This window comes from Mesoplodon bidens, assembly GCF_964165515.1.
Source record: "Mesoplodon bidens genome assembly, chromosome: 14".
Classification (NCBI taxonomy): domain Eukaryota; kingdom Metazoa; phylum Chordata; class Mammalia; order Artiodactyla; family Ziphiidae; genus Mesoplodon; species Mesoplodon bidens.
This window is the reverse complement of record NC_138170.1, coordinates 80,699,669-80,842,150: the sequence shown is the minus strand read 5'-3', so window position 1 is coordinate 80,842,150 and position 142,482 is coordinate 80,699,669. Positions and strand designations below refer to the sequence as shown.

The 142,482-nt window shown below is 48.7% G+C and overlaps 1 protein-coding gene across 5 annotated transcripts; it reads left to right on the top strand.

Annotated features, from left to right (window-relative positions):
• The first annotated feature begins 47,872 nt into the window (after positions 1-47,872).
• Positions 47,873-120,377, top strand: LPIN1 (lipin 1). 5 transcript variants are annotated; one of them, XM_081255013.1, is made up of 21 exons: positions 47,873-47,920; positions 66,607-66,807; positions 67,561-67,656; positions 70,975-71,282; positions 73,877-74,002; positions 76,167-76,274; positions 79,705-79,834; positions 81,171-81,486; positions 82,596-82,689; positions 83,339-83,529; positions 84,589-84,682; positions 85,440-85,509; positions 88,785-88,877; positions 91,934-92,013; positions 97,593-97,719; positions 99,207-99,355; positions 99,717-99,803; positions 107,312-107,464; positions 112,802-112,916; positions 114,403-114,506; positions 117,848-120,377. In XM_081255013.1, the coding sequence occupies exons 2-21, from the start codon at positions 66,616-66,618 to the stop codon at positions 118,005-118,007; spliced, it is 2,793 nt and encodes a 930-aa protein (XP_081111139.1). In that variant the 5' UTR covers positions 47,873-47,920; positions 66,607-66,615; the 3' UTR covers positions 118,008-120,377. The 5 variants fall into 5 exon arrangements, with proteins under 5 accessions (XP_081111139.1, XP_081111142.1, XP_081111141.1 ...); XM_081255012.1 differs by having other exon boundaries at positions 47,876-47,999; XM_081255016.1 differs by lacking the exon at positions 76,167-76,274.
• The last annotated feature ends 22,105 nt before the right edge of the window (positions 120,378-142,482 follow it).

Genomic DNA, 142,482 nt, shown 5'->3' with positions numbered 1-142,482 from the left:
CCAGCTTTGCAAATGCCTAGTTATCTGACCTTGGACAAGGTCATTTCTCTGAGAGGCTCAGTTTCCCTGCCTGGTGCTGGGAGGCTCAGATGAGTTATGTGAGTTGAAGCACTTCGCAAACTGTAGGGCTCCGTAGAGATGCAGCTGAACTCGTGGGTATCCGCTCTGCCTGCTCTAGGCCCTGCGGGGCTGCAGAAGAAGAGCACGTGCTCTCGAACTGAAACGATAGCCAGCGAGGCAAGAACTACGTGAGATGACGTCTATCATGTAACACACATCACGTCTAATGTTGTGTCCTCATATTTTAAAATGTCAGATTATGTGGCAGAAAGCTGGCTAGTTATGCTTTGAACGGTGAGGCCTGGAGCCTGAGGACGGCCAGGTTCAGAGATGGAAGTCCTTGGAGTGAGGCAGCTCAGGAAGTCGGCTTTTTGTGGCAGGTGGGCCTGGAGCTGAACCTGAGGGCTGGGAAGGGGGGCTGAGAAGGGAGAAAGAGAGAAAAGAGGCCTGGAGCAGCTTTTGATTTGGAGAGCTGCAGGTGCGCACTTCCTGACCCCTGACCCTCACCACCCCCCCCACCACCCCCACCCCCCGGACTGTGCAGAGGAGAGAAGGTGGAGGCGGGGCCACCCCTGCGCCTGCAGTGCCTCCCCTTTTCCCACCTCCGCCAACTTGCTCTTAGCCTCTCTGATCCTCGGGCTCTTTATCTTTACAACGGGGCTAATAAACCGCCTTGGCTAGCTTACTGTGAAGGTAAATGGGGTGAGGTTTGTAGAGACTTATTTTATTTCTCTTAGCAGCTGCATGAAAGATGCAGTAAAAGGGGGTGTGGAAAAAGTATAACTTCACTGAAAATTCAACGTGAACTGTAAAGTTCCTGAACCACAGGCTGGTGTCACGCTGGTTCTCTCTGATCCGGGGGGGTGGCCCTGGCTTCTGGAGCTGGAACCCCACCCTTCTTCAGTGTCAAGAATGATCCCCACGTGAGCAGGCATGTCTGGGGAGCAAGGGCCAGCCAGGGGCATGTGGACATCTTGTTGTTTTTTCAAGGAAGAAGCACTGTGACCCAGAGCTGGAGGGTTGGGAGGTGTTGGGGATGAACGGCTGATGGTGCCACAGGCTTCAGTGATTCACGGTGGAAATACAGACTAGGACAATGTTGTGTGACGTATGCGTTGATGTGACCTTTTCTTGGGAAAGACTACTAATTATCCTGAGAGAATGCGCTTCCCACTTTGGGGAGGTTAAAGTATCTTTCCTTTATGAGATGATTATTATCGTAGATACCTCCCTCCCTCCCTCCCTCCCTCTCTCCCTCCCTTCCTTCCTTCCTTCCTTCCTTTAAGATTAAGAGTTGACAATTCTATGTCACTAATCACCTGTGCTCCTCCAAACAAAAGTAATAAAAGATTACTGTCTCTTTATTCATTTATTCATTCTAGTCATAAATACTCATTAAGTTTCTATTATGTGGCAGACATCTTTCTAGGCACTGGAGATGAAGCAGCAGGTAAAAGGGCCGAATATCCCTGCCCCGCTAGAGCTTACATTCTAGGTGGAGGAGAAGAGAATGAGCAAATAAAAAGTAAACTATATGCCAGATGGAGAGTGGGGTTATAAAATAAAGTAGGGAGCATAAGATGGGAGGATGACGAGCTTTTAGATGGAGAGGTCAGGGCAGATCTCCCTGAGAAGGTGACAGTTGAGCACTCCACTAGTAGAGAACCTGGGGGAGGGGTTGCCACCGTCAGTCGTCCACTGATCCTTCAAGGCCTTGTCCAGGTGCAGCCTTTGCCTGGAAACCCCAGCTGAAAGTGATGCCTCCATCCTCAACCCCCATCCTCCTTTTGGAACTTGGTACACACGGTCTTTCATTGTAGTTGTTCCAAGACTGGTCCCTGGCACACAGCAAGTGCTTGGCATTTGTTGAAGGAACAGGTGAATGAATGAAATGACAAAGTGAGAACCCCCAGGTCTTTATCACTTGATGGCGAGCTTTTGCCTGGTCTGGTCTTCATTTACGCACTGAGGCTCCCGGATCCCACTGCTAGCACTTACTGTGTGATCACCCACAGCCCTGCCCTGGGTGGGTGGGACGCACTTGGAGAGGGAGGAACCAGAGAGTAGGTGGGCCCTAGAAGCAATTGAGAGATGGCTCTGTAGGGACTTCCCTGGCGGTCCAGCGGTTCAGACTCTGCGCTTCCGCTGCAGGGGGCGCGGGTTCGATCCCTGGTCGGGGAACAAAGATCCCTGCGAGCCACGTGACACAGCCAAAAAAAAAAAAAAAACCCCAAGAAATCTCAGAGGTTGCTCTGTAGTTAGGCCCAAGAGTGAAATGGGAGACAAAGACCAGAATGTCAGGAAGGAAAGACTCTGGGAAAGGAGACAGCTCATAGGAAAGGGTGGTACCAGAGGGTCTCGCCCAGGTGAGGTATTCTGGAATGCCTGAAGTTAGTGGATATTGGCTGCTGGACAGAGGCTGTGTGGTGTATTTTGGGGGTTGAGCCGGCCTGGTTTAAAGGCATAGGACTGGGGTGGATGGTCACCACCTGGGCGCCATAAATCCATTCCTTGCAGGGTGTATGGTTGGGATGCGGTCTAACGGTGATGAATCGACATAAGTCCTTCTGTCAGACAAGAGCCCTGTTTCTCATCTTCCCCCTCGCCCTGGATGCCCTGGGGGCTGAGCCTTGCTAAGTGCCCAATTGCGGGATTGCTCTGAGACTAGATTCCAGGAATAATTCTCTCCACTTCCTCCCCTAATTCTAAATCCTGCTCCACTGCGTGGCTTTTTTTTTTTTTTAATGTTGAGCCTTCTTTTAATTTATTTATTTTTATTTTTTGGCTGTGTTGGGTCTTCGTTTCTGTGTGAGGGCTTTCTCTAGTTGTGGCATGCGGGGGCCACTCTTCATCGCGGTGCACGGGCCTCTCACTGTTGTGGCCTCTCTTGTTGCGGAGCACAGGCTCCAGATGCGCAGGCTCAGTAGGCCTAGTTGCTCCGCGGCATGTGGGATCTTCCCAGACCAGGGCTCGAACCCGTGTCCCCTGCATTAACAGGCAGATTCTTAACCACTGCGCCACCAGGGAAGCCCCATTGTGTGGCTTTTGATCGTAGTCTTCAACAGTTTGATTACCTGAGTTTTTTTCCCTAGCTGCTTAGATCCTTTTTGGATTTGTTAAAGGATATACGCAAACAATAAGCAAAAGTTTGGAATAAAAGTACCTAATGTCTTCTTATTTTATCAGGATTGACAGGAAAGCAGGGCGTTCTGGGAACGTGACACTCCTCGTTGGTTGGTCTGTAGTCTGGGGGGAGGGGCTGAAGCATGTGACATCTCCTTCAGCGGGGACAGCAAGGGGCGGCAAGAGGGGCGCCTCTGAACTTTTGAAGAGCTTACTGTCACCAGGATGAAGAGAATGAGAGTCTCTCAGTAGGAGGGGACACGAAGAATTTGAATCGTCTGCAGGTCTAGGTTCTAAGCCACAGTGTGGCTTTGAGCAGGCCTGCTGTCACTTTGGAGCCGTGCCTCCGCCCCCATAGGGCCGTCTGCAGACCACAGGAGACCCTGTCTGTGCAGCTGCAGGCACAGGAGTGCCCACTCTGCAGAGCTAAGCTCACTATTCCTCAAGCCTCATCAGGTGCCTTTGTAGAAGGAGGGTGCGGCAGGCTGCCATGTAGGGTCCTGCAGTTTGCGGTCCGCACAGAGTGCTGGCTCCAGGGCAACCGGGGGCGGAAAGCCAACCTGCACTCCGCTCACCAAGCCTGCTGGGCTCTGGGACTGAGGGTGGCTGTGCCAGTCGGGAGGAAGGGGCACCTTTTTGAAACCTGTTCATCCAGAGGGGTGCGCTTTCTGCACTCTGCACTCCAGAGGGGCCCTGTGTGCCAGCTGTGGCCCGGGGAGTTGGGCCTGACCACGATTTTCAGCACTTGCATTCCCCGATACGGAGCCCTTGCTATCAATGAAAATATCTGCAGACCCCTCCCTGTAAATGAAGTCAAAATGGGGCAACTTGTGAAATGCCAAGGTGGCAAGTTTGGTGCCCTCCCTTCTCAAGCGCCCACACCAGCCACCACCTTGGCCCCGCCCTCGCTCTCTTCACTGTCACCCAGGGCTCCACGCAGCATAGTCTGAACCCCCTGGAGGGGGAGGTAACCTCCTGTGGTCCGTCCCAGTGGACCATCTTGGAATCACAGCCTGGAATTCTTCGGGGAGCAAAATGGAGTGACAGTCTCTGGACTTCAGATGGGTGCGCTGAGCCCTTCTGTGGAGCCATGGCTGGGGGACCCTGTTTCCATGTCCTGTTACATCCATCGGGCCCTGCACGTGCCTCCTTTACTCCGTCAAAGTGCAGCCCTTCCTAGGGAGCATCTAACTGCTGTCGTTTGGTGTCCTGCCCTAGAAATGCCCTCTAGAGGGCGCTGTAACACGGGGACCCAGGACAGGGCATACCTGGGGAGGGACCATGTCCCCCTCTGCTCCATACAAGTGCGGAACAAATGAAAACTGAATCAATATACAAAACATTTTGGCCAACAATTAGAGAGTTTTGTTGAAATTCTTGAGTGAATTATTTTTATCTAAGGGGATGTGAACGTCAAAGGAGCTCAAGGTAAAGGAAGTGGGGACTTGGGCTAGCTAGTGACTTCCCCTGATTTGACCCAGGCAGAAACTTAGTTTATTAATAGACATTTGGTGGACACTTCACATTTAAAGGTGAAGCAAGATGGGCTCATGTTTCTAGGTGTTGTCCAATTAGAAATGCCAAACAGGTAAGAGGTCACCAGATGGAACGAGAAATAACAGTAAGTCTTACAGGCTGAACACTGAGCGGCCACCTGGAAGGATAGTATTTTTGCAAACATATGAGTTATTCGCAATTTATGGCTCATTTAAAGTGCTTTCAAAATGATAAATGTCCAGGTTTATTATCGTTGTGGCTGTTTACTGAGTGCTTTCTGTATGCTAGGCACCCGATGAAGCATTTTTCTTTTTGTCTTATCAGTCTTCATAAGTACCATGTGTGTGGATTATTAGCCTCACTTTACACACAGAGGCGCTTAGAGAGATGACGTGACTGGCCTGAGGTCTCACAACTAGCGGTGAAACCATTAGGCTTGCTTCTAAAGATCTATCTGCTCTCTCCACCGGAAATGCTGCCTTTCTGTTTTTCTCTGGAAGCTTTCGCAGTAATGAACTCTAACTTTCACGGGAGCCAGTCTCCCAGCTTCGTGTCTCTGCTCAGCCCTGTTGCTTAGGGTTAGAGATTTGACTTTCCAGCAGGGACCGTCTCACTTGAATGATGGTCATTTTTCAACTGGCCCTGGTGCTCCATGCCTCTTCCTGGGGTGACCTGGTGGCGGAGCAGTGGAGGTGGGGTTAGCAGGAGAGACACTGTTCTCCATGGGTCCCGCCCTGGGAGATTTTTTTGGTTGAGAGAACACTTCTTGGTATATGGGCTTCTCGAATGTTAGATGGGAAGGGAGGGGCCTTGCTGGCTGTCACCTAATCTAGTCTTAAACTCACAGCTGGCCTCATGGGACTCCTGTCATCACTACCAGTCCTGGACATCAGACTCACGGGGTTTCCAAATAATACAGAATCAGAATCTGTGGGGTTTAGCTCCCCGTGTCTCTGTTTTTTTAGAAGCTCCCCTGGTGATCCAGGCATGGAAACACAATTCTAGTCACGCTGAGCTCTCAAGTTTTCCCCAAATCCACCCCCTCCACGCCTTTGCCTCCTGTTCACGAAGTTCCCTCCCTCCCTCTTTGTCCAGCGAGCTCTTACCTGCCCTTCAAAACCCAATTCCTGGGTCACTTTCTTAGTGAAGCTTCTTGTCTACTCTCAGAGAGCAAATGACTTCCACCTTCCTGTGGTGCCGATTGTACTTTGTATCCATCAGTCTAGAGCTGACTTCATTGTATCAGTTAGTTCTGCAGCCTTCTTTCCCTACTGGGTGGTGAACTTCTTGAGGACAGAAACTCTGCTGTGTTTCTCTGGTTTCATGACACCTGACAGTATCTGGGGGAGACAAGCAGCTCCGAGAATGGAAGTGGGAGGTGGGGCAGCTTAACTGCAGGCCAGCATTTAGGAAACAACATTCACCTTTTTGTAAGGTTAACCCTTGCCTCCAGCTGGACCCTCCTGTGCTACCCCAGAATCAGTCTTGTATGTATACTTAATAAAATGAATCTTTTTTTTTTTTTTTTTTGCGGTACGTGGGCCTCTCACTGTTGTGGCCTCTCCCGTTGTGGAGCACAGGCTCCGGACATGCAGGCTCAGCGGCCATGGCTCACGGGCCCAGCCGCTCCGCGGCATGTGGGATCTTCCCAGACCAGGGTACGAACCCGTGTCCCCTACATTGGCAGGCAGACTCTCAACCACTGCGCCACCAGGGAAACCCACATTTAATAAAATGAATCTTATTATTAAAACATATATAGTTAACCCTTGAACAAGACAGGTTTGAACTCTGCGGGTCCACTTATGTGAGGGTTTTTTCAATAAATACATCCTACGATGCGATCCTCGGCTGGCTGAATCTGCCTATGCAGAACCGCAGATGCAGAACCGCAGATGCAGAAGGCCAGCTGCAAAGTTCTATGCGAGTTTTCGACTGCACGGGGGTCAGTGCCCCTAAGCCCTGCATTGTTCAAGGGTCAGCTGTATTAATAAAATCAATATAGTTAACAAAGATAAATAAAAATATATTTAACAAAATATTAAATATATCTATATTTATTTAATTACAAATATATTTAAGATGTATTTGTGCATTAAATATATAGGTTTAAGTATAATAAATATATAAATATATGATGTATACATTAAATATAAATATATGATGTATAATATTTTATATATTATTTATATTATATATAAATAATATATTATTTATATATAATATATTAATAAATATAATAAATTTTATGATAAATAAAATATATAAATACATAATAAAAATATAATAAATTTTATGATAAATATATGATGTATAATTTTTTATATTATTTATATTATATATATATATACATTTTTTAGTGACCATGTCTTTTTTCCAAGGTATGTAGACAGCATTCACAACCCTGCTTCATCTTTTCTTCTCCAGACTAGACATGCTCGGTTCCTTCCACTGACTCTTTGTTGTGAGACATGATTTCTGATTCTGTTGACACCCACTTGGACTCTTTGGGAAGACTCTAGTTTGCTAGTGTCCTTCTTAAAGTTTTATCTGACCAGCACAATGTACAATGGCCCCGTCTCCTTGTTCTAGATCTTATATATCTCTTACTGCTTTCTAAGATCAAAGCATTCAGAGCTAACTGCGGATGGCTAAGCCTTCCCTATCTACTAGTTGCACAACTGACTTTTTGAGTCTTAGTTTATCTGTCTTAAACGTCATTTCATTGGATTTAGACCTGTCAGAGTCCTTTGGTGCTTTAATCGTTATCCAATGTACTGATTTTGTTACATCTGGAAATCTGACTTACTTGCTTTCCTTTCCACGTTCCTCAGGAATGTTAGTTTAACTAGCTGTACTTATTACTATATTACCTAACCCAAATTATCCAACCTATCTTTTAGGGGCATCATGAAAGATTTTATCAAATGCCTTGGTCAGACCTTTAATACCCTTGTGTGTGTGTGTGTGTGTGTGTGTGTGTGTGCGCGCACGTGTGCGCACGCTAGCTTGTATGATATTCTCCTGGTCTGCCAACCTAACTATTCTATGAAAAAGAAAGCATTTTCTTTGCCAGGCTTATTTTTTGTGGATTCTGGTGGCTGCCAGGCTGTCCACGTCCCTGGCTTTTTAGCACTAAGAATGACTCACTTGGGGGCATGCAGGGTAAAGCCTACATGGTGAACATGCCTTTACTGGGAACATTGACTCACTATGTATCCTAAGGGAACACCGGCATATTCAAAGTAAAAAGTCATAGCCTATTACTCCTGCCAGGATTTTGAATGTTTCGGCTTCAAATGCTGCCAGAAAGGTTGGTCCCACTTCCTTCTCCTTGCTTTGGCTCTGGCGCTTACGGACCGTGTGACTTCAGAACGTCCCTCTGTGCTAGAGTGGCTTCATCTGTAAAATGGGTTGCTGTGAGGGTTAAACGATGTAATGCATGCTTCCTAAATACCAGAATGACCTGGGAGCTTTGAGAAGGTCCTGGGTTCTCCCGCTAGAGATTTCGATTCAGCAGGTTAGAGTGGACCTGGAAGAAGGACTGTTAGTGACTTTTCCAGTTGATTCTGATGAGCAAGCAGGTTTAGATGCCGAGTCGTAGTGTTTGTAAACAGCTAGTGCCCTGCAGAGGCCCCCACCCCCCTTCCTTCTCCCATATCCCCTCCTCTCCTTTCCCCCGAGACACCCGGGCTCTGGTGTTGTCCACTTTGTGTCCCAGAGGAAAACCACAGGAGGAAACTCATTTAAATTGCTCTTCCCCAGATGTTTTTCTTTGATAAAAATAGAAGAAAGGGCAGTGTTTAGTTCAAAGTTTTCATTTAAATTTTACTGCCACTTACTAGGTCTATCTTTTGTACCCTTGGGTAAGCCCCACGATACAGAGGTAAGTAGGATCCTGGCCCTGAGACCTTGGGATTATATTGCAGCCTGAGAAATTTAAGGCATCGAGACCAGCTAAAGTGGGGGAGACATCTTCTTTTGGGTCGCGGGCCAGGCTTCCTTATACAGATCATACCCCCGAGGCTTTCTCGGGCTCGAGCCCAGCTGTGAATGGAAGGAAGCTTTGAGGTCATTGTGACAGACAACATGGACCCGGCAGGTGGAGCTAGAGAGTCAGAGGCATTGAAGAGCCAGGGAGAGCTGGTCCTTGGGGTCTTGGGAAGGTGAGTTGGGACAGTCGTTTTTGGAAAAGACTATGCACCAGAATCCCTGAGCAACTTGGTTTTGTTTTTGTTTTTTTTTTAAAGACTACAGAATTTCAAATGCCATCCCTATGGAATAAAATTGTTGGCATTAACAAGTTTCCCACGTGAATCTGATGTGCTGACAGGTTTGGGAAGCACTGATCTAGAGATTCTAGGCTGATCTAAATGTGGTCCAGACACTCTGATGAATGGTCTGGTCAGCAGTTCGAGAGCCCCGTGTTGGTCCTCAGACCAGCGGCAGCATCAGCATCACCTGGGCACTAATCAGAAGTGCAGACTCTCAGACTCCACCCCAGGCCGGCAGGATCATAAACTGCCTTCTTAACAAGAGCCCTCTGGCTGGCTCAGAGGCATATCAGAGTGTGAGAGGTCACCGAGAATGGTGCTTCTTGTTTACCTGGGCACCCAGCCCTGCAATGGGAGCTCCTGGAGGCTGGGTTTGTACTTTGTCCTTGGCGTCTCTCTGAGCCTCAGTTTCCTCATCTTCACTGTATCTTCTTCTCAAGGTTGTTAAGGGAACTAATGTCGGACTCCTCTGCCCGCTCAGTGCCTAGCATTGAGTGAATTGGTCATTTTGGCACACAGAATTATAGAATCCTCAAAACAGAAAAGACTTTGTGGGTTGTATAGAACAAGCGACCCTGTGAATGGATGCAAAATTTATGGTGAGGTTGACAGATGTTTCTAAGGTCAGATGCTCTGTTGTTGTCACACGAGCTTCCTGTGAGAGCGCACTGCTGCAGCTCCTGTTCTCCACGAAGTCTTTCTCCTTCCCGTGGCTCATCAGAGCTGACCTCAGCTTCCTGTCTTTGTGAAGGTCCCCTGGGCCCTCTGAACTTCTGTGCCACTGAGTGTCAGCACCACTCGTCTGCCCATGAATCCTGGACTGTCTTCCTCGTGTGTTCTGGAAGTTACTGTGTTGTCTCACTGTACGTGTCAAGCTCTTGGAGGGTAGGACCAGCGTTCTCTGTGCTCCCCACCTGCTCCCCAGACCAATACCTAGCATAGGACTGAGCACGTAGTAGTTACGGCTAACTTGCTGAATATCTGTTATTTTTTTAAAAATATGAAATCTTTCATACATATAAAAGTTATGGAAAATAATATAATGAACATCTGTGTCCCTACGACTCCTTTAAAAAATAAAAAAGATTATTACAGTTGAAGTGCTGTATGCACCACTCTCCAATCATGTTCTCACCATCTGTGAATCTCCATGACAGCCCATCATCTGTGACATCATATGGTTTATTGGTTTGATTTTGCTGCCCATCAAATAAGCATCTTAAAACCAAGGTCCAAGGCAGTCATGAGACTATAATTAATTCAATTCCATCACTCAGAAATAATTATTGAGAGCCTATTATATGCCAAGAACTGTGCTAGAAACTTGGGGCGCATCAGTGAACAAATCTGACCAAAACCAAAACAAAGCAACTAAAAAATAAAGCCTCGCTCTCAGGGAGTCCACATCTGGACAATCCATAAACAGTAAGTGTAATAAGTGTGTAAATTATCTAATGTGCTAGAGGTTAAAAGTGCAATGGAAAAAAATGAAGCAGTACAAGGATCAGAGATTCTGAGGTGGAAAGGCAGACTGTGGTCAAGGGCGGCTTGTAGAGAAGGTGGTGTCTCAGCAAAGACTTGAAGGAGATGAGGGAGTTGGTCATTTGATTTGGGGGGAAAAGTGTTCCTGGTGGAGAGAATAACTAGTGCAAGGACCCTTCGGTGGAACCTTTGGGGACCAGGAAGAGGCTGAAATGGAGTGCAATGGGGGTGGGGCATCAGGAGATGAAGTCAGGGTGGGGGTGGGGGTGGAGTGGAAGGGGGCGCTTTTAGGGGTTTCCAGGCTGTTATGAGGACTTTGGCTTTTATTTTGGCCATTGCCGGGTCTGAGTTGAGCAGAGCAGTGATGTCTTCTGACATCTGGGCCTGCAGTGTGGAGAGTAGTTTGTAGGCTCAGAGAAGCAGGAAGTCCAGCTAGGAGGCCACTGCAGCAAATGAGAAGACAGATAAGGGGGTTCCAGCTAAGGTGAGAGCAGTGAAGGGGGTGAGAAGTGGCCAGAGCCCGGACACATCCCGAAGGCAGAGCCATCGGGATTTCCTGGTGAACTGGATATGGGTGCGAGAGAAGCAGAGAAGGTGGCCCAAGCCCCTGAAAGTCTATAGTTGTCATCACCCAAGATGGGGGCGAAGCTGCAGGCAGAGCGGTATGGGGGTCAGTGGAGGTCTGCACGTGCTGAGTTGGAGAATTCTGCTAGATTTCACAATGGGAGATAACGAGTAGGCAGCTGAGTATATGATTCTGGGCTTTGGAGAGAGATTGGAGCTGGAGATACACACTCAGGAGTCGCGAGCCTTTTGTAGGTATTTAAAGCCCCGAGACTCGATGAGGTCACCAAGAGAGTCAGTCAGCTCGAGAAGAGGGACAAAGTGGTCCCTGGAGGGCGGAGGAGAGACCTGCAGGAAACCTAGAGCTAACATTGGAGCAGGAAGAAAAGGCAAGGGCCTTTGGTGTCCTGGAGGTCAGAGAAGGAAGTGTTTCAAGGAAGAGGGAGTGAGAAATTGTGTCAAACATTGTTTTTGGTGTTTTTTTTTAATTAATTGATTTTATTTTTGGCTGCGTTGGGTCTTTGTTGCTGCGCGCGGGCTTCTCATTGCAGTGGCTTCTCTTGTTGCGGAGCACGGGCTCTAGGCGCACGGGCTTCAGTAGCTGTGGCTCATGGGCTCAGTAGTTGTGGCTCGCGGGCTCTAGAGTGCAAGCTCAGTAGTTGTGGCGCACGGGCTCAGTTGCTCCGCAGCATGTGGGATCTTCCCGGACCAGGGCTCGAACCCGTGTCCTCTGCACTGGCAGGCGGATTCTTAACCACTGCGCCACCAGGGAAGCCCTCAAACATTGCTGATGGATCAAAAACATGATTAAGAACTGAAAATGTTGACGGGATTTAGCAACCTGGATGCCGCTGGTGACCTTGACGAGGACAGTCCTGGTGACACAGTGGGGGAGGCAGGGAACCCCTGACGCGGGTTTAGGAGAGAACAAGAAGATGCAACTGAAGAACACAAGCACGAACGACTCTTCAGAGACATTTGCCGGAAAGGGAAAGGGAAACGGGCAGCAGCCAGCAGGGGAATCAGGTGAAGAGAGGGGCTTTGATAGGCAATAAACAGGCAAAACAAAGGGAGAGGGTACTTCATGATTGACTGGGTGGATCAGCAGGGGAGATGGGCAGGTTGGTGATTCGTTAACAGGGGCTTCACTCCGTCCCTGGTGCGGCACAGCCTGCTGAGTCCCTAAGGCCTGATGCACAGGCTGGGGCAGGCTGCGGGCCTTCCAGCCAGAGCAGGAGAGGCGGGCGCAAAGCAGCTTCATCCGCAGCAGCGCGGCCAGCTCGGCCTGGGCCCAGGGCGCCTCTTCCTGGCCCCGCATCAAGCCACAGGCCACCAGGGGCTGCTGCTCTGAGCTGTGACGCCCTTGTGCCCCTTTCCCCGCTGCAGGGATTCTTTCCCCCTTTTGGCCTTGAGACCCCCATCCACCTTCACAGCTGAGCCCGGCTGTCACTCCCCTGTGACTCTCCCTGTGCGCCTGCCCCGTCATCATGCTCTCTTTTACCTGGTTCTCAGGTTAGCAGGCATTGGTGGTGGGGGCCTGGGACCCCTCAGAACAGGGACCTCCACCCTGTCTTTGGGTACCCAGCCTCTGGCCCAGAGAAAGGTGTCTGTTCCCAAGAGCAGAGCTGCGTCCTAGCTCGAGTGTTTCCCTAGCTCGAGTCCCGAGAAGGATGCACCCATTTCTGTGGAGCTCTGGCTTATTCCCTCTTTGCTTTTAAGTGAAGCTGTCATTCAAACAGGCAATCCCCAAACCCGAGGCCCCCTGTGTGCCCCAAGGCCAGGCTCCTGCATGTTCCAGAAGCCTCGCCCAGCTCCTGTGTTTGTGGCAGCCCTGAGCTCTGACCGCCCTCCAGGCTGGAGCAGCAGCAGCTCCTGGGGGCCCGTGGCCGCTGCCGGGGTTGAGGGTCAGGAAGGAGCCCCTCCAGCCACTCTGGGCCACACCAGGCTTTGGTTCCTGCTTCAGCCTGAAAGCCCAGCCAGCCCAGGAGTCTGTGCATCAAGACTGAGGAATTCAGCCTGCCTCCCCAGCCCTGGGAAGCTTGCATTTGCCGAACCTTGGTGACCTGCTGGTTCCTTTCTTGCCTGTCGTTGGTAGTGATGATGCTTGGCCCGGGGACAGGGAAAGGCCCCCCTCACAGGCGGGCTGAATAGAGGAGCTCTTGGATGGCCGTCTTGGCGGCCTGACTCCCACCTAATTAGCCTCTTGGCTGTGGGCACCTGGCAGAACCTGGTACCAAGCCCCTCCTGTGTCCTGCCCCATTTACATCCCGCTCCTCCCCATGTCCCCAGGCCACCGGCCACCATCAGAGGGAGGGTTGTCATGCTTCCCTCAGCTTTCAGTGACTTCCCAACCTGGAAGCACCAGGTTTTGCCTGCAGTCCCGGCTGGGGCGTAGGCGGCCGGGTGACCAAAGAATGTCACTGTGTCCAACGCTGACTGCGTTGTCAGTTTCTCCCGAGCAACAGACAGTCCTTCCCTCCAGTGCCCCTCCCCGCAGGTCCCAATTCCACAGGGATGTGGGTGTCTGTCATCTGGGTCAGCTCAACCCATGGCGCTCTGGGGTGAGGCTGGCCACGTAAGGGCACATCGTGTCCTGTCATGTCCTGATTCTCCTGCTGTTGCCTCCCTTGCCCCTTGCCCACTCTCCAGCCTGGCGGGGGGCCAGCTTCACCACAGCTGTCTTAGGAGACCAGTTGCTTTCGTAGAAGGAGCTGGATGTACGCAAAGTCAGGAGGCTTTCTCCGAGTTCTTTATGTAAGAGTCCTCCCCGGAATCAGGGCTGCTGTAACTGGCTGTCTCCTCAACTGCCTCTTCTGAGAAATGCAAGAACAGTATTGCGTGGACCTAATGTCTTCAGGGGCAGCAATTTCTTCATCTTCTTGGTGGTTGTTTATACATAGAAACCCACCCACTTTTGAACTGATGGATCAGGGCCCGATTTTTTTTTTTCCCAAACATGCCTTCCCCCCTTACTCTGTACCATTCCCACCCTTCCATCATAAACTCCTTTTCCTCAAAGCAACTGAATTTGCTGAGCGTATTTAATCTGTGGACACTGTAGGTAAAAAGTTTGCTCTGTTTGTTCTCTCCACAGGCTGTCTGTATCTTAAAAGATGAGCTTATTAATCCAGACAAATACTGAATTGGTAGATGGCCTAGGAAAACTATCTTTTAAAATTGACATGTATTAGTTTCAAGTGTACAGTATAATGAGTTGATGCATGTATATATTATGAAAAGATCACAATTAGTCTAGTTAACAGCCATCACCATACATAATTAGACATTTTTTTTCTTGTGATGAGAACTTTAAGATGTACTCTCTTAACAACTTTCAAATATACAATACAGCACTGTGAACTGTAGTCACCATTGCATCCTCAGGACTTGTTTTATCACTGGAAGTTTGTCCCTTTTGACCCTCTTCATTCATTTCATCTAAAAGGAAACAAAACCGAAGGCATAGAGACAGAGAACAGGTTGCTGGTTGCCTGGGACTCATTTTTAAAAGCTGGGCTTTTAAACTCCATGGCATGTCGGATCTTCCTGGACCAGGGCTCGAACCCACGTCCCCTGCACTGGCAGGTGGATTCTTAAGCTCTGCACCACCAGGGAAGGGAAGCCCCTGTGCTGAGTGTTTTAAATTCATTCACATTCAATCCTCATCATAACCATATAGTCTTATCCCCATTTTACAGGTGAAAAAGTTGAAGCACAGAAAAGTTAAGTGACTAGATCAAGATCACATGGATAGTTTGTGATGGGTCTAGGATTTGAGCTCAAGCTGGTCAGATTCTAGAATCTATGTTTTAGTCACCCTGTAAAAAGCTACTTGAATTACTAATTGGTGTATCCAAGGCTGATGTGCCCTTTCTGGTTGGTTTGGTGTCTGTTTGGTTTGATCAGTGGCTGTACTAAAATTCTTTTTTTTTTAATTTATTTTATTTTTGGTTGAGTTGGGTCTTTGCTGCTGCACGCGGGCTTTCTCTAGTTGCGGCGAGCGGGGCTTCTCTTGTTGTGGAGCACGGGCTCTAGGCGTGCAGGCTTCAGTGGTTGTGGCTCGTGGGTTCTAGAGCGCAGGCTCAGTAGTTGTGGCACATGGGCTTAGTTGCTCCGCGGCATGTGGAATCTTCCCGGACCAGGGCTTGAACCCGTGTCCCTTGTATTGGCAGGCAGATTCTTAACCACTGCGCCACCAGGGAAGCCCCTGTACTAAAATTCTTAACTATTTTGTATAATCTCCCTGGGTATATCGATGCCTTGATGTTATCATGGCTGCTTCTGCTGAGTTCCACCTTCTGGGCTTGTGGCTCCAGGATGCCAAGTGTTTTAAGTGTACCCAAGATTTGTTTTATTCCGGTGCAGTAAGACATGTGGACACAGAAATGACTGTCATGAAGGAAGAAGTTTGTAATTCTCACAGATCCCTAGAAACAGGAAGCAGATGCTCCATGCAGGGCCACATGAGGAAGCACCAGGGTCAGTCAGGAGGTAGAAGGCGAGAGGGGAACATATGGGCAAGAGTCTTTATTGTGGTTTCGGGGGGAAGGAATGGACAGGCAGGGTCAGCAGGCTTCGGACTGGCTGGCGTGAATGATTGCAGCAGGCTCTGGGGGATGGAGCTGTCCCTGGTTGTCTGGGCCCTCTTCCTGGGGTGATTAGGACAAGTGGATAGTAGCCCAGAGTGTGAGCATTTGATCAGAGAGGTGGTTGAGTTAAGGGCTCTGGATTGGTTGGTTTGCATATGAAAGGCAGGCCCCTAAACATCATCAAGCCTGGGATCTGAAGGAGAAACCAGTCATGGAAAGCTGGATTTCAACTGCGTCACTTGTAAGAGTTTTTTTTCTTTTTCCTTTTTTTTTTTTTTGGCCACTCTGCTGCAAGGCTCGTGGGATCTTAGTTCCCCCACCAAGGATTGAAGCCGGGCCCTTGGCAATGAGAGTGCAGAGTCCTAACCGCTGGACCACCAGGGAATTCCCATAAGAGGTTTTTATGCTTAAGAAAATAAAGAAGTAAATACTGCTGCTTTTTCTTTTGACTCACAAGACTAGGTGTTCAGTAGCAGAGAAACGACACTAATTTCTCTTCTTGGCTACTCGGGGAGGGGTAGTCTCTCCAGGATCAGCAAAGCTCTAGATATTAAAGCATTAAATACAGAAAATAAAAAGACATGGTTAATACACCATGGAATGTGGGTGCTTGAGACAGACAAACCTTGGCTTACTTGGCGTGGGCTAGAGACGAAGATCTTAGTGAGAGCCCAGGGCTCTCTCTTTGATGAGACCTGCATGGAGAGTGTGTCAGGATGGTAGCAGAGAGGGCTTGGGCCAACCTCCCTTCCTCTGGCCTTGGTTCAGTCTTGCCCCTCGTCCCCATGGCACAAACATCTTCTCCTGTTTTCATTCATCTTTACTGCCCTCCCTCCCTCCCCTCTCCCTCCCCCAGCCCTCCCAGCCCTCCTGTGTCTCCTTCTGCTAGTCTCCCCATTCAGACTTGAATTTCTTTTCTTTTTTTTTTTTTTTAAGATTTTTGATGTGGACCATTTTTTAAAGTCTTTATTGAATTTTTATTACGATACTGTTTCCGTTTTCTGTTTTGGTTTTTGGCTGCGAGGCATGTGGCATCTTAGCTCCCAGACCAGGGATGGAACCTGCAATCCCTTCATTGGAAGGCGAAGTCTTAACCACTGGACTGCCAGGGAATTCCCCAGACTTGAATTTCTTTTGTAAATTTATTTCTTTTATTTATTTATTTTTGGCTGCGTTGGGTCTTCGTTGCTGCGTGCAGGTTTTCTCTAGTTGCGGTGAGGGGGGGCTACTCTGTTGCGGTGCGTGGGCTCCTCATTGCAGTGGCTTCTTTTGTTGCGGAGCATGGGCTCTAGGTGCATGGGCTTCAGTAGTTGCGGCACATGGGCTCAGTAGTTGTGGCACACAGGCTCTAGAGTGCAGGCTCAGTAGTTGTGGCACACGGGCTTAGTTACTCCATGGCATCAGGGATCTTCCTGGACCAGGGCTCGAACCCGTGTCCCCTGCATTGGCAGATGGATTCTTAACCACTGCACCACCAGGGAAGTCCCTGAATTTCTTAAAACTACTTACTACCTTACCTTCTCTGGGGGGGACGGTGGAGATGGGAGATGTGGATGACTGACCCCCAGGGTTGGAGACCACACCTGTTACTTCTGCATCAGAATGTCCCCTGAATGAGTTACCAGACACACAGAGACCACCATTTGCTCAGTGGAAAAGGGATTTCAAGATTGTGTGGTTTGAGGAAATCCTACATTTTATATTCCCTTTAGGAGACTGACAGCATACAGTGAGGTAGTAAGGAAAGAAGTTATGCAGGAAATAAATCTTTGTCTGTTTTATCTGATGTTTCCAGAATTACCTGCCCCACCGCAGAACTGGTTTTTGCATAAGACTTACTACCATCCCACGAGAAATCCTTGGGGAAGGTTGCCCTGCTTGTCGGGTGGAGTGGGGGATGGCTTGGCTCTGAGCTGCCCACTCATGGGCTTGGACTGATGATCTTACAGGGCTTCCGGTGCCCCAGGAGCCCGAGGTCACTGCCCCCAGAACTCTGGGCTCTCATCTTGGCCTGATCTTCCCTGGGTCCCCAGGCTCCCGGCATCCCAGGGCATTGTACCAGGCCTTGCTTCTCTCTGGATTCCCAGCTCCTGGCACAGTGCCTGGCAAACAGTGGGTGCTCAGTGGTTGCCTGTATTGAATGAATTCCCCAATAGAACCCACCAATTAGAGGCTATGCCCTTGTTTTCTAGTCAAACCTTATCCTTTTATAGGCACACACACGCGTGAATACATCTGTGGTCTGTGTGGGTTCTTCTTAAAAATAGGCAAGGAGGCACGTTAGCACTGGGATTGGATTTCACGGGGGAGAGTCGTCCTCATCATTTTGCCATAAATACACACACACAGACACAGAGAAAATAAGAAGACACACAGATAAACACACAGAAGCACAGGCTGTGTAGATACAAGCAAACACATAGACACACTTGCAAAAATAGGCACAATCACAGATGCGCAGATGTAATTTTACATGTAAACAAACAGAGAAATACAATCCAGACGCCCTCCCCACATCACACATCCTCTGTTCTGGCTATTTATTCCTCCAAAGCAAACTGCTTCACAAATTAGTACATTTACACCACAACTATCTCATTCTATCTCATGATTTCGTGGGTCAGGATTTGGGCAGGACTTGGCTGGTGATGCTTCGCCTCCTCATGTGATGACTCAGTGAACCTGACTGCTAGACGGGCTGGTCTGGATGGACAACGCTGGCTTCCCTCACATGGCTGGTGGCTTGGTGGCAGTGACTGGTAGGCCGGCCTCAGCCGGGACTGTTGCCAGGAGTGCCTTCCGGGCCTCTCAGACGTGACATCTCAGGGTAGTCAAACCTCTTACGTCGCAGCCGGCATCCCCCATAAAGAGCATTGCAAAACGCGGAGGGGACGCTGGAAGGTTTCTAATGACCTCAGGAGTTGAAGAATGTCACTTGTCCTGCATATCACTGAGCAAGCAAGTCTGTTAGGCTTCCTCAGATTTAAGGGGAGGGCTGTTAGACTTTATCTGTCAATGGCAGCAAAGAATTTGAGGCCATCTCTAATCTAACACACACACACACACACACACACACAAAGGCTTCCCTATTAAGCACACCACTGGGGTTGCCTCTGGGTCTGAAGCTGTGGCAACTGTGAGGGCCGTGCCCTCGGGCAGAGCTGGGAGGTGCTGCCTCTCTTCACTGTCCTCCCAGTGGCTGCACATGAAATACGAGGCTTGGGTAAGAGCCTGTACGGGGTGGGGGTGGGGGGGTCACTCCTTTCAGGGGAGAGTTCTCTCCTGGAAGTTACATGTCAGGTACTTGCAGGGACCAACACCACCTTCATCTTCCCTTAGGAAAAGTACAAAAATCAGGCCATCCACTGTCCCCTTCCTTTACCAGTTGCCTGCAATGCAGATGGAGTGATGTTGTGGCTTAGAGGTCAGTCACACCTGGGTCAGATCCCAGCTCACCCATCCCCGCTTGCTAGCTGTGTGACCTTGGCCAAGTTTCTCGACCTTCTGAGCTCCAGTGTCCTCCTCTGTATGTTGAAAAAGTCCCACTTTTATACTTCCGTTCAACAAGTATTTATTGACTATCTTCCGGGAGGTGCAATGGTGAGAACAATAGGCACTGTCCCTGATGCAGGAAGCTGTCATTAGCTGAAGAGTTATGCAAACAATTGTAACTTTGCCAACTGTGCCAAGTGCCAGCAAAGAGCAATAAGGGTGCTATCGGAGGGTGCAGTCACGATGTGATCACTGCCAAAGAGGCCAGGGACCACTTCTCTGAGGTGATACTTGGCTGTGGTCTGGGGGATCCATAGCAGCTAACCAGCTGAAATGTGTCTTGGGCAGAGGAAATAGCATGTGCAAAGGCCCTGTGGCTGGATGGAATAAATTGAACAGGAGATGGTGAAAGACCAGTGTGACTGGGTCAGAGAGATCAAAGGGTGCAGGTGGGAGATGAGACTGGACACGTGGGTGGAAACTTTGTTCACCAAGTTAAGGAAGGGTTTAAAAAATTGTATACATTTTATATATTTATTTGAGTGGTTTTACTCATGGAGGTAAAACGACCAGATTGTGTTTCAAAAAGATGCCCTTGGCTGCAGCAAGGAGAATGAACTACAACGTGGCAAAAGGAAATGTGGGCAATCCCATTAGGAGGCTGTGCCAGCAGAATAGTGCCCCCCTATGATGTCCATGTCCTGATCCTCAGAACCCGTGAATGTGTTAATTACATGGCAAAAAAGAATTAAGGTTGCAGATGGAATTAAGATTACTCATCACTGACTTTAAAATAGGGAGATTATCCTGGATTACCCAGCTGGGCCTGACGTAATCCCATGAGTTCAGAGAATGGGTCAGAGACATGAGACATCAGAGGCACTCAACCTGCCCTCGAGAGCTTTGAAGATGGAGCAAGTGCTATGAACCTCATTTTGTAGCTGAAGAAACTGAATTTCTAAGACATAAAGTGACCTCCCAAGACCAAGCATTATTAAGTATTATAACCAGGGCTTAGATCCAGTTCTCTTGACTACAGACTCTCTTTCCATTTCTACACTGGTCTAAGGGATCCTGGGGGACCCAGGTTAGAGTCTGACTGGGTCCAGTTCCAGCCCCACCTGTAGTGTCCTCCTCTTCACCCCATCTCCTTCCAACCAGAGCAAACCCTTCCTTATCCTCTTCCCTTACTTCAAATCGTATTGACAGAGGGTGCTGGTCTGCAGAAGAGGGGGATCTTGGCATTGGAATCATGATGTAGGAGGGCACGTGCATTTAAGCTTATAGAATTTTGGAGATAAAGAGCACTTTGTGTAATTCTGTCCTTTGACAGATGAAAAACTGAAACCCAGAGAAGGGAAGTACCTTGTCCAAGGCCCCCTCCAAGTTAGTAAGACAGTCAGGATTAAATCCTGAATTGCTTCCTCCCCAGACCAAGGCTCCTCCCACTGCATCCTGGGCTGTTCCCAGGTGTCCCTGGAATCCTCAGCTGGCGTTTGGATGCATTTTCACGTGAAAGTCGGCTGTATAAACCGTGGTGCCAGCAGGTCCCTGGTTGTACAGCTCAGCATTGCTTCAGTTCATCTAGGCTATGGCTTCCTCTGCCTTTCCTCCCCTGAAAAAACGAACTCACTTAGTTGGAACTCTTTCTATGCGAAAATGTTACTCTCTATTTAAAAAGAAGTTCAGATGAACAAATGAACTTCAGAATGTGTAAACGCGCCTGGCCTATCACTGTGGACTTAAGGCCTGATGATCTGGAAGACTTTCTCTCTGAAGTCTCCCTCTTTCTCCTTCTGTGTGGTGGGAATTCTGTGGTCCAAATGTTTCTCCATCAGTGAAATAGCAGCAAGAGTTTTGGAGTCACGCAGACCTGAATTTGAATTTGGATTTAGGCCCATATATGTGACCTCCAGCAAATCACGGGCAAAGGTGTAGCAGTGAGCAAGGCCCTACGAGGAACACAGGAGACTGTGTCCTGGACCTTGATGTTCATCAGGCCGCCATCGAGATTCAAATTCACCTTCATTGAGCACCTACCATGTGCTGGTCACTTTCAAGTACATCTCTCACTTAATTCCCACAGCAGCCCTGAGGTGGGTAGTGTCATGTAGGTTCTTTAGAAGAGGAAACGGAAGCTCAGAGAGGGTGAGTCAGTGGTTCAGTATTACTCTACTTATAATTGGCAGAGGCCCTGACCAGGACCAGTCTTTGTGGTTCTATTTCAACTGCCCTATACCCCATAATGATTAATATAGTCAAGTGAGCAAGCAAATCAACACAGCATAAAGGAAAAGACAAGAGGAAAGTGTCTATCTATCTCCTATCTATTATTCTATCTACATTTACTAGGTCCATTCTCCAACCATTTTTTCATTTTTCTATATCTGTCTGTCTATCATCTATCTGTCCATTACTGTATTTATCGAAGGACAGAAGATGGTTCAAAACATAACAGAATTTCTGTCTTGATCATCTGAGGCTGTTATAACAAAACTGCCACAGACTGGGTGGCTTAAACAACAGAAATTTATGTCTCATACTTCTGGAGGCTAAAGAAGATGTGGGTGTCAGTACAGTTTGGTTCTGGTGGGAGCCCTCCCCCTGGCTTGTAGGTGGCCACCTTCGTGATGTATCCTTACATGACAGAGAGAGAGAGCTCATTTCTCTCCTATCTCTTCTTTTAAAGGCACTAATTCCATCACAAGGACTCCACCCTTATGACCTTATTACCTCTCAAAGGCCCCACCTCCACATACCATCACACTGGGGATTAGGGCTTCAAATATGAATTTGGGGGGGGACACAAACATTCAGTTCATAGCAGTTACATATGTCTAAATTAAGTGAGGAATAAAAGAAAAAAAGAGGTAGAGGCAGAAAATAGAGCCAAGAATGAGGCTAAGATAAACATGCATTTCGTAGAGTCTGGCTCATGTATAAGGAGTGGAGCAGAAGTGTGGCTCTGGCCCCCAGTGTCTCAGGAAGGACCTGAACAATTACACATTTCATGGTACAAATAAGGGGAGAGCAAACCAGCTGTTCAGAAGATGCTCACCTGTTCCTGACATTGAGACTTCCGTGTTATCATCATCCAGGATTAGCAATTAAAATGTGTGCACTATTTTTTACACAGTATTATATCTTTTCATTCTTACATCAGCTCCAGAACTATTTTATTTTTCTCTTCCTTTTACAGATGAGAAGATTGAGGCTTAGGAAGGTTCAATTCCTTGCTAAAGGCCATACAGCTCTTATTGGGAGAATGGGGGTTCAAACCCAAATTCATTTTTGGCTTCCCCCGTGGTTGCTAACTGCTTGGTGCCCAGGGACCAAAGGTTGGGTTCCAAATTTTGTGTTAGAATTTTGAATGACAACAGACAAATAGCTGTGGGGTGGAATGAGATTATTTTCTTCTTAGCTTTGAGAGAAATTACTGTTGAAATACATGGGTTCACCATTTTTGGTGTTCTTGTGTTTATTTTTAATCTCTGAAATCAAAGCAAATTTCTGGGGGATCAGAGTCATTGCTCCCATGGCAGCAAAAAATATATCTGGTATTTGATTTGCAACTTCATTTTTAATTGGGACCAAATCCAAGCATTGTGAATTTAAACTGTGGCCAGCCTTCCTAGGCTACCTCGTGAGTGTAAAATCAGTGCAACTATTGTACCCAGCGAGTGCTGGCGGGCATGTGACTATGTTTGTGTCCCATGAGGAATTTGAGTTGGGTGGTTCAGAACATCTGTATCCAAGTGGCATGATATTTTGCAGAATGCTGTAATACTCTAGAGGAGCTAAAATGGAGGTAGTAACTGGACTTCCAGAAGTGTTTCAAATGCATTGATTGGTTGAAACCAGGACTGAAATAATTACTATATGAAGCCATTTATAGATGCAGAAACCAATCACCTTGCCCGCTTTCCCTACCAGGATCTGGACTTGAATAGAATTCCTTAACTCACATCTACCTTCTTTCCCGGGTTCTGTCTTAGAGGAAAATCTATCCTTTTTATTACAGATGTTCCAGAATACTCTAATGGTCCTCCCCACATTTATCCTTTCAGTTTTCCTCATTGGTTGATGTTTAATGATACCATCATCTACCAAGTCACCCAGGCCAGAAACTTCAGTCATCCTCAAAATCTCCCTCTTCTTCCCCCACCCGACCATCCGAGCCAATCACTAAGCCTGGGGGCCTCTCCCACTAGGCAGGGCTCACAGCCGCCCCTTTCTCTTCCCCCCCACTGTCACCACCTTCCTTCACACCCTGGCCACGCTTTGCTAGAATAGCCTTCAAAGGAAAAAAAAAAAGGGAATTCCACGGCCGTCCAGTGGTTAGGACTCTGCGCTTTCACTGCCGAGGGCTTGGGGGTTGAATCCCTGGTCGGGGAGCTAAGATCTCACAAGCTGTGCAGCTAAGGGGGAAAAAAAAAAGCCTTTAAATTTGCTTCTCTGCGTCCAAAACACAGATGTCCGAGTGATCCTGTAAAACACAGGTCTGATCATCCTGCCCCTCGGCGGTTCCCCACCGTGTGCAGTCATCGTTCTCAAACTGTGTTCTCTGAAGCCAGGGCTCTGCAACCAAGACTGGCCTCTTCCCTGAAATGACCGCAGCATTCCCCTTCCATTTTTTAAAAAAATAATTAATTAATTAATTTTTATTTTTGGGTGTGTTGGGTCTTCGTTTCTGTGCGAGGGCTTTCTCTAGTTGCGGCGAGCGGGGGGTCACTCTTCATTGCGGTGTGCGGGCCTCTCACTGTCGCGGCCTCTCTTGTTGCGGAGCGCAGGCTCCAGACACGCAGGCTCAGTAGTTGTGGCTCACGGGCCCAGTTGCTCCGCGGCATGTGGGATCTTCCCAGACCAGGGCTCGAACCTGTGTCCCCTGCATTGGCAGGCGGATTCTCAACCACTGCGCCACCAGGGAAGTCCCAGAACGTGTGTGTTTCTGAGTATAACTTAAGTATAGTTTAAGGACTATGAAAACGTATCACATCCCTTAGGCTGGGAGCTCTAATGGGGGCCCCTGTTGGAAAAGCAGACTGTGTAGGTCCTACTTGCTTGGATAATTTCATACCAACAGTCTTAACAGCTCATCTGTGCACGAGGCTTTGCCCTTTCACCGGAATAGACTCAGTGAATGCTCACAACACACCCATCCATTCCAGGGTTGTTGTCATGCGCATTTTACAAAGAAAACTAGCCCTGTGCAGTAATACAGCCAAGAAACAGTAGAGGCAGCATGTGAAAGCATGTCTTTGGACTCCAAATCTCATCATTTTTCCATGTTGCCTTATCTCCTGATGTTTCCCCAACAGGTCCATGTGCTCTGGGAAGGAGGAGACCACAGAGAAGTAAAGGAGTGGGAGAGGGAGATTTATGACCTCACGATGTGTCGTTTCTTACCAAGACCTCACACTCCGAGTGTGTTCAGAAAAAACCTCACCAAATCCTTCTTCTTACTGCATTTCCTTTTTTTTATTGAGATATAATTCACACACCATAGAATTCACCATGTTAAAGTGTACAGTTCAGTGGTTTTTAGTATATTCATAAGGTTGTGCAATCGCTACCACTAATTACAGAACATTTCCATTAAGTAATTTCTAATGTTTTTGTTTTCCAGATTCCAATAATGAGAGACCCTGGATGGATTCGAAATGTATGGTCTTCAAACATTAATGTGAGTAGAGTTGCTATGAATGCCTTAATTATATCAATACCTTGACATTTCAAGATGAGAGAAAATACTCTTTGACAAACTGGTTTATTGCCATGGATACATGCAGTCCCCAAACCAGGATTCTGCCATTCGACTGAAGCTTTCAGAGCTGGGCTGTAGCCCTTTCTAAAGGTTTGATGAGCCCTAGATGAAGCTAAGAACATTATGGCTAGTTTCTAACCTCTTCTCCCTGCGAGCCAACCTCTCCCACACATAGATCTGATTTTGTCACCTCCCTGATTAAAAAGCATTCAATGGGGCTTCCCTGGTGGCGCAGTGGTTGAGAGTCCACCTGCCGATGCAGGGGACACGGGTTCGTGCCCCGGTCCGGGAAGATCCCACATGCCACGGAGCGGCTGGGCCCATGAGCCATGGCCACTGAGCCTGCGCATCCGGAGCCTGTGCTCCGCAACGGGAGAGGCCACAACAGTGAGAGAGAGGCCCGCGTACCGCAAAAAAAAAAAAAAAAAAAAAGCATTCAATGGCTCCCTAGTGCCAACAGGAAAATGTTCGTATCAGGTTCATGCCATTTGTTTGCCCTTAACAGACTGTCACGTTTATTTAATGAAAGCCCTGCGGCTGCCCCTGAACCCCTCAAAGCCCTCCTGAAGATTCCACCTCTTCCTCCTGCACCCATTGGCCCCTTTTGTCACTGCCCTGTGCCTGGTCCCCAAGCCTCAGCTGGGCCCTTCAGGTTGTCTCTGTGACTGTACTTAGTGCTTTGCTCTCTGCTCTTTTAGGGTCTCCCTAGACCCCATGTTCAACAGCCCGAGGGCCAGCACCATGCCGCCCCCATGCCCATGCCAGCTTCCAGGTTCTGCTCGTGAATCTGCCTCGCTGAGCCTCTGTAGTCTGGGGGGATATTTTGCTGAAGCATCCCTGGCAGCGGTCCACCTACATCCTGGTTCTTTTCTCACAGTATGTTCATCTCGCCCTCACCTTGCCTAAGTTCAGCAACTTCATACAACTTGCTCTACCCCATAGATTTTAAGCCTGAGATCCTTTCCTGTGGAGAAGAGACTTGGAAAAGCTCAGGGAAAGGCTTTTGGAATAATCCAGGGAGGAAGTGATAAAGCCTGAAGACTTATGTGTCCTGACTGTGGCCTGTCCTAAGCCTTGGGGATATAGAATAAAAGTAACACTTGGTCTCTCTCTCAAAGAGCTCAGTGTGGAGAGTGACTCTGGTCAGAGTGTGGACCGAGAGGCCTAGTGCAGGGCCAGGCAGAGTGAGAGATTCTTCCTCAGATGAAGCCAGAGGCTCCAGTTAAATGAATGAAGAAGGCTGCTGAGGAAGGCCTGGCCCCGGTGATGCTGGGAGGACCGCAAGTTCTATTGATATTTTCCAGTGGATTGGCAGAGACGGGGCCCAATCAGAGGCCAGGAATCTTAAGCAGGGCAGGCAGTTAGTGGCAGCTGAGCCTGGAGTGAGGGGAGCCATCCTCTATGGAGGAGAGAAAGGGCAGGAGGTCCCGGTAAGTGAGCCGCTCCGCCTGTGGTAGGCGGGCAGGCTGGCCATCATGAGGTGTTCTGAGGCTGCTCCGTGGCCAAGTCCCATTCTGCAGACCTGGGGGCTAGAGCTCATGGCCACCAGGTTTCCAGGCCCAGCCTCCGGCCCAAAGTGCAGGGCAATGGCCATGGTTACAAGGGAGGTGGTCAAGGAAAGGCATCAGTTGAGCCTCTACTGCCAGGCCCTGTACTGGGCCCATCACAGAGCTCATGTGGTAACAAGACAGGAAGCAATGGACAGGGGATGTGAAATAGGAAGTTTCTGCTGCAAGGGCAAAATTACAGAAAATCTTACCATCTAAGCAGGGGACCTGGATTTGGGGTCCAAAGTTCTGGTCACATCTGCCACTTAGAGAACGCGTGGCATCGAGCAGGTTCCCTAACTTCTCTGAGCTTTAGTTCCTTGGGTGTACATTGGGAGTGCATCCGATCGTGACCACAGCGTGCTTGCTGTTACCACCAGGCATTGTGTAGAAGAGAAGACAGCTTGGAACTCAGCTTGGAGGGGTGGGTAGAGGGTTTAGGAGCAATTCATAACAATGCTTCCAAGAGAAAGTGAGTCTTATGCAGTGTCTTGAAAGAGGTCTAAGCTAGCCAGGCACGGAGGTGAGAACTGGGTGGTGGGATTGAAAGAAAGAAGGGAAGAATGGGAGGTGACAATGGAGGAGGAGGGAGCAGGCTGCTCACGATGGGGAGCCTCACTTGCTTTTCTAAAGACCTTGGACTTTATCCTACAAGTAATGGTAATGGGGGTGTTGGCATTGAGGGGCCTTAAGCAGGCGGTGCCATGTCACTTCTGCAGCCCTGTTCCAGGGTAGTCATGGGGTGGGGCTGGAGGCAGGGAGGCCACCTAGGGGGTCATCGTCAGCCTGGTTGTGCTGAAGTGCGTGGTGGACAGGCCAAATGGAGGTTTCCGGAAGGTAGCTGGATGTTTGGTCTGGAGCTGAGAGGCAAGGTCAGGACTGGAGATACTGATCTGTGGGTCAACAGTATCGCTGACGTCTCCAAGGGGGACAAACTCACCCAGAGAGTGTGTGTGGCCAGGGGAGGTGGGCGAGGTCACATAGGTGGGTTTCCAGTCAGAACCTCTAGTGTCACAGCTCTTGGTCATTGTTATGTTGTTATCCTTAGAAGACAGGTTCATAAATTCCAGAAATGCTTAGTGACGAGAAAACCCAAACGAAGAGAGAGTACCACAGGGCAAGAGAGTAGGACTCAAAATCTCTCTCTTTACCTGTTTGTCTCGTTCTCTGTCCCTGTCTCTGTCTCCTACTGATTGTGCAAATAAATGTTCCAGGCACGAGGGTACACTGATGAGTGTGTCATGGTCGGTCTTTAGCTTGAAGGGCTCACCAACCAGTAGAGGAGATAGAGGCATACGAAATGACGCAGCGACAGGGCTCTGTGAAATGTGCCGTGATGGAGTTCCATGTGGGCTGGTTAGTACAGAGAAGCCAGTGATGAATTCTTCATGGACCCGAGGAATGTCTGAGGGAAGGACGTCCAGCTCTCAGTTTGAAGAATCTTGGTCTGGACGTGGGATGCAGAAACCCCCCCAAATACATACCAGCATACCCATCCCTGCACACATGGAGGTTCATTCAAGGCAAAAGGCCCTGAGTTCTGGAGGGAGAGTTGAGCAATGAAACGTTCACCCAAACTGCGTAACCCGTCTAACTCAGGCGAGGGAACGTGGTACAATTAGTCACATGAAGCCTCCCTCTTGGCCAACCTGTGCTTTGATTGCCCCATTTCTGACAAAAGCAGCAATTCTCAGAATTCTAGATTATCCTGGCACAGTTACTTGGAACCATATTTTGCTTACTCCTTTTCTTTCTTATCTTTCAGTTTGAAAAAGGACAGGATTTAAAATGTCTTCTTGAGAATAAATATTGCAGCCAGAGCATGGGATGAGTTGTGCGAAGAGGGGACAAGATGGGAAGCCTGACGGGGGTGGCCTGTCATAAAACCTCAAGCAGAGCTCAGGTGCCACTGCTTTGCTCCCAAGCCTGCCAGGGCTCCCAGCCCAGCCTCAGCCTTCCCCACCAGGTTTTCTAGCCCTTGGACCTATCACATGCTGTTTCCTCTGCCTGGGATGCTCTCACTCACCTTCTCTAAATAATCTCACTTATCCTTCCTTGTAGTTTTCTAATCTGTAAAATGAGAGTGATCATTGGTACCCTACTACATAGGCTGTTGTAAGAATGAACTGAAACCATGTATGTGAGCAGCCCTGGCACACAATAAATACTCAATAAATGTTAAAAAAAATAAATAAAAATAAAATGTCTTCTTGGATGGAGAGCACATTTTGTGCAAGGAGGAAGTGACTTTTGGCTAGATTTAAATTAATTTTTGAAAAATTTTATCCAAGTGCTTCATGTGCCTATTTTCTAGAAAATCAACTAGGAAATGCTGACTCACGACTAAAACCAACTACTTACGTATCTTCTTTGCACCTTATCCTATGGAGTTACTGATAAAGGAGAATCTAGCTGATTCTCACAGAGCATCATATGCTAATGCATCCTCCTTTTTTATACTCTGCCATTTATGTATAATCTTATCCTGTTTTAGTTTGTTCCTTATTCAGACTCTGCCTTTCTTATATATAGAGTTTTCCTTGGGGAGAGGTGTGTTTTTCCTGGAAGTTATGTTTGCCTTTCTTTTTCCTTGTTAGCAGGAAAAATCTGTGCTTCCCATTCCCTGCCTGTCCTTTCTCCCCTGCCTTCCGTTCCCACAACACACACACATAGTGTCCTTAAGCTTTTACTTTAGTCTATCACTTGGAAACTATCACAGTCTTTATTTTTCAGCCCATTAACTTGTTTTAATTGGGATCTATTTATCTTATTTGGATGGCCATGATTTTCATATAGCACTTCGGTTTTCTTATTTATTTAATAAACCTTATATGGTGCTTACCAAGTGACAGGTTCTCTCCTAAGAGTATTACAAAATTAACTCATTTACTTCCTTACAGTAGTTCTATAAGTTGGTCTTATTATTATCTCCAGTTGAGAGATGAGAAAATGAGCACAGAGAGGTTGAGCCACTTGCTCAAGGTCACACAGCTGATAAATGGCAGGATTAGGATTCAGACCCACATCTTTTTTTTTTTTTTTTTTTTTTTTTTTGCCGTACGCGGGCCTCTCACTGTTGTGGCCTCTCCCGTTGTGGAGCACAGGCTCCGGATGCGCAGGCTCAGCGGCCATGGCTCACGGGCCCAGCCGCTCCGCGGCATATGGGATCCTCCCAAACCGGGGCACGAACCCGTATCCCCTGCATTGGCAGGCGGACTCTCAACCACTGCGCCACCAGGGAGGCCCCAGACCCACATCTTATAGCTCCAGAGACTCTATTCCTAAGCACTGCAATATGCTGCCCCTATAAGAAGTTTCTCTCATTCAGTAGTTTCTAATTCTTTTCATTTATTCCTTGCACTTAGTACTTTTATCACGTTCCCTAATTTTCCCAAACTCTCAGCTCTCTGTGCAGGAGTCCTTTTTTTCCTATAACCTCTCTCTGCAGGAAACCTCTCTTCCTGCTTGCTCTCAGTCCTCTGCCAGAGCTGTCATCTTGGGAGGCTCTCACTACATCCACCTTTACCCAGATCCTTGTTTTCTTCTTAGTTCACTCTTTAAAAATAAGCAAACTGGAGTTTTGTTTTCATGTAACCTCCCAGAAAAGGGAGATAGAAGATAAGTTTTTGAGCCCTTGCCTGTCTGAATCTCCTTTTTAATTTGACTTCACATTTGATAGTTTGGTTGGAATTAGCATTTGAGGTTGATATTAATTTTTCACAGAATTTGAATGCATTGTTTCATTGACTTCTAATAACCAATGTTACCTCTATGCCAGTCTGACTTTTGTTCCTTCCTGGGTGACCTACTATTATTATTTTCTACCTGTAAGTTTTTAGGGTCTTCAATTAATCCTCTGTGTCCTGAAGCTTCACAGTGATGTGCCCAGCAGTGGATCATGTCTCATTCATTCTGCTTAGACCTTGGACCACAAGTCTGTACTGTCCTAGTGGACAACATACTTGTAAGCTAATGAATATCAGCAGATTAAATATGTCAACAGACTAAAGGAAAATGGAAAACAAATAAAAGAGTGGTGACTGGAGACCCATGAAGTTCCCCTCTGTCTCTCTTATCTCGTATAGCCCAGCTTTTTGGTCTACAACTGGTATGTTTCATTCACTCAGTCTTCTACTTTTGTTATGATTGTTTTTGGCAATCAGATTTTTCCTTTAACAGATTCTTTTTTGTTCTCCAGTCTTTTTCTCTTTCACAGCATTCTCCTGTTTTTTTGTTTTCTGAATGAAATAACTTCCCAGATCTCTCTGAGATTTGAATTTGGGAATTTCTTCCTATTAATTTCTCTTCTGTTCCCTTTGTTATTTTTATTTCTTCTGGAGTCAGGCTTCCCCCTGTCTGTCATTCTTTCTCTTGCATGTTGCAGAGTTTCCTCAAATGTCTGGTGATTGGCAGTTGACTGTATGCATGGGGTAGGAAGGTTGCCTGAAAACTCCCATGGCTGGGGTTCACTCTAACCAGACAGGGAGCCGGTGGTTACCTGGGGAATGGTGTGGTTCTGGCTCCAGCACCTGTCTGAGGGTCTCCTGGGCAGGTAGCCCCTCCCTTGGCTGCAGCCCTCTTGCAGGTATTCCAGGTTGTAACTTGCTCCGTGTTATTTCTTTTTCTAAAATTTTATTTATATTTTTATTGAAGTATAGTTGATTTACAATGCTGTGCCAGTCTCTGCTGTACAGCAAAGTGACTCGGTTCTATACATATAGACATTCTTTTTAAATATTTTTTCCATTATGATTTATCACAGGATATTGAATATAGTCCCCTGTGCTCTACAGTAGGACCTTGTTGTCTATCAATCCTGTATATACTAGTTTGCATCTGCTAATCCCAAACTCCCAGTCCATCCCTCCCCCACCCCCCCACCTCTTGGCAACCACAAGTCTGTTCTCTGTGTCTGTGAGTCTGTTTCTGTTTTGTAGATAGGTTCATTTGTGCCATATTTTAGATTCCACATCTAAGTGATATATGGTATTTGTCTTTCTCTTTCTGACTTACTTCACTTAGTATGATAATCTCTAGTTGCATCCATGTTGCTGCAAATGGCATTATTTTGTTCTTTTTTATGGCTGAGTAGTATTCCATTGTATATATGTACCACATCTTCTCTATCCATTCATATGTTGATGGACATTTAGATTGTTTCCATGACTTGGCTGTTGTGAATAGTGCTTCTATGAACATAGTGGTGCATGTATCTTTTTGAATTATAATTTTGTCTGGATTATGCCCAGGAATGGAATTGCTGGATCATATGGTAATTCTATTTTTAGCTTTCTGAGGAACCTCCAGACTGTTTTCCATAGGGGCTGCACCAACTTACATTCCCACCAACAGTGTAGAAGGGTTCCCTTTTCTTTTTTTTTAAATAAGTTTATTTATTTTGGGCTGGGCTGGTTCTTCATAGCTGTGCTGTCTTTCTCTAGCTGCGGCGAGCGGGGGCTACTCTTAGTTGCGGTGAGCAGTCTTCTCATTGCGGCGGCTTCTCTTGCTGCAGAGCATGTGCTCTAGGCACACAGGCTTCAGTATTTGTGGCTTGCGGTCTCTAGAGCGCAGGCTCAATAGTTGTGGCCCATGGGCTTAGTTGCTCCGCAGCATGTGGGATCTTCCCAGACCAGGGCTCGAACCTGTGTCCCCTGCCTTGGCAGACAGATTCTTAACCACTGTGTCACCAAGGAAGCCCTAGGGTTCCCTTTTCTCCACACCCTCTCCAGGATTTGTTATTTGTAAACTTTTTAATGATGGCCATTCTGACTGGTGTGAGGTGGTACCTCACTGTAGTTTTGATTTGCGTTTTTCTAATAATTAGTGATGTTGAGCATCTTTTCATGTGCCTACTGGCCATCTGTATTTCGTCTTTGCAGAAATGTCTGTTAAAGTCTTCTGCCCATTTTTCGATTGGGTTGTTTGTGTTTTTGTTATTGAGTTGTATGAGCTGTTTGTATATTTTGGAGATTAAGCCCTTGTGCTCTGCGTTATTTCTTTAGTCAACCTTTCCCTTTGCTTTCACCTTCCAAATTTGATTAGATGTCTTTTTCACAGAAGATGGCCCTCCTGTTCTCTCTCTTCACTGTTGTAAGTTTTTAAGTTCTGAAGTTTCCTTGAAATTTAATGAGATGCAGTGTCTGGAAGTAAAGGGAAAATAAACACACCCGTGTTTGTTCTGCTTCACCTGCTACCCTGCCCCCGGATTTTCCTCCTTGTTCAGCGTTGTTAATGGAGCTATTCTGCACGTGTCTGATGACGTTCACTGTGTTCCTATCTAGAAATGCACTGCATATCTCTTACAGCCGATTGCGTTTCTTAGCCTGAATCACCATAGCCCCATTCTGCCATACACGTCCCGGGTGGACTAGTGCTAGGCACTAGCACAGTCAGATCCAACAGTAATGTATTTAATTAGAATCTTACAGAGAATGTCATTTCCTGTTCAGTGAATGCTTAGGTTTTATAGAGATATCCCAGGGCTCCTTTCTCACTTGTGATAGAAACGTTCTATGAATGTCTCATTTTAGTGTGTATTCCCAATCCTCCCTTTCACCAAATCCTTCTCCCACCCCAGTGGGCATCCTGTTCTGAATTGTTTGTGTTTGTTTTCTCTTGCTGGACACACTGTGTATCGACTTATCTTGAGCCCTTTGAGGACAGAGGCATCTCTTGATCGTTAACCCCCACTGTACCTAGCACAGCATAAGCACTCAGAAATGGCTGGTTCAGGACATGTCAAACCTGAGCTTTCCAATGCGGTATCCACCAGCCTCATGTGTCTACTGAGCAGCTGACATGTGGCTGGTCCAGACCTAAGTGTGTTACAAGTATAAAATACATACTGGATTTCAAAGACTTAGTATAAAAGAAAAGAATGTAAAATACTTCACTAGTAATTCTTATATTGATCACCTGTTGTAATGGTAATATTTTAGATTTATTGAATTTAATAAAATATTTTATTGTAAAAAAGAGAAATGGCTGGTTGCATAAATGGGTGCATTCTTTGTGACTTCCCTCCTGCCTCATTCATGATAAGGGCACTGGTACCTTTAACACCAGTGCATCCCTAGTTAGTTTATTTTTATTAGGATGGATATATATATTTGCAACCAGGCATTATGACCCCTATATAATAATTACGCATACACTTCAAAATATTTATTGAATACCTACTAAGTGCCAGAAACGGTGCTAGATATTTAGACAGAAATGGTCTTTTCCTTCCTGCAGAGTCTGTCTGCTGGGGAGAGATTTTACAATAACTGCACACACAGATGGAGCATTTAAACTATGCTCAATACTTTGAATGGGAGATATGCAGAGCAGTGTGAGTGTCTAACAGGGAGAATTGACATAGATGGGGACGATAGTGATGCTTGAACTAAGGTTGAAGAGTGAGCAGTGGTTAAGCAGGTGAAGAGGGCAGAGGATTCCATGCAGGGGGAACAGCAGGTACAAAGGCCTGGTGGTAGGGGGGAACAGGACAAGCACAAAGACAGGAAAATGATCCAGTGCAGCTGGAGCTTAGACTGTGTGGAGAAATAGCGGAGCCAGAGCAGCCGGGACAGCAGACACGCAGTCAGACGTTCGATGCTGGAGCAGCGGGCACGTGTGTCTGTCAGAGAACCGTTTCCCATTCAGATGCTCTCTAGCTGATCCATCTGTCTGTGAGTCTCCTGAGGACACTGCAGCTGAGCTGAGCATCAGTGGAGCAAGATCGTACTGTGGTGGGTTTGATGCTACAGAGCAGAGAACCATAGAAGAGAATTGAAACTGAGCAGTGTTGGGACCGGGATAAATCTTTGTCTGCCCGGCCCCCAGTCCCTGCCTCGCATTGGAAATTCAAGAAACCCTCAACTGATTCTCTGTCTTGAGTACGCCCCACTCTGCTCAGAATTTCCTCTGATTAGGTTAGAGATGCCCAAACCTTCACTTACACATCCCCCGGGGAGGGAGACAGGAGAGGAGAATATTGGGTGCGGGTGTTATAGTTTAAAATTAAAGTGAAATCACATTAATTTCTTCTTCTGAAACTACCTCAATATCCTCTGAAATGAACGGAGATGCCCTGGGGTGTCATGGGCCCAGGACTGACAGGTATCACACTGCATGTGCGTTTGGGGGGTTGGGCAGGGGTGACGATGCAAGACTGTCTGTACCTATGAAGTCACAGCACAGATGTGTAGATGACAGGTCAGAGCTGATGGTCCTCTATTCCCACTTCCTCTCTTTCTGATGTGGAGACTGAGGTGACATCTGCAGGGTCTTATAAGTGGCAGAATACAGACCAGAACCCAGATCTCCAGTTCCCCAGAACCACACTCTGCCCAGGAAACCTCAGATTCCAGAAAGATCTGTGGGATTTTTTTACTGGGCCAATGTCCTCACTGTTTGGGGAGGAAAAAAGCACAGAGTGTGGCCAAGACCCAGGTCAAATTTATTTTTTAAAGCTTTAAAAAAATTTTTTTTTGCTGCGTTGGGTCTTCGTTGCTGTGCGTGGGCTTTCTCTAGTTGCAGCGAGTGGGGGCTTCTCTTGTTGTGGAGCACGGGCTCTAGGCTCGCGGGCTTCAGTAGTTGCGGTGAGTGGGCTCAGTAGTTGTGGCACATGGGCTCAGTAGTTGTGGCTTGCAGGCTTTAGAGTGCAGGCTCAGTAGTTGTGGTGCACGGGCTTAGTTGTTCCACGGCATGTGGGATCTTCCTGGACCAGGGCTCGAACCCGTGTCCCCTGCATTGGCAGGCGGATTCTTAACCACTGCGCCACCAGGGAAGTCCCCCAGATCAACTTTAGTGTGGAGCTCGGGGAGGGCCACTTTCCCTCTGGGGACGTGGGTTACCTTACAGATGCAACCTGAGCGCTGGACCAGGTGCAGATCTAAAACTCAGAGTTAGCTTTTGGAAGCAGCTTGCTCTCAGAATCTCTTTAGACAGAGTGTCCCTGGCCCTTTTCTCCTCTTGGGACAGAAGCCTCATTCACCTCTCTTTTACCCAACATAGAGCTTCCCTAGAACCAGGTCATCCTCTGTGGGGGGCGGGGTGGAGGTGGAGAGCAGCTAATTCAATCCAGGAGCCGAAGAATCAGGTGGCAGCGTTTTGAGCCTGACCTGCCCACCTCTACACAGACCACCGTTCCTCTGCGGGCTGCTCGGGTGGGACACAGCAAGGCTAAGCCCAGAATTCTCAAACTGGTTATGCAAAAGATCCAGCAGTTCACTCTGGATCTGCCTCCCGTTCAGAACCCTCCACAGCCCTGTTCCAAGTGGGGATCCAGCTGGGAGCTCCCAGGCTCCAGACGCAGCCCGGATGGTCTCTGTACACGCCTTACCTGTCTCCTTCGGTCTTTTTATCATGATCCCAAATTCACCTACTTTCATCCTTCAGATCCCTTGGAATCTGCAGGCAGATATGATCCTACCCTCGCATTAGGCCACCATTTTTCCATCTCCCATTCCCCTGCAATGGGTTTTCTTTTGCAGGTTAAACAGCTTTTGTTATTAGAGAGTGGTTTGGCCTCACCTTTCAGGTTGTGGGTCGTTCCTTCCATAGAGGCGTGTGCCATCCTTACAGAGCTCAAGTGTGAAGGTGGCACCGAATGTGGTTTTGTGAGTGTGGCGTGATCTGCAGAGAAAACCAGGAAAAATGACTTCCTTTGTTTCAGGCTAACAGCCATCTATCTGCGCAGCCCAATACCACAGGTTTGGGGAAGTGTGAAGCTTCGGGGTCTTCTTCTCCTGAGGCTGGCAGAGGGGCACAGAGGCTGGAATCTTGTGGCCATGCATATGCTGGCTTCATATCTCAGTAGAAAACTGTACACTTTAAAGACTAGAATCACAATTTAAGAAGCGAGTTAATGTTTTTCAGCCTCCAAACTTTGGTAAGGCTGGGTTGACATGATCTGGAGAAACTACAAGAAGAGCCTCATATTTGGTTGAAATGATTTGTAGATAGTTTAGATACTGCTGCTTCCAATGGCATTCTCTTACACAGGACAGAATCTGCTAGATTTGCACATGACATCCAGAAATGTGCTGGGTTGCATGGTGACAAGTCAACAGAGCAATGTACAAATCCCACGCAGTTACTGGAACCTACTGCTCAGCCTTTTAACATTAGAACATCCTTTTCAGGACTCTACCTTAACCACAAATCTATCCAAGCTACCATGAGCTAGAGACGAAAGGAACAATTCTCTTCCTTGTTAAGAATTGGTCTTACAAACGCGACTTTTCCATTAAGATTCAAAAGCACCATCTGAAGAAGACATGGGAAGGGGTAAGTGGGTTGTGTACATCTGGAAGACCAACTCTGGCTCTAACTCTGGATTTTCCCAAAGAATGAGAGGGCCCATGGTTTGTGAACCAATATTTCCAAGTTTTACCTTCTACTCTGATGTTTAACAGCTGGTGGTAGGCATTCTGGTCATGCCTAAAGAAATTGCTTGTGAGAAAACTATCCCACTGTAATCCTAAGCATCTGTATAAAGCATCTATATAAAGACGGGGTGCAAGGTGGTCCTAGAGATTCAGCTAAATGTTTGAGTTCACAGTGTCACACCTGAGCAAAGACTTCTAATGCTGTGTAGCAGTATTGTCATATTTTAAAGGATTCCAGTCTAACTGTATAATAACTTAACAGTTTATCACCATTTAAAACTATTTTTAGTTGATGGATAATACAATTGTATCCTGTAATTACTCATCATTTTTGTCCATGACTTAGGCATTTCAAAGGGTTCCTATATAGCCTAAATTGCTTGGAATTGATGCTTTTTCTGCAAAAAGGTCTATTATATAAATATCTTACTGGTATACTTAGTAGATAACACCCAATTTTCGTGCTCTATAAAAAACGAATATGCTAATTCCTTCCTCAATGTTTTCTCACTTTGTTAGAGTGACTGAAAAGTCCCTTCTAGTTAGCTTTTTGTAACTCAGAATTCAGCAAGGCAAAATCTGATTTCATGGAAGAATTTGGTCACATTGTGCTCCAAGCTTTCGATCAGCCCCAGCGTTGACTAGGTTCTGTTCCGGATCCAGTGCTGGCCTCCAACCAGCTCCACGCAGCAGCCTCACTGATCCCTCTCTCTCCTCCCCTGAGCACCACCAAATGCTGACGTCATAACCCCAGTGGGGTCATCAGAACCCTGCCACCCAACAATGAGCTTTTCCCGGAGTCTTTGCAGAGGGCACGGGTGAAAGGACAGTGGAGAAGGAGAGAAAAGGGCAGTGGAGGAGGCAGGTTGAGGGGCAAGATCAGGAGGAAAGAGAGAGAAGGGTAAGACTGGGATGGGAGGCCAGCCATGCCTGTCCTACCAACAGCCAGTAGGCAGTGGCCCGGGCTGATGGGAACTAGAAAACTAGGAGAAAGAGGAAAGTCAGCCAGGAGGCCAGTGTTCCCATGAGCAGTGACCTCCATATGAAATTAATGGAAGTTGAATGGGGTCCTGCCCACATGCCCTCCAAGTGGGGAAGGTGAGGCTTTCTGCTGGCAGTGAAGGTAAATGGCTGGCTTGTGGGGGGTGGACACAATGGGGTATCAATCCCCACACGACACGTCCAAATGTCCCCCGTGCTGGCTTCTCAGCCACTGAACCCACAGAAGAATGGAATCAGTGGCTGAAATCTGGGGACACTAGAGCCCTATCACAAGACTCTTGGGGTCTCAGTTCTACCTTCTGTGAATTGCTTTGCTCGGGGCTGTTACACGGGTCTCCTCATCTGTTCAGTGTCACTGATTGCCTTCTTGGGGAGTTCTTTGAAGAATGGTAAACCATGGGGCATTACTTATACAAATATTTTCCAATATTTTACCTTATTAACATGGGAAATGCAAAGGAAATGCCACTTAGAGGTACATGAAGGCATGTGACACTGAGTGTATTTTCAGGGAGTTCTGCAAGTTGGTGCCTAATGGGAACCTGCAGAGTCTACTTCTCATTAGAAGGACAAAGCAATAGGGACAGGAACTTCGATTCCCAGACCAGGACCCAAGCAGAGCCCACAGCACCCCTGGGGAGTAGGTGATGTCTGCCTTTTCCCTCCATCCCCTCCTGGCTCCCTCCTCCTCCCCTTCCTGTAGGCCCAGAACAGCTAGTTGTGAACGATCATCAGCACACAAATATTTATAGGAAGTGCAGTTTCATTGGGATTTAAGAGAGTGCTTTTTTCCTTTGTTTTGTTATGTTTGAGTTGGGATAGGGTGGTAGCCACAGGCCTCTCCAAACAGCCAGCTTGGGTGGACAGACAACCACACTAGGGTCCCAGCTGGGAAACAGGCGAGCACAGCTCCCGAATCACTTTCTCTCCCTGGTCTCTTGCCCTTCTTTAATGGATGATGGCAGAAACAAATGAAAAGTCCGTTTGTCTACATCACTTCCAGGGAAGTTCTAAGGGCTCTCATTTCACAGCTTGGGGCAGGACTTATCCCACCCGGAGCCAGTGTGGGGATTAGTGTTGTTACCGCTGGGGCTGTGAGAAAACCCGAGGAGTTTGGAAAGGTGTGGTCCCTTCCTCCGTTCTCCATGACAATTGATGCCGGATCGTTGCTTGACCCCCGGAACTGGATACCTAGACCGTCGTAGAAGCCGCCGACCTCTACTGTCTTCTGCCGCCCAGCCTTCCCGCCATCCCGCATGGCCAGCCCACCCTGGCCAGATTCATTTCCATAAAATGGGGGTTTCATAACATTTCCCTCCCTGCTTATAAGCTTTTAATGGTTCTCCAGGGCCTTCAGTTTAAAGCACCATTTGCAGTGCCATTTTTTTTTTGCAGTAGGCCAATGTTCACTTTAATTGTAATTCTAAATTACTTACTTTCACATTAACAGAGATATTTCATAAACCAAGAAGAACCAAGTATTATATATTTTTTAATGGTTCACGTGATTCAGAGAATTTTTATTAAAAAGGGATCAAGAGCTGGTTGAAATTCTCACCATAAATATAACATGTCTATTACTATTTTTATTCACAGTGAATTCAGATCAAAGCTTCCCGAAGACTTATACTCTCTAACATAATAGGGATGACAAGTACTTGACAGCCACCCTCTAAAGCACGGGCTTAACACAAAGCGAGGTGGTTTAAAACACCAACTATAATACGAGGCTGCCACTTGAGGCCATGACGTGCTGGTCTCAGCCCGCTTGCCCGTATTAACTGCACAGCAAATCCCCAACACGTTTCTGACTTGCCCGCTGCCGAAACTCCGATAAGCTTGTCTTTCCACGTTTACCTGCACCCTTTCCTCCCACCCCCACAAAATTCGTTCTCTATTCATTTCCACTGGTTGTCATGCAATGATCCTTCAAGGTCTGGATCAGACCCCATCTGCTTAAGTAAATTAAGCACAGCCTGTAGCATCTTTTTCCACCCAGAACTCTCCCAGCACTCCTCCCTAACTCCTTGGGCCTTTGGGCCTTTGCCAATCGTTTGTAACTAAGCATATGTGGCAATATCGAACCAGTCATCTATTTTTTCTCAAGCTAAGCTGCAGAATTTATTCAAATGTCACCAGTTTTTCTGCCAATTACTTTTTCTGTTCCAGGATCGAGTCCAGGATCCTCAATGGCATTGAGTTGTCCTGCCTCCTTAGTCCCCTCCGGTCTGTGACAGTTCCTTGGTCTCGCCATGTCTTTCACTATCTTGACACTTTTGAAGGGTACTCATCAGTTACTTTGTTGGAAGTCCCCTCGATGTGGGTTTGTCTGGTGTTTTTTCAGGGTCAGATAAAGTTGTTCTACTGTTGGGAAGGAGGTTATAGAGGGGACACGCCTCCTCAGTGCATTCCATCAGGGGCACGTGGTGTCGCGTGCATCACCTAAGATGTTAACCTGCATCCCCTGGTTAAGGCCATGTCTGCCAGGATTCTCCACTGGCTCTCCTGCATGGTTTCTGATGAGAAATATGCTGTAATTCTTATCTTGTTCCTCTGTGTAATTTCTTTTCTCAGGCTGCCTTTGAGACTTTCTCTTTCCTTTAATTTTCAGTGGTTCAATATGATATGCCTATGTTCATGCGTGTATGTGTGTGTGTGTGTGTGTGTGTGTATGTGTGTGTGTGAATATGGTTGCTTGGTGATCTTTGAGATTCTTGGATCTGTGGTTTGGTGTCTCTCACTAATTCTGGAAAATTCTAGGCCATAATTTCTTTAAAGATTTCTTCTGCCCAGCTCTCTCACTCTCTTCTTCTGGCATTTGCTACATGAATGCTAGACTGTTTGACATGGACCCACCACTTCAGATGCCCATTTCTTTCTTTTCTCCTCCCTTACTCTTTTTCTCTTTGAGTTTCAGTTTGGCTGTTCCTGGTCACCTTACTTCAGCTTCCCTGACTCTTTCCTCACTATGTTGAGTCTATTGATGAGCCCACTGAAGACAGTCTTCATCTTCATTACTGTATTTTCCATTTCTAGCATTTTCCTTAGATTCTTATAGTTTCCATCTCTCCAGTGAACTCATCTGATCTTGCATATTGTGTACCTTATGCATTAGAGACTTTACCCTATACATCAGAATAAAAAAATGCAAGTCAGGGGCTTCCTGGTGACGCAGTGGTTGAGAGTCCACCTGCCGATGCAGGGGACGCGGGTTTGTGCCCTGGTCCGGGAAGATCCCACGTGCCGCGGAGCGGCTGGGCCCATGAGCCATGGCCGCTGAGCCTGTGCATCCAGAGCCTGTGCTCTGCAACAGGAGAGGCCGCAACAGTGAGAGGCCCGCGTAACGCAAAAAAAAAAAGAAAAAATGCAAGTCAGATAATTCCAGCATCTGTGTCACATCTCACCTCTTATTGTTACTGTCTCTTGGAAGCGTGTTATCTTGCCTTTTCATTTGCCTCCTCATTTTTTTCTTGAACGCTGGACATCTTGGTAGAACTGTAGAAACTTAGACAAATTGCTTTTAATCTCTAGAAATGGACCTAGTTTTCCTCCTGGCAGGCCCTTAGCGTGGGGGTGGGAGTTAACCTGGGTAGAAGTTGGGCTGGGCTTGAGGTTCCTTGTTGCTATGGTTACCCTTAGTGCACTGAACCCTCAGATTCCTGTGGGAACATCTTGTGTTTCAGCGTGTGGTTTGCCCAAGAAATACTTGCCTGACTCTCAGCTTTAGACCTTCCCTTTGCACTGGGCCTCACAGAGGGTCCCTTTGCCTGTTATTCTTCCTCCCCCTGCTGCTCTTGTTACCCTGCTGTTGTTCCTGTTATAGCTCAGAGGGTGTGGGGTCGCAGAGGGAGACAGTCTCTGTTGTTCTAAGTCCCAGGGGCTGCCTCCTGTCCCTGGTCCTCTGAGGTCTGGCTGCCTTGGTTCCCCTGTCCCTGAGCAGCAGATCGAATAACAACCAAAATTTTTAAGTAGTCATGTGTGTCTAGGATATTTCTCAGTATCGTCAACAACTTTGTTGCGGTGTGAAAATATCTGTGACCTGTACTTGGTGGCGTTGGTCGCAGGAACTGTTGCTACCATTGTGTGTTGTCGCCCTACCTTCATAATTGAAGGCAACGCTACTAAATGTGAGTTAGAAGTTAGTGAAATGAAGACTTAATTTTTTCCACATTGAGTTCGTGAATTTGTGCTTTCTCTCCGTGGATCCTTTGGACTCCTAGCATGCTTTGCGAGAGAACTTGCGGGATGAGGGATGGACAACAGTAACCACTGGACCTGTGACCAGAAGCAGATTGTAGAGCTTCTCTCGTGAGTTACCCTTGGCCGCCCCACACCGCATGCTTCCCTGTACTGGTTCGGGGAACCAAGGGGCAGGAAGGCTGAGGACAGCCAGGCCGGTGCTGGGACACAACATTAAAAACAAAATCTCCACCCATCCCAGAAAACCTCCACAAAGGGAGACGAAAAAGAAAAGCGTTTAATTATCGAATAAGCATTAAACCAGGCCATCCAATAAGAGACGGCAAAGACGTTAAGGGATTTCACACGTTCACGTAGCCAGGCTGACATGTGTTCTCGGGTTCAACGACAACCAGTCCTCAGGAAGGGGACCTGGTAGCACCCTTTGTCACACACGGTCACCCGGTAATGGGGTGGCCCATTGCCTTTATCCAGAGGAAAAAGGAAGCTTCTAGTTCCCTTGTGACAAGAGCTAGGTTTGCACCGTGGAGCGAGGCAGGACACCGGCCAACGTTAGGCGCCTGCCCTCCCAGGGACGCGGGGAGACGGGGGCGCCATCTTTCTGTTTACATTTCTGAGAGGTGGCTGCCAGGTACTAGGAATAGTTCTGAGTTGTACAGGTGCCCAGAGGCTTATTTAGCTTTTAGAAAGATTTACTTTTTTTTTTAATTTTAAATTTTTATTTATTTGTTTATTCATGGCTGTGTTGGGTCTTCGTTTCTGCGCGGGGGCTTTCTCCTGTTGTGGCAAGCGGGGGCCACTCTTCATCGCGGTGCGCGGGCCTCTCACTATCGCGGCCTCTCTTGTTGCGGAGCACAGGCTCCAGACGCACAGGCTCAGTCATTGTGGCTCACGGGCCCAGCTGCTCTGCGGCATGTGGGATCTTCCCAGACCAGGACTTGAACCCGTGTCCCCTGCATGGGCAGGCAGATTCTCAACCACTGCGCCACCAGGGAAGCCCTAGAAAGATGTACTTTTTAAGATTTACTCTCAAAGGGGCAGAGAAAGAAATGTGTAGTAAGTGTCCAATAGTAAACGTGCTAAGAAAAGGGGGGAGGGGCAGGCAAGCTCTTTGCCTTGTTGCAGCAGGGAAGATGGAATTCTGTCTTGGTTTGTACTGACCGTCACACCAGAAAGCGGCAGTTGAGTCACAGCTCTGTACCTCCTTCCACAAAACGGAAGGGATGAGGGGTGGAGAGACAGGCCAGAGGTTTACTGAGGCAGCGTACCCATGGGTGCCAGAGGAGGCCATGTGGACGCTCCCTCATCTTTGATGCTCCTCGTAGGTGCATGTCATTTTGCTCATGTGTGATGTTAATGTTCTGCTTTGGGTTAAGGGAAATTGAATTTAGCTCTCCTCCTAAGCACAAAGGAACGTGTGTGCTTTAAAATCCAGGAAATTGACTTGAAGTCTCCGGAGCGGTTAATCCCTCTCCCAGGCTAACTAAACCTACGGATCAATTCATCAGGCATTCAGCGTGTCCTCGGAGACCTCCCTGGGGGCCCAGCATGCACCGGACACCAGGGAAGAGAGACGGGTATGAATTCATTGTTGCATTCAAACTGGGGAGTCAATGCCACATTTGAGCCACAGGGCACGAGCTCCGCATTTTCCCACATGCCTTCATGGGGCCTTTCCACGTGCTGGTCCTTCAGCCTGAAATATCTCCTTCCACTCCTACTTCATCGGTCAGGAGTCTTCCCCATCCTGAAGGCCCAAACCGTGATACTGTTCCTTATCAGGCTTCTAAGTGTTCAAAATAAATAATAATAATAATAGTAGTAGTAATTATCATTACTATTATAAAACTCACCAGAGTGGACCATGTATATTGTGCCAGGCATTGCACTAAGTACTTTAGATAATTTATTCCTTCAAACAGCCCGAGAAACAGATATTTCACCCCAGTTCAGTAGAATAGGAAACTGAGGGTCAGAGAGGTCAAGATCACATAACTAGCAAGAGGTGAAGCTGGGATCAGAGCCCAGCGTGGAGCCCCTCGCCCTGGCGTCTCCCCTCAGGCTTGATCCGGTCTTCTCTGCTCTTCCATAGCACCTGCTTCTCTTCCTCCCTCAGTTCTCCCTGACATGAAGGCTCGGATGTTTGACAGACTTACAGAGGCCTTGAAGGAAGGTGCCCTGTCTGGCTCATGGCTCTCTCTCCTACAGTGTTGAGCACTGTGTCTGGGCTACGCTAGGTGATGGAAAAGGGGATACGAGCAGAACGGGGAAGCACTGCACCAGGGATGGACAAGCAAAGGTAGTCACTCCTAGGATGTTAGTGACCTGAGACTTTGTACTGTAGGTTGAGAAGATGACCCGAGTCAATACAATTTCTCCCTTGAAAATTTGGGGTGAGGGGAAATGAGGTAGGTGGTCCTGTGAAGGAAGGAGCTACCTGGTGAGCTGTGTGTAGGAGGCAACCCTGGAGAGGAAGCAGAGGAAGCAGTTGGGAGAGGGAAAGGGGGCAGAGCTAAGCAAGTGGAGAGACAGCGAGGGACAGAGAGAAATCTGCCACAGTTCAAGGCCCATTTCTGGAATCCCTGGCCCCTTTCAATGTATCATGCTCCACACACACACACACTCACACTCACACTCACTCACTCTACTTGAGTTGTCTTGTATGGGTTCTGTTACAAGGACATTTAGAAGGAATATAAATTACATGTTGACCCTTGGCACAGGGTGCTGGGAGAGGAGATGGTGGGCTATGAGAGAGGGAGGGGCAGCCGGCCAGGGTACAGGATGAAGGGACGTGGACTCGGAGAACACTGGGCTGTAAACGTGACCGCGCACTGGAATCTCATGGGGCGTTCTGCGATGTACCGATGCCTGGGTCCTGCCCCCAGAGACTGTGGTTACCTGATGTGAATGCTGGTCTGGGCATCCAGAGTTTTAGCAGTTCCCCAGGTGATTCTAATAGGTGAGAAGTTTTCCTGGCTGGTCTGGGCATCCAGAGTTTTAACAGTTCCCCAGGTGATTCTAATATGTGAGAAGTTTTCGTGGTAAACACTGCTTTCCCGTGTTAGGGGTGCGTGAGAATGTCCAATTCGGAATAATTTCACTTATTCTAAGAACAAGAGATGATGAAAGCGATGACTTGAAGTCCTTGAGTATAGAGTGACTTTCCTCAACCAACCCCAGGTTCTAGGTCAACGATTAAAGAAGTTGTGCTTAGTTAGCCTCCAGGCAACGAGCAGATGCCAATGTGGATGGCTACTGGCGAGTTTAAATGCTGTATATTTACAGATATGAGAATTTGTTGGCAAATCCAGTCCCTTTTGCTTTCTTAATTGTTTGTTTAGAGATGACAAAGGATTATATCAGCATCGAAGATTTTATCTTAACTGGGTGCAAAGGTCTATCAGCTGAAAATTCCAGTAGCTGAGCAATGACCTTGGGGTTGGCCCTGAGCCCACGGCCTGTAACGGGTTGCATAGTGTCTTCTTGCAGGAAGCTGATTTTATTCTGTAGCCAGCTTCCTTCACTGAGCTCAGAGGCTGGACCACGATGTTTAGCTTTGGGGTCCATGATTTCATCTACAAGCCTAATTCCCTCCCCATCCCAAATGCCATCACACTGGGAGTTAGGGCTTCAACATATAAATTTGGGGGGATATAAACATTTAGTCCGTAGCAGATGCATTTCCCAGTTGAATTCCAAATATGTTTTCTTCTCAGGCAGATTCATCTAGTATGGCCTTGCCAATGATTAAAGTACCAGTCACCGGTCACTGTCCCAGGTTCCCTAAGTGGCCTCATTGCTGCCACCTCATCTCTCCTCTTCCCTTCACCTCCCAACCTTCTCCAGAATCCAGCAGGACCCTGCTCTGCTGTGCTTCATGTCTGTTCTCATTGGCAAATGCTTGTGCCAGACCAAACGGAGTGACTGTCAGTCCTGGGCCTGGCAAAGGAGAGACACATGGCCCAGCGGAGGGTGCACTGTGCTGTCTAATTAATGTATCTGTTAGGGTGAATTAGGGTGGTGTGGCCTTCAAGCTGTGGCCAGTTGTCAGCCGCTCCCCTTAATCTCCCTGCGACTTCTTTTGCCCTCTCGGATGCCTCAGCCCTCATCTATGGTCCTCCCCCTAATTTGGGGGTGGGCCCTGTGTGCTTTGGTTCCAAGCATTCGCACCCCCTGGTGTACCCTCCCCCCTCCTCCTGTGGAACCCAGGGCCTCTCATACCTGCCTCTTCCCCCAAGAGACTCGCTTTGGTTAGCCCACCCATGGGCACCCCGCTGGGATGGGACCCACTCCACCTCTGGTGGATTTCCAGGACACTCTGTGCCCTGCCCTCTGAGGGGGCTACGCAAGCAGCACCGGGTGGTCCCTGGTTCCCATCTGATTCTTGAAGCCTCGAGCAAGGGAGTGCCTGTGCTGAAGGCCTCCAGCCAAACCCTGGCCTTGCATCCTACGGAGATTCCCTCTCTCCCTAGGAGACCAAGTCAGGCACCAGAGATAAAGTATAGCCCTCTGGGGGAAATTCATTGTTCTTTCTCTGGTATCCTTTCTGCCCAGGGCATTTACAGAGCTAACCACTGTTGTCACTGTCAGGAGATGAGTCAATTGCACACCCACCTGTATTGTTTCATGAGACTCAGGTGAAGAGGGGCAAGCGTTCACCCTCCTGTCTCCCCTCCCCCTTGCAGAGCCCTTTCAATTGTGTAGTAGTTAATCTGGAAAACTTCAGAATTCCCAGGATTGTTATTGTCACTGGATAGAAGGACAGAGATTTCCAGCTGGAAAAGGGCAGCTTAGATCATTCTCGTCGCTTTTCTATGTAGAGAAAAGTTCTGACAGTCGAGGAGTTGTAATTGTTTAGCCTTACACACCATCAGCCTTCTCTAGGTGTCCCTCCCAGGAGGCAGGTCAGCAGCCTGCTGAGTCTTGAGGCTGGGCAAGCCGGGCAGTCTCTGTATCACAGCTGGGCTAAGCACTGAACAAATACTGGGAATCACCACTCCTTAATGTATAGGGTTCTAGAACTTAAAAATCTTTCAAGTTAGCAAAGGCCATGTATTTCACATGATGGCCATTTCCATCCTCAAAGTGGATCTATGTGTTGAGCATCTGCCTCCCATTTTCCAGATAGTGAAACCGAGTCTGAGTCTTTTTAGGATCGAGGGTGCTTGCGTCGCTTTGCCCTGGCATCACTCCTCCCTCCTTCCTCCTCCAGAGGCTGGAGCAAGTTTACTCATCCCTGTCCGAGTTGGGCTGAAGGCAGCAGGTCCAGGGATTGGCCCAGGGGATCACCTCAGTTGTCCTGGCTGAGTCACAGCTGGGTGACTGCTTGGTTGCAGACAGCAGGGCAAGGGCCCTCCCAGGGGGACTCCAGCCAGGGCAGGATCAGCAGGGCAAGGGCTTTCGTGAATCCAGCTCCGTTTATGCTGAAACGTGATCTAGTGTTTTCTCCTCATTGCTTGTTGGAAACAAATTCTCCCTGCAGAGTCTGGGCTTGTTTACATGCAGTGGAAGTAATGGGGATAGCAGAGAAAGATAGCAGATGACCCTAAACTTCTACCTAGAGCCAGCCGGCTTCTTCAACGAGCACCAGAAGCCTTCCCCTTCCCGACATGTCTGGGATGGCTGGAAAAAATCTCAGTCTTAGACTGGCCAGAACTGCACTCGTGTTTCCTTCCAAGCCCGCATCTTCCGTCTTCCTTCTGCATCTCAGTAAAGAGCACTAAGGTAGGCGAGGAAGGAGGGGCTGGCTGCCCCGGCACTTCCTGCGAGGGAGGCTCCGCCGCCTGGGGCCGGGCGGGCCCTGAAAGTAGCCGAGTGGCTCGAGTCTCTTGAGGCCCCTCGCGCCACCCCGCTCGCCCCGCCCCCGGGGGCCGGGCCGCGCACACCGGGAGCGCGAGGCGGGCTGGGTGTTTGCATACAAAGGCGGCCAAGCGCGCGGCGCCGCAAGGTAAGTAGCAGTCTCCACGCCGCCAGCCTCCCGTGTCGAGTCTCCGTGGAGCCCCGGTCAAACCCCGGCCGCCGCCGAGGTAGGGGCCACAGCCTCTGCGGGGCCGGGCTGGGCAGGGCGGGGCGCGGCCCAGGGGCGGGGGGCGCGGTCGGGCCGCTGCCGGCCGGGGGATGCTGGACGATGCCCGGGGACCACACTCTGTCCCCGCGGCCCTTTCGGGGCAAGTGTTTCGGGGAGAGAGGCGGAGAACAGGCCCAGGGACCCGGCGGCCTCGTGAGCTTCCCTCGGGCCTTCTCCCAAAGGGCTGACCTTGATCGGCGTGGCGAACTCGAGGGGTGGCCGCGGGACTCCGTCCTGGCAGGACGTGTGGGTTGTACCTGGGCAGCAAGCAGCCCTTGCTTAGCGCCGGGGACTTTTATGAAACTGTTCGGGGAGGTGGAGGTGGGTTATTTAGGATTCCTGCTTTGCTGTTGAGGAAACAGGTTCGGGGAGGTTGACTTACGTGCCCAAGGTCACACAGCTCCTGGGCGGCAGGCTGAGCCCGGGTTGGAATCCTGGTTCTCGGATTACATACAGTCTGCTCCCTCCTCTGCCAGCTTCTGTGCACCTTTCCTGCAGCCTGCTGGGTTCTAGGCCTTCCATCAGATGCCCCTGCGAATAATTTTATTTTGGGGAAGGCAGGGAAAATGTAGGATGAAAAGTAGTGTTTTGAAATAACTTGAAGTGCCGTGGAGCAGGGGTGTGTATAGATAACCGGCTGGTCATTTGCGTGGAGGGTAGTGGCTGGAGAAGGCAGATGTCAACCCCGTTTTTGACCAGCAAACAGGAACGTGACTAAAACAACTGGCCGTGTTAATTCAGAGAGTTTTTAGAGCCTAGTAGTTTCCAGGAGTGTTTTGGAGAGATGAGCTTATCAACTTTTTATGGGAGGGGGCGGGTAATGGGGGGGTGATTGTGAAATTTACTGTTTGTCCCTGTTCTATAATTTGGGTCTTATGAATTAAAGTAAGCAATTGCGCAATGTACAGCAACTGAGAAATAAACACACACAGACGCGTCTTCCCCCCAGAAATGGTGGAAATCTAAGAGTTTGTCTTCTGGTTCTGTATTTTGATAATGCTTCATTCACATCTGCCGACATCTGTTTTATTATCGAGTGTTTTTGTGTATGGGTGTGTGGTTGGAGCTTTTATGCTTGTTTGTGTGGAGGGCCGTATGGTGTGGAGCCAGGCCTGGACAGAGCCCTGGACCTGAACTTAGTGGGCCTGGAGGCCTGAGCTCTCGTCTGGGTTCTGCGTTAGCTTGGCAGTGGTGCCCTGCCCAGGTGCCTTCACCATCTCGGGTCTCAGTTGTCCAAAATCTCAGCACTCTGGAAAAGAATGGCTGCAGAGGACAGACCTGCTGAGTCTTGTTGCAAGGGAGAGAACTTGGGCACTCGGGTGGGGCACCGACGGATCTCCTGGTCTTGAGGGGACCTCGGAAAGGCTGGGAAGTCTGCCCTGGGAGGGGGTAGTGTGGCCAGCCTGGCCAGAAGGAAGTCTGTAAGCCTAACCCCCACCCAGTCAGCTGTGTTCAGGGTCCTGGACCAGAGGGCGGGGGTGGAGGGCAGGAGATGGAGAGAGATTTCAAAAGAAGGGCCTGAGGCCTATGGGGCACACAGGCTGGTGCAAAGAACTTGGCTTTGTAGTTTTAGCCACTTACCCACTTGTAACTTGGGCCAAAGACACATTCTCTTGAGTGTCTCTTGAGTGTTTCTTCTCCTAGGCAATGAAGAGAGAATCACACCCATTTGCAAGTTATGGTAAACAGATATACAAGAGCCCCTGGGAAAGAATGTGGGGTCCCTGTGGTCACTGCTATTTTAAGGGAGGAACACAGGGCGCCAGTGAGGAGGGCTAATTGTAGAGTTGGGACAGGCCTGCCTGACACTGGCCTCTGGGCTGTAAATCAGCGCTGTGGGACCCCCTCTCACACTGTGAGTTGGCCTCCCCTGAGTCCTTTCTCTTCTTGGTTCAAGGTCTAAAAGGTACCTAAATGTGACGAATTGATTTGGGCAGGGGTGCCGATGGGGATGGGTGACGGTGCCGCTGTAGGCAGCTCATTCCAGGGAAGGCCTGTTGGCGGGAATGGCCTTTGGAGAGTTTTGAAAAAGACCTAGAAGACGGTGGTCCAGTTGGGACACTGAGGCTGGTGGTTTGACCTGTTTGCACTTCAACTTCCTCAGCGTGACCGAGCCATGAGAACTGGGAGCTGTTGAGGTGACAAGGAACGTGCGAGGCCGTGACGCCCGGTCAGCGCTGGGGCGAGTGCCCTGGGGAGGGCGGGCGATGTCCCACTTCTTAGGTTTCACTGAACCCTGGCCGGGTTTATTACGCCCGAAGCCCACTCACTTAGAATCAGTGGGAGTTGTGAAAAGAAGTCGAGCAAAGTCCGAGCAAGCCCGTCAGCGGGAGCTTTCTAAGCTGTGGGCAGCGGGTCTAGAGAGAGCAGGGGCCTGACACCTGCCTTCATTCCTGGCAGCAGGTCCAGCTGGGGGGATGCAATGTGCCCGGCTCGGGAGACCCTCCTGACAGTGCGGGGGGGCTGTCAGGGAGACCGTGACCTGCCCCCCTGTCCTGTGTCCTCCACACTTCCCTGTGGGCCCCTTCTCCTTCCTCTTCCCATGTCTCCCCCCTCCCCCGACCCCACCCCACTTTTTATTTAAACAACAAGAAATGAATACTGACACAGGCCAGTATTCTTCACAGCGCGGCCTGTCACCCTCTGGTCCTAAAATCAGTTTAGTACGCCCATGGGCATTTTAGAAAAGGTGAAATAGAATAGAAGAGAAAATCCCAGACCCGGACATACTAATCTGAGGTTAGGTATTGTTGGGTCACCCTTGTTTAGCTGAGATGCGTGTGTGTGTGCATGTGTGCCCCCGCATGCGAACTCTGGTGGAGGGAAGCCGGGTGTATGAGACCGAGTGCCTGGTGTGTGGGGAGGGGCCTGCGTGTGTCAGGTGTTGGGCAAAGGGACAGGGCTCCGTCTGGAGAGGATGCTTTTCCGCGCTGGTGATGGAAACCACATCTCTCAACACACTGAGCAGGTTTGGGATTCTTGCGACAACGTTTTTTCCTGGTGCTGAATGCTGGGCTTTCGAGTAGAGAGCTACAGGTTGTTAGAACAGAGTCATGGCTCTGCATCGACTGCCTGTTTACTCCTAAGGCCGACCACAGACCCTGCATTCGAGACACCCTGTGTGCCCAGTGCTCCTGGGACACGATCAGCATGCTTCCACCATGTGCCTTCTTCCCGGAAGGCCCGTTATCTCCTTGACACATGTCTTCTCTCTTTTTGGTGAAATCTTCCTCTGCATTGATTGGTCTCTCTAGGCATCCACCTTTGGTTTACAAAAGATAGAAGCAGCGAGGGTCGTGGGATAACCGGGCACCCACAAGGCAGCTCCCCGCTTTGGCCAGAGAATTTCCTGCTGGTGAACTCTGCATCACCCCAGCCTGTGGCCCAGTCTTCGGGTTGCCTTTGGGCTCAGATTTTTGGATAAAATGGAAATGTATTCCCAGCCTATTGGAATCTAACCATACCCTTCTGATATTTCTGTATTAATTTCAACCAGTAGTATTCTTTGGCCCTGTCTTTTTGGGAGGGTGCGATCTAAATAGTTGACGTACGCGAAGCGCTGTCAGGCTGCAGCCTTAACTCACAGTCCAGCCTTTGGTGCCGTTTGTGACCAGAGGGTTAGCACCTGGCTTTCGTTTGGCCGTGCACTTGGAAAAGAACTCCACGTATACCCATCCTATGAGGTGGGTGCTGTTAGGGTCGTGCGTTTTATAGATACGAGACTGAGCGGCCGAGGGGTTGGTCAGTCGTTCATGGTCATGGCTTAGCAGGTGGTGGAGCTGGGAGGTGAAGGCCAGCTGTCTGCCTCTGCGGCTCAAGCTCTTACCCCTGAGCTGTGGGCAGCACTCTTGAGCATCCAGGTGATATTTGAGTGGAGGGAGCAGGGTTCGTGCAGAAATCACAAAAGCAGGGCTTTCTTTTTGGCCAAGACGCAGACCTGGACCGAGGGCCCTTGCTGGGGTGTAAAGAGAGGCTGCAAGCCCTGTGCTCCATTCGTGAGTTACGGGGTCAAGAGCTGGGGGATCGGGGTCTAAACCTGGGCCTGTTTTTCCAGCACATTGGCCACCAGGGTAGTTCAGCCGCCTCCACCCTCCACCACCCAGACCTTTTGTGCTCCTTGGCAAGGACCTGAGAACACTCATCACACGGGATTGTAAGATCGGAGCGTTGCACAATCCCAACGCTGGAGGAGTGGTCACCCATCTGACCTTTCTGACCAAAGCAGGACCACCCCGCATCGCCCCCTCCTGTCCAGCAGTTTCAGTGCTGGGGAGACCCTGACACTGAGCAGACCAGAGTTTGCCATCCCTCCCCCAGTTCTCTGAGGTCATTAAAAATTAACGTTAAAGCAGTGCATGCGCATATAGAAAACAAAACCCAGGAAACAACGCTTTGGAGATATTCGTGATGAAAAGTGAAGGTCTCCTCCTCTTCCCCAGGCCTGTTCCCTAGGGTCAGCCTGTGAACCTTGTTTGGTATGTACATCAGTCCATAATTTTTTTGTGCATATGAGAATATGTATAAATGTAATTCTTAGAAATGGGTTCATATTATAAATATTTTTGTACTTTTTTCACACAGTATATGTACCTTTTCATGTTAGTATTTGGAGAACTACCTCTCCCTTTTTTTTTTAACAGCCTCATAATATTCAATTATATGGTGTGGGTGGTCCCTAATTTACTTAACTGAAGTCCTGTAGATATTTGCTTCTCATTTTCCTTATTATAATCAGTGCCTTGATTACTGTTTTGTACATAGCAGAAGAATTGCTGGAGTTTGCTGGTGTGTGCAAAAAATGACAGCTATTGCCACAATGCTTACCCCGTTTATTACCCCACCGGCAGGGAGTGGGGAGTGTTCGTTTTTTCCTGTTCTCACCAACCCCTCAGGTTTTTACAAAATGCTTTGATTTTGGACCACCTGAAAGGCCTCCTTTGATTTGCATATCTTAAATTATGAATAGGATTGAGTATCTTCTCATACATCATTGACCAAATGGACTTCTTTCTCTGTGAACTCTCTCTCTCTTTTGCTCATTTTTCTGTTGGGTTGGTCTGAGGCCATCTTAAATTGACATTAATATTTTAGAGGTGGATGGTATTAGCAAAGCCACAGGGTTATGAGAGCTATGGCTGGGGTATTGAATTTTGGCAGAAGTTCCAAGAAAGCAGTGTTTCTTGGCCATCTGTGAACCCTGGAGAAGGATTCTGCCAATTTTGGATGAAATGCTGATTTTTCCGGTGTCACAATGAGGTGAGAAGTCATGAGCCCTCCATTCCCTCATCTTGACAAGTGTTCGCAGCGCTGCCCTCTGGACCCATACGAGACTGGGGTAGCTGGCGCGTTTGTGCATCTGCTGTGTGCCCAGAGTGTGGGGCTCCTCCCCTGTGGGCGGCCTTGAAGGAGGAGAAAATCTCCTCGGCCTTCCCTCTCTGTCTTTGCTGAGTGTCTGGAGTTACTCTGGACGCCCGCTTTCCTGACTGACTTCCGCAGAGTGGCAGCCCCCTGCATCCTGGACACACTCACGCCTCACGCCTCCTGCCATATACCCTGCGTCCCGCAGGATGGCCTGCAGCTGGCTCGCCCTTCCTCTGGGCCTGGAGCTGAGCTGTGATGGGCAGGACCTGCTTAATTCAGAGAGGGCTTTGGCGCGGGGACCCCAGGGCGGGCTGGTTTCGCTGGTTCATCACTTTTGTCAGGAAGTATTGATATTAGTCTGACCTGCAAGCTTTTCAAAAGCAGCGCAAGTTTTTCTGGTGAATTTTTCTTACTTTGGACCAGAGTGCCTCCTGAAGAACACTGGCCTGCCAGTCAAGTCCCTGCATCCCCAGGGGTACCGACGGATACAGAAGTTTGCTCTCTTGCATACGAAGTTTCTCTTAGTGCTCTGTTCAAGGTGGTCGGACATGGGCTTCCCTGGTGGCGCAGTGGTTGAGAGTTCGCCTGCCGATGCAGGGGACACGGGTTCGTGCCCCGGTCCGGGAAGATCCCACATGCCGCGGAGCGGCTGGGCCCGTGAGCCATGGCCGCTGCGCCTGCGCGTCCGGAGCCTGTGCTCCGCAACGGGAGAGGCCACAACAGTGAGAGGCCCGCGTACCGCAAAAAAAAAAAAAAAAAAAAAAAAGATGGTCGGACTAACCCATGGGGCAGCTGCTGCCGGACTCACCTGGTCCAGACTGGCCAGGGGGAAGGGACTTGTCCCAGCGTGCTATGTCAGCGCGGCAGGGGTGGGCGTGAAGCCCAGGCACCTGGACTTCCGGTCTGGCGTTGTTTACGCTGCGTCACGCTGCACCTAAGTCATACTTCCTCGTTGGTATTTTGTATATAATTTATCACACCTGCCCACTGATAAATATCAACGCACAGCGCCCTGAAGAAAGACTTCCTCTTTGCCGTAACTGTAAATATCACGAGGAAGATACGCTGTTTATAAACCAATTTCATGTCCATGTAAGTCTTATTAGTCATAATATCAGTTTTGGAATTTCTTAGAAATTGTCTTTTTTTAATGCTTTGTATGAAAACCAGCGTTTGCCTCGTAACCTCCCAGGTGAATGTGATCTTGGCCAGTTCCGAAGCAGCACGATGTTTATGTTGATACTCAGAGCTGGTCAGACCTCACATTTGGACCCCAGACGTGGAGACAGAGTCTGGAATGTGCCCAGTGGAGATCAGCCAGGGGTGATGGGTGGAGGCCCCCCACCCATCCCTGTGAGGCCCGGCTAGAGTGCTAGGGCACAAGGGGCAGTCACACAGCTGTCCTCAGATGAAGAGAGAGACGTCCTGGGGCTTCAGGGAGCTGTGGGGAGAACCCCAGGGAGGCAGCTTCTGTCGTGTCCTTGAGGAAGAATGGTCCTAGCTAATGATTCACTTTGTTATACAGCAGAAACGAACACACCATTGTAAAGCAATTATACTCCCATAAAGATGTAAAAAAAAAAAAAAAAAGAACTTCACTTTGAATTTATTAAAAATAAATGGAAATACTTATTTCAAAAAAAGCCAAATGGCTTAAATACGCCCAGGGGCAGATGCTCACTCTCCCAGAGCAAATTCTTCAGTGTCCAGAAAGCTTATAGATGGACGTCCACGTTCAGTTGTTCAATAACTGAGCCCGCTAAGATGTAAGACTTCCAGCTTCTCAGGACAGGAATTAGCCTTGGCTGGTACCAAGCCCCGTGCCGGGCACAGGTGAGCTTTTGTGTCATCTGCTGGGTGCAGGGGGAGTGGACGTGTGTGGGAAGGGGTGGGATTGGCTAGTTACTCACCAGTCCTCAGAGGTGACTTTCAGACGCTTGAGGTAGATCTGGATAAACAGGAGGAGAGGGTTTTATCCATGGGTATTTAATTTAGATTTTAATGGTAAAACCTCTTTGCCCTTTTTCTTCGTTAACTCAAAAGAAATGAGACCCTTTGCAGAGCTGCAAGGTCCCTGGGGCATGGCCCTGACTATCGGCTGCTGGCAGGGCTCAGCCGAGCCTGTGCGCCTGCCCCGAGCACCTTCTGCTTACCTGCGTGTGCCACCTGGAGGTGGCAGAGGATGAGGCTAGTCTGCCGCTCCTGGACCAACCGGCCAGCACAGACATACCCCTGGAGCAAGCAGACCAGTTTCCAAGCCAGCAGATAACTCTTAAAATGTACCGTGGTGGATAACTTTGCCTTCACCGTTGGAGAAGTGAATATATTTTTAAATGCTGTGCGTTATATTTACCTTTCTGCAGGAATTTAAAGTCTGCGTGCGCTGCCCCATAGGTAGGTCGGACCATCAAGTCATACGGGAGGTTGGCAGGATTGTCATTGCGTTGGATATAGACTGAACCTGGGTTTGGATAGTACTTCTACCCCTTACCCTGCCCAGGTTATATATAGACTCTCTGCAAACTGGGAAAATTATATCCCTTGCATCATTATGATAACTAAGCACACAATTTAAACTCTTGATTATTATCCCATCTGGACAGTGTACCAGCCTTAATGGTATGTGAAAACGGACAGCAGGTTTAAAGGCTGATTTGCTACGTTCTTGTCTTCGCCTAGCGTTGCCGGTAAATATGCACTCAGTGGATATTGAGAAGTCCCTCAGATGCGCTCCTTTGACCAGAGTAGCTGGCAGGCTGGCCCGCTGGCCCCGGAGAGCAGTAGCTGGTTGGGTTTCTGGGGGTGTAAATCCTGGTGCTGATCACAGGAACACAAAGTCAGGCCTCGCCCTGCGTGATGTTGGGTTGGTTTTCCAATTAGAACACTCCCTGCATGTGCCTTAGACCCAGATTCCACAGGAGTCCCTTAGGCACCTGCTGTGTGCACAGGTGGTGGATTCCTGGCAGGCTCGCTCCAGGAAGCCATGAGTCATCCTGAGGACAGAAGTGCCAAAGATGTCTTCAGATCCCAGACTGAATGAAGGAGGGTGTCTGACCTTTTAGGCCTTGAGGACTGTGGGGGAAGGTTTTGGATTGACCTTCTGCAGCCCCGAGGAGGGATAGCTGAGGGAGGTGTGAACGCTTGTGAAAATGTCACACCCAGAGCCCACGACTAAGTCATTTGCTCAGGGAAGAAATGGCAGACGTTTGGCCTGTGCTTTCCAAGGGCAAAGACCTTATCAAAGTCACCGTCTTGTACCTCGCTCTTGGTGACAGCGGCGAGGCCTCATCAGAGAGGCCGTGTGAAGACCTGGCCGCCGTGCACACAGCTCACAAGTGCCGGAGGAAGGCGAGCACATCCAGGTCTTCGGAGCCCCATTGACTAAACACATACGCGCACCTGAAAGCGGAGAGCTATGTTTATCTGTGACCTTACTGAGGACTACAGCCTGGGTGCTCCAGAGAGGTAAGGGGGGAGCCAGGGGATAGAGGAATTTTTTGCTGAAAACAAAAAATGTAGTTGAGCATCAAAAGATTACTGCTAATGACAAAACCCCAGACATCTCAAGTTAAAGATTTGAGGGCTTGTCTATGTGTGGGAAGATGCAGGAATCTGGGCTCATTGAAATGAATTCTTTGAAATAGATTTTAATTGTCTACAGCCGGTATCCTGTTTTCTCCATCCTGAGTTCCCTTCAGGGTGCACCGTTGGGGTGGCTGCAGTGGCGGGTGGCTTGATGGTGGGGCGACATTCATTGTTTACCAGAATGGCAGGCAACGTTATTTGTTTACTGAAATGGCAGGCAGCATTTTTTTTTGTCCACACCCCCAATTTTATGCAGTTTCTATTTTTCATACTTATCCTTTATCTTTCATGGCCTGTTTGTTGTCAAGAAACGTGTTATGAGCTTGTTACCTAAACTGCGTTTGTAGTGAATTTAGTTGGGGGCATTGTCTTCATGAGTTTTATGTTCCTGGGAGAGAACAATTCCCGTTTTCTTAATTTCTTCTAATTTTTGAATTTTAGCACTGTTCCCCTCATACCCAGACTTGCTAAGCTACTTTGAGGCCGTGTGTGAGCACGTCTGGAATTTTTTATGATGGGACAGAAAAAAATTCCCAAACAAATCCCTGTCCGCTACATCCCCCTGCCAAAAAACAGAAAACAAAAAAACCCCCAACAACCCTAACACACAAAAACAACTCCAAACCCCTGGTTTCTTTTCTTTTTTCTTTTTTTTACGGTACACGGGCCTCTCACTGTTGTGGCCTCTCCCGTTGCGGAGCACAGGCTCCGGACGCACAGGCTCAGCGGCCATGGCTCACGGGCCCAGCCGCTCCGCGGCATGTGGGATCTTCCCAGACAGGGGCACGAACCCGCATCCCCTGCATCAGCAGGCAGACTCTCAACCACTGCGCCACCAGGGAAGCCCAGAACCCCTGGTGGAATGAAAACTTGCTTTTATGTTGTTATGACCAGGTCATAGAATCATCAACTTAGAGCTCCATTCTTTTTTTTTTTTTTTTTTTGGCGGTACGCGGGCCTCTCACTGCTGTGGCCTCTCCCGTTGCGGAGCACAGGCTCCGGACACGCAGGCCCAGCGGCCATGGCTCATGGGCCTAGCCGCTCTGCGGCATGTGGGATCTTCCCGGACCGGGGCACAAACCCGCGTCCCCTGCATCGGCAGGCAGACTCCCAACCACTGCGCCACCAGGGAAGCCCTAGAGCCCCACGCTTGAATTTCCTTTACAACCTCTTTGTTGGATCGTGGCTGAGATTCTTTGAATACTCCCATTGATGCTGGGCTCGCTCCCTCTAACGAGTCAGTTCTCTTAGAAGCTTGGTCTCACAGCTTGTGCTTTCCACCCTGGCTCTGGGATGGCCTCTCTCTGATTCCGACTTTCATTACAATCTCTGATCACCGGGGTGGCACTGGCTACCCTGTAAACGTGTGCCGAACGTTACCGACTTTTACAACTAGATGACTGCCACCTGTTTCGCTAAAGCCACGCGACTTTGATACCAGTTCCGTCCAGCAAGAAGGGGAGGCAACGCTACGCACAGCAGGACAGGGGGGGCCTGGGGTTCAACCTGGTTCAACCTGGGCTCCCGTCCTCACTGCCGCTTACCGGCTGTGCCGCCCTGAACACCACACAAGCCCGGCGCCCTAGTTCCTTGTCGGAAATGGGGTAATGATGTCGGTCCTGAGTACTCAGCTTATGCAAAGGAGTTTCATAGATTTGCATCAGATGAGCTGCCCTGGGCAAAGGAGTTTCGTGTGTCGTGAAATGCTGAACAAATGTCGTGTGGAGGCTTGCGTGGCCTTTCACCTGGGATTCAGGAAGAGGTGATTATTAGTGATTAGTGGCCTGCTGAGGGTTTGCAGCACCCACGGGGTGGGCGTTAGGTCTGATGGCTCTGGAGTATTCCTTGTTCTCCAGAGTCAGTAGGCACCTATCGTGGTGTTCTAAGCCCATTAAAATCTTTCTCCAAACCATCATTTTATCTTCTTTGCCTCCACTTTATCTCCCTGGAGTTCCTGGTTGTTGCATCAGGTAAGAAACATGTGCGTCCAGACTGCACCTGCAGCTCCCCGGAGAGCCTCACGGAAACAAGGATCGGTCTGGGGGCGGGGGGGCTGGGGTGACCGACAGAAAGTTAACATCATACAGCAGTAGAATTTGTTTTCTCAGAGAGCCGGAAATTCTGTTTCATTCTGGATGTCCTTTCAAAGATGATCCACAGGTTAGCCTTTGCTGAAATTCTAGTAAAGTCAGGGAATTTGTTTTCAATAGTTCTCTTTCGTTAGCTTCTGGTACGTTTCCTCATTTTTCTTTATCTGATGACCTGTCTCCTCGTTCCTCATTAAAGCACTAGAATATTGTGCCCACCTGTGTGGCCATGTCTGCCCTGGGGGCCCCCTCTGTGACATAGCTCCGCATCCCCCTACCTGCCACCGCCGCAGTCCTGTTCTGCCACAATGGTCCCCAGGGAGAAATAGGCTTCTCCTGCACTGTGGTCTGTCACTCTGGGACATGCGTTTGTTTCAAAGTGGTAAGAGTAGGACCGAGGCAGCTTTGATCGTGCATCCTCTGTTTCCATCGAACCAATGCAAAAGCGTTCCCAACCAATGAAGCATTTTCACTTTTTGGAAGACAGTCACCGTATAGATTTAATTCAATCACGTCATTCCACACGTACCTAGCTTAATAGACAAATACAAGAGGTTAGGCTCCTGGCAAATGCTGAAGAATGTAGTCAAAGGCAGCCTGGGAAGTTAAAGGAAACACGATTGTGTGTGGCCGCAACATCTCCTGGGTCCCTGGGACCGGCCGGGTGCCCAGAGGTGAGCAGGCCCCCTCCCTGTCCTCAGGGAGGGCAGGCAGCTTGGTGGATGGGGTCTCTCCAAGCCACTTGACAAACGACAGCCTGCATTTATCAAGCAACTGCCCAGGATGGGAGGGGTTGGTGTTAACTGAACAGGAGGGCCACTGGAAGGTTCAGTTTGCAAAACAATGAGTGATTTTGGGCGGGTAGATGAACAAGGTATCCTGACATGCAGATGAGGACCTGGAAGACGCGATGGGAAATACAGGTTAAGGGGTGATTGTAGAACTCTTGCGGGACTTAAAGAGATGAAGGTAGAAGGAAATGATGAAGGTGAGAAAGGTTTAACAAAAATGGTGATTCTGAGAGTTGTGTTTATTGAGACAGTTCTGCACTCTTTTTGACCTTTGCTAAGGTGAGGTTTCCCAGCCCCGAGTCCTGATCCACCAGCCTTCCTGGAGAGGAGTAACTCCGACTTGGGTGTCGCCTGTCGTAGCATCACTGTGTCACGGCCGGGAAACACAGCCACAGTATGAAAATGGAGACACTGTTATTTCCTAGATAACATGCCTTCGATAATAGTCTCCTTGACAGAACCCAGACCGGGAAGGGAATTAAAATCACTTTTATCCACTTGCATAATAAATGAGCGGGAATGATTCCTGAATTGACGATTAAAGGGACTGGCCTAAAATAATTCAAAGCCCCGTATTTAGGTTCTTTTTTTAAAAAATTTATTTATTTATTTTTGGCTGCGTTGGGTCGTCGTTGCTGCGCGCGGGCTTTCTCTAGTTACGGCAAGCGGAGGCTGCTCTTCGTTGCGGTGCGCAGGCTTCTCATTGCGGTGGCTTCTCTTGTTGTGGAGCACGGGCTCTAGGTGCGTGGGCTCAGTAGTTGTGGCTCGGGTGTCTGGAGCGCAGGCTCAGCAGTTGTGGTGCACGGGCTTAGTTGCTCCGCGGCATGTGGGATCTTCCTGGACCAGGACGTGTCCCCTGCATTGGCAGGTGGATTCTTAACCACTGCGCCACCAGGGAAGTCCCTAGTTTTAATAATTGATGCTCTTCAAGCTGAAGACACTGTTGATTATGAACGTTGTAGATAGAATCCCCAGTGGGAATAAACTTTTGGATTTTTGTGTTCCATGGTGTATTATCTATTTGGGTCTAATACCACTACCGCAGTGGTTTCTAACTTACGGAAGAGTATCCGGAAAGACGCTGTTCCAATGGCGTGGAATAATCTTAGAAAATTAGTAGTATTCCAGGAGGTCAAGCTGGAAGATGTCATGTTGAGAAAAATATATTTACCTGTTTCCTAACCTCAGAGTTAAGCACAGCTTAGAGAGCCCCAGTTTGGCCAGAGGGTTTTTTTGGAGGTTTGGCTCAGCTTTCCTTGAAAAACTTTTTTTTTTTTTTTTTGTGGTACGCGGGCCTCTCACTGTTGTGGCCTCTCCCGCTGCGGAGCACAGGCTCCGGATGCGCAGGCTCAGCGGCCATGGCTCACGGGCCCAGCCGCTCCACGGCATGTGGGATCTTCCCGGACCGGGGCACGAACCCGTGTCCCTTGCAACGGCAGGCGGACTCTCAACCACTGCGCCACCAGGGAAGCCCAGCTTTCCTTGAAAAACTTTTGAACGAGGGTTGTGGAATCCCGTTTCACGTGGTCAGTGAAGCCTTGTCAGGTGAAGCAGGTGTTTCCTGCCAAATTCTGAGATTAAAATCAAGAGATTGAAAAGTAACTTGGAATGGGGTGAGTGGAGAACAGGTGTCTCAAAGCTGTTCAGTGGAAGTTGCAGCATTTGTTTTGTGTACAGGTTTTGCTCATCTCTGGCTTCTCTTGAGGTCCTGAAGGCACCTTCTTCTTCAGGGCAAATGTTCCCCTCAGCGCCTGCTCATGTGTCTCTGCAGACACCGTGGCAGGAGGGAGGTGAAGGGTGGCAGGGAGGGGGACTCTGGCTGGCCTGGCTTCTTCACTGACATCAAATTAGCTTCTTCCTTGAGCCTTTTACTTCAAACAGAACTGACGGAAGTGAAACTTGGGAACCGGTGCCCAGCTGGTTTATTCTTGTATTCGGTACCTATTCGCCAGCATGTATTTACAAGAGACCCTGGACGAGGGGAGGGTCAAGGAGAGTGTGGTTGCTTTCACGCCCCTCGGCCAGGCAGGCACTGGAGGTGACGTGGGTCCAAGCTGTCACTAAAAGAAATTTTTTAACCAAATAATGGTTCATCTTCCTGAAACGAGTTTTGGTTAATGCAGTATTCTGCTTTACCCTCCTTGTAAAAAAAATTTTTAAATGGTGGTAAAATGCACATGACATAAAATTTATTCATTTAACCACTTTTTTTTTTTTTGCAGTACGTGGGCCTCTCACTGCTGTGGCCTCTCCCGTTGCGGAGCACAGGCTCCGGACGTGCAGGCTCAGCGGCTATGGCTCATCGGCCCAGCCGCTCTGCGGCATGTGGGATCTTCCCGGACCGGGACACGAACCCGTGTCCCCTGCATCGGCAGGCGGACTCTCAACCACTGCGCCACCAGGGAAGCCCCATTTAACTACTTTTGAGTGAACAGTTCAGTAGACTTAATGTAATACATGCACGTGGTTGTGCATTCACACAGTGGACAGTCACCATTTAGCTCCAGAACTTTTCTCATCTTGCACAACTGAAGCTCTTTCCCCGTTAGACACTGTTCTGCCTTCTGTTTCTATGGGTGTATCTGCTCTAGGTACCTCAGATAAGTAGGAGCATACAGTATTTGTCCTTTTGTAACTGGCTTGTGTCTCTTAGCATAATGCCCTCAAGGCTCATGCATGTTGTAACATGTGCCAGAATTTCCTTCCTTTTTAAGGCTGAGTAGTATTCCGTTGTGTCTATAATACTGCATTCTGTTTATCCATTTATCCATCTGTGGCCGCTTGGGTTGTTCCCACCTTTTGGCTGTTGGGAGTAATGCTGCTGTGAACACGGGTGTGCAGGTTATCTCTTTGAGACCTAGCTTTCAGTTCTCTCTACTGTATACCCAGAGGTGGCATTGCTAGGTCATGTGGCAGCCCTGTCTTAAGTTTGTTGAGGGGTCACCATACCGTCGTTGCACCGTTTTGCAATTCCTGCAACAGTGCACGTGGGTTCCATTTTCTTTACATCCTCACCAGTGCATGTTTCTTCCTACTTTTTAGGTAGCAGCCATCCAAATAAACGTGAGGTGGTCGTGTTCTCCCTTCTAAAAAACGGTCAGCGCCCAGTTTTGGCAGCCCCAGGGTGTAGATGTTGACAGTTCCTAGGAGCCTGTTGCCAGGTGGGGTCCTGACCCTGTCATCTGTTAAGGGTTATAGACCAGATTTTCTGCCTCCAAGTAGAGGTGTCTTCAGATTTGTAGATAAGCTATTCAATAGAGGGGGGAGCTAAAGATACCAAAGCAACTTCTGATAATTTGTGGTCGGAAAAATACACCAGCCCATCCCGTGGCCCCCACAAAGGGAAGATCACAGGGCTGGAAATCGAGAAATCTGAGTCCGGCTCCATCTCTGCCGTTGGGGGAGCTTGGCCTGAGTCACTTACCATTTCTGGGCTTATTTCTTGAAAACGAGGGTGTTGGGGCAACAACTCAGTCTGGATCCTGCTAGTTTTGGAATTCTCAGGTTCTGCACAATAACCTGGAATTTACTCAGGAGGGGGGAGGGATGCTTTGGTCTTGAGGACAAGAGCAGAGAGCAACATTTCGTTTAAATTATGAAAGGTGCCCTTTCAGTTGCTAAGGATTGAGGAGTGCAGCCTTTATCTTTGGGACAGTTGGAGCTGGAATTGGACCTTGCAGGTCACCTAGGCTGATGTCCTCATCTTACAGATGAGAAGCTAGGATGCAGAGATGGCAATAGCATCCAGTCATGAGCTTTCTCTTTCTTATGAATGAAAACTACTGGCTGGTGGGGCCTGAGGCCTTCTCAGGAGTGGTGCCAGCAGAGCAGTGAGCTGGCGTGGGTTCCGGACCTCAGTGCTGGGCAGGTGGTCACTGTCATTCGGGTGAGCATGGCTCCTATGTGAGGGTGATGAAGTTGGGGGAAACTGTGGGGGATGGGGGAGGGGGCTCAACAGAACCAAAGCCGAGGTAGTATTCCAGGCCTGTGATCTTGGGCGTTTGCCTCATGGCACGTTTGCTTGTCCTTAAGTTTTCCCATCTGAAAGGCCTTCTACCTACAGGGTTATTGTGAGAATCACGTGAACATGAGGCCATGCATATGAAAGAAATCATACAAAAATGTTATTTTTACTGCGGGTACCGCTGTTGAGTTAGAAGTTTATCTCTCTTAGTGAGCCCAGTATGTTAAAATCTAGGTTGACCATTGTGGTGATGATTTCTTTTATAAAATGATTCCCTAGAGGGAGTGTCAAGGTTACAAAGAATCCTTCTCTGTATTGTTCAGGAACTGTCCCCCCTCCCCTTTTGCATGAATTTAGTTAACCTGCGCCACTAAGCAGACTTAGAAGGTGCGTGATCTTCTGTATTCTCGTGCCTGGGCCTTTGTTAGCAGTGGGCGCTGTACAGCTAGGGAGCCAGGTCTTCGCGTCTGAATGTGTCTTCGGAAGGTCTGCCTGCTTCCTCCTCTGAGGGAATCCAGAGGGCGTCGTTTATTAAAGTTGCACAGCGAGCCAGAGGACTTTCTCACACTCTTTTCTTTGAAGCTTTTGTTCACTGACTTAGGTCTCTGGCTTGTTCTGAATTAGAATTAAATCAGCAGTTCTTGGCCTTCCCTGGTGGCGCAGTGGTTGAGAGTCCGCCTGCCGATGCAGGGGACACGGGTTCGTGCCCCGGTCCGGGAGGATCCCACATGCCACGGAGCGGCTGGGCCCGTGAGCCATGGCCGCTGAGTCTGCACGTCCGGAGCCTGTGCTCCGCAACGGGAGAGGCCACAATGGTGAGAGGCCCGCGTACCGAAAAAAAAAAAACTCAGCAGTTCTTGTTTGCCTGCAGGGCATTTGACTGACCACTTTTGAGCCTCCATTACCTGGTTGTGAAGCAGGGACGCTAGTATCACTTCTGCTTGTGTTGTAGGGGGTGAGGTGAGGCGTATAAAGGGTAGTTGGGTTTGTTTTTGTGTTTGTTTTTGTTTCTATAACTTGAAAGGACCAGGCTTGATCCTTGGCCTCCAGGAGGATCTGCCTTCACCAAGTGACAGGAAAACCACCTGGCAAAATAGAGACACATCGTCAGAGCGAGGAAGTTCACAGTTACAGTGTAACAGAGGCTCGTCAGGGCCAGGTGTGCACACGTGCTGCGGCAGCTGCTGGAGACGTCGTTGGGGCCCCGGGGTGGGTGGCGTCCATGTGGTCCCACGTGCTCCTGGGTGGGCTCCCTGAGGAACTGGGCTGTGTGGGCGAGGGCTGGAAGTCACGCTGCGTGAGCCCTGTGTGCTCAGGTGAAACTGGAAGCCTCCAGAGCGTCAAGTGTGCAGAGGGGAGGGCACACGAGAGTCTGGACTCGGCCCCGAAACGTAGGCATAGCTGGGGCTGGAGAAGGAAGGACCCGGCCAGGGAGGGACCACTGAGCAGAGCTGCGTCCCCGAGGGAGGCCGGGCCATTCTGAGTGTCCGAGTCACATCAGGGCGGGGGACCGGCAACTGGAGGGCGGGCCAGGCCGGCTGGGCAGCCAGGCGGGTGTGGCTTACGCCGGGGTGGCCGTCAGAGCCCCAGCCGTGAGGAGGGCCAGGGCTCGGTGCCGGCTGGGCTCCCGTTGCCCTGCGCCCCAGCGGCTCCCGGATTGGCACTCTGCCTCGTTTCTTCTGTCACTGCCGCCTTTCAGGCTGGCATCCTGTCTTGTCCGCACCATCACCAGAAGCCACAGGTTGGTCTTCCTGCCTTCAGTGTCTTTTCTTGCCCGCCTTCTCTACATTTTTAGCACAGCGCTCTTTCTCAGTCACGGATCGAATCCTGATCTTGTGGTTCCCGAGTCCCCGACGGCTTCAGTTGCTACCAAGCACCTTCCGAGTCTCCTGGCAGGTGTCGGTTCTCGTCCTGCCCCTGCGCATTCTCTGCCGCAGGTGCCACCCCCTCTGTGCCTGTGCGCACACCTGTCTGTCTGTGGTGGCCTGTCTGCCTTCCTCTCCCAGGGAGCATCCCAGCCCTGCTCCCCACCCGTCGACGGTCGGCTCCTTTGGGGTGGCTCTCCCCTTTCCCTGGACATAAGGCCCTCAGCGTCTCCTTAAATCCAAGCAGACACAACCACACGGACGTGTTTTCTCCTTCTCTCTCCTTCACGAGCCCGAGTCCCTCCGGGGGACGGGGTCTGCGTCTTTTTAATCTATGTTCCCAGCGCCAGGCCCCTCGTGGAGTGGAGGCCCTGGATGTTTGCTGAGTGGACTTCGGTTGATCGGCTGGGCAGACAAACCGAAGCCGAGCACAAGTGTCCCTCGAGATGTGAGAGCGTCGGGCGGGCAGAGAAGCACCAGGATGGAAACTGTTCAAAACAAAAGTCACTTACTTTTTCCTTCTCAAGTAAAAATAGTCATTTTTTTCTACCAGCATTATTAAACACCTACTCCTTTTGGCGTGGTGGCGCATTTGAAGAGGTCTCAGATACGGTCTCTCTTCTCAAGGGTCTTAAGATTTGGTCTGTAAAACCTGCTCGTGATGACAGAGCAAGAGCCACACGTACCGTGGACTCAGAGAGGAAGAACCTGGGGACGACGGGGATCAGCCCTCCTGGGGTGGTCAGGGTTTGGGGTGGGGAGCGCTGGGTGGGGCCCGTTCAGGGGAGCCGGATCCCCTGAGCTGGGTGTCTTTGAAGTCGGGTATGCGGCGCGTGCACGTTCACCTTGACCGGCTCTAGAGCCTGCCCCGAGTTAATCGTTTGTGCGCCTTGCTTGTGTCTCTGTTTCCTAGGCTCAAACCATGAATTACGTCGGGCAGCTGGCAGGCCAGGTGTTTGTCACCGTGAAGGAGCTCTACAAGGGGCTGAACCCTGCCACCCTGTCTGGATGCATTGACATCATCGTGGTCCGCCAGCCCAACGGGAGCCTGCAGTGCTCCCCCTTCCACGTCCGCTTTGGGAAGATGGGGGTCCTGCGTTCCCGAGAGAAGGTGGTACGTGACCTGGGGGACAGGCTCTCTCCTTAGAGAAAAATCCTCGCACTTCTGCGGCCTTACGTATCTGGAGCTCCTCGCGGACCCCGAGTTTTAGCTTTCCGTTGGAAAGGGCTGGTCCCTGAATTGACAGTGACTCAGAGTTTTCTGATTTCTATGATTGTGTACGTTTCTCCAAGATTTAGCGGCGTAAACCCACTGTTTATTAAGCTCCGGGGGTTCTGTGGGTCAGGAATTCACACCAAGTGCAGCAGGCTGGCCTGTCTCTGCTCTTTGCCGCCTGGGGCCTCAGCTGAAGACTCAGGGCTGGGGGCTGGGATCCTGTGTAGATGCACTTGCTCACTCGGCTGGTGGCCCTTGGCTGGACTCTTAGCCGAGGCTGTCACCCAGACGCCGCCGCGTGGGCTCTCCATGTGGCCTGGGCTTCCTCACACCATGGCGGCTGGCTGCGAGGGCAGGCATCATCCAGGGGAGGGAGCCGGGCGGACTCTGCCTTCTTTTTCTGGTCTAGCCTCGGAAGCCACGTGGCCTCACTTGTGCTGTCCTCTGCTCACTGGGGCAGTCACAAGCCTGCGTGGACCCAGGATGCTGGTGGTGGTCCGGGAGTAGACCCCGTTTCTTGACCAGAGTGACCAATGGAGGTTTGGAATTGTGAGATATTTTGGGGATGTATGTGACTGAAGTGTATGTAGAGACCTGGTCATTGCCTGTGAGGTTTCCTGTTGTGATGAAGAACATATGTTTTTTCTTCAGGTTGACATAGAAATCAATGGGGAAGCCGTGGATTTACACATGAAATTGGGAGATAATGGAGAAGCATTTTTTGTTCAAGAGACTGATAACAATCAGGTAAGGAAGGCTGGGTGGTGAAGCTCACTCCCACATTTTGAGCTTTGAGCAGTGCTCATCTGGGGGCGTGTGTGGAGAGGTGATACTGGTGCCGGCTGTGTGGGTGACGGAAGAGGAGAAAAGCGGCTGTTTACCTGTCCTCGGGATTTGAGCCACAGGGTGAGTGTGTGCTATGTCTACCCAAGACTCAGCAGTCCCATCCTGCTGCGTTTGCTCCCTGTTGCCAGGGAGACAGAGGAGTTGAATGACTCTGGCCTGAAACCATCATCCAAAGCATACAAGTTATACTCGTGTGTCAAATCTCAGACGGATGAAATGTTCTAATTTTTGTCTAGTGAGTGACCAAATCACATTACTTTTTTACTATGAAAAAATGTTTAACAGCTCTGTTGAGATATAATTCTCACACCGTGTGCTTTAGCCATCTCACGTGTACAGTTCTGTGGTTTTTAGTGTTTTCACGGATACGTGCAAGTCATCCCCGCAGTCAATTTTAGAACATCTTCATTGCCTCAGAAATAGACTCTGTGCCCTTTAGCTACACCTCCCCTATCCCTAAAGCCCTAACTCCCCACCACCCTGAGCACTAAGCAACCACTAATCAAACTTTCTGTCTCTATAGATTTCCCTGATCTGACCTTCCATCTGAACAGAATCACATAGTTTGTGGTCTTTTGTGCCTGACTTCTTTCATGTACCATAATGTTCTCAAGGTTCCTCCGTGTTCTGGCTGTGTCAGTACTTCATTCCTTTGTATGGCCGAATAATATTCCACTGTATCTGTAAACCTCATTTCGTTGATCTTTTCATGGGTTGGTGGACACTTGGGTTTGTTTCCACCTTTTGGCTGTTGTGAATAACGCTGTGTACAAGTTTTCGTATAGACACATGTTTTCGTTTTGGGGGGTATATACCTGGGAGTGGAATTGCTGGGTCATACGTAACACTGAATTTACCACTGAGGAACTGCCAGACTGTTGTCCAAAGCTGCTGCACCATTTTACATCCCCACCAGCAGTGCATGAGAGTTCCGATTTATCTATACCCTCATCAATACTTGCTCTTTGACTTGGTGATTCTAGCCATCCTGGTGGGTGTGAGGTGGTATCTCATCATGGTATTGATTTGCATTTCCCTAATGACTACTGATGTTGAGCATTTTTTCATGTGCTTATTGGCCATTTGTATGTATTCTTTGGAGAAGTGTCTATTCAGATCCTTTGATCGTTTTTTATTGGGTTATTTGTCTTTTTATCCTTGAGTTATGAGTTCATTGTATATTCTAGATATGAGTCCCTTGTCAGATAGATGATTTGTAAATATTCTCTTCCATTGTGGGCGTTGTCTTTTCACTTTCTTGATGTTGTCCTTTGAAACACACAAGTTTTAACTTTTGATGAAGTTCAATTTATCTGTTTTCTCTTCGTGGCTCGTGCTTTTGGTGTCACATCTAAGAATCCTTTGCCGAGTTCCAAGTCATGAAGATTTACCCCCGTGTTTTCTTCTAAGACAAACCATTTCTTTTTACTCTTTCATTCACTGGGAAAGCCACTTTGAAGGGATCTGATGTAGAGATTCCTCAGTAAAAACCACTTGAACTAGTTCCTTTATGAGAAGATAGCCTTTATAGAGGAACGGCTCTAAATAGCTCCAGGCTCTAAAATGAATGCCCATAGTTTCAATTTCAGGACAAAAACATCCCAGGCTCTGCTTCCTTTTGGTCTTCCCAAAGGTGCGATGGTCTCTCCCAGCCTCAGCCTTACCACTCAGATGTGGATTTTATACGTGTAGCACATTGTCTGATGCTCTCTAACCCGCTTTATTTATTTAATTATTTCTTTTTGGGCCATGCCGTGGCCTGCGGGATTTAGTTCCCTGACAAGGGATCGAACCTGAGCCCCCTGCAGTGGGAGTGCGGCGTCTTAACCACTGGACCGCCAGGGAAGTCCCTCTCTAAGCTACTTTAAACTATCAGCAGCATGCTTGTTAATCCCCCCTCTTATGTATATATTCTTTACTTCTTTTTTTCCCTAGGTTTTCTTTCAAACTAGTTTATTTAGGGGTTCCATTGTCTCTCCTTAATACATTTTAAGTATTTCTCTTATGCTTCTTCACTCAGTAGTTCACCTAGTTCCGGGTGTCATCTTGATCAGCCAACCATCTTCGTAACAAGATTTATTGACAAGTCCTGGATTTTCTGATAGAGCTTCATTAATTTCATTTACTTCTGATAGAGGAGAACGGAGCTCACGAGCAGCTTTCACGCTTTCCAAAGCACTAGACTCCTCTTGTTTGTTCAGTTCTGTTGCGACTTCAGGCAGACTCAGTAAACAACATCTCCCAAAGCTTCCTGTGTAAAACTGCTGATTCCCACCGTTCCAGTACCGTTTTCTGTTTTTATCCATTCCTGTTTGTCTGTGAATTTTTGCGTATGTGTCAGGCTGTATGTACAGTAGTTACGTTGTTCCATTTTATCTGACAACGCTGTAAGGTCGGGATTATCATTTCCATTTTTCTGATGAGGGAAACAGACTCAGAAGAAGTTAAGTGACTCTGCCCAAGATCACGTAGCTCATCAGAGGTGGAGCCCTACTTTTTACTACTTGTTACCAGGTTTCTGATAAGAAATGAGTCATTTGACAATAAAATGATTGCTATAGTTTTTTAAAAAAACTGGTGAATCATTATAAAACAACTATTAAATTGACAGGCGGTGGAGGTTTTTTTGCTTTTTGTTGTTGTTATTTTTGTTTTTTTGTAGAGAAGAGGGTCGGGACCTAATCATTTGACAGCCACATACCTAGGTGTGCTCTGGTGCAGGTGGGCACTTGGGGCACGGTGTGGGGACACTGTCAGATGTTTTCTTTAGAAATTATTATTATCCTCTTAATTCAATGCATGTTAAAAACACACACATTCTCTCTTACACACACACACACACACACACACACACTAGAGTGCAAAACGGAGTCCAGTTCCCAAGGTAGTGTGATGACTCCAAGCCCATTTTTTCCTCTTTACCCTGGAAATTTCAGACCAAGTTGAATTTTGATAGCCTGAAATAACTGATAATTACCTCACTTTGTTATAATTACAAAAACGCAGGATTCAGTACAAAAGGGCAGTTAGTGACTTGTCAACTTTATGACCACCTGTCAAATTCGGCAGCCACGTCTGCGGATTGCCGTGACCGCCCTGTGCTCCCCACGGCCCACGGTGCTTGGGCTCCGGAATTAGCGCTGGTGGGTCGTCGGCACCACCGGCTCCTTAAACCCCAACTATCGCCGCTCCTTCTTGGAAATGTGTTCTGTCTTTCAGGAGGTGATCCCCATGCACCTGGCCACCTCCCCGATCCTGTCGGAAGGAGCCTCGAGGATGGAGTCCCAGCTGAAGAGGAACTCCGTAGATTGGATAAGAAGCCTGGACTCCAACACGTCAGCCCAGGTCTTACCTCCCAGCGAGACCCCTTCAAGTGGCTCTTTAGTGAAGAAGCGAAGGAAGAGGAGGAGGAAGTCGCAGCTGGACAGCCTGAAAAGGGACGACAACGTGAACACGTCCGAGGATGAAGACATGTTCCCCATAGAGATGAGCTCGGACGAGGAGGCCGAGCAGCTGGACAGCAGTAGGTAAATGTGGGTGAAAGGGAGGGCCGCAGTTAGAACTGGGGGAAGTCATTGTTTAGGATGATCCTTTTTTTTTTTTTAAATTGACGTATAGTTGATTTATAATGTTGCGTTAGTTTCAGGTGTACAGGAGTGAATCAGTTTTTTTAATATATCCGTGTATATACATATATATATATGTATATATCTGTTCTTTTTCAGATTCTTTTCCCTTATAAGTTATTACAGAATATTGACTAGAGTTCCCTGTGCTCTACAGTAGGTCCTTGTGGTTTATCTGTTTTATATATAGTAGTTCGTATCTGTTAATCCAAACTGCTAATTTATCCCTCCCCCCTTTCCCCTTTGGTAACCATAAGTTTGTTTTCTATGTCTGTGGGTCTATTTCTGTTTTGTTCATTTGTATCTTTTTTTTTTTGATTGCACATATAAGTGATATGGTACAATATTTGTCTTTCTCTGTCTAGCTTACTTCACTTAGTATGACGATCTCTAGGTCCATTCATGTTGCTGCAAATGACATTGTTTCATTCTTTTTGATGGCTGAGTAGTATTCCGTTATGTATATATACACCACATCTTCTTTATCCATTCATCTGCTGATGGGCATTTAGGTTGCTTCCATGTCTTGGCTGTTGTGAATAGTGCTGCTATGAACATTGGGGTACAGGTATCTTTTCGAATTGTGGTTTTCTCCATATATTGGCCCAGCAGTGGGATTGCAATAGGATTATTCTTATAAACTTTTTTCCCCCCAGAATTTCTTACTCTTCTGTTAATGCATTTGAGACTGAATTTTGGAGTCCTGCAGGCCCGATTCTAAAGTAGCATAAAGATGGGATGTAGCTTGTGACAGAGAGACAATTGGTAACATCCTTGGTGATAACTCTAGCTTTCCAGGTCAGAACCAAGAAACAGGAGCTCAGCAAATGAATACTTCATGCATGAAACCATTGTTTCAGAACCCGCTTATTCTTATTTGAGCACTACCTGTGAGCCTGGCAGTTGGGCTGGTGGATAGTTGGAGGCCGATCTGTTATAGACTTAGGGCCACAGGTGAATGTAGAACATGACCGGTTTCTCCACAAGCAGACTTTTCAATTTTGATGAGGCCGAAAGTTGAATGGACACCTGCTGTTATTTTTCTTTGCTTTTAATAGTGTGGCAGAATGCTGTTTCTGGGTATTACTATTGTGGTGAAAAATGCCATTTTTAAAAGCCAAAACATTTGTAAAGAATATTTGGTGTTTCATATTTTTATGTAATTCAGTGTAATTTTTGATCATTGTTTTTGTGTCTTGTTAACACAAAAGAAGGGAGAAGGATGGATAACTGAATCGTTTTGCTGTACACTTGAAACTAACATAACCTTGTAAATTAACTGCACTTCAATTAAAAAAAAAAGGGGAGAAGGAACATCAGGATTAACCTCCTGTGTTATTTAGAATAGAATTTTTTTTTTTCCTGGCTAAAAATAAAGGCACATTGGCAACGTCGATTTTCCTAACTGTGGCCTCTGATCTGCCGTCAGCTCAGAAGCTGGGTGGTTGGGTTTATTACAGTCCCCTTCCCTGCGTGGCTTTTAGTTCCAGAACTTAGTGTTAGGTATTTCATGTAACATCCAAAAATAGAGACCAGTGGCCTCTGCGTGAGTGAAATAGTGAATCCTATTTCGTTGAGCATGCTATACCTGAAACGAGGTAGCTTTGCAACCATTTCATAATTATAAGACTACGATTGGTTGTGACATTTATTTAATTCTGCTAGACGAAACATTATCTGTGTACGGCCATACAGGGATTTGGTAGCTCACTCGTGCATGGCAAGAGTTTTATTAACCCTCTGGGTACGGTTTTGGGCCCAATCTACCTCTCAGGCTTTTGCGACATGAAATGTGAAAGACAACTTCGTAGGCCCTACAGTGTAAGTAACAAGCAGTGTGGTCATCGAGCCCATGTCTAAGTCCCAATCCTTGAACAAAATCACTTTACATTTATAATTCAGCCAAAGCATGAGCACACAAAACATTTCTCTGAGTCACTTTTTTCCTGTCCACATTCCTGGAATGTGCCTGGAATATGCCTGGGTAGTTTATTTATTTTATTTTTAAAAATCTTATTTATTTATTTATTTATTTTGGGCTGCATTGGGTCTTCGTTGCTACGTGCGGGCTTTCTCTAGTTGCGGTGAGCAGGGGCTACTCTTCGTTGCGGTGCATGGGCTTTTCATGGAGGTGGCTTTTCTTATTGCAGAGCACAGGCTCTAGGCACATGGGCTTCAGTAGTTGTGGCACATGGGCTCAGTAGTTATGGCTCGCGGGCTCTAGAGCGCAGGCTCAGTAGTTGTGGCGCGTGGGCTTAGTTGCTCCACGGCATGTGGGATCTTCCCGGACCAGGGCTCGAACCCGTGTCCCCTGCATTGGCAGGTGGATTCTTAACCACTGTGCCACCAGGGAAGTCCCGCCGGGGTAGTTTAAAGGGAGATCATGTTAATCTATGAAGTATTAGCGATAATCAAGGAAAAAATGGAAACTTGCCTTTATTATGAATCAATCACTAATAATTCTCTGACTTTGACTTTTTTTTTTTTGTCTCCAGAACTCTTTCTAATGATATACCTCCTTTCCAAGGAGATATCCCTAAGGAAAACCTTTCCCCAGTCATGACTTACCCTCAGTCAGCATCTTACCCGAATTCCGACAGAGAGTGGTCACCTAGCGCCAGGTGAGTGGCTGGTATGTGTACGTGTGTGTTCACCTGTCCTGGTCCAGAGGATTCCAAGTCAGTTACAGGAAACGTGTTTAATAAAATAGTGAAATCTAACTAAAAATGAAACAAATTAGGACTCGAAAAAACACAGTTTAGAGTAGGAGGTACAGATCAGGATTAAAACCAGAGAATGTGAAGATCATCAACTTCTATCTAATAGCAAAATGGAACTACAGATATGGCTCTTAGCTTCCCCAGGAGACACTGAAAGGCCAACCACTTGTTAAGTTACATAAAGCTAATTGTCAACAGCAGCAGACAGGTGACAGAGCCTTTCTGGATAGTGAGCCCTAAAGTGGAATTCAAGAGCAGAGAGGTTGCTTCGGGGGCCCCTGCGGGCATTTGGGGCTGTGAGAATGATGCCTTCTTCCCTTGCTGCATTTACGAATATTCATTTCCCTGAAATGAGCTCTCAAGGGGCCCTAGACTTCCTGTATCAACTTGGAGAACCAGAGCTGCTCGGTGTGCCGGGAAGACTCTAAAGCCTTTAAGGCTGTGAAACCTGTGAGGATATGGGAGCCCTTCTGAGCAGTTTTCAGGATTGGGGTGGAGACAGACCCGAAGCGTGTCTTCTCAGCAGGGTAATATCACCCCTGTCGGGACAAAACTTGCTTCTGGGGTGGCAAAAAAATCTTAGATATTATAATAGTGTGTAGCCTCCAAAGGGCCACAGTACATAAGCAGATACATAGTATATCCATGGCATTACAGTTTCATGGTGGAGGGAGGGCTATTGGAAAAAAAACGTCCCGGAGGTGTGGCGAGAATGGAAAAGAGGTTGGGAAGCACTGATCTAAGTGACGGCGACATCCTTAGGTTACCTGTGCTCCTAACGTGTTAGGTTTGCTTCTGGTCTAAAGGGGAGGTGTCGGAGCCCCTAAGCCCTGGCACGTGCTGCAGGGCTTCCCACCTGAAGCCAGGCTCATGTAGACACCACTCCCGGTTCCAGTTTGACCCGAGTAATCTCATTAATGAGATGGCATGGTCAGCGCTGTGTGCTGAAGTTGAGGTTGGAGAAAAATGGATGCAACACATGCCTGGTTTCTAGCCAGGACCGTGACAGTGAATGTTCGTCAGCCAGGGTGGGGCTGGGGCCCTGTGGAGTCCCCTCATGGGGGTCTGTCTGTCCTCAGGCCAGCCCTGTCCAGTAGAAACATAATGCTAGCTACATATGTAATTAAACATTTTCTAGTAACCATCCTTAAAAAATGAAGAGAAACTGATGAAATTAATTTTGATGATCATTTCAATGACCTGGTATATCCAGAATATTTTCATTTCAGGTAATCAGTTTTTTAAAACATTATTGAGCTGTTTCACATTCTCATTTTCATAAGCCTTTGAGTTGTGTATCTCATATGTACAGAACATCTCAGTTCGGACCAGTCACATTTCAAATGCTCAGTAGCCACATGCAGCCCATGGCTGTCATATTGGACAGTGCAGGTGTAAGACCTTTCTAGAACCTTGTACGTTCTCTCCCTAGGTCTGTGGAGTTAAACCCTGAGGGAAAAAACACAGTACTTTTAGGAAGAAAATGATGTGGAATATTTAGAAACCACTAACAGGTAGAAAAATCTGTTCAAACACTCTAATTTTAAGCATTTAGAACAAATGTTTTAAACACGATCCTGAATATGTTTCTCTGTCTTTCATGTTTGGCTCTGTGAATGCAGAAGAAGGACCATGTCAGATTAAGTGATCTGGCCACTGTTAAATGCAATTACAAATTAGGATAAATAGATACATTTCCATACTTGGGTTTATGTGTTTTCTTTTAAGAGACAGTTACCAGCCCAAGTTATCAAGCCTTTTGGAATAAGTCATTTGATTAGGCACTAAATTCTGACCCAAGAAAAGCAAGCTTTTATGGGCATATGGTTGAAATAGAAAGTGAAATGGGTGTCTTGGCAGTTTCCTGTTTTTGTGGTTCAGAAGATTCATGTTGATTTCTTAGTGATTTCAAAATGTGATCCTCTGCTATTGTTGGATGCCCAAGTACCTTCACTTTCTTAAAGATGTTACTGTGGAGAGTAGTCAAATAATTGATAAGAAATTTTGTTTAATTGAATTGACCTGTGATTTCTCTCTCCTTTAATGTGGATCACGTGGCATCCAGTAGCCTGATAGATTGCAGGGGGCGCCCCCCTCGTCTGGCAGTTGCGACCGAGGGCGGTCTTTCTAGTTCTTGCCCTCCACAATCTTCCGACTTCCACGCTTCGGAAAGGTAGATGGGTTATCTTCCCACCGTGGATGTCTTTGATAATAAAAACTTTGATCTAACTCTTAGAACTATGTGTTGCCATTAACCAAATTACTTATGTGGAAAATACATATAGATTCTATTAAGTGAAAATGTAAATTTAACTCTTATCAATCTATTTTACCAACTAACCAAATCACTTATGAAGAAAATACGTATAGATGATTACTTTTCCTTTCATATTAAGCATTTGTCGATGGTTAGATTTTTTTTTTTAAAGTACTAAATTTAACTCTCTGGAAATTAGAGTCAAGCATATAATTCTTTCTAATTTTGTGAAGTGCTTTGAAAAATAGAACAATGCATTGAAAATTGGGAATATGATCTCTGTTTTGTGTCTGGGGTTGTTCAACAAATAAGTTTACGAGACTTTTTTAAGATGTTGCTTAAGCATAAGGAGAGTTATTATTATAACTCACTAAATAGCTTATGGACTTTCCGGGACGTCCCTGGTGGTCCACTGGTTAAGACTTCACCTTCCAAGGCAGGGGTTGTGGGTTCAGTCCCTGGTCAGGGAGCTAAGATCCCACACACTTCACGGCCAAAAAACCAAAACATAAAACAGAAGCAATATTATGACAAATTCAATAAAGCCTTTAACATGGTCTACATTAAAAAAAATTCCTAAAGAAAATAGCTTATAGACTTTCTGCGTAATATAATCAGATGTTTCCACAGCATTTGTAACATAGAATTTTGGAGAATAGCATAGGATGGACTTGAAGGTTTGGGGTCCTAGGTTAGAGTCTTCATCTGAGGCAGAGGCCTTAGATTCCTGCCTCCATTCCCTCAACGTTGCCCACGCTTTGACCTGCCTGCTTTGTAGACTTACAGGGTTTTCTTTAGAAACCTGAACAGAGAAGCTGTGATTAACTTCTACCAGGGAAACTTTTTCTTTTTGATTGAACAACCCAATCTCAGGACGTACTTCACTCACAGGTTAATGTGCAGAAGAAAGGCCATTTTAAAATGAGGTCAGCTAAGTTGTGAGCAGTTATAACTGATGTCCCTGATTGGGATTTCGGGAAAAATGCTGAAAACTATTATGGCTAATAAATGCATTCGTTACGAAAATCAATCAGTGACCTTGAAGCTTACTTTTTTGAACAACCCTTATCTTAAAAGTCTAATACTTGGTAATCATATTAGAAATTTTGGAATCATCTTCCTCATCGATCACACTCAGCATTGGTAGTCTTTTTCCTCATTCATCTCCTGTCTGTCTGAATTCTCTCAACAAGCAGTGCAGACTGTGCTCACGTATTTGGGTGCAGCATCCTTCCGAGAGGCTGGTGCGGCCTGGAGGGGGGGGCAGCGTTTATTGTAGTGGCACAGTGAATGTGAGAGGTGGCACGTGTAGCTTATGGCTCACACAGGGCTGGGTCCTTTGTGAATATGAATTTGCCCACCTGCATGCCTCTGTGGGAACCGTGTGGCTTGTAGCTTTTATCACAGGATCAGAACGTTAGGGGTTCTGGAGTTGAGCCGGGTGACAGAGCCGTGTTCAGTGTGTGCATTCTTCTAGAGTGGGGTTTGGTAAACTACAGCCCGGGGCCCCAATCCGGCCCACCCTCTGTTTCTGTGAAGTTTTATGGGGCTCAGCCAGTTTGTCCATATATTGTCTGTGGCTGCCTTTGCACCACACGGGCAGAATTGAGTAGTTGCTGCAAAGATCACATAAGCCACAAAGCCTGGAATTCTTGCTACCTGGCGTCTTAGAGAAAACGTTTGCCGACACCTGACTCCAGAGCAGGCTCAGTCTCAAGGGCCTGACTTAATTTTGTGCTGTGGGTAAGACAATGGATTGTTCCAAAGAATTTATAACAAGATATAAATAACTTGTATTCTTTTCAAACAAATGATTTGAGGTTTGGGTGCAGCGCCGATGAGGGTAGGAAGCCAGGTACGATGGATTTCCCCCGTGATGCCTCTGGAGAAAGAACGACCCAGGTCACAGTTGTTGGCACAAAAGCCCCTTGCTGGAGGCCACAGCACTCCATTTGCACACATCACTGATATTGAACGTGTCATTCTGGACACTTTGGTGCCAGAAAAGCATTGACCCTTTGGAGAAAAGCAGACTTAGGAAACTAGAAGAAGCAAGACAGATGGGAGGTGATGAACACTTCACCTCTCAGATGTCTGGAGGGCCCAGCGTTCCTTCTCAGGGGACTCCTTCCTTATGGGCATGAGTGTGTGTGTGTGTGTGTGTGTGTGTGTGTGCGCACGCGCGCGCATGCACGCTCACGCGTGTAGAGGTGTCCCATCGTTTACACGCCCACGGTATGCTATCTCAGGGTCCTCCTCTCTGCAGGCTGGCCAAGCGGAGCCCGAGGGCTGCCACGTGCCATTGACACAGGTGGAGGGCAGCGGGCGCCCAGGGAGGAGGAACCAGCCAGCGTCCCCCTCAGTGTGAAACGACGGAGAGAAGCAGCATTTAGTCTGTTTGTCCGAATGGCTGGACTAAAGAGCCAGGAGCAGTTTAGCCGTTCAGGGTCCCTATTTGTCTGAAACATGCTGTGTGTCATCCACGAGCTCTCCTTGTCCTGGCAGGAAAGTTCCGTTCCCTTGGAGCTGACATCTCACTTGAACAGATAAATGAAACCAACCACATGATTGAGAGGTGACTTAGGGGAGACCGTGTGAGGTCTGTGAGAGAAGGTGCAAAAGGAAAATTGCAAGGGCTTTCCTTCTCACATCATTTAAAACTGTCATCTTAGAGGAAATGGTACAGGACATGGAAGACCAGAGATCATTAAATGGGTCTTCTCATCCGGATGTTGTTTAGAAGGCTGTGAGAACTCTGTAGATAAGTTGATGGTTTCTGTGCTTGGACAGAGGTATGATGGCTCAGGGCTCAGGACTGAAAATGTAGAAAACGCAGCGAGGCAAACCCAAGTTACAGCCACGTAAAAGCTGGTCTGAGAAGTAAGCATCATGATGTGTTGTTGCAGGAAGAGCTTAGCACATAGGAATCTTTGAAGTATTCTTGGAAGATACAATATGCAAAATCTCAGCTTGGAGGTCCCTGCCATGTTAGTGAGTTATTGGTGGAATCTGGCATTTGTGGTAAAGTTGGCCCATGATCAGTTTCCCGTTTCATCTCTCTTTTTTCCAACTTCCCCTTTTAAACGCGCCTTCTTCTCATCTTTACTTACTTGGAATTTGGCGGCATGTTGGGACAGGGCTACCCAAGTTGGGAGCACCTTCCCCCTTGGCACGTGTTCTATCGACCCCTGGTGGCCACAGAGGGGATAGTCATGAAGCCGTGGACATAAGGCAGTGGCGGGTTGGGTGCATTTTTCTGGGCTCTCCCGAACCATAGAATTCTGGGCCAAAAGCAATTTTAAAAGTTTCCCTTCCCACTTTAATCATGCGTTTGTGTTTTCTTAAGTCCTTCAGTTTCCCGACCTTCAACACCTAAAAGTGATTCAGAATTGGTCAGCAAGTCTGTGGACAGGACAATGCAGAAGAGTAATCTAGAAATGCTCTGGCTTTGGGGAGAATTGCCCCAAGCCGCAAAGGTAAGTTCCCCCCCACCGCCCGCTCAACTTTGCCATGCACCAAAGGTAGTTTTGAAAAACATATAATGGGCACAGTTCTTTCTTTCAAGAAATTTTATTTCATATTCCAATGCGTTACAAGAATCTTGAATTATATTACTATATTGCAAGCTGGGGCTTTTTTTTTTTTAAATAATAATATTGTAAGATCCTTGGAAGATGCTACGGCCTCTTGTATCCCCAGTAAATCTTAGTGATATGAATAAATGAATGAGTGAGTGAGTGAAGATTGAAAGCATTCCTGTTACGACTCAAGAAGGGTAGCTCTTTGGAGACCAGCTCTGTTGAGGCTGAAGTTGTGGGTTAAGTCCCCTTCTAGGTTATTTAGGTTATTTAGCTTTCACGGAAAATGCTGATTTCTCTGCCCACAAGTGGTAGTGCTGATCCAGCCAACCATCTTTACAAATTCATGTCATTCGTTGCTGGAGAAACGGCACGAAAGTGCAGACCCATCACTTCTTCCGGCAAAACAGTTCCAGCCACAGATCCACTGTTGCATTGTTTTCATGTGTGCTCGTAGCTGTGGGATCAGATACAGAAATGCATACGCTCTCCCCACTCTCTGGCCCACAGATTGCATTTCGGTTTCTGTTTGGATAAATCTTTTCCATAACTGGAAACTCCTTGGAGACATAGAGTCAGACATGCTAATTTCCCACTCGTGTGAACTAGCCACCAAGTCTGTCCTTGTTCATTCACGTTTTGGGGGTAGACTTCATTGAAATATAACACACGTGCAGAGAAATGCCCAGATCCTAAGTGCCGAGATCAGTAAATTTTCACACTGTGAACGTGTCCACGTGACTTGCACCCAGACCAGGAAGTGGGGCTAAATCAGAACTTGGAAACCCTCTGACCCTTTGCAGTTACTGTTCCAACTGACCGCCCCCCCCAAACCCCCAGGATAAACCCAATCTTGACCCTAACAGCAGAGATTAGTTTTGCAAGGTTCATCATGTTGGGTGTAATCGTAATTCACTTGTTATTCTTATTACTGCAAACGCCCTGTGGTGTGAATACACTTCCCATTTTCCTGCTGGACCTTTGCGTTCCGTTGCTAATCTCACTCACTGCTGTTTGGCAGTTGATGTTTTCTGTGAAAGTTCATTCACTTTGGAAGTACTGTCCTGGGTTTCCAGACCTTTCGGCAGGTATGGAATCACCAGGTGACTCCTGAGGCTTCACCGTGTCCTGCCAAGTGTGGGCATGGCTCTGGAGATCCTTGCCTGCCCAGGTGTTCTTTGGTGACTCAGTTTCTTTCTGACCTTCTCTCTCCCTCCCTGCCCCTTTGATCTAGTCATCTGCACACAAGATGAAAGAGTCCAGCCTGTTGAACAGTAGAAAAATCTGTGATGAGATGCACTTTCAAGCCATCCACAGTGAATCTTCAGACGCGTTTAGTGACCAGTCACCGACCCTAGCTGGGGGGTCTCCCGTGCAGCCGCTGTTGGAGGAGAACAAGCCGCAGACAGAGGTGCAGTTCGCGAACGAAGAAGATGTCGAGGCCTTAGGAGCCGCAGCGCCCCCGTTGCCTACGATCGAAGAGTCCAAAGCCCTCTCTGCTAGCGCTGCCCCGGCAGCCAGCAAGACGGATTCACCTTCTAGGAAAAAGGGTGAGAATGCCGGTGCTTCCCGGCTCCCTCCTGCGAACTTGGGGCTTGGCAAACTACAGCTTCTTCCCCCCAAAGTTCGGGGTGCTTCAGAGTGGAAACAGGACATCTCTCCTGTTCGGTCCTTACCCTTTTGCTGAATATGTGAGTTCTCAGAATTTAGTCATAGAAAATCCGGCCTGAAGGAGGCCTCAGGGATGGTGTGGTGAGCCCCGCCCCGTGCAGGTCAGGGATGCTGGGGTCCAGCACACGCTGGGACTGCACAAGACGTTGATGACTAAGCTAATCTGTGCCCCCCTCTCCCCTTGCCCCTAGTTTCTCTCTAGTGCATTATCCTGTTTTAATTTCTGCGTACTGTGTGTCACTATTTCAAATGATCAGTTGTTTCTTTTTTTGCCTGACTTCCCTACTAGAACATATGTGCTCTACAAGGTCAAGAATCTTTTTGGTCTGGTTACCTGTTTCCGTGGTACTTAGAATAGTGGTTGGCACGTAGTGGGGGCTCCTTACATACAGCTGAATGCCCACCTGGTTGCCTGTCTGAGCAATGACATTAAGCCTGTCAGTTAGCCGTGTGGCTTTGTGCAGTGTTCTAGGTTTGTATGAACCGGTGACATAATTCTCCAGCAGAAGTAAACTGAAGGCTGTAGTCATGGTGCCCAGGGACTGATGGTACCCTCTTTAGGGTACCGTGCTTCAGAGTTTTGATGGGGAAGTGCTTCATGAAAGCGTTATTATTTAGTAATAATAACAACAAAACCAATGCCATTAATACCAATAATAGTAATAATAATAATAATGGTAATCGTGTGAATATACTGAGTGCTTAGTACTCTTCAGGTCCTTCCCAGCTGGGGAGCTGAGGCTCAGAGAAGTTAGGCGACCGGCCCAGGCCACACGGCTGGCGAGGGTGGGAGCCACATGCGAACCCGGGCCGTCGGCCTCGGCGGCGATGCTGTGCCGCTGGCTTCTAGCTCTTGGGTTTCTTGCAGTTTGGGCACTTGTGAGCACATCTGCACACTGTGCTCAAGTGCCCTTTCTGGAGACAGGCAGAAGTCCATGAGGTTGTTTCTGGAGAATAGCGCTCTGATTTGACCCCTTTGCTGTTTTAGACAAACGAAGCAGACACCTTGGTGCCGACGGCGTCTACTTGGATGACCTCACAGACATGGATCCTGAGGTCGCTGCCCTGTATTTTCCAAAAAAGTAACAATCCTTTTTATTCTTCATACCGTTTTCTGTAATCTGAATATTGATCCGGGAGTCCGCTTTTTCCTTACATTTGATGAGAAAGTGAGTAAGAAAAGGCCGCAGGAGGCTCATGTTTTACTGTGAGAAGAAACCAGTGAAAGCAGTGGACTCTCTGTGTAGATGTGAGTGTGTGGGTGTGTCCCCAGGTGGCATCTGAGCGGGAACGCAGGCACGAGGTCACCTCCCCGATGGCACCGGGGTGGTGTTGCAGTGGTCAGTGGCCCGCAGCCCGAATCAGTGGCAAAGAGTGGGCAGCTGTGTGGCCCTGTCCCTCCCTAGGGGAGAGTCCCCCGTGGCCATTGGGGGCCCATCTTCAGTTCTCCCGTGATTTGCAGGGAGGGCCAGATCCTCGGAGCGTGTAGCACTCTTAGGGCAGCATGCTTTCTCTTCCGTCGGTTTCAGTGTGCCTGGAGAGGGTGCAGGGAGTCGTAGAGGCCAAAAATGACCGTCTTCCCTCCTGAGGTCGCTCACTGAGCTTGTCTGTCTTTGTCATGGTGCCTGAATGAAAGTCTGTCCTGGGATGAAATCATTGGCTCCTCTGATCGCCAGAGCCCCTTGATATCCACGTGAGACCTCACAGCCCGTTCCACTCTTCTGCTTCCAGCGGAGACCCTTCTGGGCTCACAAAACACGCCAGCGACAACGGAGCCCGCTCAGCCAACCAGTCCCCGCAGTCCGTGGGCAGCTCTGGCGTTGACAGTGGCGTGGAGAGCACCTCGGACGGCCTGAGGGACCTGCCGTCCATCGCCATCTCCCTGTGCGGCGGCCTCAGCGACAACAGGGAGATCACCAAAGGTACCGTCCGGGAGCCGGTCCTCAAGCCAAGAGCGCCCCCTGGTGGCCGCCGCTGGGAACGGCTTGAAGCCTGGGCTCCTAGAATGCGTTCAGGTCACGGGCGATGTTCTCTGGCCCAGTTAGTGGAGCACACGTGACCCACTGTTGCTCAGGACCTGAATGTTGCTGCCTGGCAGTTGGCTGACCTCAGGGTTCTGTGGGTCACACGTGGCTCCAGGCGACAGCAAAGCCACTGGGGGTCACGGGTTGTCAAGTGTGCCTGCCGAGCACAGCGTGTGCCCGTCCTGCAGGGGTGTCCCAGGGCGGCAGCGTCAACACGGGGAAAACGCAGTACGTTGCAAGTGTGCAGAAGTGCCGGAGGAGGGAGGGATGTCTGAGCAAGTGCTGGGACACATCCCTGCTGCATCTGAAGGAGGCACCCACCCTACTTATAACAGTGGTGTCCCTGTGTCTTACGCCAGTTATGTGGTGAGGTGGCCCTGAGACCCCCAGTCGATGCAGTCAGCCATTCCAGCTGATGATTCCTGGCCCTGGTGGCCCTGGGTGTTTCCCATCCCCAGCCTGCCTTAGGCAGGTCACCGCGCTTTCATTTGTGACTTTGTCCATCCTCACGACCACCGAGGGGGAAGGCGAGGTTCCTATCCCTGCGTTACATGTCAAGGAACTGAGGTTTGGGCGGGTGGATCACTTGCCCAAGGTCACACCAGTGACTGTGACTTAAACCCGGGTGGCCGGACCATGAGCCCTGCTCCCCGGTCATCTGCTTCTGCGGACACGTGTGTTTACCGCAGTCCCACACACCTGCTGCTGCATAAGTGCGTGTGCCCTGATTAAGGGTCAGCCGGCCCCCCGTCCTCCGATTGCCCCACCTCCCTCCATTTATGTGCAGACACTGCCCCCAAACTAATGGAAGCCCCCTTTGCAAATAGATTTTATAGGATTGTCTGCACAGTTGGAATGTATAAACTCTCAAAATACCTGTGAATATGAGCGAGTGAAAAACAGGCCTGGTTTTTGAACCAAACTTTCCTTATGTTTTCCCTATGCTTGCTTTCGCAGATGCGTTTCTGGAACAAGCCGTGTCGTATCAGCAGTTTGTGGACAACCCTGCCCTCATTGACGACCCCAATCTTGTGGTGAAGATCGGGAATAAGTAAGTTCCTCCCGAAAGTCATTTCAGCTGTCGTGTGATAGTGCTTCAGCTTCAGTTTCTCAGCTGTAGAGACCTGGACGATAGCTCTTGGAAATGTATGAAATTAAGTCTTTGTTAAAAGCCTGCTACCGTCTCTTCACTCTTGGCAAAATGCTGCGTCACTAAATAGCGAGAACCTTGACGTAACTGGATCCCGGGGCGTCTACACTCAGCTGCATGAGATTTCATGATGGGAGGTGTGATGTCACAGCCTTGGCCCGTGGGGCTCAGCCCGTATGATGCGCAGGTGTCGCATGGTGGACTGTGCACGCACCCCGTGAAAGCTTCGTTGTCTCGGGTCAAGGGGCGTGCACGTGTTTTTACAGACTGTTGGCAAACTTTTCTCTCCAAGAGGAAGCCATGGACGTCTACGCGCTAACTGGGGGTCCTAGTTTCCTTTTTCTTGAGAGGTGGCAAGGAACGCCCCAGCGCGTTGGTGGTTGATGCGCTGCGGGGCGAGGGCTGCTCTCAGCGGGCCGCTTGGTCGCCCGCCACGCCATGTGTCGTGCCAGACGGCCGTGGCTGCTGTGGGTTTGATGGAGGAGGGGCTCCTGCAAGGGCGGGGCATGTGGGGGGCCGGGCCGGGGTGCTGGCCACAGTCTTGGGCTCTTTAAGGACCCAGCTGGAGTTCCAGAGCCTTCCAGGACCGCTTCTCAGGACATGAGGCTTTCAGTCTGAGCCTTGGTCTTCTGACGTCTTTTTTGTTGTTTCGTGTCAGATACTATAACTGGACGACGGCGGCACCTCTGCTCCTGGCGATGCAGGCCTTCCAGAAGCCTTTGCCAAAGGTGAGCTTTACCCTGAGAAAAAAAGGGACATGGAAAATGATGGCGAGATGAATGGGGGGGTTGGAACTTAACTTAGATTTTTTTTTTTTTTTTTTTTTTTTTTTTTGTGGTACGCGGGCCTCTCACTGTTGTGGCCTCTCCCGTTGCGGAGCACAGGCTCCGGACGCGCAGGCTCAGCGGCCATGGCTCACAGGCCCAGCCGCTCCGTGGCATGTGGGATCCTCCCGGACCGGGGCATGAACCCATGTCCCCTGCATCGGCAGGCGGACTCTCAACCACTGCGCCACCAAGGATGCCCGGAACTTAGCTTTTCATTTAGAAACCACGAGGTGAATTACACTGTGCTGTTTGGAAGTCCAAGGGTGTAAACGTCAGGGTCTCTCTTGCACCTTGACTGTCCTTCCCCCCTCCTCACAATCAACGCAGTCCCCTGTCCCCGCACCTGCCGTGCCAGGGACACAGGTGGAGGCAGAGCAGACGGGCCGACGTCTGAGCCCAAGGGAGATGAGGGGAGAAAGGGTGAAGGGTGGGAGCAGGCAGCAGGGTTGGGCGCAGGGAGGTGCTGTACCAGATGCCAGGTGCCACCGTCAGCATCAGGCGTCCCTCAGCCAGGAAGCAGGTCCTGGGCCGATGGGCCGAGGAGGAGCAAGTGCGGGCTCCAGGAAGCTCGTAGCCGCACCTGAGCGCAGGTGAGCGGCTGCAGGGAAGAGGCAGGGCGAGGGGCAGACGCACCGCCGCGGCCCTGCTGTGCCCGCATCGTCCCCCTGCCGGCTCCCTGGGCCTCGCCTGGGATTGACCCTTTTCCAGCGTTGGGTCTTTCTACCAGATGCTACGTTCTTTTTGCTGCAGAGGCCACGTCTCACACTTGCCTCCTTCATGTGCTTAGCGAGCACTTTGTGCTGCTGGGGATGTTGTGGTCTGTCGGAACTCTCATCTCTGAGGTTCCTTAGCTCTCTCCCTTGTGGTTGTGTGTGTGCGTGCTTTGGGATTGTGGCCTCATCCTTGGTAGTGCTTTATCTGTGAGTATCCTTTGTGGACGGGGCTGAGGGCATGTTCTCCAGAGTGGGTTTTGTTTTGTCCTCGGCAGCTTCTGCATAGCATCCATGGCCCAGGAGAGACGTTTATGTTACGTGTCTCAGCTCTTAACGGATCAAAAAGAAGAAAGAACAATGCACTAGATATTTAGTGTTAAAGTTCACAGAAAAAGAAATGACTCCTGAACTTAAATTAGTCTTTGTGGTAGGCGTTCTCAGTCTTTCTACAGGTTGTCAGTAATTTTTTGCATTCTGTTTTTGGTGTTTATCTAATATAGAATTTATCTTTATATGTAGACTTTTTCACCATTTTCTTTTGTGGCTGCTGGGTTTTGTATCACACTTGGATATTTCGAGAGTCATGGGTGAGGTATCAGGAACCAGAGCAGTTTTTTTTTTTTTTTTTTCTTTCGGCTGGTTATTGAATCAGGATGCTTTGGTTGCAAGAAACAGAATGACTACAAGTGCCTAAAATAATAGGGGTTTATTATCTGGCATAATAAGAATGTTAGAGGTTGGTAGTTTCAGGCTTGATGAATCTGGATGAGCTTCTTTGATTTCCTTGGCTTCCCCTTTACGATCCCAAGATGACTGTTTTACCCATCATCTCATACAACTGCATCCAAAATAGGAAGGATAGAGGCAGGCTTCTCACATTTCATTGGCCACAACTTGGTCACATGACCACCTCCAAGCCAGCTGTTGGCAACACAGTGGAATGGCCAGTCGAAGTGGTGCTGACCAATCGAAGTTCCTCCCTTGGAGTTGAGCCTGCCTTCCCAGAACATCCTGTACAGTGTAGTCTGATTCTCAAGCAAAGTGTTGGCTATGTTGGCAAGAAAGAAAGGGGATGATTCACCCAGGGAAGCAACCGAGAGGGTCTGTCAAAGCTACCTAATCATCCCGATACCTTTCATTAGATAACTCTTTCTCCCACTGATAGGCAGTTACAACTTGATCATATTACTACTTCCTCCATGAATTTAGATTTATCTCTGAACTTTGTCTTCTGTTGCATCAACATGTTTACTCATGTCCCAACACTGCTTTCTTTTAAATACTATGGTTTATAAATGTATTTTAATAAAATAAATTTTATTAAGGCTCATGCCTACTTATTATTCTGTCTGAGTTTTCTTGGCGAGTTTTGTTTGTTTGTTTTATAATTGAACTTTAGAATCAATTTGTCTAGGTTTGAAAAGAATCCTGTTAGTTTTTTAAAATTGGAGTTTTGTTATATTTATGGATGAAATAGGAGGAATAGGGTAATTGACATCTTCATGAATTGTCCTATTCGTGAACTGGGTATGCATGGTTTGCTTTTTGGTGTATTTTGTGGTTTTCTTTTGTGTCAGGTAGGGATTTTTAAATGATAGAAAGAGGCACATATCAGGCTAAATATGTGAATTATTTCTCTTTCCATTTACCTGCAACTCGTTCGGTTGAAAGACTTAAATCTTTCTTTCATTACTAGCTGAGGTATCAGCTACCTGATAGTTCTGTAAACCAAGGAAAGGAAATTAGATAACATTTACCTTGGTCCTGGAAGTAGCCTCAAGATGGCTATTTTGTTCTTTGGAAATATGTAGAAAATTATTATTTTTTAAAAAAAATTTATTAAAGTACAGTTGGTTTACAAAGAAAATTATTAATTAACATTTAATCTCCTCCTATTCAATTGGCATTTATTTAGGGCAAGAGTATGAATTTTCTTTTTAATACTTGAGCTTTTAAATCAAATACATCTATTAATACTCAGTGTACCAAAATTTGGAAACTTACATTTACTAAAAAGATCCTGTGCATTTTACCTTTTGTTGAAGACTGTTTACCCTATACCTCCTGTTAATCATTTCATTTTTTATTTTATAATCATCTTATTGAGAATAACAATATCATAATCAGTAAACCACTTTAATTTGAAAACTTCTGGTCTGACTAATCACTAATGATTTTCAATGCTTTCTTTTTCTGTTGTTGTTGTGTTGTATTTTATTTGTTGTTTGTTTATTCCTTTAACATCTTCTTAAGTCTTCATGCTTAAGTTATCTTAATGTAATTTTGGACTCCATTAGGTTTTGTTTCTCAAAAATTTTTAATCCACAAATAGTATGTTGTGTTTTCTCTGATTTTTTTTTTTTAAATCTTACTTTAATTTGCATGTGTGTGTCTTTTGGTTTGAATGTGCTAAGTTGATCTTTTTTTGGTTCCATTATTTATGTTACCATCCATTTAAAACAGGCCACGGTGGAATCTATCATGAGGGATAAGATGCCCAGAAAGGGAGGAAGATGGTGGTTTTCATGGAGGGGAAGAAACAGCACAATCAAAGAGGTGAGTCTGAAAAACAAGAGCATTCCTACTTAGCTCAGTGAATTTTGGTTTGGGGTAGTAGGGTTTGTCTTCACGTGCGTGTCAGTGAAAGAAGCCATCACACTGAGTGTGCAAGAGTCAGGCCTGCCACAGGGTACGCAAAGGCAGCACAGAATGAGGGGAGGTGGAGAAGGGCCCGGAGCGGTGAGCAGAGTTGCCGTCACCTCCTGGCTCTGTTACCTCTCAGCCTGGGGACCGTGGTCGGGTCACTCCTGCTCTGTAACGTGTCTTCATCTGTAAAAAGAGGAGATTCAACGTGATGTTTAAATTTTTTTTTTTTAAGTTAAGTATCTTCCTGTTGCTTGTGAGAACAGTTTTAACGAGGTAGACTTACAGCCTAGACTAATTCCCATTAGTTGTTTCACTTCGGTGGCTTTGGCTTCCATATCTATAAATGCCTATAATTTGTTTCAGATCTTTGCAACCTCTCGGCCTGTTTCTGGAAGCACTTTCTTTGCTTGGCTTCTGTGCCAGTGTGTCTGCCTGGTCTTCCCCCCAGCCTCGGGGGCTGTTCCTCTCCTGGCTCAGCCCCTTTGTAAGTGGGTCCTCAAGGGTTGTCTTAGAGCCTTCTCTCCTGCTTCGACTGCCTGTTTTTCCCTAGGCAACTTCATTCACGCCCATGCGATGACTCCATTTTTACTAACAAGGAGGGCGTTTTGTACTCCATGTCCATTTATCAGATAGCCAACTAGGCAGATATCTCCACGTGGATGCTCCAGGCACTTCAAACTCGTCATTTCTGAAATCGATCTGATGGTTTTCTCTAGAGTTCTTCCTTTGTTGGACCACCGTCAGAAAATGGCACCACTGTCCATCCACAGGCTAGTACTTCCTTCTTCCCTCACCCCTCCTATCAGTTTACCATCCTAAATATTGCTCAGGGCTTTCCACTTCTCTCTAGCTCCACACCCCACAACTCAAGGCTGCCACCTTCCCTCCGAGGATTGCTTCCAAATGGTCTTTTTGTATCCATTCTTGCCCTTTCTTCCTCATTCTCTGCAGTTGGCATTGGTCTATGTAGTATAATGGCCGCATTTATATTTCTCCCTGCTTAAAAGCTTTCTGTGGTTTCCCAGCACTCTTAGAATTAAGACCAGTATCCCTAGCATGGTCTACAGGACTTGTGTATCCTGGCCCCTGCCTCTGTAGAGCCTCACCTTTTGCCATTCTCCCCTGCCCTCTGTGCTTTGGTGTCCCTGGCTGAAAGTACATTCTACCCCAGGACTCTTGCACGTGTTATTTCTCTGCCTAGTGTTCTTAGGACCCCTGTCACCCTTCTTCACTTAATTAACTAGCATCTCAAATGGCCCTTTCTGGGCAGGTTAGTCTAGTCTGCTGGTCTCTGCTCTCCTAACCCTGCCAGTGAACTTTTCCTTCACAGGTTTGCTCATCGTTTATAATTATACACCGATTAGTATGACTATTTGATTAACATCCCTGTCCCCTCCAGACCCTAAACTCCATGAAGGCAGAGACCACATGTGCTCCTTGTGGCTTGGATCCCTGTGGTCTCCCGAGCACCCGTTTTGGGACCCAGAGCAGGGGTCCGGCAGATGTTTGAGGGAATGCTGATTATACTTTTGGAATCTAGTGTGAAGAAACCCCAAGGGCAGCGGGCAAGCTGGTTATTATAAGCGTAAAAGAAATCCCAGGAGCTCAGTTTGTGTATTTCATTAGTTCAAAGGGAAAGAGTCTGTTGGGTGGGTTTCATCAAGATAAAACTGTTCTTGGGCATTTTCTGTTGGCATACCTGAGCTTTACTGACTGTCCCGTTATCTCCAAGGGGTATAAACACGGTAGAGCAAGCATGCGCTTTACTTTAGGAGACTTAAAGGGGCCTTTCTGATTCTCTTACTGGAGAGCAGAATGTTCGAGAATTTAAGATGAAGGTTACTTCAGAGACCTATTTTTGCAGAGTGTCCAGAGTTTCATTAGTTGGAACTGAGGAGAATGCGGCGTGCAATAAGGAAGAGTTACTAGATCTCTTAAAAACCTGAAATATATTTCAGATAGATACACATTTTTGCGCTGGTCTAATAAAGAATTGTTAATAGTGGCGGCCAAGTTACCTGCCTCAACAGATAAATTAAACATTAACTGGGCCTGTTCTCACATCAATTATTTGCATGCTTATAAAAAGCTAAAGAATATTTGAAAATTGCTGGTACCCATCAAATGTTAAGCTTGTCACCCTGTTACACTGTTTCTATCACTCATTTTCTTTATTCATATTAAACACATCCATCTCTGCCCCCCTGACCAAATGACCACGAATCATGAAATTTGATTGTACATTCTTTGTCCTTTGACACACCTGTCTGGCCTGTGATGACTTCCTGTGACGTCTGTGGGGCTAGTGGATGTTCTCCTCTTCCTTTGCCTGCTGCGGGCCAGGCTCTGTGTTTATGTGCAGCTTCTCCGTGGTCCTCATGGCAGCGTTAGGAGAGGCATGTCATCATCCCTGTGTAGCTGGGGAGGAAACGAGGCTCCACAAGGTTGCATGACTTGCCCGAGGCTCCTAAGCCAGGGAAGCAGGACTGGGCCCAGAGCTCTGAGAATTCCAGAGCCCTTTCCAGTACATCAAAGGAGCATCTTCTATTAAGAGCACGCGGTATTGAGAAAGAGAATGCGCCCATGTTTTTCTCAGGCAAAATATGGTGTGAAAATATTTTCAGGCATTTCTATCAGCAATTATAAGAAAATATTTTGAAAGCCCTCGCGTATCCAAGCAGCCCTTAATAAAGCATTTGCATAAGCTACAGTGATTATGAAGTTTGGTTTGGTGCCAAGAATACTTATGGAAAACTGACTTATTTTTGTCAAAAATATTTCTCAGCTTAATTGTAGACGGCTAAGCAAAGGAGTAACTGGGACCCACCGTCCCTGTGGGGGCGTGCCGTTGGGGAGGGCATTGGGGCCCTGCTCCGGACTCTGGGGAGCCCGTCACAGAACGCTAGTGGTTGTGTAGGTGGTTTCCCTTTGGTGTGTCCATGATTCTTTGTCTTCTTCTTCTCCAGGAAAGTAAGCCAGAGCAGTGCCTGGCAGGAAAGAGCCATAGCACTGGGGAGCAGCCGTCACAGCTGGGCATGGCCACCAGGTACGGTGTGTTGTGGCTCCTTTCTGTGTCTAGGGTCAAGGCACAGATGCTGATAGGATTCACCGAATAGCCCGGGCCATGGACCCAGATGGACCTGTTTGCAGACCTGCCTCTGTCCTTTACTCGATGACCTGGAGCAATTTACTCAAATTGTTGTTCCTATGAATCACATGGAAGTGTCTGCTCCTTAGACACCGAATTTCCAAAGTAAATGTGAGGCGTACATGAGATAATGGAACGAGCACCCCTCGTGCTCTTGGCATGTGCTAGCCCTCAGTTTACAGAATGTGGTAGCAGTGGTGGTAAATAATGATGAGGAGGATGAATAGCAGCGTTAACAGTGGCATGAAAACAAGTGGCCCTTCTCAAGGAACTTGCCTTTCTCTATAGTTTAGACACTTACCAGGACTTACATTGATACTTTTCTAAGTATTGATAAGGATTCATATTAACTTGGTACAGGAGGCCTTAGATTTTGATAATACGGATCCATATGAGTCGTGTTTTGTCTTCAGGGTAACCTGCTTGTACGGGATTTGAGGGTAACTACCGTGAGGGCCATGCCATCACCCACTAATTCGATGCTGTTATTGCATATTGACGCTGAGTGATCCGAGCTAGTATAACACCTTTTACATATGACCTCACCCTTCTGGTATTCCTGTGCTTGAGAAACCCAGGGTTGTGTTTCTTATTTAGTAGGCAGAAAATGCTAACGTGTTCACTGAGGGCAAGATGCGTATCTCTATCCTATTTTTTAAAAAATTCATTAATTAACTTATTTATGGCTGTGTTGGGTCTTTATTGCTGCGCGCAGGCTACCTCTAGTTGTGGCAAGCGGGGGCCACTCTTCATTGCAGTGCGCGAGCCTCTCACTATCGTGGCCTCTCTTGTTGCGGAGCACAGGCTCCAGACGCGCAGGCTCAGTAGCTGTGGCTCACAGGCCCAGTTGCTCTGTGGCACGTGGGATCGTCCCAGACCAGGGCTCGAACCCGTGTCCCCTGCATTGGCTGGCGGACTCTCAACCACTGCGCCACCAGGGGAGCCCCCTCTATCCTTTTTATAGCTTAGAGGCCAAGCCAGTGGGTGACCCAGAGCAGGCATGTCTTAAATGTGCTGTTACTGAACTGATGAGATTTTTCCAGTGTATTGTTGTTTCATAGGGGAGGCGGGCTTAGATTTCAGGTCCTTGGATTCCTGGCCATAGCTCTGTATGTTAAGCTATTTTATTTCTAGAACTCACTGTTGGAAATAGAAACTCACGTAGGTGTCACGTAGGAAACAGTCTGATTTCTTTCTTGTCCTCTGTGGAGCAGAGTGTGCAGGACCTGATAAAGCTCTGCATGGCAGGGCCGGCTCTCGGCTGGGATGTTGTCACAGGACACCCCTTCTGTTCCCCCTGGTGGTGCCCTGGCACTGCTCCTTCCCACCTCACCCCCTGCCGGTCTGCCCTGGACAAGGGAGCAGGGTTGAAGAGCTTGTGTGTTTCTTTTCCAGTCTTCACCCTCCATCTCTGGCTCATTCTCTGGGGAGGGGCTTTCCAGCACGGTTATCTGCATACCTTCCCAACCTGGAATTTTGAGTGTACCTTGAGTGAGCTTGGAGGGGAGAAGGCAGGTGGAGCTCGGGCTAAGAATGTGCAGTCCTGAGGGGGTGTAGGAGGCCGCTAGGATAGAAGGCAGTGGGTTTTCGGTAAGTAGGTGTTTGAAGCAGCAGGATGTACACGGCAGAATTTGGAGTCAGGCAGACCCGGCTTGGAGTCCTGGCTGAGGGAAGGGACTCGCGTGCTGTCGTTCCCAGAGCAGCCAGGGAGGGAGACGCAAGCAAAGGTGCCACCCTTCTGTCCCCGAGCAGTTTAAACCAGCAGTTTGGCTGCATTGCAAATACCCTGCTCTCCTGGGGCTCTTTTTTTTTTTGCGGTACGCGGGCCTCTCACTGTTGTGGCCTCTCCCGTTGCGGAGCACAGGCTCCAGACGCGCAGGCTCAGCGGCCATGGCTCACGGGCCCAGCCGCTCCGCGGCATGTCGGATCTTCCCGGACCGGGGCACGAACCCGCGTCCCCTGCATCGACAGGCAGACTCTCAACCACTGCGCCACCAGGGAAGCCCTGGGGCTCTTTTTGAGACCCTCTGTGTCCTGCAGTAATTCCCAAGCAGAAGAGGCAGCATGACTGGGACTTTGTCACTCTCCTCTATGATCTTTGGCAAATTCATCAGCCCCTCGGTGTTTCCTCCTTCATCTGTGAAATGGGCACAAGACCGACACCCACACCGCAGGTGTTGGCTCATCGAACCCTCACGGCAGCCTCATGAGAAAGGAGGTGCAGAACGTAAAACCCAACAAGGCCACATGGGCTGTGCCTGCGGTCAGGAGGGTGGGTGGCTCTGTGGTGGCCTGGAAGACACAGGCTCATCTCAACCGTGCAGTCGCACGTGTTTAAAATTACACTCCACAATAGGGGCCAAACGCAGGATGTCCACCCAATCCGGCCTGCGCTATGCCAGTCTGAGACCTGGGGAAGGCTGGCCAGGGGCTCAGAGAGGTTTCAAAGGGACAGAACACGACGGTGGCTCGTACGGGCTGTGTGTTCTTCTCCTTTCCAGCCACGTGACCGCTCCCGGAGGCCGCCCGGCGGGCCGAGGGTGGAGGAGGCATCAGGGTGCTCCTGCGGCGCTTCCGGAGCTGGAACATCGGCTGACACCGTCCATCTGAAGCGCTTCGGACTTCCTAGTATCTGATACGATCCTATTCAGATGTTGACAGAAACGCTCTGCCCTCTTAGATAGAAGGAGTCTGACGATTGGCCACTCTGAGTTAGTCAGCCTACATTTTTTTACGAAACCTGAAACACGAAGAATTGACTCCTGCGAAAAGGATCCGAGGTTCTGAAAAGTCTTCGTGTAAGGTCTCCTGAGCAGTGTACATCTTTTCATTTTGACTGGCATTCTAGTCCCCTAATTAGATTCATGCGGTTGACTGAAAAAAAAGTGTCGGAGTGCTTTCCTAATTGACAGACTTGTGATTGACAGAACAGTCCCTGAAGTCTCATAATTGAGCAAACAGCCTGTCACCATGCAAGTCATTAAAATACCATCAAAAACTGAACACTGACAAGTGCGAACTTCAATGTTGTTCCCAGCTCCTTGGCTGAACACAGACACTCGAGTGAGATGAGCCCTTTTGTTTCGTTCTGTCGCTCCTTGCAGACGCCGCAAAGCCAGCGACACTAAGGACTGTTGCAGGGGTGGGGAAGGGGGTGGCCAGGTCCACAGATGACTGTGCCCTTGCCCTAAGCCGGCACCGCCAGCCGGGGTGTACAGCTCCCATCGCAGTTTCTGTATCTGTGTTTTCCTCTCTGCGCTCCCTCAAACGTGGCATGCTGCACCGATCTAGGGGTTTTGGTTTTTGTTTTAAAGTAGCAGATGGAGATGAGAGCTCTTCTGCTTTGCTTCCGCATCCCACCAGCAGAGGCTCACATCAATCTGTTGCCACTGAGAGCTTCAGTTCACATTTGGATCTCATTTCCCACCAAACTGTTTGCATGGAACATAAACATTTTCCAATTCAATGAGGGGCCTGTAGCTTCATCTCCTGGGTTCCCACCCAGGCACTGGTCAGGCCGCTTGGCTCCAGGACCACGTGTACCCGTCTGTCTGAAAAGGATCCTCTAGGTTGTTGGTTGAAAAGGATCAGCGTTGTTTGTAGGGTCGGCAGGGGTCGGAAGGGGAAGGGACTTCTGTGTCATTTTACAGATGAGCCACCGAGGCCCAGAGAGGAGTCCTGTGGTTGTGAGCCCTCTCCTGGGACGCCTGTTTCCCGGTCCACTTCTTTCTGTCTCGTACCTGCCGGCCTCCGGGATCTCTTGGTCGGTGGGATGCCGTTTGCTCCCTTGCACTTTAAGATGAGGAAATCTAGTCTGAAAGAAAATAGTCTGAGCAGGGTAACACAGCCTGAAGTTCCTGGGGTTCAAACCCAGGCTTCTCAGGTCTCCACTCTACCTAGAACCGGCCCCCAGCGTCACAGGTGTAGATTCATTCATCCAGTTGTAGCTTGACCCCGCCATGGACCAACCAGGATTCTGGGCTACGTGCTCTTTCTCCGTGGACATAGTCACCTGTCCCCACGGCTCGTTCACCAGGGCTGTGTCCCCGTGATGGCCAAGTCTGTGACTCCAGCCCAGATGGTTCTGTGTAGCTCCTGGACCCTTCGTCCGGCTGCTCTCGATGTCCTCTGCCTTCTTAGCATAGCACTTGTCCAGCTCTGTTGTGATTGTCCAGACAGAAAACCCCGGGGAGCGCAGGGGCCAGGCTGCTTGCTGTGGCCTCCATGCCTGGCATGGTGCCTAGAGGCATTGGTGGCATGAGCTCCAGTCCACCAGCCCACAGCCCACAGGCCGCCCCTCGTAGGGCCCCGGGAGCAGGGGCCTGGGGAGGGGCGGCTCATTCTGGACATGGAAGGAGCCAGTAGAAAGAACACAGAAGCGGGGTGCCGTGTAATGGCGTCTTCCCTCTTGTCTGCCCTAGTGCGGGGCAGTATTGGATTGTAGGAACTGCTTCTGGAACGAGCACATGGGGCAAGAAAGCAACAGGCTGCAGAGGAAATACCCAATCATTTCCTGGTAGAAGGGGAGGGAGGGTGAGGGCAGGAGGACAAGGTAGGAGGTCACTGAGATGCAAAGCTAAGATGGAGCCCCATGTGCCTGTCTTGCAAAAGGGATGCGCTGAGCCAGAAGCTTTGCGGGGGGGAGGCGTGCATCTGGGGAGTCGTGGGGGGGGCCTGCTCTGGGGCTGCCTATCTTTCTCCGTTTAGCCTAACAAACGTTTACGAAGCACTTTGTAGGGTGTTAACGGCATTTTCAAGGAAAATGGTCCCGGGAAGCAGGTCTAGTACTGCTGGGTTGGGGACTATGCCATAGCCGGATTTGAATCCAGGGAACAACTAATTGCTGACATGCCTTATCTGAGCTATTTAAAGAAAATGAGCATGCTTCCCACCCGCACCTCCCAACCCCGACCATGTGGAGAAGTCCAGAAGCTCTCGGAGTGCTGGGTTCTGTGCAGGTGAATAAGGTACGGCTCTTGCTCCTGGGGCAGCCTGCTGAGGGGTCCAGGGGAGCATCGGGGGGCCCTTCTTGGCTCCCCTGGCACCTGTTCGTAAGGCCTAGAGTGTCCTCGTTACTTGGGATTGTGCGTTTGGAGCGGTGTGTACCGGGAACTGATCGGCTTGGACGTGCAGGAACTTTGGGCTCCTGTGCTTGGCCAGCAGCCTGGGACAGGGGAAGAGAGAGAATGTGAGCCTCCTCCAAGGCCAGGAGGGAGCTTAAGCCCGCGATCAGGACGGGGAGCCTCTTGGTTTAAAGTAGAGTGATGATGACAGGGACGTGAATGAGGAGAGGCAGTCCCGGATGAATAATGCAGGAGCCGCGTGGATGGGATTAGCGACGGCGTCTGGTCGGTGACCACCCGGAGACAGCACCGGGAGACACCCGATGGGCTCCGTCATCGATTCCGGCCTGATGCATTTTTAATGGCTATCCAGATGTACTTCCTAATTGGCAATTACATCACTGTGTGTTCCAGAATAAAGCATGAGTCATCCTCCAGTGATGAGGAGCACGCGGCTGCCAAGCTGTCCAGCACAGGCCACCTCCCCATGCTGTCCAGCGTTAGCTACAAGAAGACCCTGCGCCTCACGTCAGAGCAGCTGGTGAGTGTCCTGTCCTCCCCCTCCACCACGCTGTGGGCACTGGCCCAGCCATGGCCACCTGGACTCAGTGGGTTCAATGATCCGGGCGTCCCTCCCATGCTCTGGCTCCGGCTTCAGCTCTGGCACCTTCTCTATCCAACTGCCTGCTGCCCCCCGACCCCACGACCTCACATCCCCCTTTTGCTGCCTCCGGTTCGCGCCCCACATCAGCTCCTGTCCAGGCTGGCTCCAAAGCATCACTTCCCCTGTGTCGGCCCTGACACTGCCCTGGAGGCTCCTGTCCGCAAGTGTTGGCGGAAGGCGGCCCAAAGGGGTGAATTTATCCTGAGCTGTGAATGACGGAGAGCCCGAATCGCAGGGCTGTTTCCACTTTTCCAGAGATGTTTGTTAAGTCAGCCGCATCTCCTGAATTGGGGGGAAATGGAGCACTTGTGATGGGGTTCAGAGAGCTTCCGGTAGCAGGGGGCCGTCCTGGTCACAGTGTCCTCTGCTCTGTGGCCGTACCACCAGTTTTTTTGTTTGTTTGTTTGTTTTTGCGGTACGCGGGCCTCTCACTGTTGTGGCCTCTCCCGTTGCGGAGCACAGGCTCCGGACGCGCAGGCTCAGCGGCCATGGCTCACGGGCCCAGCCGCTCCGCGGCATGTGGGATCCTCCCGGACCGGGGCACGAACCCATGTCCCCTGCATCGGCAGGCGGACTCTCAACCACTGCGCCACCAGGGAAGCCCCGTACCACCAGTTTTAATCCCTGGGCCCCGTTTCCCAGGAGCAGACAGCGAGCAGGTATCTGCTCTCTGCTGCGCTCCTAAGAGTTTGCGGGGCCCAGGCTTAGTTGTGACGGTGTCTGCTGGGAAAAGAGAGCAGTCAGGCCTGACACCCTGTGCCGCTGGGGGCGACCTGGACTCCCGCCCCCAGCTGGCTTGCACTCGAGGGCCCCGGTCCCGAGATTCAGAACCGCTGAGAGGGGATTCTGCCTTCTGAATCCGGTGTGATTTCCTGGGGTCTAGCTTCTGGGCTTCTGGATATGAGATGTCCCTGATAACTGAGACAACTGCTTTCTTCCAGTTTGTGTCCGTGTATTAACTAGTGCTCATGGCTGGTTCGGGGAACATATTTTCACACTTGACTTAGATTCGTCTCCCCGGCCGTGGCCCTTCGTACTCAGCCGTGGCCTAGTAAGTGCATCCCAGTCTGAAGTTGTGATTTCCTGCGACGACCCTCAGAGCCTGTCACTTACAAACCCCAGGGGGCGTGGGTGAGGGTGAGCTGCACTATGCTGGGGCCTGCGAGGGGGCCTGGGGTTCAGGTTGCCCAAGTCCTGGCAAGCCCCGTCCTCCTCGAGAGCGAGACAGGGAAAGAACTGTACGGTGGCCTAGGGTGGTGCTTTGAAAAAAATAAAATCCGAATCCGGTTTCTCGTGGAACAGAAACCGAATATCCCTCTCTCTGAGCCTCGCCCTCCAGCAGACACAGTGTGCGTATCTTTCAGAAAAGCCTGAAGTTGAAGAACGGACCCAATGACGTGGTCTTCAGCGTCACTACGCAGTACCAGGGCACGTGCCGCTGTGAAGGCACCATCTACTTGTGGAACTGGGACGATAAGGTTATCATCTCTGACATCGATGGAACCATCACTAGGTGGGTCCCGCCGACTCGGGGCCATGGGACCCTGGGGCCTGGAGCCAGCGTGTCAGTTCCTCTTTCCGGGGCATCGTGCAGCTCATGCAGTTCAGTTTCTGGGGCGGTCGGTGCCGCCTGCGGAGCCGTAGCTCCTTGATTTAAACAGCTGCAGTGGGGGATCGGGGGTCGCTTCCCTCTGGGGCGGCGGCTCCCTGACTTTGTTGCTCAGTTTCGGGGTTTCCGTCCAGAAAGCAAGTCGTGCATCCCATTTGCATTTTTTAATGAGGCATTTATGGTGCGATGAGTCAGAATGACTTTTTTTTTCCCCCTTTCGCCATGCCCTTTTAACTTTATTTTTCCTGTCTCTGTTTTTATTTAGATCAGATACTCTTGGCCACATTTTGCCCACCCTTGGGAAGGATTGGACCCACCAGGGCATCGCCAAGCTGTACCATAAAGTGAGCCAGTAAGTACACAGCCGAAGTACTTGCGGCAATCTGCACACAGAACCTTTGCTGACGGGCTGACTTACAAAGACGGGTGCCCCTTGGCCAGGGAGGGTCCTGAGCGCGTGGGGAATCCCACCAACTTCAGATTTGAATTCAGTACCAAAAGGCAAGAAAGGAAGTGGCCTGGGAATTGCAAGTTGACAGAGGAGGAAGGCGGTGGCAGCCTCAGGGGAGGGGTTGAGGTTCAGTTCATACTGAGGAATGGCACAGATAGTCGGGTGAGGACATGGTAGTCTCTGATGTAGACCAAGGGAGTTACTTTAGGCTGAAAAGGTCCAGATTCCAAGCACGTTTTGTGGGCCAGCCAGCGGTGCACATCTTGCCCATCTGGTCCAGGGAGCGCTCTGCTGAGGGGCCGTACCTGGGACGTCAGTGTGGGAGGGTAGATAGATCTTGAGTTGTTCTCCTGTGTCGGGCACATCTGTCACTTAACTCTTACAGTAGTTCCGAGAAGCAAGTAATATCATTTCTAGGTTTAGAGGGTTAAAACAATTTGTCCAAATTCCCATAGCTGCTAAGAGGCAGAACTCTCTGAAACCCTGGGCGGCCTATAGCTCCAAGTCCAGTGCTTCTGCTCTGGTGCGTCTCCAGGGTTCAGAGCCCTTGGGGTCCCCATCCCTGCACCACCACCAGCAGGTGCTTGGTCCCACTGTCTCCATCTCTCTGGGGACTAGAGTCTCCCACGTAAGTGAAGCCTCTCTGCCCCACTGCTCTCTGTCCTTGAGTTAGTTACAGCCGGGAGGTGCCCTGGGCTGATGGGACTCTGCCCCGGTGTGTGCACCTCCGGCCCACTGGGGCGGTGACAGTGGCGGTGACGGTGGCGGTGACGGTGATGGGGAACGGGCACTCAAAGCTGTCGCCAGTACTCTGAGCACAAGTGAGTGAAGTACACTCTCTGCTCCTCATCCATTCATTTATCCAGCATTTATTGAGTGCCTGGTGCTGTGATGACGACGTAGACATGGTCTCTGGCCTCCTGGACCTCACGCTTCGGGTTGGTGGGGCACGAGGTGCCTGGGAGGGCCTTTTCTCCTGGTGGATTCAAAGCTTCTCACTTCTTAGATGCCCAGCTCATTGATTTGACTTTCCTTCTCTGGATGTCTTCCTTAAGAAATGTTAAAAGTAATACATGCTTCTTTGAAAAAAATAAATAAGAAAAACGAGAGAAATATAGAAGTACAAAAGTCACATCTTTCTCCTGCCTTACCAATAAGTCCTTATTATGTCCAACGAGCATACAGATAAGCAGAGAAGGTACGACACTTACACAAGGGCCGCTGTGAGGTGGATTCTCAGGAGTAGAATTGCCGGTGGAAGGCCGAGCACACCGAAAGGTTTGGTCGGTATTCCCGAGCTGCCCCCAGAGAGGTTCTCCAGGCCTCGCTCCTGTAGGCGGTGTGTTCAGGGCCTTCCCCGCCACCTCCGCACGGCTGACTCTTTGCCTCGAAGGATTAATCCACTGATGAGCTGCCTTGACTGGCCTGACACTGAAAACTGTCTCTATTTTTAGTCGAAAGAGACCCCTGTGGGTCAGGATATAGAGTAGTTCACAGCCTGATTCATTTTAGGTTTTGGAACATAAAGCTATTCCTGTTCTTACTGTAAGGTTTAAAAAAAAAAGGCACTGTGTTTTGCCTCTTTTTTTGGGGGGGGGGTTTGATTTGTGTCTCTCTTGGGTTTTCCTAGAAAAGGCATCTTCTTGAAAAATAAAGTTGCGTAGCTTACCAAAGAATGCCTGATCGTTCTTTTGGTTCTATTGATTGATTTAGAATGAGTCCACTCTGTGGGTGAGGTACCTGAGAATCACAGAGTGCTTGTTGTGTTTCAATTTGGTTGAGAGGAAGGAGCTTGACGCTTAACTTGTTCACTGAGTTTGAGGTGTGTCCTCTGTGACGCCCGGACGGTTAGACCAGTGATGTCCTGGCCGCCCCCCAGCTCGGCCGTCGCCTTCCGGGGCTCTGTACAGGAGCGAGGGTGGCCTCCTTAGCGTGGCTCTCAAACCCTGCGGTTTCGGGTCAGCTTCCGCTAGTTCCTGACCTGCCGCTGCTTCTCCACAGACCTTCTTGCTCGAATCCAGTCTGACTGTTCCCCACCCCGTATCCGTCGCTTTCCCATCTTCCCACCTTTGCTCACATGGTGGCTTCTGCTTGGTGTGCCTTTACCTCTGAGTTTTGCCTCCCCCAGTTTTTCAGCCTGCAATGCCCGGCTCAGACCCCGTGGTCCTCACCAAGCCTCTCCAGGCCAGAATCGGTGCCCTGGGCAGCTCTATGTCCTCCTTCTCTAGGCTTCCTCATACCCAAGGGCTCGGCCTGGCTTGGTGGCCTTGGTGCCATCCCAGAGTTCTAGCCCAGGCCGGACGCGGTGTCGGCTTTCGTAGCTGGTTAGAGCGAATGCCCATCCAGGCAGCGTCTCACATGCTACCTCCTCCAGGTCTTCGGCAGCCCCAGCTGGGAGAAGGTCAGGGACTGACTGAGAACTGGCAAAGGCTGGGTGGCCGTCTCTGTTGGTGTCATATTTGTGATTGCCCAGAGACATATTTAGAGAAATGTTGAGCATGACAGAGTACCAGGACGAAGGGGCCGTTTAATTGAGTTTTGGACTGATCACTCTTTCCCGATGCTGCTTTCCTTGCATTTGGGTAACCCTCAAAGTTTACGCACTGCCGTATTTTTCTGATGGAAAAGCCAGTCTTGCAGATGACCACTTGCCAGGAAACAACAGAAAATGAGGACAATTGTATTTATTTTTTGCCAAATGTAACTACTTGTTTGAATAAGTCAGCCCATGAGAAATTACCTGTCAGGTTGATTATCACCTTGTTCGTAGAGGGGATATAAAGCTCGCTTCGTTATTGATTTTAAAAAGCGGACTCAGTTATTGATGAAAAGGAGCTATAGCAGATACAGATAGAAGAGATGGGAAACTCCTGCGTATTCAAATATACGTGTTCAATAAGTAGAAGGAAAATAAAGCAGGACCGTTTCCTGAAATATCTAGATCATTGAGCCAATGGGGATTTGCGGGGGGCTAAGTATGGACAATAACTGCTCTAATTTCCTACCTTCCTTGATAAATATTTTTATATTCATGTAACCGGAAATCGGTGGCTCCATGACTTAGTGAGAGGAATGCTTCCTGTGTTTCCATAGATAAATTAGTTCATCTGTGGCCTGAGGAATGTATTGTCTGAAGCCGAGATGCTGAAGACGGGGACCGATCATTAGCAGACTCATTAGCATCTTTCTTCTTCTCCTGCCCACAGCGCTTCTTTCTTGCCCTCACCTCAGGTCTTCCTAGGTTATCGCGTCATCACTGTCTGCCAGGAAGGGAGAGGGTGGTGTGGCGAATGGGAGCGGGTCGGGGACCTGGGCTCCAGGGGCCGTAGCCGTCGGCCCACCACAGACCTTCCGACCCGTCCCTGGCTCGCGGCTTTGGCTTCCTCGTCCCTAAAGGGTGGAGTTGGATCCCACCACCCCTCCGATCGGTCCCTGCTAGGCTGGCAGCGCTGCGCCGCTGGGTCGTGTGGTTCAAGTCAGTCCTGAGCCTGCGTGCGCTGTTCCAAGCCGAGGCTCCGTGAGAGGCCTGAGGATGTGCTGAGCCTGACCGCAAACCCGCTGTGCACCGGGCGCTGTTCTGGGTGCGCTGGGGGGTGCTGCCGGCCCCTCCCGTCAGGCACCCTGTGACCCCCAAGAAGGACACCTACAGCACGCCCCGTAATGAGGCACTGGGGCGGGGTGTAGTGAGAGAGGCAGATTTTACAGACGTCAGTGAAGGAGAAATGAATTCTGATTGGAAGGGCGAGGAATCAAAGAAGGCTTCAGTGAGAAGGTGGCACCTGAGCTGAGCCTCACTGGATGAGCAGAGTTTTGAAAGAGAGGAAGAAGCTCCTCACAGGTGGAGGTAGCAGTGGGAGGCGGGGCTGAGAGATGGGCAGGTTCGTGGGGATGAGGAGCGCTCACAGAAAGGAGGCCGCGGTGCAGGGGGCCTGTGGTGCAGGGGGCCTGTGGTGCAGGGGGCCGGCGGTGCAGGGGGCCTGTGGTGCAGGGGGCCGGTGGTGCAGGGGGCCGGCGGTGCAGGGGGCCCGCGGTGCAGGGGGCCGGCGGTGCAGGGGGCCCGTGGTGCAGAGGGACGGCGGCCTACGTGACCTGGAAGGTGGCTGGTACCAGACAGCAGGGCCCGTGGAGGCGGGACTGAGAACGAGCCTGAGTTTGGCCGTGAGCTTTCCTTTCTTAAGATGGCAGGTGAGTACCCTTCCTCTAGGGCTGCAGACAGGGCTACCGAGTTCCCTTTCCTCTACATCACTGGCGTTCAGTGGGGATTTTGCCCCCCATGGTATATGTGGCAGTGTCTGGAGACATCTTTGATTGTCATGACTGGGGCGCGTCATCGGCAACTAGTAATTAAGAAACTCCTATACAGAAGCTTATCTTGGAAAATTAAGTAGAAGAGGTCGAAGGTTACCCAAAGGGAATCTATCCAATCTATTTCAGTATCTCTCCAGGCCTCTAAGAGGGATGTAGAGATTGGGACGAAAGGGGAACATCATTTGTGCCAAGCCTGGCCATGGCATGATGCCTTCTTTTTGTCTCTGGCGTTTCCCCAGAGCCCTGTTCTAGTTGCTGAGATGTCGGAGGGATAAGTGTGACCCACGTGTGTGTGTTGCACCTCTGTTCACTGGTACTTCTTCAGGCAGGGCTGTCCTTCCTGCCCTGGGGTCCCTCGTGGCCACCTTGCTCCGTCCCGTGTCCTGTTTCCATCATAGTTGGTCCCGCAGTAAGTACACTCTGCTCCTGCAGGGAAGGCCTGTGCTGGGCCCCTGAACACCCCCAGCCCAGCCTGGCCCGGGAGTGTCCCGTGGGTGTGCCTGCTGTGTCCTGCTCCTGGCTGCCCTCCTTAGCGAGGGGTCTTTTTTTTTTTTTTTTTTTTGCGGTACGCGGGCCTCTCACTGTTGTGGCCTCTCCCGTTGCGGAGCACAGGCTCCGGACGCACAGGCTCAGCGGCCATGGCTCATGGGCCCAGCCACTCCGCGGCATGTGGGATCTTCCCGGACCGGGGCACGAACCCATGTCCCCTGCATCGGCAGGCAGACTCTCAACAACTGCGCCACCAGGGAAGCCCCTGAGCGAGGGGTCTTATCCATGAGGGCTACCGTTGAGAGTAAGCTTTCTGGTGACTCGGCCACCTGAGTGACTGATGGGAACAGCTGGCATTTCACACAGCATTCACAGGGGTGAAGGCTTTGGAGAGGTGATCCCTGCTGCCACCAACGGGCATTTCTCCCGTTACGACGTCCTCGAGCTGCTTTTCCAGCTACGTTTAGTAACGGCCTTTGAGGGAGAACACTTGTGTGGTGAGGACAACCAGTAGCAGCATCAAGCCGTGAAGCATATTTGCAAACCAAGCCTTAAATAAAATTAGCATCTCAGACCCCTGCAGGTGGCAGCTTTTAGGACTTCAATGTGAAGAGCTATATACAGAAATAGTGATTAAAAAAAAAAAAAGATTGCATTAATTAGACAGCTCAGATACAAAGATGTTTCATTAAAATGCTTGCTTGATTTTCAGATGCATCCCTGTATTCCAAACAACCTGGTATTTCTAGATTCTCTTTGTCCCAGCACTTTCCTGTTTCTTGGTTTTAAAGAACATATTATTAGGCAAATCTCAAGACAAGTCCTTTGGCCAGCACGAAGTATTCACGGTGGAGCAGTAAGTCGGATAGGAAGCTGGTAGTTTGTATTTACCCATCAGCAAAGATTTACAAAGTGTCTGCTACTTGCCAAGCACTCTTTTTGGCGCTGGAGTTAACAGCGAGGGATGAGACAAGGTCCTCACCCTCAGGGAGCTCGTGGATTAAAGAGACACAGTCAAACACGGGGCTGTCGTGTAATATTAGTGACCGGTGGTGCATGAGGAAAAAAGCAGAGCGAGGGCTTAGTGCCTGGGCTGAGGGTGAGGGAGGGTGTGTTTCATTAGCTAGGCGGACGAGGGAGGGCCCGCCGAGGAGGTGCGAGGACCGGAGGACACCTGGTGTCCAGCCCGGTGCCAGGGAGCAGATGGGGCTGGAGAGAAAGGCGGGGACCAGGTCTCAGTGGCCTTGCGGGTCCCGGCGAGGAATTTGGATTATATCTGAGAGAACTGGCAAGGCTTTGGAGAGTTGAGTATTAAGTTTATTTCTCTGTGGAGGCTCGGTGGGGGGCAGGGAGATGATTGATGCTGTTGCAGGAGTAGAGGTCAGAGGTCCCGCTGGCGGAGGCGGGGGGACTAAGGGGCGGCACGGGGTTTATGGTGTTACGGGTGGGACTGAGTGGGCTTGCCGATGGGCTGCGGTGGGGCTAGAAACCCAGGGGGACCCCTGAGATGTGGGCCCCACCCCTGGGCTTCCAGGGCTGCCTGGAAGTGTTTGAGGTACTACTCGTGGGTATCTGATGGGTAATGTGGGGTGTGCCGTTGAGTGCATTGCTCTGGAGCTTAAGAGAGGGGTCTGGGCTACAAACGTGAAGTTGAGAGATATCAGTGTACAGACGGGGTTTAAACATTTTTTTTCATGTATTTAATCCAATATATTAAAATACTACCATTTAATCATGTACTCGATATCAAAACTGAATGGGAGGTATCTCATATTCTGTCTTTATTAGTAAGGCCTTGAAATCTGGCATATATTTTAATTTGTAGCACAACATCTCATTTCAGACTCCTAAGTTTTCAGCGGTTCAGAAAAAGGGACACGTAGTTCTCCTAAAGTAATAAAGTTGTGTTTAACCCTCCTGTGATCTGTTTCTTCACTTGCGACACTTCCGGCACCAGATGTGTGGGGTTTTCCCACATTTCACAATTCCCAAGTTCTCTTCAGACACCAACTGGGTGTCCAGTAGTCTAATTCTGACACTAACTACCTAGTTAGTGCAGACTCCACGGGTTAAGGGCTCATTCCCTCAAGGCTGCCCCAAATTCAGACACCAGTCGTAAGTGGTAGGTCCTCAGCTTACCCACACTTCTGCCTGACTTGGCTACAAAGTGAGGGTTCCCACATGCCCTCCCCAGGTTTGATGACGGCGCATAGGACTTGGGGAAACGCATTCACCGGTCTATGTTATCAGGGTATTACAAAGGATACAGCTGAAGAGCCAGATGGAGATGTATGAACAGTCCGGGTGCAGCTAAGTTGGACAGTTTGATGCCTCCGGCCTCAGTTTCCCTAACTGTAAAGCGAGAGGAAGACACCTACTGAACAAGGTTCCCGTGAGGATTAAACCTAGTGAGGCCATGAGGGTCCTTTAGCAAACGGCAGGGAAAGGCGTTCAGGCTTCTTTCTCCATTAAGATTTTATAGAATGCGGCCTCTGCTTGGGAATTAGAGCAGCACCCTTCCTCCTTGAAGCAGATACAGATCAGGGTCTGTGCACGCGAGATGGCTGCATCGTGTGATGCCGTTAAGCGTGAACGTTTCGTCTCTTTTTCAGAAACGGGTACAAGTTCCTCTACTGCTCCGCGCGGGCCATCGGGATGGCGGACATGACGCGGGGCTACCTGCACTGGGTCAACGAGCGGGGCACGGTGCTGCCCCAGGGGCCGCTGCTTCTCAGCCCCAGTAGCCTCTTCTCCGCCTTGCACAGGTGAGGGCTCGGCCTGCCCGCCCCCCGCCCGCACTGCTGGGCCGGCTCGGGACCCCTCTCCCGCTCACCGGAGGTTTTGCCAGAATAGCTGCTTTCCTCGTCCTCCCAGCCGACACCCCCGCTCCGTGCTGGGCCCCGGAGATTCAGCCTCCAGTGCGGGTCTGGCTTCATCACCCATCAGCATCCTTCGCTGGCTCATCACGGCCCTCGGGAGAAAGCCCGAGGCCACGAGCTCGGCATCACGGGCTCTTCACCACCCGCCTTGTCCTCCTCTCCCGTCTCATTCTCTCCGGGTTCTGGGATTCAGTCGTGCTGAGCTGCCTCCATTGTCCAGAGAGATGATCTGTGCTCTGAGCCTTAGCACGTGCTGCCCTCCTTTGTGGGGAGCTGCCCCTCTCCCTGCATCACTGGCCTGAGTCTTAGTGACTCTGAGAATCTAACTGTGTGCTTTCCTTGCAGTCAGGGACCTTGGCTGGGTCCAGTGGCCCCTCTACTAGCCACTGTCACCACCTGCCTGGCCTGAGACCTCCCGTAATGAGGAGTCCTTATCACACCATTTATTTTTATAGACCACCAGCCCAGTTCTTTTCTTTCATCGGTTATTTCTAAAAATATTTATTTATTTATTTATTTTTTAACATCTTTATGGGAGTATAATTGCTTTACAATGGTGTGTTAGTTTCTGCTGTATAACAAAGTGAATCAGCTATACGTATACATATATCCCCATATCCCCTCCTTCTTGCATCTCCCTCCCTCCCACCCTCCCTATCCCACCCCTCTAGGTGATCACAGAGCACTGAGCTGATCTCCCCTTGTGATGCAGCTGCTTCCCACTAGCTGTCTATTTTACATTTGGTAGTGTACATATGTCTGTGCTACGCTCTTACTTAGTCGCAGCTTACCCTTCCCCGTCCCCGTGTCCTCGAGTCCATTCTCTACGTCTGCGTCTTTATTCCTGTCCTGCCCTTAGGTTCATCAGAAGCTTTTTTTTTTTTTTTTATTCCATACATATGTGTTAGCATACATCATCTGTCGATGGACACTTAGGTTGCTTCCATGTCCTGGCTATTGTAAATAGTGCTGCAATGAACATTGTGGTACATGACTCTTCTTGAATTATGGTTTTCTCAGGGTATACGCCCAGTAGTGGGATTGCTGGGTCATATGGTAGTTCGTTTTTTTTTTGTTTGGTTTTTTTTTTTGGTAGTTCTATTTTTAGTTCTTTAAGGAACCTCCGTACTGTTCTCCACCGTGACTGTATCAGTTTACATTCCCACCAACAGTGCAAGAGGGTTCCCTTTTCTCCACACCCTCTCCAGCATTTATTGTTTGTAGATTTTTTGATGATGGCCATTCTGACCGGTGTGAGGTGATACCTCATTGTAGTTTGGATTTGCATTTCTCTAATGATTAGGGATGTTGAGCATCCTTTCATGTGTTTGTTGGCAATCTGTATATCTTCTTTGGAGAAATGTCTGTTTAGGTCTTCTGCCCATTTCTGGATTGGGTTGTTTGTTTTTTTTGATATTGAGCTGCATGAGCTGCTTGTATATTTTGGAGATTAATCCTTTGTCAGTTGCTTCGTTTGCAAATATTTTCTCCCAATCTGAGGATTGTCTTTTCATCTTGTTTATGGTTTCCTTTGCTGTGCAAAAGCTTTTAAGTTTCATTAGGTCCCATTTGTTTGTTTTTGTGTTTATTTCCATTTCTCCTCTAGGAAGTGGGTCAAAAAGGATCTTGCTGTGATTTATGTCATAGAGTGTTCTGCCTATGTTTTCCTCTAAAAGTCTGATAGTGTCTGGCCTTACATTTAGGTCTTTAATCCATTTTGAGCTTATTTTTGTGTATGGTGTTAGGGAGTGTTCTCATTTCATTCTTTTACATGTAGCTGTCCAGTTTTCCCAGCACCACTTATTGAAGAGGCTGTCTTTTCTCTGTTGTATATTCTTGCCTCCTTTATCAAAGATAAGGTGACCATATGTGTGTGGGTTTATCTCTGGGCTTTCCATCCTGTTCCATTGATCTATATTTCTGTTTTTTGTGCCAGTACCATACTGTCTTGATTATTGTAGCTTTGTAGTATAGTCTGAATTCCGGGAACCTGATTCCTCCAGCTCTGTTTTTCTTTCTCAAGATTGCTTTGGCTATTTGGGGTCTTTTGTGTTTCCATACAAATTGTGAAATTTTTTGTTCTTGTTCTGTAAAAATGCCATTGGTAGTTTGATAAGGATTGCATTGAATCTGTAGATTGCTTTGGGTAGTAGAGTCATTTTCTCAAGGTTGATTCTTCCAATCCAAGAACATGGTATATCTCTCCATCTGTTTGTATCATCTTTAATTTCTTTCATCACTGTCTTATAGTTTCCTGCATACAGGTCTTCTGTCTCCTTGGGTAGGTTTATTTCTAGGTATTTTATTCTTTTTGTTTCAGTGGCAAATGAGAGTGTTTCCTTAATTTCCCTTTCAGATTTTTCATCATTAGTGTCTAGGAATGCAAGAGATTTCTGTGCATTCATTTTGTATCCCGCTACTTTACCAAATTCATTGATTAGCTCTAGTAGTTTCCTGGTAGCATCTTTAGGATTCTCTGTGTAGTTTCATGTCATCTGCAAACAGTGACAGCTTTACTTCTTCTTTTCCGATTTGAATTCCTTTTATTTCTTTTTCTTCTCTGATTGCTGTAGCTAAAACTTCCAAAACTATGTTGAATAACAGTGGTGAGAGTGGGCATCCTTGTCTTGTTCCTGATTTTAGAGGAAATGGTTTCAGTTTTTCACCATTGAGAACACCGTTGGCTGTGGGTTTGTCATATATGGCCTTTATTATGTTGAGGTAGGTTCCCTCTATGCCTACTTCCTGGAGAGTTTTTATCATAAATGGGTGTTGAACACCAGCCCATTGCTGATGACCCTCTCCCCTTCCCCTTCATGCCCGCATTCAGGACAGCCAAGCCAAACTAAGTCTGGCCTCCTGGTGGGGGGCAGGAAAGCAGCGGCCTCCCCGGAGCTGGGGGCCCAGGGCAGTGTCCCGAGCTGCCCTCAAAGCAGTGGATTGAACTTTGAGACTTATAATCATACAGTCACTCATGTGTCTCTGTATAAGAGTCCTGAGATGTAGACTGTAAGGCCCTTTTAGTGCTAAGGAGGGTTCTGGAGTCCACAGAAGTCCATGCAAAGCCAGGACCAGCCCCTGGGTCTTCTGACACTCAGTTTGGGGCTCATCAGCATCATCCTCATCTAAATTACGTTTTGTTGAGGTGCGGAAGAATAGTTTTAAAAATATATGCAAGGCATCTGTCGATAGATAGATAGATAGATATGCAGTATCTCTGTAATATATGCAAGCTGAAAGGGACCCTTGAGATCATCCAATAATCAGACAGTGAGCACCAGCCTGCCCACGACTGAGATAAAGTGAGAGGATGAGCTCTCACTTCACCCTCTGAGCCGTAATAGTAACTGCTATCCCTGGATTTTGCGTTAGTCATTCCCTGCTCCTCTAAATAGTTAGCACGTGTATGTGTAATCCTAACCAGTATGTTGAATTGTGCACATTCGTGAACTTTATGTAAATGAATCATATGTTCTTCCGGAACTCACTTTTACTGCTCAACATTCCCAGGATTGTTGAGAGGCGCTGTAACTGGCTTGTTTTTGCTTCTATGTAGGTCCCGTTGTTAGACTCCACCACAGCCCGCATATCTTTTCTACTGTTGGTGGGTGCTTGAGCCACTTGCGGTTTTCTGCTCTTAGGAGCAGTGCTGCTTGTGTGTGTCCTCTGGGGGCACCTTGCAGTGTTGCTCCAGGGTATACCCCCAGGAGCAGGATTGCTGGGCCACAGAGCATGCACATGTGTGGTCTTCTTCGGCCATTGCACACTGTTGTCCAAAGTAGTTGAACCAGTTCGTATACCAGAAGCAAACAGTGCGAAGTGTTCCTTCCATCGGCTTTACTTTCTTACCTACATGTTGTCAGCCGTTTACATTTTTGCTACTCTCGTGGGTAAGAAATGTCTCTTTTCACGCGTTTATTGGCCATGTGGGCTTCATCTTCTGTGAAGTGCCTGTTCACGTCTTTCCCTTATTTTCCTTTTGATCTGTAAGAGTGTTAGAGATTGTGCACACGTAGCCTTTGTTATGAGTGCTACAGATACCTTTCCCCAGTTTATGGCTTTTGATGAACATAAATCTGAGTTGCCTTTAGTTGAACAGATCATTTCCCCTGTAGTTTTGTTCTTTCTGTGTGTTGACAAAGCCTTCCCTGACTGTGGGCCTGAGGAAAGTCTCCTATATTTGACCTAAAGGTGTTGCCTTTCACATTGAGGTCTGTAATTCACCAGGAATGACTTTTGTATATAGAGTGCACTAGGGGTCCATTTTCTTTTTCTTTTTACCTGTATGGATATTCAGCTGTCTCAGCACCATTTGCTGAAGAGTCCCCTTCTCCTCTGCTTTGACTTGTCGTCGTGGTCATAAATTGAAGGCCCGTGAATGTGTGCCTCCATTTCTGGCCTTTGTTCATCTGTGTAGCGATTTGAGTCACATTCCATAAAAACATGCAGACAGGGTTTCCCTGGTGGTGCAGTGGTTGAGAGTCTGCCTGCCGATGCAGGGGATGCAGGTTCGTGCCCCGGTCTGGGAAGATCCCATGTGCAGCGGAGCGGCTGGGCCCGTGAGCCATGGCCACTGAGCCTGCATGTCTGGAGCCTGTGCTCCGCAGCGGGAGGGGCCGCGGCGGTGAGAGGCCCGCGTACCGCAAAAAAACATGCAGACAACAACCTGGTGAAAGTTTAATTGAAATGACAGTGAATCTGTAGACCAATGGAGAATTAATATCTCATTATAATATTGAGTATTCCAATTCAATTGTATGGTATATTTCTTCATTTATTTGGGTCTTTGCTAATATATTGCAATAAAGTTTTTAACTTATTTAGAATTTTTGCACTGGCGTTCCCGAGTGAGATTGGCCCACACTTTCCCCATACTTTACTACCTCTTTCGGTTTAGTTTTTGAGGTCATTCTCGCCTCGTGAAGTGAGTCTGGAGAGGTTTTCTCTTCCTCTGTGCCCTGGAATTCTTTGTTCCTTGGATGACTGGGGGAGGTCTTTGTTGAAATAACTTGTCTGGGGTGTTTTCCTTGTGGGAAGACTTGAAAGTACGGATTCATTTTCTGCCTAGTGCTTCTCTGGGATGGCTTAACCGACTTATGCATATTTAACTTCTGAAGATACAAAAGCACTCTTAGTATCCCAGCACCTTTGACGGTTAAAAGTAGTTTGACGCTCATGAAGCTCACGCTCTCGTGCTGACCCATTATTTATTTGTTTTAACAGAGAAGTGATCGAAAAGAAGCCAGAAAAGTTTAAAGTCCAGTGTTTGACAGACATCAAAAACTTGTTTCTTCCAAATACAGAACCCTTTTATGCTGCTTTTGGAAACCGACCAGCTGTAAGTAGTAGTCGGGTATATACGAATTCTTGAAATTACTGTCTGTTCAAATAGCCGTCATCTGAAAGGCCGGCCTAGACTCCCATGTGAAGCCAGATTCTCCTACTACTAGAAATAACTGCTAAAGAGCCGCTTGCCTACATCTAAAGGCAAGGAGATGTCATTATTTCGTGGCCTCTAGTTTTCTTTGAAGGTGGGCTTGTGGGTTTCAGTTTGAAGTTTGAAACTAGAAACTTTAAATTCCAAATTGCTTGCTAAATTAGTAAAACAAGGACATTAAATAGGATTAGACCCTTACTACCGGCATGGGACCAACAAAGCACAAAGGTGAATTCAGTGTCTCAAGTTTTAAGAGTGTTATTTCCTATGGTAAAAGTAATACTTTGACATTTTGTGCGTACTTCCCAAATTTGCTAGAAAGGTCAGCATTCTGGAGAATGTAGTTGGGTACTTACTTCCCAGTCAGAAAATTCTCCTCTTTTGAAACTCATGCCCAAGAAAACGGGTCACAGAATAACCTTAAGGAATGTTAGAATTGCAGGGGATGTAGTAGGTGGTTTACTTTTTAACTCAGTTCTTGAATAGAGCGGTGAACTGAGGCCCAGAGAGGACAACTGACTTACTAGTTTCACATCCAGAGACGTTCTTTCTCTACCTACTTGGAGGTATTATTCGAGTTTAATGGAAGTTTGATAACACAGGTAGACCTCGTTTTATTGCGCTTCGATTTGTTACACTCTGCAAATATTGCATTTTTTTTTTTTTTTTTTACAAATTGAAAGTCTGTGGCATCGAGCAAGTCTGTTGGCCCCATTCTTCCAATGGCATTTGCTCACTTCCTGTCTCTGTGTCACATTTTGGTAATTCTCACGATATTTCAAGCTTTTTCATGATTTTATACATTACAGTGATCTGGGATCAGTGATCTTTAATGTGACTGCTAGGATTCGCTGAAGACTCAGATAAGGGTTAGCATTTTCAGCAATTAAGTGTTTTTTTAAACTTTTTTTTTTTTTTTTTTTTTTTTTTTTTTTTTTGTGCGGTACGTGGGCCTCTCACTGTTGCGGCCTCTCCCGTTGCAGAGCACAGGCTCCAGACGTGTAGGCTCAGCGGCCATGGCTCACGGGCCCAGCCGCTCCACGGCATGTGGGATCTTCTTGGACTGGGGCACGAACCCGCGTCCCCTGCATCGGCAGGCGGACCTCCCAACCACTGCGCCACCAGAGAAGCCCTAAAGTGTTTTCTGTATGCACTTTTTCTAGACATAAAGTGGTTGCAGACTTTATAGAGTACAGTGTAGTGTAAACATAACTTTTATATACACCAGCAGAGCAAAACATTCATATGATTGGCTTTATTTGCTGTGTCGTGGTGTCTGGAACCGAACCCGCAGTAACTCTGCGGTGTGCCTGTATTTGTATCAAATCTGAAATATTTGTATTTACAGTGAACTCTTTTCTTCTAATTAACACTTTACCAAATATAGGATGTGTACTCGTACAAGCAAGTGGGGGTGTCTCTGAACCGGATATTCACCGTCAATCCCAAAGGCGAGCTGGTGCAGGAGCACGCGAAGACCAACATCTCCTCGTGAGTATTGCGCACCCTCGCCGCGATCGCTGCGTCATAACTGTTGTCCTCGTCTTGACCTTGGAGTGGTGTTTCATAGTCAACAGTATACCTTTCTAATCCTTCGGTGCCTATATTTTAATCTTTAATTCCTACAAGGAAAACATATGTTAACGCCTCGGATTTTGTCCAGAACCTAACTTTTGGACAGCCTGCATTAAATCAGATCCCCACCGGGTCGAAAATTTAAAATGAGTGGTTAGATGCTGCTGCAGAGTGGAATGGCATGAATTTGAAAACTACTGGCTTATATTTGCCGAATTCGTTTTGAAAGCCTAGAATGCGAATTAGAAATATAGCCAGATTAAACTATCAGGAGAAGATATATTTAAAGATGAGGAACCTATGTAGCCCTTCCCATTACTGACCTGTAATAATATTCTCACCAGAAACATGGCTATGTGACAGTAAGAATTCTTCTCGTAGTTTTGGCCGAAGCGCGTTCTCCCCGAGGCCGTGGGCTGAACTGGGTTACTGTTGGCAGTGATGCCTCCTGGCTGGCCGGGAACGTCCCTTGACTTGGATATGTCTCGCTCTGGGTTCCTGACTTCTTAGAGTGGAGGGTGTTTCCTCAGCTTTGCCCACTGGGTGATGTCGGGCAGACAGGTGTCGTCCTGCCTTGTCCATTTCAGAGGCCGTACCCCTGTTGGCCTGATCCCTGAGACCTGGAAAACGGCCTCTGGCCTGAGCGACCCCAGGGCGCCTGCTGGGGTCCTCCTCAAGTGGAGGAGTGGGACTCGGGGAGTTCGGGTCTAGCGGCTTCCCAGGGATTGGTTTTTTTGTTTGATAGAGATCTAGGTTCCCCTAGGGCAGATTTTCACTTTCAAGATGATCCTTTTACCCGTTGGAGTCTAATCCAGCTTAAACAGGACAGTTCCAGGCTAGAAGGCGCCCTGGGGTCTGCCCCCCAAGCCTCCCTCCCCCATAGCCAGGCCAGGACCTAAGTAAGCAGTTCCCAGGGTATGTGGGGCGAGAGGGGAGCCGGGGAGCCAGGACCCACCTCCATCCTTCACAAGGGGAGGCCGTGCCGGTGGGCAGCACGACAGCAGGGACTCTTTCTTCCACACCCCTGTCCTTACGGTTCTCCCTCTCCTGAGATCTGAGTGGCCGCCCTGATAACGTCTCAGTTCCCTCTTCTCCGTCCTTCCCCACGTGAAAGTGTTTCCTCGGTCTCGAGGAGAGAGCGTATTTCCATTTAGGGTCAAAAGAACTCTCAGCTGATGGCACACTGCCCTGAAGTGGCAAAGGTTTCTGCCCAGGCAGCAGCCCAGTGGCATGTCTTGTCATAAGGGGTGTTGAAAGGGGGATGCCAGCATCTACGGAGGTCTGCCCAGGAGGCCTCTGAGGTTATCCCGTTCGCTGAGACGCTGGGGTGAAAATGCACGCTTTGCCCACGCCTTGGGGGAGGAAACTTTATTTATCGCCAAGGAATGGTGTCTTCTTCCACCTAGACCGGGAGATGTGATTCTCCCTGTGGGAGAGAGACTCTCCTTCCCCAGTTTAAGCACACACTTTTCTCTGGTACCAAACTCGGTACCACCCTTTCAGAGCAAGTGGGTGCTTTGCCCCTTGGAAGCTGGGACATTGTCTCGGAGAAGTCAGGGGCCCACGCCGATGGGGGGGCTTCAGTGCTTTCTTTCTTGGCATTTATGGCCAGCAGTGCGTGAGCTCTGCCTGCTCTGAAGGAGCCCTGCGCGTGGAGGGTTGGTCCGAGAGAGGCACAGACGGAGCGGGTTCAGATCTGCTGCCCCCGAACCCCAGTGATGAGCCGTGAAGCCCCTGCAGGGAGGGGCCACCTTCCAGAGCCACACAACTCAAACAGACAGGTCTCCAAGCCAGAGGGTATTTTAAAATTTTGTTTTAATCCCTAGGAAAGACGATTCTTGCTTATTAAGAGAGATTGTCCCCATTTTGTGCAAGCACAATGTTTCCCCTAAGCTCTTTGGAGGTCCTTTATTAAATACACACACACTCATCCTTATTTAAAAGTTATTTTAGGGCTTCCCTGGTGGCGCAGTGGTTGGGAGTCTGCCTGCCGATGCAGGGCACACGGGTTCGTGCCCCAATCCAGGAAGATCCCACATGCCGTGGAGTGGCTGGACCCGTGAGCCATGGCCACTGAGGCTGTGCGTCCGGAGCCTGTGCTCCGCAACGGGAGAGGCCACAACAGTGAGAGGCCCCCGTACCGCTAAAAAAAAAAAAAAAAAAAAAAAAAAAGTTATTTTATGCCTCAGAACATGCTAATTCCTTGAGTTTGGATTTCAAAAGCCTTTTTGGTTCTTAGCAAATTAGAGCTGGAGAGGGACCGGTGGCTGTCAGGGAGGACTCCGAAGATATGCAGGCAGGTCTGGGCTTGTCACGGTTTCTGGTCGGAGGTGCCCGGAGGTCTGAGAATGCATATTCAGTAGAGCAACTTTCTTTTTGTAGTTCTAGACCACAGAAACTGATATGCAACATCTTCTTGGGAATACACAGAAAACAGAGTGAGAGGGTCTTGCAGGGAGCGTTGAGAAACGCTGATCAGGTCCAAGTCCATATTCATAAGGACCTGAGGCCCAGAGAGGGCAAGACACCTGCCCAGGGTTCCACAGCAGTAATGCGGGAATAGATCCCAGGTCTCTTGACCCTCATGCCAACTATGGCTTTTTTTCCTGAGGCTAACAGTTAGCCAGGGCGAATTATTTTGTAGTGTTCATGATTTATTGTTGAATAAATTTATGGAGCATCGGCTTACATTATTTTACCGTGGCATACGTTATCTAATTTAATTCTCACATGAGCACTGTGCACAGTTTTCATTTTCTCCCTTTACAGTTGAGGGAATCGTGGCTTAGAGAGATGAAGCCACTTGTCGGAGGTGGCACAGCCCATAAATGGCAGAGCTGAAGGTCAGATCGGAGTCTCCTAACCCCAGGGCCCAGTGCCCTTTCATTGCACAGTGAGGCAGCCTCTGGGTGACGCTCCGAAGATGTGCCTTCTCTGTGATTCTTGTCTCCGCTGCCCCCAAGGCGGGCGGCTGTACGTCTGTCATGCTGTCTTGCTTCTGCTCCTTGGAGTGAAGTCAGGTCACACCCGCCTCGCCCACGAGGCCGTCTCTGTCTCCCCTTCTTGGCAGACTCTCTGGTTTCCCGTTAATTAGTGAGGGATTGTTCTAGAACAGCCTCCCTCGTGTTAAGCACATGGTCCATTCCTGGGGTCCTGGATCCCTCCTGACTCCCGGGCACCACTCGGAGGGTACGTGCCGGTGTCCCGTGTGGCCGAGTGTCCCTCCCAGGCGGTGACGTTGTCCGTTTTCCTCCCAGGTACGTGAGACTCTGTGAGGTGGTCGACCACGTTTTCCCCTTGCTGAAAAGGAGCCATTCTTCTGACTTTCCCTGCTCAGATACATTCAGTAACTTCACCTTTTGGCGAGAACCACCGCCACCCTTTGAAAACCAGGACGTTCATTCTGCATCAGCATAGCACGTTCCGGGCCACCTCCTGACATCCTGCGAAGATCAGGCGCCCCCATTAAAGGATAGGTTTGGGAACCTGCAGAGGAGCATTTCTCTCCCGGTCCCCCTGGCCGGGGCTGACATTTCTAAGTGATGTGTACGTCCTAGACGGGGCGTCGGGTGCGTCCCTGGTGGGGAGGCCATGCCCGGTTGAGGCTTCAAGCCCGTGGCAGCGCTGTCCTCCCCAGCCTGCTGCAGGCTTGGAGCGGTTAGTGTGCAAGATGGTCTGTGAAGCGGGGGGTCCCTGGGATGACGGGATCCAAGGAGGGGCGCCAGGTGTGCACGACTTCTGGGAGAGTGGGGGACACATCTGTGCCACGTGGAGGGCTGTGCAGGGTCCCGTGACCTGAATCTGAGGTCTCGGAAGGGACTCCGTTCTGGGCCTGGACCTTGTGGACGTCCCCTTGTGGTATTTGCCGACTGGTCTGATGTTTTTAATTCCTCTGGTTAAAGCTAACCTATATAACTGGCATATTTCCCCCTATTTTTGTAGCACAAGGCTGGAATATTTATGCCTTAACGCACCCGTGGCAGGCATTTTATTTAGAATGTGCTTTGTCCAGCTCCCTGTAACTCTGCGATGCCTTAAGTTCAGATTATAGGAAACATTATTAAGGCAGTATTTCGAATCAGTTCGACACTCTGCCAGCAACCTGTCCGGCAACGCGCTGCTGAAAACGTGGGCTCGCACAGAGCTTATGCCAGGCGGTGATGATGTCAGTTTCTTTTGGGAGCTCTCGACAGAAACTGGTTGGTTTTAAGAAAATAGTTTGAAGAAGTTAAATTATATTCTTTGTAGATAGTATTATTTATTACCTTACTCTGATTGGGTTACTGTTATAAGCATTTTAGCCATGTTCTTTCTATTATAACTGTCAGTAATACATTAAAAAGATATACGTGTGAGACCATCCAAAGAGCCTTATTCTGTAATTCTCACAACACTGACCCTCTTTTGGAATTTATGAGTCATACTTTTTATTTCCCTTAGCTTTTCCCACTCAGATTTAAGGGCAAGTGGATAAGTAGTCATTTGAGTGACATTCGTCAAGCCGGTAGAAGATGATTCTTTTACTTGTTTGTTAAATTGGCCTGTGGAGAAGAGAATAATTTGAAAAGTGAAAGAATTATTTTGGTAAAAGATTTCGCTTTTCGAGCTCTTAGTTTTTTAAAGAGCGTTTTACTCCAGTGGTTGAGAAGCTCTCCCATTTAAATCGCATGGTTAGAGTCACGGAGGCAAACAGTGAAACAGTTGAATGCAGTTTTACTCTTTCTGTGAAAGAAAACCCAGAGGCGTTGCCTTCCCTGTCGCTGGTGGGCTCTGCTGGCAGCGGACGCCTTTCCCGAGCGGTTCGCGTGGCCACCCAGAGAAACGCAAACACCTGTGCGTAGCTGGTCGCAGATTCGCGGAGCAGCACACACCGCATGTGCAGATGCCCTTTTGGAGGCATTAAAAATGATTTAAAATAGTCCTGCCTTAACCTGGGCTAGCCATTAGTGACCTTCAGAGGCTACATTCATTCCTTCTGTCACGAGTGTATTTTGGGGTGAACTTTAACTGCTGTGAACTAAGTAGAAGACGACCAGCTGTAGTCCTCTCTCGCAAAAGCATGCAACTTTGGACCCGCAATTTTGATGCACCCCAAGCTTCCACGCCACTGCCCTCTGAAACAGAGCACGCCTTCCAGAAAGTCGCACTCGGGTCTGTGTCAGGTTCAGAGTGTGACCCCTGGAGAGGCAGTGACATTCACACCTGCCTCGTGGCTTCAGAAAGCGGGATTTGTGCCCGGGCAGCACTCAACGCATGTGCGAGCTTGTTTATCTGTGTTCACACGACCGTAACTCAAAGCCACGTGCTAGGATGCTGTGTTTGGGCCACGCATTTCAGAGTCGCCTGATGGAAACGAATCCCCACATCGCGACAAGTCATCAAACATTCATCACATGTGATGAAGAAAAATATATGTCCCTGGTACATTGGAGAAAATGATTACACCTTCAAAGAGGAGTCCCTTTTCCATTTTAGGTTTGGATCGCCACTTTAAATATATTTTATTTATAGCGCTTGATCTGTATTTGTATGTGCTGGTACAATGATAAAAATCACTGTAATACTTCATTGCATTGTGCTGGATGCAAAGCTAGGATATATTGTAACAAATGAGACAAATGAAAGACTTCCTGAAAATCAGGCGTGTGAATTTTAAATAGTTTTTGGTAAGTTATTAAGATGCTGATTTCCTACTGTGTGATATCAAGCATGTTATTTTCTACTCAAAAAACAAAAAAATGAAACCCCTAACGCTGTGAACTATTCATTCAATATTTGGAATAAAGGAGCCTGTCTCTTCTGATGCCTTCGGTGAAATACTGACCCTCTGTATGCACTCGGGGGGGAAGGAGGGGTGAAGACAAAGAGGAGAGGAGAGGGCTGCCCCCCTGGGCTTGTCCCACCTTGATGGGAGTGACTGGAGCAGGGAGGGTTCAGTTAAACGCTGTACCTGTGGTACCTCCCGGCTCTTACATGGGTGGGCTCTGTTCCCTGTTCTTGAATGGGATGTCAGTCAGGTGGCAGCCACAAGAGAGAAAACACAGGAGAGGCTCAGGAAAACCAAGCTTATTATACTTGCAGGTTCTCAGAATGGGAGGCAGCTCGCCAGCAGGGCCACGTGGGGAAGCACCAGGGTGGTCAGGAGGCAAAAGACAAGTGAGGGGGGGAGCTGAGGCCACGGCCTTTGCTGGGATTTCTGCAGGAAAGGCAGGGCAAGGTGAACAGCTTAGGACTGCCTAGTGCGAATCATTTCAGTGGCCTCTGAGCTATAGGGGTGGCCCTTGGTTGCCTGGTGCCTTTGCCCTGGGCTGATTAAGGCAGAAGACTAGTGCCTGCTGGGGGTGCACAGGCCAGACAGGAGGCCTGGCTCTGGATCAGCTAGTTTGCATATCACAGGCATTCTTCAGCTGGGCCCTTTGCTCTCTCTAAAAAATGGCCAGCCCGTCTTTCCCAGCCAGCAAGTTTTTTAAGATCCACAAATACTATAATATACGTAAAATAAAAGAGACAATAGAGGTTCCCTTGCCTCATGTCCACTGTCCTCATTTTTTGGACACTTTCTGTGGTATACCCGATTTGTCTCTCATTTTGAACAAATCAGTCAGAACCCTTGGCGAGTTTACCCAGATCACTTGAAAGCCGCCATAACTCCTATCGATTTTGTGCATCGTCGACACAATAGGATGCCTGAGACATCCTATTGATTTACCTGTGTGCGTCAGCCTGAGTGTTTCGGGAATAAATGTAAGAATATTGGTCCCTAAATGCTTCAGAGATGTCTCCACAGGGTACCAGGCTGAGCTCCTCCTGATGCCCAGATGCAAACAGTTCATCTCTTCATGCCTCTGTATCTTAAAAACAAAACCAAACTCTCATTTAGCTGAACATGACAGATTTATTCCAACCCTGATTTCAAGTTGTAGGTGCGTTTATCTGGAAAGCAAAAATCAGTATAAACTGCAGTCTTGGGCCTGGCGATACCCACCTGCTCGCCCATCACCACTTTCTCTCCGTGGAGCCAGTAGGCTATGCTGTTTCCATTCGGTTGTGCAAGTAGCCTTCACACATGTGCCGGGGAAACCAGCTCGGTAGCTTGCATTTCCCCAATGTCTCAGCTGTAATCACCTGAATATTCAAAATACTTCCTATCCTTGTTTTCAAACCCTGATACACCCCGCCAGATTTGCCAGGGCTGTCATCGGGCCTCAAGGAACATTGCCGATGGGTCAGTGACCGCCGGCTTTGGACCTCAGAGTGACCTTTCCTATAAAAGGTAATGCAGGCAGCCCTGGTACACTCCTGGGACAGGAGAACAGGAGTGGAGGAAAGTTACACAGGCCCTATTTTAAAAAATGAAACTCTGGAATCTGACTGACTTCCTTGTTCCAGCAGGAGTGTCGTCCTAACCAGCTGTTCCAGGGAGCTTTGTCACATCACCCATCATTTCCTGCTCATCTGCCTCCCCTTGAAAGTGTCTGTACAAAGCACTGTGCTCTGCTTCTACGGGTCTGCAGTAGCGGGGGGTGGCGGGGCATCCCGTCTCTGCGCTAAGCAAAGATAAGGTGGTTAAAAGTGCCACTAAAGGGCTTCCCTGGTGGCGCAGTGGTTAAGAATCCGCCTGCCAATGCAGGGGACACGGGTTCGAGCCCTGGCCCAGGAAGATCCCACATGCCGCGGAGCAACTAAGCCCGTGTGCCACAACTACTGAGCCTGCGCTCTAGAGCCCGCAAGCCACAGCTACTGAGCCCGTGTGCCATAACTACTGAACCTGCGCTCTAGAGCCTGCGAGCCACAACTACTGAGCTCATGCACCACAACTGCTGAAGCCCGTGCTCCTAGAGCCCGTGCTCTGCAACAGGAGAAGCTACCTCAATGAGAAGCCCGGGCACTGACCCGTTTGCTGCAACTAGAGAAAGCCCGCGTGCAGCAATGAAGACCCAACGCAGCCAAAAATAAAATAAAATAATTTAAAAAATAAAAATAAAAAAAACCCAAACCCAACCAAAAAAAAAAAAACGCCACTAGAGTCTCCTTCCTGTTTCTGACCCCTTTTTCAACTCCTGCTGCAGTGGAAGGTGGAGGTGGGTGTCACCACCACGGCCATAGGTCTTGGTGTCTGCAGGAAACTAGAATTTGAGCAGACAGAAGCTGGCCCTGGAAGTCATTGGCCCCCAGATGGCCACCGGGGGGCGCAATCTGTTTTGGTTGGCAGTTCAGCCTTTAAACACATTGTCCTGGCTTGACAAAGGCCCCTCCCTGTAGTGCTTGCCTTGGAGGCCAGCCAGGTGTGTTGTGAGCTTATGGGGAGAGAAAGGAGTAACATGCGGGACCATTCGGGTACCAAAGTGCCCTCAGTTGGCATAGCCCCAGGTCAAACAACATTAACCGGCCTGGAGGAGGGAGTACTTTGTGGCTGCTGGTCATTCAGGTCTAAGACCCATTTAGATTCGTGGTTCTCAGAAGTATATAGTCTCAGGGCCTGTAGCGCCAGCATCAGAGCTCGCTAGAAATGCACGTTCCTGGGCTCTTCCCTGGGCCTCCTGAATCCAACCCTGGGCACGGGGCCCACAGTCTGTGCTAATAAATCCTCCCCAGGATCCTGATGCACGCTCAAGTTCCAGAAGACACACCTGAGGCTGGATCCTGTTCCCAGGGAGCCGCTTCTGTATTATGGCAGCTGACGTCTAACTTTGGCCTGGTCAGGGCCACAGAAAGGAGCTGCTGAAGGATGGGGGCCCCTGGAAACCCAATACAGCGCCTCGACCGTGTCCAAGGTGTCCCGAGCCTTTGAGGCACAGCTGCCAGCCTGAACCACCTTCCTGGGCATCTCGGGCCACTGGTCCCGGCTGGGAGGAGATGGGAGTGCGTGTGAACCCGCAGACCTGGGCTCGGCCCGGATTTCTGATGGCTCCCTTCCTCCCCCAGATTGTTGGAGCCTTGAGTCGCTGTCCTGATGCCAGCGAGCTTTTCACTGGTGCAGGAAGTCCATTCAGCCTTGCATTGCTTTTAATGAGTTTTGCAAGCAAGTAGCCTCTTCCTGTGACTCATGCTGCCTTTTGTGAACCGGAGATGGTGGTTTTAGGTTTCACTTTGGAAAGTAAGCACGACTTCTCCGCCGCTGGAATCTGAACAAGTTACATTCATTTTGCAACAAAGAAATGTAAATGTAGGAGCGCCAGTCATATTTCTGCTCTGATTGTAAAAACATCCTTTTCCGAGATGCACGACAGAGCCAAGCGGAGAAGAAATGGTTTATATTTTCAAGGAACGCATTCATTTGGGAACTTTATATTTTTCCTTCCAGAGTGGCCTGATAGTTTCGCTTTTATTCTTTTGTCTTTTTGATTCATATTTCAGGGATATCCTAAAAATAAACAGTGCCTGTTGACTGAGTGAAGCGGTTAACCTCTGTTTTATTGAGGGAGATCTAGTTCTGGACAAAAGTTCGTGTTCTGGTCTTCAGGCAGCTCACAAAGGCTGATAATGGAAGTAATTTCTTAGGCAGTGAAATTGTTTTCATCGCGACCTTCCAGAGAAATAAGTTTACGGTACCCGCATAGGTGAACCTCTTAGCCCTGGAGAGTGTGTGTTAAGTGGACAAATGCTACGTAGCATCTTTTCTCCGATTCAGGCAATACAGTGATCTCCAAAATGTGGTGGTGTTGAACTAAGTCATTTTTATATAGTTGTATTTAAGTACGCATAAGCAGAAAGCAAGAGCCCTTATCCAATAATAAAACCAAAATGCATTGAAAATTAAGAGCAGATCAAACTAAAGCACCAATGAAATTCAAGTTCACCTGAATGTTATGTGGTAGAAAATGATGTATTAAGGCTAGCGAGATGATGCTGGATTTGGGTTTATAATAGAAGTATCCGTGTTTTATGTTTCATTTGTCAGCTTGATTCTTTTGATTTTTGAGCATGGTGGGTCATCATTTAAATCATTATTAACACTGACTTCTGCAAACTACAGTAATGAAAAAGTTCTTATTTCCCATTTCCAGCAACACTGACGGCTAATGAGCTGTTGCAGATTCTTCCAACAGGATGGGGGTCCCCTCAGTAAATTGTCTGATGGGATGAGTGTGGCACCGACTTGGAAATGGGGACTTTGGTATTTAGCCAGGGCTCGCGCTACCGAGATTCCATTGTCCTAATCTTCTCTGTTTGAAGTGCCATAAAACTGTCCTTTGGACATCGTGTGACATCATTCGGTACTTAACGCATCAGCACACTTGGAGGCTGGGTCTGGGGTGCCCATCGCCCTGCTCTCCTCCAGGATTCTGGTTGATGGAGCACAAGTGAAGAAAATGGGCACTCACGGGTCAGCTTTTTTCCCCAAAATGACAGAAGTTATGGAAGTTGCCTGAAGTTTCATTGGAGCGTTTAAATATCTCTTTTCACCCCCCAAACTAGAAAATTCCTCCCGTCTTTGGCTCCGTGGAGAAGGGAGCATGCCTGCCGCTTTTGGGCCCAGCTGGCCTGCCCCCGCGTCGTGCGACAGAAACTCAGCGTTGTGTCCCTTCCTAAGGGACACAAGAGAGGCACCAACACGTGTCCTCGCTGAGGTGATGGAGACAAGAGGACACAGAGCAGGGAAAAGGCCGTGAGAAAGACCTGAAGCATCTTCCACAAATTACTCAGGGTTGAATCATTGTGTGTGCCACAGTGCCTTTTCGAACTAACACATTTTGAAAAATGGGGTAAGCGCTTCCTGTTTCGACCAGAAATGAATGCAAACCAGGCCCTGTTCCTCTCACCGAGCAGAGCTTGACCTTTCAATTCGGAAATACCTGCAGGGACCCAGTTCTGCTTGGGTGGGCGAATGGAGCACGTGTCACTGAAACTCCTGCCAAAGACACCGACTCCGGGCTGCACTGGAGGACTCGCCAGGCACCATGGAACCTACCGACTGGACGCACCAGAGTGTGAACTGAGGAAATAGCGTCTGGGGCGCGGGAGTGAGTGAATGGTACTTGTCTTCGGCCTTCTGTTCTTTGTTAGCCACAGATGTGTTACAGCAGCCTAGCCACACAAAGGAATGACACTCATGTTCCATTGCTGAATTCTTGCTGTATAATATCCTGGTGGAAATGTTCATTGGTTTTGGACTTCCTGTGACAATGGGGCAGGGACAGGGCATTTGGAGACCCTGAGCTTTAGGAGGTAGAGCAGAGGTGGTTAGCTGTCCTCTGAAGAGTCCTGCTGTCCTGGAGAGTCGTTGCTGAAAAAGAGCTTCCTCTCAGGGACTAAGTTCCCCAGCCCCCAGCCCCCAGCCCCACATCTAGGTGGGGCTGTGTCACCCCCATCTTGGCAATGGAACTCTAAGCAGCAGTGATCTGACCACCTCTGGGCCAAAGCAGTTGAAAAACAGGTGTGCCTTTTTCACATTCCCTGTCTCTCTGCATCACTGGAAGCGAAGGTCTCCAGGGCAGAGCCACAGGATGGAAGGAACCTGGATCCCTGAATCACTCTGTAGTAGGCCGCCTGCCAAATACGCAGATGAACTTTGCAGAGGGAGAAATAAGTTTCCATGGTGATAACCTCTGAGATTCAGAGGTTTCTTTGCGACAGCAGCTAGTGGGCTACCTAACTGATCCACAGAACGAGAGAACAGATGAGGGAAGAGATCTCACTGGAGAGGATCATGATGGCAGAGCCGTCCTGGGGAGGGAGGTGGCCGCCCAGGCCTCCTGGGACAGCGAGGTCACTGTGCTCTAGGAGAAGTGGCCTTTCATCCTGAGTTCTATGTTTTCTTTTCCTGTTTGTTAAAGAAGGAGAAAAAAGGAGAGAGGTATTTGACAATGTGAAAAAATGCTACTGGGAAGCTTTCTTCTCCGTAAGATGTTTTTTTGGAGAAGGGAGGAATTAGAACTGCATTGAAAGAATGACAAACAATAAAAAAGGAGCAACTCTCAGCCCCAGGAAAAGTAAAAAGTTACAGAAATACAAAATGTCATGGCGTTTATACTAGGTTTGGGGATGGGAAAAGAGGGTACATGGAAGATAAAATCTTCATCTGTCATAGTAAGTCAGTAAGTAGTATCTAAATTTGCTTAATGCACATATTATAGTACGTTCATATTATTTAGAAATAGAAAAAATTCAGTACCAGAATCAACAGCTGAAAGAGTTGGAAAGGCCCGTCTCCAGGGAGCAGAATGGGTATGTGTGTGGTGGACAGGCCAGGCTAGAGTTTGGTTCTGTGTCTTCTAGTAACCCTCTTTGACTTTTAGGACTATGTGAATATATTATTATGGTTTCAATAAAACAGATGAAAATTATAAAAGGATGCCAGCAAAATAAAGTGAGACAGAAACAAAACGAACAACACAGAGCAGGAGCAGGAAAGAAGCAGGAAGAGGAGAGAGAAACGACCTGCGGAGACTAGACCCAGCACTCCCTCCCCTCCCCCCAACGCTTCCACCCTTCGTAAGGGACAAGGCTTCTTCACTCATCAGACTCTTCAAGGACAATACTTTTTTTTTTTTTTGTGGTACGCGGGCCTCTCACTGTTGTGGCCTCTCCCGTTGCGGAGCACAGGCTCCGGACGTGCAGGCTCAGCGGCCATGGCTCACGGGCCCAGCCGCTCTGCAACATGTGGGATCTTCGCGGACCGGGGCACGAACCCATGTCCCCTGCATCGGCAGGCAGACTCTCAACTATTGCGCCACCAGGGAAGCCCAAGGACCATCCTTTTTATTCCATCCAGTGGCCAGATCTCAAGAGCACCAATCCATTTATTTATAAGCTGCTTTATGCCTAGAGTGAGTGTTTATGGAACAATCAGAGTGCTGTCTGGTACCTTAGAGCTGGTACTTGACAATAAAGCCAGCCTCTGAAGGAGTAAAATACATTGCAGACCCACTATACGCCTGATAAAATGCCAGGTACTAGGGGCTCCGAGGAGCTCGTGGTCAGGAGGAGATGGACGTTTAAGAAATTGTGTGCTGAGGTGGGGCAGGTGCAGCGATAGAAATGTCCAGGGTCTTAGGCGGGGGTGGCAGTGTGGAGGGAAGGGTAAGTTTATCTGGGGGCGGGGACGGTGGGTGCTAGGGAGGTGCCTGGACTGGGTCTCGCTTCTGGCTGAACAAGTCCCAGACCCTCTCAGAGCCCCCCGGAGCCCAGCTCCGAAAACGTGTGAGCGGGGGGACCACCTCCTGCCCGCTCCTCTCTCGACCTCCGAGCCCAAGGCTGGCCGGGTGGGCTCCCAGCATCTTCACACCTGAGGGGAGGGAGACGGAGCCTCATCTGGGCTCAGGTCCTGGTCGTCTCCATCCCAGCTCTTCTCCTGTTCTTCCAGGAGAGAGGGGCCTGTGGACACCTTGTCCAGGTTAAAAGAAAAAACTCTGATATCTGGTTCCTACAGGCCTGTTAGTTCTTCATGCAGAATGGAGGAGGAGTAATTGATACATTTCGGTGCATTCTGGCTGGGAATCTCTGAGCATAAACTTTGCGAGTTTTACATGAAGAGAAGGAGATTCTTGATGGGGAGGCAAAGCATTTACAGACCCTGTGGGCCTCCGTTGCCCTTGATGGGGAGGCTGCAGCTGTGTGCCCCCATCAGAATTACAGCTGTGGCTGATGCTGGTGAGAAGTCTTAGAACAGAGAACCTTCGAGGTCCTACCATCAGAGATCCTCAACCTTGGTTGGATATTAGAATTAATGGGAGGGGGGTGGTATTTTAAACAGCACTGATGTGTAAGTCCTGCCCCAGACCAACTGAATCTGAGTCTCTGGATCTCCATCCTCCAGGGAGGTGGGGCTCGGCTTGCTTGTCCCTGCTCACATCGTAAACTCTGATTATTAGAGATTTGAAAGACCCAGACAGTGGGTTCAACCACAGCAGCGTGATGGTGGATTTTATCTACAAAAGGATAAAGACCTTTGTGAGCCGGGGGAAGGAGTTGTTTTATGAAGGTTATTCCATCTTGTTGAGTAACGCAGAGAGAAAAAAACCCAAAATGGAATTGTCAGGAAACAAAACGCTACAAATAAATGTGCTTTGCTCTGCTGAGGGAGCAGAGATTGATGTGATACATGGTTAGGCACTGGGGGTGCCAGGAACACCTGGGGAAACAGAAATGAAGAGACTTTAAGAGGCAGAAGGGAGCCTCTAATAAATACGGAGACTTCAATTTCTCAAGTTTTCAGGAAGACGGCAGTGTCTCAAATGTCACTTTCTGAAGAGCAGTCTATTTGCAGCCATCACCGCGAACCTCCTCCAAGGTGAAGGCTTCCTGCTGAATTTGTGCTCCTGGAAAAAAAAAAAAAAAAAACGCTACCAGCAAATGGCCAGACTCACTGGGATTCTGCTGAAGCTGAAACCAAGCAGACTGAACTTTTTTCCATGTATTTTCCATTTCTTGTCCTCTCACAGGAATTTCTGAAGTCTGTAGTGGTGTTTGGCTGAGTGCTGAACTGTGCAGTGAACTGGTCTCGCCACCATAATTTTCACAGAGCTAGGGATTTGCTAGGGTTTTGTAACATTTGTGGGTGGTGCTGAGGTAATCTTGTGGTTCTTCATGGATCTTTGGAAAAATGGGGCATACGAGAGACTTGGCATTGGATTTCTGCCCCTTTGCAAGTGTTAAAAATAAAAAAATCACATCCCTTCCATTGGAAGGAGCTCAGGAAGCAGCCGCTTTGGAACAAATCCATCCAGAATCTACTTCCATCAGGACCTCTTTCTCTAATCCTGAGTAGAATGAGACATTTGAAAGGAGAATTATTTTAGATTCGATTTCTTTGGCCTTTACTTCCTATGTGGAAATTTTAAAATGGGAAACAATTTAGTGTCCATATTTGAGAGCACTCTTTAATGTCTATTTGGCCTCAGTGTACAGTCGCTCCAGGTCTGTATTAGACTGTATGGCTGAACTTAACGTACAAAGTGAAATAGAATAAAGGTGAATTTTCAGAAGAGGGGAAATGTGGCCTTGGAGTTAATTATTGTCGTGTTTTTTCCCATCAGAGCTTTTGGTGATACACATGGAATGGTGATAGGAACTGAGGGGGTGGGTTCACACCTTGGGGAGTGATGTCCCCATCAGGAGGACAGCTGCACTCATAGACGCACATGGGATTCGATGGGAATGCAGAGTCTGGTGGCAGCAACCACCCTATTGGCTTCAGTCTGCAGTTGATCAGGTGGAATAGCCTGCGGGACGATGGGTGACGTAAAACATCCAAACACTATCCCAACAGCCTACTCACCCGCTGACCTTTCTGCGGTTGGTAAAGTGGTCCTCAGAAGAGATCAAATTTTAGAATCATCTTTCATTTTTTAGTTGTGCAACATTTCAGGTGGATTATGGATTTGATACCACCTCATCCCAGGCAAATATCCACTGTCCGGTCGGATTAAGTTTTCTGTTTATTTAACCAAAGGTGCAGACACCTATTGGAAGTGAGGTGGTCACACAGCGGAGAGCAGAGGGTTCACTGTGATGCATGAGAGTTTCCTCTGGCCATTTATCTGCAGGGCAATAGCCAAGTAGGATGGTCTCTCGCTGGGTCTATGAAAGTAAATTTTTTATTGTTCTATGATATCCAAGACAGCCCAGTTCTGCAAGTTCACCCCTGGACTGCCATTTAATATTTTTTTATTTAAAGAGAGAAAGGCAGAGAGAGAAAGAGGGTGAGGGAGAGGGAGAGAGAGAGAGAGGAATTGGTTCACAGAGTTGTGGGTGCTGCAAGTCTGAAATTTGCAGGGCAGGCTGGCAGCCTGGAGACCCAGGGAAGAGGGGACGTAGCTCAAGTCCAAAGGGGGTCTGGAGGCAGAAGTCTTTCTTCCTCAGGGGACCTCAGTCTTTTCCTCCGAAGGTCTTCAATTGATTGGATGAAACCACTCACATTATGGAGGGTCCTCTGCTACTGATTTAAATGTTAATCGCATCTAAAAAATACCTTCACAGCAACATCTGGACTAGTGTTTGACCAAACAGCTGGGCACCAGGCATAGTCTAGCCAAGTTGATGCAGAAAAATTAACCATCACAGATGATAAAGCTGAAACTCAGAGAAACATGGACTGGTGTAGCTAGGACTTGAGTCGGGAGCTGACTCCAGAATTTGTTCCATTAAAGCCACACCGTCTCATTTAGTGTGTGTATGGATGGGTAGGGGCAGCGGACCTATTAACCCCGGGGTCTGCTGATGGCAGCAGCCATTTTTCCTGCCTTGATAACCTTCTGGTCACCTTACTGGGAGAAAAATCTGGGATTCCCCCAGGTTTCTCAGGATAGCATCTCTGGAAGACGGTTCTCGAAGACCTGGCTTTGTGGGAAGGTAAGGATTCCTGGGTAGATGCTGGAGGCTGGCCCAGTTCAGTTCAGTTTGATTGAATCCAACCTGAATTCTTTTGCCCTGACCATGTGTTGGTTTGCTGTGGGCTACAGTGTAGGGTAGGAGAAACAGAAGAAAATACGTGGCTCGTGCCCTGTAGATTTGGTGGAGAGGGACGCAGGCAAGCACAGAAACAAAGACTGCACAGAATAAAGAGGACTGGGGTACATATTATAGTGGGGACCCAGGGCTGCCCCCCAAGGATGACCTGCTGCATTACTCAAATCAAACCTTTCTAATTCAGTCCTTAATAGACAATACTGAAAAATACAATTTTTAAAAGGCCTGTTTAAATATGTGTTGCTTTGACATTTTAGTCAAGCTTAGTTTGCCTTTGACAGAGAGCTTTATGATAAAGAACTTGTGATCAGCACTGTCGTGAGTATGTGTATGTGTGTGTATAATTTATCGGAAAGAACCAACAAACATGGATTTGAATCCTAATTGGTGCTAAAATTAAAATAAAGGTAAAATCAAGACTCTCATGGAAATACATAATGAATACATGCCAAGAATTTTATTTATCTCATTTATTAATGAGGGAACCAGTAAAATGTAAAAAAAAGGTTCAATGGAGAATTCAAAGAACACACAAACACAGGCAGTCAGGAATTGGGAAATGACTTTGCAAATAGATGCAAAATAATTCAGTGTCCACAGGGCAATAATCAGTTGCGGCTCCAAGGACCCAAATTCATTTGCATTTCCATGGACAAGAATTATTTGCATTACTATCAGTTTTCTACAGTTTACAGAGTAGTAAATAGCACAAAGAAGCCCAGAAGTTTTAGATATCTTGAAAGGATGCTCTAGAAAGAACACCTAGTCATATGTTTTATTCCCATTTCAGAGACTTTCACAATTTTTTTTCTGACCCTGGGGAATACTGGGATAGTGGCTTTGGGCATGTTATTTAACTGCTTCATTCCTCATCTGTAAAATTAGGCTGATATTTCTTCCCCAGCTTGTTTTGCAGATGAAAAATAATAACATACATATAAATTTTCTGACATAAGAGGATTTTTCCAATCAATATTAGATCTTCTTGCACTGTATTTGTTTTCAAACTGATATGCAAATTTTCTCTCCCATAACCTCTTCACCCGTGCATTTGTCCCTTCCACTTTTGCCATAGGCCTGACACCAGGCACGTGCCAAGCTCTCACGCACAGCTGATGATCACACAATGAGCAAATCAAAGGCTAGGAGGGGCTTTAGACTGGTGGCAGGGGGTGTTGAAGAGACCAAGTACATCAGTAATTATGATTTCCTGTGACACGCACAGGGGTAACTGGAATCCTGCGAGGGTAGCCCAGGGCAGGTAAGTAGTGGTTCAAAGCAATGACTCAGGAGCCACACTGCCTGGGCTAATTAACTGTGTCCATGGGCAAGTGACTTAACCTCTCTGTGCCTCAGCATCTTCACCTTTAAAATGGGGAGGATACCTGTAGCATGTGCAGATGGAATAAATGAATTAATGTTTGTGAACATTGAAGCAGCTCCTGGCACCTATTAAGTGCATTCTAAGTATTAGCTATTACTATTTAATGAATTAATATACGTAGATTGAACAAAAAGTAGTTTCTACATAAAAACCCAAGTCAGGGAAGGACAAAAATCATAGGACAACATTCATGTCTCCTGGTTGCTAGACTGAACTGATAAACCACACTCATGCAATCCCTTGATTTTACCGGGTTCTGTTTTCTCCCGCAGGTCATTTCCTCCCCAGGCTAAGCTGGTACGGAATTAAATCTTATGGACCCTGCTCGGGCCCTAGCCCGGCCAAGGCTCTCTGTGCTGGTGGGAAGGGTTCTTTTTTCCTTTCGGGTAGGAGCAGCCGGAATAATGAAACTGAAGCTGAGATCAATGCCGCACAGGCTTTATTCAGTGGCCAAAAAATGGAGAAGCGGGAACTAAGTTCACAGAGCAATTTCTTGCCCACGTGGCAAGAGGAATTTAATTTAAAGAGTAAAGACAAAGGGAGGAGGAGTGAGGCTAATGATGGGGGACATATGCATTAGTCTATGGGGAAGGGGCGGGACTTTTCGAGGGAGAGGGGTAATTGGTCCTTAATGTCTGGCCCCGGTCGTCGGTAGGTGTGTCATTTAACATGCTGATGTAGTCAAATCAGCCTATAATGAGACGGGGTCTGTTGGAGGTCAGATTCGTCACCACCTTGGTCCCACTTGGTTCCGTTTTTTTTTTGTTTGTTTCTTGGTAGCTTCCTTTCTTATCTCTGGACCCTTTAACTTAAAGATTGATGTTTAACTCCTGCTAAAGACTGATTGGGCTTGTCTTTTGGCCTCAGTGGCTCAGTGGCTGCCGGTCCTGAATGCAGGGGACACATGAAGGAGGTTGAAAACAGATTAGATTTAAAAGGCTCTTGCAAACCCTTAACAACCCCCAGAAAGGGTGGAGATGCTAACGCTATGGGCCCTTTCTCCTACCCAAATGGACCAGCTCCCGTCAGCTCTGCAGAACAGCCTCCGAAGGCATTTTTCAGAGTTTTCACCTCATCAGAGGAGGCATCTCTAATTCTCTGCTGTTTTTTCTGTGTGTGGCATAGTCTTCAGTGCATATAAAGATCTGATGAGCCACCATTTGGCCCAGGGTTAGAACTACAAGGAGTGAAGTGATGACTTGAGCACATGTTATATACCAGGCGTCGTGAGAGGTGCTACGGCTTATTATAAATCTCATCCTGAAGACCACCTCAAGGTGAGGGGAATGAAGGCCGTGTGTATAGTGGACATGGACTCGAACCCAAAGCCGGTGCCAAAGCGGGCTGAGTTTCTCTGCACGGAGATGGTGAGGATCTGGCTCTTCACTGGCTCTGACCTGCTGTTGGGCAAGCTTCCCTGAGCCATGCTGCTCAGGGGTAAATGGAGGGACAGGTGAGCAGAGAAGGAGGGACGGACCGGGAATCTCTCACAAGGCTTGGGCCCGGCTGGGTGGGCTGCGGTGTCGGGCTGGAATGGATCTCACCGGCCATGCCTTCCTGGCCCACTGCCCCCAGCCCAGCCACACTGAGCCGCCAGGCCTCCCCATTGCCCCGGCTCTTTCCTCCCCTGAGAAATCTGGGGAACATTTTCTGAAAACATTGGACAGATCCCAGGCGATTCCTACCCTAACTTCTGTTAGTAGTTCCCAGTCGTAGAGACAAGAGCATCACCGGTAATTACACAGCAAAAGCAAGCTCGAAGGGCCCTGGGTGGGCGGGCTAAGACTGCCCTGCATGTCAGGAGCCCCCCTCCTCACTCCTGGTGTCACCCCCGGAGAGTCCCTTCCCCTCTCTGGGCTCCTGTTTCTCCACCATTAGGTTAACTGATGGGGCTGGACCACAGTTATCCGAGTGCGGGCTCTGGGCTGGCAGCGTCAGCCTCAGCACCACCTGGGAACTCATTAGAAATGTGTGTTCTCAGGTCCCACCCCAGACCTTTGGAATCAGGCATTCAGGGCTCAGGGTGCAGCAATCTGTTTCCCCAGGCCCTTTGGAGGGTGGTGGTTCTAGTATAACCTAAAGTTTGAGAACCACTGGTTAGGAGAATTTTAAGTTTCCTTCTGGCTCAGAGTCTGCGATTCTCTAATCTACAAAGAGGACAGAGTATACCTATTACCAATAGCATCTGGGATGATGACCGGCAGGGGAGTGGCCTCACACAGTGAAAATGGAGCTAAATAGGTGGCTCTGGAAGTTCCTTTCAAGGCATCGCCTATTATCGCTGTTACCTGAATGCCATTTGCTAGTTTATTGAAGCAAAAAGCAGACCCGTGGGAAGGTCCTGACACCCTGCAGTGAACGCATTAGGAACAGCTCTCGTTGTCCCTGGAAAGGTGCCCTGTGGGCAGCACCTGAAGAGGGAGGCTGACAGCAGCATTGTGCCTCTCAGAGCGGACACTGTTTCTCCTACTGGTTGCTGACACAATTGGGCAAGTGTGCACTGGCCCGGCCGGCCTCCAGCTGCAGCTGTGTGCCCCGCGCTCCCTGGAAGGGCGCCTGGCAGCCCGAGAAGGGGCAATCTGTTTCCCTGGGAGCATCCCCAGCTCCTGTGGACAGGTGTGTCGTTCACAAAACTTCTGCTTTCCGGAGCTAGCCTGGGACGGAGCCAGGAAACAGTTATCTCAGAGCCTAGCACATAGGAGGTGGGGTGAACATCACACATCATCATTGCTAAGAATTGCTTCCGGGCTCAAGCGGAATCCCAGAATCAAATCTGGGCAGCTCCTTGGCTTCTGGTGCTGCAGGGAGGGACACATGATCTCAGCTTCCTGCTTTCCCCAGCTCCTGTCTAACAGATAAGCCGTGGAAGGAAATTACATTTTGCCACGTGGCAGGCTTGATGGTTTCACGTCTACGATATCGCATTACACTCACCATGGCATTGCTGGGTGGAAGTTGTTTCTAATTTCCAGATGAAAACTCTAGGGTGCAGAAAATAAAGATCCTGACCAAAGTCACACAAAAAGTGAGTCTAGAGTCAAGATACTAAATTTAATTTCATTAATGAGTACTTATTATGCAGGCAAATAATGTACTCATTATAGAATGGGTTTCTGTTTCTAATTATCCTATGTATTTAGTTATTATAACTTCTTTTTATTGATTTTATTTAATATACCTATTTAATTATTCTAATCATCCCAGTAGTGCTTTAAATAGGTATTATTGTCACCATTTTACAGATGAGGAAACTGAGGCTCAAGGGGATAAATTAACCTACCCTTGGTCACAGAGCCAGGAAGTGGCTGGGCTTGAACTGTACGCCAGTAGGTATTTAGGTGGATGGAAAACATAATGGTCTATTCTCAGCCGTGTTCCTCTGGGGTGTGGATTTGAGTGTAGCCTGGAAGAACCTTGCTTCCTATCCATGGTTGCAGTGTCTGAATTTTCACCAGCTTAGAATACTTAGGCTTCTAATCTCCTTTAACCCCCAACCCCAAGTGATTCATTTTCTCAGTGAGTGTGGATAGTCCTGGACAGGTGAGCCATCAGATAAGTCGCATGAACTGTACCTGATGAGACATTCGGTGAGGCGTTGATGTCACAGGCTCACACACTGAGCACGTAGTTCATCTACAGGCTTTCCTTTGGGCAGAGGCACCTTGGGTATGGGAACCCCTGGAGCCTGGGCAGGAGGTGGGGCATCTGTCCAGAGGAGAATTCCAGAAGGAAAGGGATGGATGAAGGAGAGGGAAGGAAAGGAGAGGGATGAAGAAAACCTTCCCTACATTTGCCTCTTGGGGCCATGTGCTCTCCATCTTTCAGATGAAGAAATGGGCCTAGAGATGTTGGAAGACAGGTTCGGTTAAACTGGAGTCAGTCAGCGAATCATTGACGCCCACGACAAACTTATTCTGAGCATCTTCTCTGTGCCAAGGAAGGGGAAGACAGAGAGAAGACACCATCTCCACCTGCAAGAAACCCACCATCGAGTGGCAGATAGATAGACTATCCTAAGGGATCGTACAACAGGACACGGTCTGTAATTTTGGCCAAGTAACCTAAACTTCACAGATAGGAGAACAGTGGAGAAAACGCCCTTCCTGGCTTCCAAGTAACAACGATGAACGTGGGACCTGCAGGTCCCAGAGCACATTCACATGTCAGCCAGAGGATTGAACGCATGGCTGGTGAGGGGATAAATACCACCCCATGTAGACATGTTTTGCTGAGTCTAAGGTCACACGACCTGTGAGTGGCAAAGCTGGAACTTAAACCTGTGTCTGAGATTTGAAATCTCATGTGGTTGCCAGCATCAGGGTAGGTGAGCAGGGGCAGGGCTGGGACAGTGAAGTCTATGGATGGGAATAAGCTGGGGAAGGCTGGGGTGACGTCACCCAAAGTGTATCCCTCAGACCTGAGAGATTCAGGTCAGAGCTGAGAGCAGGAGGTAGAGGCAGAGAGGTCACAAAATGGCAGCGTGCCTCATGGCAGAGTCCTAGGGAGGCCAGGGAGGGGAGGGAGGAGGGATGAGCCATTACTGACTGTGATTGGGCACCGGGTATTTTACATGATCTCATTTAGTCATCACATGAAACTATGACGTGGGTTCATGATCTTGCTTAGGGATGAAGGGAAGTGGCTTGCTCAAGTCTGCCTTGTTAAGAAGTGTCAGAGGTGGGTTTTGAACACTGCTCCCTGCCTGACTCCAAGTCCACTTCTATTCCTACACCAGCCGGCATCCCCATACTGGGTTCCACCCCATCCTGTAAGATCTTTACTGTGGCATCCGTCTCAGCTGTCCTGCCCCAGCCATGTTTCCTTTGGGGACTCATGGTGGATCATACTCTAGTAACAACTTTAGTTTGGTGTTAGGGTCTTACAACCATCTAGGGGAGTAAACTGGTATCCATCGATCCAAGAGACTTGCTGTAAGAGGCTCAAAAGGGAAATACCAATATAGAAGTGTGGGACTAGCTCGGAAGAAGTGCTTAATTCTAGAGAGACGGAGAAAAAGGAAGCAAGCAATCCAGGCTCAGGGAACAAGTGTAAGCAAAAGCTTAAATGGGCACGCAGAAGTCTTGGGGTTTATATGCCTGAAGTGCAGGCCCTCTGAGCTGGTGGTGGGAGATGAGGCCAGAGTGGGCAATCTGGGCTGGATACAACGGCTTGGAGTGCCTGTAGGTGATAAGGAGCTAATGGAGGGTCTTACGGAGAAACGCAACACCAAACAATGGAGAAAATTCTTGTCCTGTTAGTTGGGGCCAGGGAGCAGGGACTCCTGCAAAGATAAACGTTTTTGGTTGAGTGGGTCTTTCCCGAATGCTGAGAGGGAAATGCGTCTCAGGTGGCCAGGGCTAAAGTCCTCCTCAGACACCTCCTCTGAATGGCCTGAGTCATTGGAGGCTAGAACGTTCTGTGGGCCGGCCACGTGTGTCTGTCCAGGATGATGCCGTGTGAGCACTTAGATCCCAATGCTTCTATTCATGTCTCCGGCTGATGCCTCTGCTCAGCTGTGGCTCCTTCTTCTGTTCGCACTGGTCCAGTGTGAAAGTACAGACAGTAACAGTGAAGTACAGACAGTAACAGTGTAATCAAGAGGATGCTCTACAAGGTGCTACCTGGAGGTGAGGCAGAATTATTGCAGGGGCCGGGTGGGGGAAGTAGTTGCTTTGCAGAGGTGACTAGCTAAGGTCTGTGCTGAAGTTGAGCATTGAGGGTGAGCACAATTCATGCATGAGATGAGCTGGGGAGGGCTTTCCAGGCAGAGGGAACAGCAAGTACAGAGACCTGGGGCTGGAGAGAGCCAGGTGTGCTCAGAGCAGTGACAGAAGGCCCGTGTGACAGCAGGGGAGGGAAGGGACACGACAGGAGCTGAGAGAAAATGGCAGGTGGCTGATTACTCAGGGCCTCCCTAAGCCATGGGGAGGAGGTAGAGTTTGTTTTAAGAGCACGGGGAAGTCACTGAGGTATCTTAAGGAGGTGGGGGGAAGCGGTGGGAAGGAGGAGTAACAGAGAGCCACGGTGAACGTGAGGGTCAGGTGGATGGAGGCTTGCCCCAAGGAAGGGGTGTTGGGGGCAGTGAGCAGCAGGTGGATTTAGGAAATATTCTGGAGGTAGAGCCAGAGGGATTTTGACTGTTTAGATGGGAAGCTTAAAGGAAAAGGAGAAATCAAGGGTGTTTCCTGTGTTTGGGGTTAAACTAGCAAGACGGTGGTAGCAGATAAAGCGAATTAGGAAAGGCAAAGGGAGGATCCCACTTAACTCCATGCTGGACACGTTAAATTTAGGATACCCATTGGGTGGTTGGATACATGGGTCCATTGGACTTGGCACCATGGAAGGCTTTAGAATCCTAAGAAGAACATTTTCAGAAGCATGGAAATGAGGACATGGAAGCAATGAATTTGGATGACCACCTTGAGGCGTTCTGCTCTGAAGGACTCAAGGGGAACTGGTTTCTTTTAGGCAATTTAAATTTCTTTCTTCTTTTAATTGAAGTATAGTGATTTACAATATCACATTAGGTTCACATGTATAGCACAGCGATTCAGTTCTACATATATATATTTTTCAGATTATTTTCCATTATAGGTTAATACAAGATACTGAATATTGTTCCCTGAGTTATATGGTAAATCCTTGTTGCTTATCTATTTCATATATATAGTAGTGTGTATGTATTAATTCCATATTCCTAATTTACCCCTCCTCCCTTCCATATCCCCTTTGGTAATCATAAGTTTGTTTTCTGTGAGTCTGTTTCAGTTTTGTAAATAGATTCATTTGCATTCTTTTTTAGATTCCACATATAAGTGATATATAATATTTGTCTTTCTCTGTCTGACTTAGTTCATTTAGTATGGTAATTTCTAGGTCTATCCATGTTGCTGCGAATGGCAACATTTCATTCTTTTTTGTGGCCAAGTAATATTCCATTGTGTGTGTGTGTGTGTATACACACACACACACACACACACATATATATATACACACACACCACCTCTTCTTCTTTATCCATGGGAAATTGTTTCTTGATAAGCTAGGGGTTATGTGCTGAATGGTATCCCCTCAAGTTCATATGCTGAAGTCCCAACCCCAGTGCTTCAGAATATGATTGCATTTGGAGATGGGGTATTTAAAGAGGTGATTAAGTTAAAATGAAGTCTTTAGAGTGATCCCTAATCCAGTATGACTGACGTTCTTATAAGAAGAGGAAATTTGAACTTGTAGAGGCACCAGGGATGTGTGGGTACAGAGGAAAGACCACGTGAGGACACAGTGAGATGGTGGCCATCTACAAAGCAAGAAGAGAAGCCTCAAAAAACCCAACCTGCTGACACCTTGATGTTGAACTTCCAGCCTCCAGAACTGGGAGAAAATGAATTTCTGTTGTTTGAGCCCCCAGCCTGTGGTGTTTTGCTACAACAGCCTGAGCTAATACGTTCAGCTAGTCAACACCCCTAAGGACATTTGTCTGCGTGTGAACTTGGGCCTTTGACTGTTGGCTGAAATGACCACCCTCCCTGCCCCCGGTCTGCTGGCCAATATTGCACAAAGGTCACCCCCTCTGGGAAGCCTTCCTTTATCCATCCTTTTCCAGAAGCTCCTTAGGGGAGTGGCACTGTGGGGGCTGCTGCTCTGCACAGTGCGGCCTGCACTTCTCATTCCCTTGCCTGCTTCACTGTATCTTTTCTGTAGTGTGCATCACATTCTTACGTTGCCTGTGCTCTGCGAGCTTACCTTGTCTGTCTGTCTTCCTCCACTGGTATGTAAGCTGCATTCAGACGGGCAACTTTGTCCATCTTGTCCCTGCTGCATCTCCAGGGTCTGGGACAGTGCCTGGGACCTGGTAATCACCCAATGCACTTTTGTTAATGAATAAATAAGTAAGAAATGATGGTGCAAATCTCTCTGCCACTGCTAGGCATCTTGCTCTCCCAGAGGGAAGGTCCTGCCGTTTTGATGTGCCATTTGTTTTCGCCATAAGAATCATAACTCGGTGTTTTTCTTTGCCTTTGTGTTCCAAAAAAATGAGGCAGTGTTTGGCTTATACAGTGAGTGTTTCTGACATGCACCATAACGATACTGTTGAGGAAGGCTCATCAAGGGTTTGCTAGCCTGAAACTTAGTTTCACATCCTGTCGTATATGATCTTCTCACTTCTCTGCCTTTGCCAAGCTTTGGTAAAAAAGTGGTAGTGCACCTATTTGCAACCCTAAACCAGGGTTATAGTCCCAAGGCCTGAGGAACTGCCCCACAGTCAAGGTGTGGGCAGTGCGGGTTCTCCCGTGGTGCCGTGATGGGGAGGGCCAGGCACACCTGGTCCGCAGTGGGTGTGCTTGCTCATCCAAAGGAGAACAAAGGCTTCAGCTTCTGCCTTCCTCTCTGCAGTTTTCCTTGAGTAGATGGAGTTTTCCCTCAAACCCTTGGTAGAGTCCATGTCCTTCCCACGTGGGATAAAGAGTTGAAGAGGGGTCATTTAGAGGACAAGCAGCAAAGGAAGCCAGCTGGCTCTGCTACCTGCTCCCCAGCCCCCAGTGTGCGTGGGAGGCTGTCTTTGCAGTGCAGTGGGCGAGGCGCTGGGACCAACCCCCCGAGGGAGGCCGGCTGCCCCGCCTGACGAGCTGGGTGCCCTGGGCGAGTTCCTCTGCTTCTCTGCGCCTCTGTCCTCAGCTGGCTGAAGAGCACGAGGACATCTACCTTGAAGCCGTCTGTGCAGGTCAAGCAGCTGGTGCACAGGGGATGGTCACTAACTGTTGATGCTCCTCTCCCTTCCTGGGCGAGATCATTGTAATCTAGGACTCAGGGCCTTGGGGCAGGGATGACGATCTCAGATGAGCAGATTTACCACTGGTTTTGGTCATTTTTGTCCTCTTATTTTTAAACCGTTCATTTAGAAATGAGGGAACGCTGCTGCTTCCTAGCTTGGGCACTCGGGAAATCCCATTTTCTCGGTAAATATAAAGAGAGATCAGAGCCTGAGCACAAGAAATGAGTGCCCAGTGCTGGACCACCTGTGTACAGGAGCCGAGCTGGATGCGGAAGCTTCTAGATCTCAGTACTTCTGACATGCTGCTGACATGAGGGTCCTTTTTCTCTCTGACTGGCTGTGCATTGTTCCTCCACAAGTTAGGAGCCTCCCACTCCCCCCTCCCCCGCTCCAGAAAGTCAGCTCCCCTTGATGAGAGTCTCCAGACCAAGGGTTGAGAGCTGCCTGGTCCTGAAGCCGGGATCTAGTGGCTGATGGTGTGCAGGTTCCCTTCCGCTTTGACTCTTTTTCTTTTTCTCAGAGGGTTTATAAGAAGCTTGTGGTCATTCTTTCCTGTACTCATTCAGTGAACACTTACCAAGTATCTACTTCTATCTAGGGCATGCACAGATGAAGATAGTGCTTTATGTATGGTAGTAAAATATGAACAAAATCTCTGGGTATTCAGATAAGGGAACAACTAAACAGTGAATGGGGTCGCGGGGGGGGGAGGTTTCACAAAGGGGTGATATTGGAGATGGGTTTTGAAGGTTGAATAGGAGTTTGCCTGAGAAGGAGAGTCATCCCAGCCAGAGAGAACAAGAGGAAGAGAAGTACTACAAAGATTCAAAGATGTGACAGATGCCAGTGTGTTTGGGGATGTTGAGGTTTCTGTGCCGCAGTCCATGACTGGTGCAATTTTTGCCTGTGTATAGGAGAATGGATAGTAGGTATGCTTCTGTGTTTATAGGAAGGTCGGGTGTGTGTGTGTTGGGGGGTGATTGGGGGGGAATAAATGGAACGGTTGGTAGGGCCCAGCATGAAGAGACTTGATGAGCCTGAATATCACCAGACATTGGAGAGGAAGAAGGGTCCTAGTCTGGGACAGGAAACAAAGGGGGTAAAGCTGTCACAATAGTGAATGGTTTTTCAGAACCCTCAGTGGTGGCTGCCACCGGCCACCTAGGACTGGTTCGAGTTCCTTTAACTCGGTGCCTGCCTGTGCAGCTTGATCTCCTTCCTAATGTGGCCCCTCCAGAACAGCTCAGGGCTAGGAAGAGGTCCAAAAGGAATCAAACCCCTCCCAGGCTTTGAAGTAGTTTGTAATCTTGGAGGACGATAAAGCC

Coding starts and splice junctions, on each gene's coding strand:
- LPIN1 (XM_081255013.1), top strand. CDS start 66,616: ATGAATTACGTCGGGCAGCTGGCAGGCCAGGTGTTTGTCACCGTGAAG. Junction 71,283..73,876: donor GAGCAGCTGGACAGCAGTAG/GTAAATGTGGGT, acceptor TTTTGTCTCCAG/AACTCTTTCTAATGATATAC. Junction 85,510..88,784: donor TCCAGAAGCCTTTGCCAAAG/GTGAGCTTTACC, acceptor CATTTAAAACAG/GCCACGGTGGAATCTATCAT.